This window comes from Eupeodes corollae, chromosome 2 (assembly GCF_945859685.1).
Source record: "Eupeodes corollae chromosome 2, idEupCoro1.1, whole genome shotgun sequence".
NCBI lineage: Eukaryota > Metazoa > Arthropoda > Insecta > Diptera > Syrphidae > Eupeodes > Eupeodes corollae.
The window spans coordinates 89,477,498-89,584,322 of record NC_079148.1 but is presented as its reverse complement, the minus strand read 5'-3'; the positions used below and the strand labels follow the sequence as shown (position 1 = coordinate 89,584,322).

Sequence of the window (106,825 nt, the reverse complement as noted above, 5' to 3'; positions counted from 1 at the left end):
GAATAATACCAGCAGAATTACAAAAAGCTTCTGATATAATTGCACCTATCCTTGAGGCAATTTTTACCAGCTGTCTTTACCTGGTCCATGTTCCCTCGGCATGGAGAGAAGTTAAAGTTGTTTTTATACCTAAAGCAGGTAAATGCTCCCAAGTCAATCCTAAAGATTTACGACCTATAAGTCTATCATCATTCCTTTTTAAGACCCTGGAAAGATTGATTGATATCCATTTAAGGGCACGTATCGAAACAAAACTTCTGTCTAAGTCTCAACATGCCTACTGTAAGGGTAAATCGGTGGAAACAGCGTTACACACTTTAGTACGCACCATCGAATATTCCCTCCATCATAAAGAGTTCACTATGGTTGCTTTCCTTGACACACCTGCAATCACTTCTGCACTGACATCTCTAAATGTAGAGAGTTCCCTTCGGGAGTTAATTCATTTAATGCTTACTAGCAGAATAATTAACTCAAAACTGGGCAACTCTTCTAGCAGGCGATTCGTTAGTAGAGGGACACCGCACAGTGGGGAAAATGCGGACAAAACCTATTTTTCTGAAAGTAGGATTTTTTTTTAAAACTGAAATGTTTCTTATAGATAATTGATTGTAGAATCAGAAAATGAAAACTATTTGTTCAAAAAAAAATTGAAGACCAGTAGATTTTCGCTCAAAGTTCAAATATCGTATTTCTTAAATGATCAGCATATTTTGAAAATTGAAATTTTTAAACAATTTTTTCTGCTAACATGATTGAAATAAATAGAAAAATAATAGCGTATGTTATTCTTTGAAAAAAAAATTGGATAAGGTATTTTTTGACGAAGAAACACTCTATTTCAGTGATTTTTTCGTTCGCATAAGGTTTTAACTACTTCCTCTGTTTTCCTCTGTTTGCAAGCTATATTCAATTGATAGTTTAGGGTCTCATCAACATTTTCCAGTAAAAATCTCATCCGGATACGATGCGGTTTTTAGAGCAATTTTAGGTTGGGATGTCATATAAAAAAAAACAATGAATTAATAATTTAGATTATGGAATTTTATATTTATGCCTTTTAACCAGTTCTGACGGTCTTATATGGTAAAAAGACGCTTATGTAAAAAAAAACCTTAATTAACCCAGCACTGAGTTAACAGAATTATATCAACAAGTTTCGTAGAAAGTACTCTAATTTTCTGAAATTGAAAGGGTCTCGTTATAGGGTTTTTGGTACTAACAATATGATATAGATGGTCGGAATAAGACAATGTGGTAAACAGAGTTTTATATTTATATACATCCCTTTTTATTTAGCTTGCAATTATTTTGCATTTGGTCTCTTTCTCTTTACCTATCCTCAAAGCTATCTATGTATGGACCAGAATACAAACTAATTTTTGGTTCATAAAAAAAGCAATATCGCTTGTTGTTTTTGTTTTGAAATAATAAAACACGGTTAATATGTAGAAACTTTAAAATGTCAAATTCAAACCGTTATTTTTATCATACGCTATTAGCTTTCATCTATTTTGGTTATTTCCAAGAGTTTGCAGTTTCTTTGTAAGACAATGTCAATAAGTATTTTCCAATTTTTCTCTAAACGATTTGGTATATGGGTTTTAGTTTCCTTTTTATTTCGGCTGTTAGTGGGGTATGGTATTGTATGATAAGTTGCATTGCACTGAATTTCAGTTTCTCAAAGATTCAGAATTTCAGCTTCTACACGATCTTTGTTTTTTCTAACTTCTTCCGGAGTTTCTTCCGAAAAGGAAAATTGAAGAGCTGGTGAATGATGGGTTAAGAATGGTCGAATACTTTTCCAAATTCGTTCTTCATTTTCTCGTTGAAAAAGTTTTAATGGTACCAGGAATTTAAGAAATAAATTTCCATCAGAAATACCTTCCATTTAAACTTCATAGATTTGCTCACATCAAATTAAGTTTATTTGAACTAATTTGAATTTAATTTATTTAAGATAAGATGGCTTATTAAGATTTAATGAATTTGTTTTTATTTTATTTACTTGAATCATTTTTTATTTTGTATTTATTATTTAAATTTATTTTATAATTTATAACACTCTTAACGACGACGACGACGACGACGACGACAAGGCTAAGATAAGTAACAATGCAATTAGCTCTACGCGCTATCGCACGAGCTGCATGTTATATTAGCCTTGTCGTCGTCGTTAAGAGTGTTATACATTTTACATGTTCTAATTTCATGTCGCACATATAAAATTTATATTATCTTTATTAGCACATATAAAATTGATATTATTATCTTTATTAATTTTATTATTATGAATAAATTTAAATATATTATTATCTTTATTAATAACCTTTTTAATCAAGATGATTTTTAAGTATAAATAGTGTGCATTTTGTGTGCAATTTTCAAATGTTAAGTCATCGTTTCAATAGACACAATGGTAAATCGGCAACAACTTCAACGGCAGCAGCAGCAGCAGCAGCAGCAGCAGCAGCAGCAGCAGCAGCAGCAGCACAGTCAGGAGCAAGAAGACATTCTTGGTCTGAATTCAGAGGTGAATTCAGAAGTGGAACAGGATCAGGAGTCGGACGACAACGATCACCTTCCATGTGGTCAGAAGATGGAATCACAAGTGGACGAGGTAATGTTTTCACAGGAGGTACCAACAGCAGCAGCAGCAGCAGTAGAAGAAGACAAAGCAGTGACGAAGAAGACTGGTACGACCCGGGTGAAGCGGAAGCGATCCGATTCTTTGACGGCGATGACGACGAAGGCCCATCACTACTCAAAAAAAGGAAAATCATCGTCGGTGACGACGAGTGCGAGTGCGGCGAACAAAAAATTGTTGACACCGAATTCGACGGTGGACGAGATATTGGAGTTTTCGTCGCGGGGACCGAACACGATGACGGGTATGCTTACAGCCCTGAAAATCATATTGATACTATGGAGATGGACGGACGATTTTATGATGACGGCTCCAATGGCATTGAAACAACTGGTAAGCAAGTGTATGAAGGCCAAGAAGTACGATTTGAAGAGGACAGTATATACAATGCAGCAAGCGGTTTCAAATATAGCCGAAGACCTGAAAGCTCAACAAGCAAACTTGCAGCAATTTTCTCAAAGGGTAAGTAATTGTTGTATTAAAATTGTTTAAATATTTAGATTTTTTCAAACTAATACAATTTTTGCTTACAGGATTTCTGCAGAAGCCTCTAAAAAACCGTATATTACACGATGTATAGGGAAGAAGATTTGACAGTGGAACAATGCGACTGGATACTGGCAAACTACGAGCTGCCTTCACAGGAAGCTACCTTGCCGTATGTGAACACGACAACCACTTGCATGTCGTCCATGATTGCTCCTACAGCAACAGCAGCTACCGCTGTGCCTTCAGGAAATACATCGATAAACTTTGAAAACACCAACTATCTATATCATTATAAATGCAATCTGTTATCCTTGGAATTGCAAACAAAATAAACCTACACATTTGTTTTACACAGAACCATTCACTTTCAAGCATATTAAAACTGAATGTTTAGTAATTTACAATGCTTTTAAAATGTTTTTTTCGCTATTTATTATTTTATTCAAAATATACATACGTTAAATATGGTATACAAATCTTTGTTTTCATATATGTTCTCCGAAAAAAGGTATTTTTTCTTTTAGTGGCTGTGGAAATGGGCGGAATTTTTTTTATTCAGATTCGTCTTGCTATTCGCTATCATTGCTGAAAATTTCATCAAAATCGGTTCACAACTTTAGATTTTATAGAGTTTTGTCCGCTCTCCCATACAAGGTGCCCCACTGTGCACCGCAAGGTGGTGTTCTATCCCCTCTCCTCTGGAACCTAGTGGTGAATGAAATCCTAACTAGTCTGGATGCGGAGGGTTTCAGAGTGAAAGCCTATGCGGACGACGTTGCTATAGCAGTTTCAGGAAAGCATCTTAATTTCCTAAAAGAACTCTTACAAAATGCCTTGGACAGTCTAATACTTTGGGCTTATCGGTGTGGACTGGGTGTTAACCCACACAAAACCGATCTGGTTTTATTTTCGAGGAGATACAAAATTCAATTTGTCAACCCTCCTTACATTAAAGGAATCCAATTAAAATTCTCAGACGAGGCCAAATACCTAGGTCTTGTCTTAGACAAAAAACTAAATTGGAAACGCAACGTACAGGAAAGAGTCAAAAAAGCTACTGTAGCTATCTTTTCTTGCAAAAAAGCTATTGGTAATAAATGGGGTTTACAACCCAGAATCACGCATTGGCTATAAACATCGGTAATCAGACCGATTTTAACGTACGGTGTAGCAGTATGGCGGACTGCTTTAGAGAAAGGTATAAACAGGGATAAGTTAAATAAAGTCCAACGTTCAGCCTGCCTATGTATAAGCGGATCGCTTCGCACGACCCCGTCTGCGGCATTGGACACCTTGCTCTACCTTACACCTCTTGACATATTAAGTAAACAAATAGCTGCAAGCTCTGCTATTCGCCTCAATGCTTCGTCGCAGTGGACTAACAACAACATTGGCCACTCCGTAATTCTAAGATACTTAGAATCAATTCCAAAGCACGCAGACTACACCATCCCCCAACTACAATTCGACAGGAATTTCCAGATCTCTATACCTACCAGATCTTTTTGGGAGGATAGGACATTCTTGGAGGATGAGTCAATCCACTTTTACACAGATGGCTCAAAAACCAAAGAAGGGGTTGGTGGTGGTGTGTACTCTGAACGACTGAAATTAAGTCCATCATTCCGCCTTCCCAATCATTGTAGCGTGTTCCAGGCGGAACTTTTGGCGATTAAGGAAGTCTTGTCTTGGCTCAAAGAAAACGTGATATCAACATCGTATTTTCTCCGACAGCCAGGCCGCTATCAACTCTCTGGACTCTGTCTCTACAAATTCTATAACAGTCCATAACTGTCGATCATCTTTAATGGAGATGGCGCAATAGTTTAATATTCACCTTTGCTGGGTGCCGGGCCATAGAGACATTCCAGGTAACTGTAAGGCAGATGAGCTCGCCAGGAACGGTACAGTACAGCCCATCCTACCACGTTTGGCAAGTACTGGCATACCAATCGCTACTTGTAAACTGCTACTAATGCAAGACGCTGTGAGGAGGGCAGGCACCAGGTGGACCAACATCACCACGTGTCAAGCCACAAAAAACATCTGGCCAACACTGGATTTAAAACGTTCAAGGTGCTTGCTCTCTCTAAGCAGATCGCATATAAGCTCGATAATGGGTGTCATAACCGGACACTGTCTAATAGGAAAGCACGCCACGAGACTATGCGTATTCTCAAATGACTTTTGCAGAAGCTGTATGGACGAGGAAGAGGAAGAAACGGTTCTTCATCTTCTCTGCACATGCCCTGCTTTAGCTCGAAAACGCAAGAATTATCTGGGAGAATTCTTCTTTAACGATCTAAACGATCTAAATCATATAGGTATAATCAGCCTCTCACGTTTCGTAAGGGACTCAAACTGGTTCCATTGAGCTTAGGAGGAAGCCTCAAGATTCATGTGGTATCACAATGGGCCATTAAACTGGCCTAAGTGTGTCCGTTTCCATCTTGGACAGCCACTATAACCTAACCTAACCTAACCCTAATCATCTGTAAGTAGACAAAAATTTTGTACCTACTGGAAGTTCTTTTAATTCTTAATAATTCCTTAAGTTTTAGATCATATTTTCGTCTGAATAAGGAAGCGCTTGTATTCGTATAAAACAAGTTGGAAAACCAATTCAAAATGCAAGCACCTCCTTAATCCATGCTATACTAAAATTAGCTTCTGCTCTTAGATTTTTTGCTAGTGGGAGTTGTCAGAGCAGCGTAGGAAAAGATTTTGACTTAGGCCTGTCAGAATTATCGTTTTCCTTAGTATTAATAGAAATTGTGTGTGCAATTGACAAATTATGTCCCACCTGGATCAGTCTCAACATGTCATATGATGAGAAACTAAAGGCACAAAACTATTTTTTTCAACGGCCAGGTTACCAGAGATTGAATGTGTTGACGGAACCCATAGGAATCGTTGCTCCGATTGAGTTGCGTCATCAGTATCTTAGCAGAAAATGATATTACAGTTTAAACGCAATGACATTAAATTTTTTACCCTAGAGTAGCTTTTGGTTTTTAGTTCAAGTTTTTAAGGCGAGTGACCATACCGTAATCTAATTCAGTTCTTGAAACGTGGTAACAAAGAGGAGAACGTTCAATGTTCCTTGATAGTATTTATATTTTTATTTCGTAGTTCAATAATTTATCTTATTCATCACGATTAGGTGGCCCAAGTGAGTTGAGGGTTATAGCAAATTGGTCCCAAAATTTTCTTTTGGTTTTTTGAAGAACCAAACTCTCTACAAACTCTCTCGCTACATTCGCGTTCGATTTCATCAGTTCTACTAACTTTTTGCACTGATTTTTATTAGTTCTCTTGCAGCCGAATAAAATTGCATTGAATTATGTTATTTTATAAAAGAAATTAATATACATATGTATATATAATGTACACATTAACTTACATTGCTTTATTTTACGACATTTCTATTACATAAGCTTCGACCTTTTCTCACACAATATTAACATAACATTCGACAAATAATAACACGAATAACGTTCGAATCAACGAACATTTGATAACGACCATAGAGTGAGATCAATCTTCAAAAAATGTATGACATTTAAGTCGAATCAGCGGTTTTCAATTCGCCAACGGTAATACAAATTTCTCACACTCAGACGTTTATTCATTCGACTCGCCAATAGGGGTATAAATTGACATAGCTGGCAAAGTCGAAAAACAACTATTAATTGTTCACAGAAACTAAACACAAATTTATGTTTCGAGCAATAATTAACCATTCAGGGGGGGGGGGGTTCTTATACAATTATCTTAGAGTTAGATTATAGGTTCAGTTGTAAAAGTAAAGATTTCATCTAAAGATTTGTCAGTAATTTAATTACATATATTCACCAAAAAGTTTGCTGTTAAAAATAACTAAATTTTTTTCTAATTTGGAAAAATTTCAGTAATGTTTTAAATTATTTTCAAATCATCTTTTCTGGGAGAAGAAGCAAATATGTTATTTTAATTTTGTCAGCCTTTATTGGAACAATAAAGAAAATTTGTATGAGGTGCTAAAAAACCCATCTTTATGTTAAGTGTGTGATCCCCACTGATTAAAAGGTTTGGTTCCGCCCTAGTACGCTATCTGTCTGTGATAAAATGCAGCCATTTTGTTCAAGTTTAAATTTTAAAGCTCCTATCACCACCAAAGTAAAGACTAATTCGATTTTTAAAGGGTTTTTCAATCGGGACTGGTAGATTTTGGCGCACGTGGCGGCCATTTTGTTTTGGTGACATCTGTCAAATCCTTTGTTTATTATTCAGTTCTTTATGCTATTATCATGGCAAGTAACACGATTGAACAGCACGTTGAAATGATAAATCTTTATTATCAATATGAGTGTTTGTTAACGCAAACGTTGCGCGCATTGCGTCCATTTTACGGTAGACGTGGTGGCCCTTCACAGTCGATTCTTTAACGTTTGGTGGCCAAATTTGAGACGACAGGTTCAGTAAACAATCAGCCAACACCTGTACGTGAATTGCTGTGTTAGCAAGCAAAATTTCCGTATATGGGACGACACCGACCCACACAAGGTTCACCTCTTTAAAAAGTTATCGTTTGGTGTAGATTTTGTGGAATTGGACCACTCGGGTACGTGCCACCGTAAGTAGCCGAGGCATAGATGCGCCTTTTAAATAAAAAAATAATTTTGTTAATACCTCACACACAGTTTGTTTTATTCCATTTCTACGTCTACCCGCCCTTATTAAAGGCATCTATTTCCTTACATTAAGAACCAAACATGTATCTCTACAATTTTTAAGTTATGTTGATTAAGATCACAATATTTTGAAAAGGTTCACGCAAAACAGTCATTTTTTATAATATTGTGCCTTGAATCATCAGCACCAATCTACGAGTAAGCAGACTAATATCCATAGTAATAATAGACTACCGAAAATTGGGTCCGAAAAAATATCATATATTTTTTTTTTATAATAAGCACACACTCAAGGGGATATTACTACCCTTATTATGCAGGGACGCAGTGTGAGCACTAGGAAGAGGATAAGGGGTTTAAAAGGAGATGTCGGTGCACATTATTTTTGAATTCCTGAATATTGGAATGACTAGAAAAGACAGAGTGTGGTAAGGCATTCCACATTCGCGTGGTACGGCTAAAGAACGAATCTCTGTATTTGACTGTACGGCCGATGTTGGGCTCGAGGGTATACTGATGAGCATTCCTAGAAGCGAAAGTATTACGGTTGAACTGTTTAAGGGGAGGAATGCAGCTGGCTATTTCACTAGAGCATAAACCGTTAAAATAACTGTAAAAAGGGTCAGACAAGAAACCTTACGACAATGTTAAAGCGATGTTAATTAACTTATGATGATATTATCACCTATCAATTTAAATGCTTTACGTTCAATACTATATAAGAGGCTTAAGTAAGTTAAGACCAGCTCAGAGATGGGAGTTATACTCAAGCTTTGGACGTGTATAAGTCTTGTAGATAACAACCATATCAGAAGGTTAGAAACATTTCTTCCATCGCCTACGGAAACCGAAACCCAAATTTTTGGCAATATCGCGTATGTGATCGTTCCACAAGAGGTGGTTGGTGACACACATACTGAGAATATCGATATGTTCAGTCTCATTGATGCAAGTACCATCCATGGATAATGGCAGGGAGGGTATATCTCGCTTTAACGATAACTTGTATCGTCTTGTTGTCTTGCAGCATTGGGTTTTCGAAGCATTAAATTCCACGTGGTTTTTGAATACCTATTGTACAATGCTGTTTAGGTCAGAGTTTAATTAGATTATCTTATTTTGTCGTTGCAGTTCCACATCCGAAGAAGATGGATGTGATTCTGAAAACGAATATGTAAAGCTAAGAGTATTATCGTCAGCGAAACAATGTACTGGATTAGAATTTACAGACAGGAGATCATTAATAACAATGAAAAAGAGTGTTGGAGACAGAACAGAGCCCTGGGGCACACCACCATTTATTTTGTGGTTTTCAGACTTGAATCCATTCTATACAACTTGTATTGAACGATTCGATTCGGTAAAGATTTGCTTCACTGTTCGGTGTGATAAGCCATAAGCCATAAGATCATGGTTGATAATTAATCAGCGTTTCCATTAGATTATTAATTAGAGGGTGAGGAAGATTCACCTTTTTTTTAAAGGGACTGGACAAATGCAGTTTTTTATCCTCTCGGAACGAGACTTGAGGAGTAGGACAGATGAAAAACTTTACTCAGTGGTTTTGCCAGCAAGTAGATTTCTTTCAAACTTCCTCATTTTCTGGGTTTCTGCATCTTTATTAACTTCCCATAGGAAGTTATTGTAATGGGTCCGATTTGTCAAATTGAATATTTTGACATTTCTCGACGTTTCAAGGTCCCTAGAGTCGAAATAAAAGATTTTTAGAAAGATGTCTGTGCGTGCGTGTGTACGTACGTTTGTACGTCCGTATGTCCGTACGTTCGTGACGTTTTTTTCGTCGTCCATAGCTCAAGAACCAGAAGAGATATCGATTTCAAATAAATTTCGTTATACCGATAATAAGGCAGAAAGATGCAGAAAGGGCTCTCAAGAAAATTCCGTGGGTAGTTTTTTTACCATAGCAGTTTGAAAAAAGGTGAAAATTTTGGTTAACCCTAAATATCTTACGAACCAAAAACGCTAGAGACTTGAATTAAATTGTATATAATATATTGTAACGTGATACCAAACAAATATATTTTTTGAAAAAAATCAATATAACGGTTTTTTTTTTAAAATCAATAAAACTGAAAAAAAATTTGTCACCTCCAAAATTTTACGACTGAAATATGATTTCATCTCTAAAACAATTTTGTGCAACGAAGAATAATGTTTTTGACATCTGATAAAATTTTGAGAAAAATCTAAATTACAGTTTTTTTTATAAAAAATAAAAATCTAAAAAAAACATTACTCAAAGTTCGTAAAAATTGAATATCGATTCAAATATCTTTTCAAAAACTTGAAATTTAGGCTTCAAGCTTATTTTATCTTATAAGAAATATTGTTTTCAACATTTTGAAAAATGTTGAGAAAAATCGAATTGACAGTTTTTTTTTACAAAAAATAAAAACCTAAAAAAAAAATTATAAAAGTTGGTAAAAATTGATATTCGACTCAAATATCTTTTCAAAACTTTGAGATATTGGCTTTAATTTACTTTTATCTTTCAAAAAAACTTGTTCTCAACATTCAGTTAAAGTTTGAAAAAAATCGAGTTGACAGTTTTTTACAAAAAATAAAAACCTAAAAAAAAATATATAAAAGTTGGTAAAAATTGATTTTCTACTCAAATATTTCTTTAAAAATTTTAAATATTGGCTTCAAAGTAATTTTATCTCATAAGAAATATTGTTTTTAACATTTGGTAGAATTTTTAAAAAATCGAATAGACAGTTTTCTTTACAAAAAATAAAACTCTAAAAAAAAACAATACTAAAACTTCGTAAAAATTTACTTTCGACTCAAATAGCTTTTCAAAGCTTAAAAATATTGGCTTGAAACTTATTTTATTTCACAGAAAATATTGTTTTCGATATTCAGTAATTTTTATATAAAAATCCAACATTCCGTTTTTTCATAAAAAATAAAATCTACAAAAAATAGTACGCAAATTTGGTAAAAATTGATACGAGTACATATAGACAAACTTTTAAGCAAGACAAATCGACAGACGGGATGGGAAGTTATCAGTGTGCATCCCAGCTTCTTTTTTTGTAGCTTCCGACGCATTTATAAAAATGCCTAGGTACAGGAACAGAATATAAAAAGCTACGTTTTAACACAGTTTCTAAGATTTCTATGTGAAATGCACCAAAAAACCCTCTAAACTATTGTATTTTTGCTCTTAAATATGGAATATTTAGAATTCTGTTGGAATTTAGGAATGCTTTTATATTTGGGAGCCGTCCAAATTAAATAGTTAGATTGTATCTTGTTTTACAACAGTGTTTAAAAATAATCTAAAGTTGTCACTATAGCCCTCGAAATATGTAAATGTAAGGTCAAGCAACACTTTATGCTATTTAAATGTTGTCATCCTCCTTTAGAGAACATTTTAAGGAGGTGTTCAAAGTATTTGACCCCACTGAAGTTTGCTATCTGTCTGTGCTTGAACGCAGCCATCGTGTTCCAGTGTAAAGCTCCTATCATCACCAAACTAATAACTGATTTCGTTTTATAAATGTCTTTTTTAATAAAATTAAATGTTTAAATGACAGCTTACCAAAAATATTAATTTTATCATAATTTTATTTTGTATATGAACTTTTGATTTGTTTAATGTTCATATGTAATATTTGATATTCTACCGTCCCTCCTGGGATAAAAGCCGCACAAACCAAAATTATAAAGCATCAGTGACCTATTTTAAAAATTATAAATGCTTTAATGACAATACCCACAGCATTGAAAAGTAGGTAAATGTTTAATTGGGGACATTAACTTTATACGTTGCAACTTTCACCGATTCCCTAGACACTCCCTTACGAGTTTTTATTTTTAAATTGAAATATGATTCCCTGTTATGAAATTTTATTACATCAGATGAGGCTGCACTGCAATACTCCTTGTAGTTAAATTAAATTTAATTAAAGAATAAGACAGACAATCGTCCACAAATTGCATTGATTTTATTTAACTTATTTTACTCTGATGTGGAAAAAATCAATTTACACTCATGTTTTTATGTTGTTTAACGAAATATATATTTTTATCATTTATTTATTTCACTTTACTATAATTGATTACAAAGATCTTAATATTTAGTTTTCTTGTGCTAGAGGTACAATCAATTTATAAAAATCTAAAAAAAAAATTGTAATATTTTTGTTGGATTCGAAATATTTTTAAGAATCCTATTTTAACTATGGTTTTATTTTTAGTCTATACAAAAATAAATAAATAGTAGATGAGAGGTATATTTATTGCTCGGACAATTCAAATAAAGCTGATTCTGGTGGCACTGCAGTTTCTTGAGGTTCGATTTTCTTGTTTTTTCGACAACACCACGATAGTATCCAGCCTTTTTGATGACGGTGGTTTCGATTCCGAATTTGGACTTGTTGATGAATGATAATGGGTGAGCTATGTGACGAAGAATTGATATGATTGTTTGCGATGTTGTTGTTGCCAGTGGTTTTATTGTCAGTGCTGTGTGGATGTAATGAATTAAATCTGAAAAATAATTTAAAATATCTTTATGACAAAAAGGATACTAACTACCTTGATGATGTGTGAACGTGTCCATCCGAAGCAGGGGTAGTATTGTATCCGGCGGAAAACATTGAAGTACGACGTGGTGCCCAGTCCGGGTGGCCACGGGATGACATATAAACAGTTATGCTTTTAAATAAAGCCGTTCGGACCTTAAATTAACAATTTAAAAAAAATGATTAATATTTTTGCGTGTTAAGTTTTATTTTAGGGACAAAAAATAGCAGAGTCTGTATTAAAGCAATCTATGAATAGGACATCCTTGACAATGAACATTCCTGAAGTGAATATAGGTACACTGAGTTATAAAAAAAGTGACGCAGTTATGTACATTTCTTAAATATATTGTCATTTGGAGAATATAATGCTATACGAATACGATCAAATACAAATTTTATTTTATTCCTTGTGAAGCTGAAGAAAGATCAACTTTTATTTGAACTCAATAAAAAATATCCATCTTAACAATAAGCTTAAGAAATGAGGAACACAAAAAGATTTAAAGAAATATGGAACACAAACTTTTGATTCAAATTTAAGCATACACAAATTAAGGTTCAAAGAAAAATATCGTAAGGAACTCTTTACCTAAACGTGGCAAAAGTAAAACTCTTTACAATTTTATACGTAAAAGTGGTCAACGCATTCATTGATTTTAAAAATAAATTCCTTTTATAAACTTCCCGTAGAAAGTTATTGAAATCGGTCCTATTTGTCGAATTGAATATTTTGACATTTCTCGATGTTTCAAAGTCTCTAGAATTTAAACAAAAGATTTTTGGGATGGGAAGTTATCAGTGTAGGTCACACGCCAGCCTCTTTTATTTGTTGGGTTATGTGCAGCCGCTTCTCTTCGCAGATAAGTAAGAGATGACGGACTATTGAGAACGTACGTTACTACGGCCCTACTGCCCCAATTGCTTCAAAAACTAGTTGAAAATTGAACAATGTATTCGCGGCAGCCGCTACGCACGGCCACTAGCTTGAAATCATTATTAAGACATAATAGCAGAACCGTATCGTTATTTTACTAATAAAGCTTAATTTTTGGTCATTACCATCAGGGATAAGATTTTACTAACTTTGCCTTTTTTTTGGTTAACCGGAAGATGAAGTCGACTTTCGACAAATATGTTTCAAGCCCTGGTGATTGCAAATATACATGTGTATTTTATTTTACCTTTTTTGCCTTTTTATATCATAATCACTTTTTTTGCCTTTCTTTGCCATTGTTACCATTTTCTGCCTTTTTTGCTTGTTAAGAAATATCTATATCAAATAATTAAAAGAAATGCGAACATTTTCGCATAAATAAATAAAATAAATTGGGTGGCGCAACAGTCCGTTTGAGAACTAGGGCCTAGTGACTGACAACTCTCAACCATTCCTGTGTGCGAGTACTGTTGTCAGGGATGGAAGGGACCTACAGTTTTAAGCCGAATCCGAACGGCAAATTTGAGAAAGCACTTTTCATGACAAGAATTACTCTTGGAAAATTTGTCAATTCCTCGCAAGAGGCAGTACCCGTGAAAAAAACTTTAGGTGGGATAGGCAGGGATCGAACCCAAGACCTCTCGCATGATAGGAACATTTTCGCATACCGTTCAGAATCTTTAGTTAAAAACCCATGGGCCTAATTTGTTACTCGATTCTACAATGAAATTGCTTGAATTCGAAAGATTGGTACTATGTATCTGTCTTCTTTCGAACCAACGAGTATTGAATAGTTCTAGTAGTGCCAACTATATTCTTATGAACTTTCGAATAAACGAGGAACTAAGCAACTCGAAAGTAGAATTCAAAACCAGCCAAAATCGAAAATAATCACTTACATCAAATGTGTTTGCGAGCGAAGTTTTTTTTGTCAAAGTGTAAGTAAAATGTTATAAATTATTAATATGCAATTTGATTTTGAAAGTTTTTTCCTTTTTTTTAAATGCTATAAAAACATCGAGTGTAGCTTTGGCTGTGTGGCACGTAGGCCCAATTATGCCTCTGGACCAAAATCCGCACCAAACAGTGACTCGTTTTGGGTGTATCGGCTATGCAATGTATGCGTACTGGTTTTCTGGGAACCAAATGCGACAATTTTGCTTGTTTACATACCCGCCAAGATCAAAATGAGCTTCATGTAAAAAGATGATAAACCATATTCGTTCAGCGGAAAGATAAAACTAATTATCTGTGAAATCAGACATAAGCTAAGTGTTACCATTCACGAAATAAGCACTAGTTGAAAAAAACGTTCTCTGGCGCACCTTATTATAATATGTGCAAATCCTTTTCCCACTCAGGTCCATTATTTTGGAATTATCTCTTATTCTTCTGCATTCAATTTGCTCGTGCCGTTCTTAATTTCCTTGCAAATTGAACCAAATTCCAACGGTGTCCGTTTTTGTTATAATTATTTTTGTCAAAAAATTTGATGACGACTCGATACTCGTTCGAAAGTAGAAATTTGTTTGAAAACAATTTGGTATAACCGGCATTCGATTCTACTTTCATACGTAGTACGATTTGAAAGTAGAATCAGAAATGAGTTTCGAATAGAATCAAAAGTAGAATTGAGTTACATAGTAGGGCCCAAGATTTTTGGCGGTACGTTGCTATTGTTGTGGTCCGATGAGCTTAAGAAACATAAGTTTTTGTTGTTCGTAACAGACGCTGCACAGTATATGAAGAGGAGTGGCAAAATTTTGCAAGGGTTATACACGAAAATGGTTCACGTAACTATAACTTGTGTCGCTCACGGTTAAAAAAAATGTGTGAAAGCATACGCAGTCACTACTCAAAAGTTGTAAGTTCGAGTCGAGCTTGGGAAAATTATTTCCATCTCGGATTGCTATTTTTAAGGATATGAAACCTGAATTACCACTGCCACCTCAACCTGTAAGTTTGTTTGAATCTGAATTTTTTTAAATCGAATTTTTAACTTCCCATAGGAAGTTACTATAATGGGTCCGATTTTTCAAATTGAAAATTTTGACATTTCTCGACGTTTCAAGGTCCCTAGTGTCGAAATAAAAGATTTTTAGAAAGATGTCTGTGCGTGCATGTGTACGCACACTCGTAAGTCCGTACGTTCGCGACGTTTTTTAGTCGTCCATAGCTCCAGAACCAGTCGAGATATCGAGTTCAAATAAATTTTGTTGTACAGATAATAATGCAGAAAGATGCAGAAAGGGCTCTCAAGAAAATTGCGTGGGTGGTTTTTTTTACCATAGTAGTTTAAAAAAGGGTGATAATTTTGGTTAAAGCTAAATATACCACGAACCAATAACACTAGAGACTTTATATTTATATTATAACGTGATACCAAACAAGTATATTTAAAGAAAAAACTAACGTTTTTTTAATAAATAAAAAAAAATTAAAAAAATGTGTCACCTCGAAAATTTTACGACTAAAGTATGATTTCATCTCCAAAAAAATTTTGTGCAACGAAGAATGATGTTTTTGTCATCTGATAAAATTTTGAGAAAATCTAATGGACAGTTTTTTTTATAAAAAAATAAAAACCTAAACAAAATTTTACTAAAACTCGTTAAGAATTGAATTTCGACTCAAATATCTTTTCAAAACCTTGAGATATTGGCTTTGACCTACTTTTATCTTTGTAAAAATATTGTTGTCGAATCTTCAGTTTTTTTTTGCAAAAAATAAAAACTTAAAAGAAAATTTAACAAAAGTTGGTAAAAATTGTTTTTCGACTTAAATATCTTTTTAAAAATTTGAGATTATGGCTGGCAACTAATTTTGAAATAATAATAATATTTAAAAAAAATTGAGAAAAATTGAATTGACAGTTTTTTTTACAAAATAAAAACCTACCAAAAAAATTAATAAAAGTTGAGAAAAATTGATTTTCGACTCAAATATCTTTCCAATTTGTAAAAATTCAAGAAATTCTACTAAAATTGGTAAAAAATTGTTTCCACTAAAAATCTATTAAACAAAACTAGATTTTCAAACTAAACTATTTCTTTATATAAAAAATATTGTTGGTAATTTTAAAATTTTTAAGAATAATTCAACTGGCAACTTTTTTTACCCAACACGAAAACCTACAAACTTTTATCAGTGTGGGTCGCATCCCAATCTCAAGTCGCTGGGGTACTTGGTTAGAGGCAGCAGAAGTCAGTGCTCTATAGAAGATGATGCAAGGTGTGTTCCATTAGCAAAAAAATGGATTGAAGATGAAGAACTGCAAGTGCAGCTGGCGTACACTAAAGTCAATTTTTAGTCGATCCGAAAAAACATATTTTCAAAGATCTACAAAAAACAGTTACATTTGAGAGTATGTACCTACATATAATTTAAGCTAATATTATTTCCATCAAGGAATTTCAATTGGCGAAGTGCTGCCAGTTTTGAAAGACATTGAAGAAAATATTAAAAAAGCAAGAGCAGATAAAATCTGTAATAAACAGAGACGGGGATTCGAAATTTCCAGGAAACATTGAAGTGAATAAAGTTGAAAGTTTTAGATGGGCTCCACTCGTTTCAGCTGAAGTTGTGAGATCATTTAGCTCCATCAAAGCCCTTCTAAGGGACAACCGAGGAAGATTGTCACTTTAAAAAACTCTTGATATTCCAAAGCTACTATAAATAAATGTATTTTTGTTTACTTTCCTAGTATTAAAAAAAAATGCCTTTTCTTTGCCTTTTTAAGTGTTTTGTTTTGCCTTTTTTTAATTTTTTAGGTCAACAAAATCATAACCCTGATCATTACATTAAATTATCTACATTTTATTTCTTCTTGAAAACCACCCGTTAAAAAAACTCCTTTTACAATAATGTCAGCAAGAGATTCACAGAGAGACCGACCTTAAAAGACGTACAAACGATTTGAAATGCAATTGACCATAATAGTAAAAGTACAGCAAAGTCGATTGAATTAATTTACAGCACAATAATGTTTTCTATTTGCATAATTAAAGTAGAGCAGGATAATATTTTTTTTTGGACGATAGAATACATATTTTTTCTAAGAAGTGGTGGATTTCTTTAAAAGAATGAATATTCTTTCCATCCTTAACAATAATAGTAAAATTTTATATCGGTTAAAAGTTGGTTTTGTTTCAAACAATAAATAGGTACCTAACCTACATAAGTCCAAAACTCTTTCAACGATGAGCATTTGAGAAATCATATCAAATCGATTTCGTTCGATTACATTTTATTTCTTAAAAATTACCTCTCCATTCAGGAAACAGTAAATTGTTGCAATGAAGAATCCTTGAAATGACGTCAAAAAGTGTGTTACATATGACCATAGAGCAAACTCCCACGCACTTCGGTTTATTGGTGCTTGAATGATGTGAAGTACATTAGTGATTCCCAGCAAAGGCAGCAATACAGCTGCCGCCCGTACTGCTTTCCGAACCTGCTCAATGTCACTCGTATGACTTTGGCGGAGCTTTACGACCAGTACTCTAATTATATTCAGCAAAAAGAAAAAATTGAACTGAAAGACAGAAATATTTTGAATTTTATGAATAATGGCCAATAACTATTTACATTTATTATCATTATAATGTCCTTACCAATATAACTGTTAGTCGAGGACCTTCCAAAATCCAATAGTACGGTGTTAGATTGTAGTTCCACCAACATGGTTCGTTTGATTTGTAGTGAGCCGTGACAACAGCCCACAGAGCTGTCATAACCACTGATGTGCCCCAACCAATTATAGCATAAACGGTCTGAGGGAAACGTCCTTGTAGAACAGTTGCAGTTACAACGTTATGCAAGTATAATCCTTCAATGAACATCCACATAAACATTGCAGTGCGTGCATATTCCAGCAGGACGTAAGATGCCTCGCAGATATATGGCTATAGTAAATATATGCACGATTAAATGTTTATAGGCAAAAGATATATGCATATACATATTGAGGTACAATGATGAATTACATAACAATAAATACAATTGAGTATGGTCGTGTTTTCGAGAGAACGTCCTTCTTCACAAAGTCAATTTATTGTTAATTAAAGTAAATCCACAAGTGCTTTGTAAAGAAGCTATAGGATATTTGTTTGAAGCCTTGTTCTTAGATTGTTCCTTAGATCCTGTTTTATTTTAGGAGTTATTATATGGAAAACCTTAACGACTGTTTAAGAAATTGTTTTAAGTTGAAATGAAAATTGCATAAGCTATGATTTAACTGTCATATAACAAAAATGTTTTTTTTTTTTTCAATACAGACATGCTTTTTAAATACTGCATACATACATTTGTGCTACTCAAAAATGCTTTAGAGAACGAGAACTTTGTTGGTTTAGTAAATTGCAAATTTATTGTGTCAGAGTTAAAAATTGGTGCAGATATGCGAATTATATTCAAACTTTGGACGGATGAAGGCTTTGTAAATTACAGCCAGATCAGAAGGGGTGAAACATTTCTTGCTCGGAGAAATCCTTAGCAATTGGCAACATTTTTGGCAATATCAAATATATGATCATTCCATAAAAGGTGATCTGTAATACACATAGCGAGTACTGACAGTTGATTAGTTTCCAGGATGCAAGTGCCACTCATAGATAGAGCATCGGGGGAGTGTTACGTTTTAATGACAGGAGACAGCATTGAGTTTTCGAAGCAATAAATTCTACACGGTTTCTGACTCCCCATTGGACAATGCTGTCAAGATCAGAATTTAATGAGCTCATCATATGATGCCGTTTTAGTTCCATATCCGAAGGACAAGGATGTGAATCTAGAAACGATTATGAACAGCTGAGGGTACTGTCGTCGGCGAAAAAGTTTAATGGATTAGAAGTGGCAGACATAAGATCATGTATGAATATAAGGAAGATAGTCGGAGACAAAACCGAGCCCTGGGGCACACCAGTATTTATTTTATGAATTTTAGACTTGAAACCATCCAATGTATTGAACTGTTGGAAAGGTAATTTCTAATCCAACGAAGAAGAGATTCATCAATACCAAAACCACGCATTTTCGATAAGAGAGCTTGTGCCAAACTCTATTAAATGCCTTTAAAATATCAAATGCAATAATATTACTTTCTCCAAAACGATGTAAAGATTTATTCCATTGTTCGGTGAAATAAACCATGAGATTACCAGTGGACCTATTGCTACGAAAGCCATACTGTAGGCCATTAAGGAGCTTCCGTTCTTTAAGATATTTCTTGAGTTGATAATTAATCAGCGTTTCCATGACTTTGGAAAGAAGGGACGGTCGTGAGTGCTATAGGACGATAGTTAGAGGGAGAGTATAATTCGACTTTTTTAGGAACAGGCTGGACAAATGCTATTTTCCATTCGCTCGGAAAGAGACCTGTAGAGTAGAAAATATGGAAAAGTTTACGCAGTGGTTTTGCCAGCGATGAAGAACACCTCTTCAGAACAATTGGGGAGATACTATCTGAGCCAGCTGATTTGTGTATATCAAGATCTTTCAGTACTCTTGCAACTGCACGAGTGCGAAAGAAGATTCATCAAATAGAATCATTTACGCTCTCAAGAACAGGAGGACTCTTAACACTATCCGGTAGCGTCGAATTAACAGCAAGCAAATTGGCTTTATCAATCGAGCTTACATAGGCAGTGTCATTGTGAACGAGCGTTAAGGATGACATGGTGTTTCGTTCGTTTTCCACAAATGACCAGACATTTTTACTACCTTTGGGACATTGTAGTATTTTTTGCCTTAATTTCTGATCATGCAAAAATTTTGATCGTCGAATATGACCATTAGAGGTCTTTCTAGCTTGTTTGATCTTATTCCGGTTTTCCTCAGTCGGGTTGGCATTATAACAACGGAAACTTACATCTCTGAACCTAATAACCTCCTTAAAGCTCGAACCAAACCATGACTTCTCTTTGGGTTTGATATATTTCACCCTATTAGGAATAACATTTCTCATTCCATAAAGAATTAAATTTGTAACCATATCTGCGTTAGAATCCACGTCACTATAGAGGAAGCATAGTGACGAGTTAAAGTTCCTAAGTTGTTTCTTGTTTTTCTTTAAATTCCATACACTAAAGTGGATATTATTACCCTTTAAAAATTGAAACATTTAACACAGTGTGAGAGTTAGGAAAATAGGGAAGCATTTTAAAGGAGAGGACAAAAATTGTAAAGCACTTTAAATTATTGATGTGTTGTAAAAATGGTACTTTTTTTCTTGATAACACGGCCGAAATTGAGTACAAGGGTAAACTGATGGTCAACACTCAAAAAAGGTTTTTCTTTTGAACAATCGATCTCTCGTTCGTAAGTTATATCTTCTTGGATTAATTACAGCTAGCAAAGACCTACTCATTAGTGCTTAGGTACACTACTTCTAACTTGAAAAACATGTTTTTATTCAAAGTATTTAATTCTAAGGACTTTCAATCCGTCTTAAAAAGTTTAATTTAATAATAAAAACAAGAAAAATTATTTTTAAAGATCGACGTCCATTGCTAACATTTGTATCGTGTCGTGTGTCTTATATACAGTTATATAAAGCTGTTAGTAAGAAGTTACTTGGTTTTGGTTAATGTCAATATCCATAATTTATAATGAAATAACATTTTCATCTTTCACATGCCGCTGTGTGTGTTTTTTTTAAATTTAATTTCGAAACCATAAAATGAATGACTCTATATGGTCGGCCTTATTTACAAATTATCCAATTGACTATTTCATATAATAATTAAATTGTTATAATATTAATACTTACTGTATTTTCAATTCCATTCAGACTAGAATTACCCTTCAAATTTCGACCGCCTCTTATAATGGCCTGATCCAAATATAATGTCAGTCTTATAATAACTTGTATAACCATTGCCACAAATAAATTTTTGTGGATTTTTGTTCGATTGTTTCGTAAACTACGAAAATTACAAAATATTACTAATGACAGGAGCAGCGCACAAAGCGACAACATAAGGCCAATGATCTCCAACGTTCGCGTTCTTTCAGCTACAACAAATTTGTTCTAAAAACAATATAAGAAATTTATTTAACAAACAAAATTAAATAATGTACATAAATAGAATAAATATTCAAATAGATGTTGCATTGATTTCTTTTTGGAAAAAAACTTCTTTTATTTTTGAACTCCGGCAAACAACTATAAATGTAAGCGATTGTAAGATCTGACAATTTTGTCTTAACTTTCGGTTAAAAAACTGTCTCAAATATCTTACAATCGCGTGAACTTAAAATTTTGTGTGAGAAAATTGCAAGAAACGTCATTTGGAGAATGTTTTTGAAATCTGAATACAGCTGACATTTTTTTTTTCATTTTCAGTTGGACAGAATCTACCAAACCATGTTGTCAGGCAATTTTTCATTTATTTCATATTTCAAAGATCTCAGATTATGTATTTTTAGAAATATGAACAAAATTTCTAATTCCCATAATTTTTTTTACTTTTGCGGCCAGAAATCTGATAATAGAATTTATATGAATAGATTTTTCAGGAATTCTCTATCAAAAAGAAATTCTAAGATGAGAATGAGAATGAACAGTGACTTGTGATTATGTTTCATTATTCTGCTCTGATTTAGAAAATTCTCAGAAATCAAAAAATATAAAAATTGCCCACTTAAAAAGTATTTTGCTAATTTCAGATCACCAACTGATCTGACAATATTGTAAGATATGATAATGGCATGCATTAAGCTTAATTGATGATCTACTAAGTTAGTTACCTGAATTACTTCGGAATTTCCTCCAGAGTAAAGTTGCTGCATCAAATCTATCACATCAGGCTTAAAACAAGGCGTATAGTTTGTCCAACCATGCGGATTGAAAACAGTATCATGTGGCTTATTGGCCCACAATCCATTTTTAAGGCATAACCGCTCTGCAAATTCTAAATGGGAAATAAGAAGAATATTTTAAAAGCGATATGGGTTAAATTCGATGAAAATTAAGAAGGTGTAGGTCCAAATTTTTGAAGCTCATATACATAAATAAAGAAAATATCCATAACTAACCAAGGAACAGCTTTAAAGCCTGTTTTAGCACTTAAAGAGCTTAAAATGGATACATTCATTCTTATTTTTTATATTGAATTGTTTAATGAATTAAAGTCTCTTTCTAATTTTGTTCACGCTAGCTATGTTACTGTAACTGATATGGGCACCTATTTGAAAGTACGATCCTTGATCTTCTATCCATGTTGAATGATGACTGCTCAGCCGGTCTTAATGGTATTCCCCCGATATCATTAAAAAAGGTAGGAATACTTCAATTGAACAGGCTAATTTCACTGCATATGGAAGAAATCATTTCTCAACTTGTTTGTATTCCTCAATTATTTGAAAAACGTCTTTCTGATGGTATATAATTTTTTAGTAAAAATCTCATTTGCGAACAGCAAACTTGTCATATAAAACCATTTATTGCTCAATCTGGCGTTCCTCAGGGAGGAACCTGTCTATTAACTACGTAACTTTATGTCTGCGGTCAAATGAAGTTTCCATTTTTTCTCATGGCATGAAGATTATTAAAATGATAAAGACTATCCATGGTCGTATTCTTTTTTAAGCCAACATTGATAGTTTTACATTTTGGTGTGGGAAAAAAGCTTTGCCTTCAACCCTTTAAAATGCCAGACGATTACTTTTACTTAAACAAAAGCAAATCGGTAGTGTATTTGATTATTTTATTTCGAAGAATTCCTGTTCATTTCTGTATTAACTTCGAATTTACGTATCACTATCATTTAATTGTCAATAAACCAACTTCTATGGTTGGTTTTCTAAATCACTGTGAATAGGAATCCATTGATTTCTATGTTACTCTTTCTTTGCATAGTTGCCATGTTCGTCTTGATCTTGAATATGATTCGCAAGTATGGACTCCCTATTGTGAAATTATTAGAAAACGTATTGAATCAATTCAACATGATTTCATTTGCGCCATATGTATTCAGCTTTTTCAAATGCAATATTTCTATCAAAGGCGTGTTAATAATGACTCAATAAATCTTCATTAACCAATTAAAGGTGAAATGCATGCACCTTATTTACTATCATGTATACATTTAAATTGATGTTCAAATGGTAGACATGTGCATTCAAGAGGACACAAGCGTCCACAGGTTTTTCTTAAAACCAACCTCTGTCTATCAACTCCTACTCTCACCTCCACGTGGTGAACATCGGGTGTCTAGTACCTCAACTGGAGATTGGGTTCCAACCCCAGTGGAAAGTTGTTGGGGGCAGCAAACGAGAGAGGTGGGGAGAGGTGTTTCCACTAAGGCACCTCTACTTATCCAGACGGCAGCGGAGGAATTCCCGAGATGGAATCAACGGTGGCGTCTACAGTTCCAGTAAGGTTGAACTACTTATTGAACACCTTATAGGGCTTCTTCGACTTATTCGGAGCCCAGGCCTGTAAGGAGCGGATTTATCCGGCTCCCCATCCTTGGAGTTATACTTAGGATCTGGCCCTCCAGGTTGGGGGTTGTGCGTCGGGGTGACTTCCTGGCCACGTAAAAACTTTCAAAGTTGCGAAGCACCAACAAGCCTCGGATACGGACGGATTTACTGTTGACAACCAACGCAAACGAATAAAGGACAACGAACTTCGGATATGCACGTGGAATGTTAGGTCCCTTAACAGACCACGTGCGGCCAAAGAATTAGCGGAGGCCCTAGAACGATATAAAGCAGATATCACCGCCGTCCAGGAAATACGATGGGATGGGCCGGGCAAAAAGAGGATGAAAAACTGCGATATTTACTATGGTGACTGCTACCACGAAAACCAACAGCGCTTATTTGGATGCGGATTCGTCATTGGAGCCAGACTTAGGCAAGAAGTCTTGAGCTATAGGTGCATCAATGAGCGCCTCATGACCATACGCATCAAGGCTAAATTCGGCAACAATAGCCTGATATGCGCGCACGCCCCCACAGAAGAGAAAGACGACAACACCAAAGATATGTTCTTCGAGCTCTTAGACAAAACATATGAGCAGTGCCCTAGCTACGATATTAAAATAGTCCTGGGCGATTTTAATGCCAAGCTAGGAAGGGAAGACATCTTTGGTGGAATAATCGGGAAGAACAGCCTGCACGACAACACTTCCGACAATGGATTCAGGCTCATAGATTTTGCTGCGGGGCGAAACGTCATGGTAGCCAGTACGCGTTTTCCACACCTCAACATCCACAAAGGAACTTGGATTTCTCCAGATCAATCTACTGTCAACCAGATTGACCATATTGCGATCGACGCCAGACACGCTTCCAGCATTATGGATGTACGAACTTTCCGACTAGCTAACATCGACTCGGACCACTACCTCGTTGTAGCCAGGGTAGCACTTCGGATTTCCAGACCCAAGGCAAAACAGGGAGGTGCTGGGAGAAGATACAACGTCGAACGGCTACAATCGCCAGAGATCGCCAAATCCTTTTCCGACCGAGTGACAAGTAATCTCTCTCGAAGTTCTCTGCCGCCAACACAATGTATCGAAAACCAGTGGCAACATTGCCAAGATGCAATCAGAGAAGCCGCCTCTGATGTGCTGGGTTTCAAACAGCCACCAACAAGGAACCCCTGGTTTGATGAGGAATGTCGGCAGGCAAATGCAGCCAAACAACAGGCACAGAAATGAGGTTCGAAAGTTTTATGAACAGGTGAAACGAAATTCACAGGTACATAAACCTAGAACCGAAGGCTGCAAAGACGAAAGTGGAAACATCATAGTGGAACCGCAGTCAATGCTGAGGATATAGACGACGAAAGCCAACAATTCCGTTCTCCCGACTTAGACGAAGTAAAGATTGCCATATCTAAGTTGAAGTCTAATAAAGCCGCTGGAGCAGATGGCTTGAATGCCGAGCTCTTTATAGCAGCTGGAGATAAGTTGGTTAGGAGCATGCACCAACTTATCTGTAAGATATGGTCGGAAGAAAACATGCCCGATGAATGGAACCTCAGTGTTGTTTGCCCGATCCTGAAAAAAGGAGACCCTCTAAACTGCACCAACTATTGAGGAATAAGTCTACTTAACATCGCCTATAAAATCTTCTCTGCCATAATATGTGAACGTCTAAAGCCCATCGTCAACAACCTGATAGGTCCTTATCAGTGTGGTTTTAGACCAGGAAAGTCCACAGTTGATCAAATATTCACATTACGGCAGATCTTGGAAAAAACTCAAGAGCACCAAATCGACACCCACCATCTTTTCATCGATTTCAAGGCCGCATATGCCAGCATCTACAGGGACGAGCTGTATAGAGCCATGTCTAGTTTTGGCATCCCTGCCAAACTCGTCCGTTTGTGCAGGATGACCATGGAGAATTCACGCTGCTCCATAAAGGTTGGAAACAACTTAACAGAACCTTTTGATGTCAAAAAAGGTTTTAGACAAGGTGATGCGCTGCGCTGTCATGCGATTTTTTTAACATCGTGCTTGAAAGAATAGTGCAGAGCTCACACGTCAACACTAGAGGCACTATCTTTCAAAAGTCTGTCCAATTACTAGCATATGCTGATGACATTGACATAATCAGAAGAACTCAGCGTGATGTCAATGGGGCTTTTGTGAGTATTGAGGCAGAGGCGGCAAAAATGGGTTTAACGGTTAATGAGGGCAAAACAAAGTACATGCTGTCGTCTAGAAAGGACATACAACACCGACGTTTTGGTCAAAACGTCACAATCGACAGACGTAACTTTGAGGTAGTCAAGGACTTCGTCTACCTAGGCTCCGCTGTAAACGCAGAAAACAACACCAGCGCTGAGATCAAACGCAGAATAAATCTTGCTAACCGCTGTTTCTTTGGACTAAGAAAGCAATTGAGTGGTAATGTCCTCTCTCGAGGGACCAAAGTGTTGCTATATAAGACCCTTATCATCCCCGTCCTGCTATACGGTGCAGAAGCATGGACCATGACAAAAGCGGATGAAAGCACCTTGGGTCGCTTCGAGAGAAAAGTTCTTCGTGTGATCTACGGTCCCGTATGCATCGAAGGGGAGTGGAGGAGAAGATGGAACGACGAACTGTACGGGCTGTACAGCGACGTAGACTTAGCAAGAAGAGTAACAGTCCAACGACTAAGATGGCTGGGTCACGTAGAGCGCATGGAAACCAATGCTCCGGCCCGGAAAGTCTTCGAATCCGCACCCACAGGACAGCGCAGTAGAGGAAGACCGCGGATCAGGTGGCGCGCACAAGTGGAAGGTGACCTCACCCAACTTGGAGCGCGAAACTGGAGACATCTAGCTAGGGACCGAGCTAGATGGAGAAGTTTGTTGGGTGAGGCCCTAGTTCACACAGGACTGTAGCGTAAGTAAGTAAGTAAGTATACATTTAAATTAGGAGCGGGTCGAAATGCTGTGCTTTAAAATACTGTATGGTCAAAATTCTGTATTATACTATACGATACTGTATAATCATAATATTGTATGGTTAATATTCTGTATTTTAAAATATTGTACATTTAAAATACTGTGTCTCAAAATGCTGTGTTGTCAAAATACTGCATCTCATAATATTGTATAATACTGGACGTTTTGACTTCTCACACTTACTAAGGGATGTCTGGTTATGACCCAAATAAAATTTTTCAAGAATCCTACGACGTGTTTCAGTTTTTCACGTTTACCTCTAAAACTTTTGGTCGTATTAAAAAATGTTGTTTCCCGTAATTAAAGCTCATTCAATTTTATAAAAAAAAGCTCCACCCATTTTTTCCGCATCTGTTATAGTTTACAAAATAACTCTAGCGGCAGTGAAGAGAAACATAAGTTTTTTTTCGGTTTTTCGTGTTTATCTGGAAAACTATTTGTCGTATCAAAAAATAATCTTCCACAAAACTAAGGCTCATTAAATTTCCTAAAGAAATATGATATTAATTTGCTTGTACTTGTTGTAGTTTGTAAGGAAAACATGTGATAATTTTTTCAAAAACGTTGATGACGAACCCTAAACACGTTTCTGGAAACTCTTATACTAAAGAAAACGAACATTAAAACAGAGAAAATGGAAGTGCATCGCATTAAAGCGAGGATGTCTCAGCCTTGCCTTATTTATAAACAGAAAACTTGGTTCTAAGAAGTTGGTAAACCTTACATCAAGCTTAGGGTTTTGTTCTTCATACTGTGAAGTTAAGTTGTTGGAGACATCAGCTATTTGCCACATGCGACCAGATTTCAGCGGTTCATTTAACCAATTAGTAAGCAAATCGTTGCCGCAGCTTCATATGAGTCCCGTCTATCAAAATGCGTAGTCAGATTGGGTGGATTTCACCTGTTAATGTCCTATAGTGTTCTAAGGTTTTTTGATGAGTAGAAGTGGCCTGCAAGAGTTAATGAGTTTCTGTTTAATACTAATACATATATCTTTAGCTAATGCAATAATGGAACAAGTCGACATAAGCCAACATAATTTAGAGGAAATCCAAAATCCCATGAAAAATTTTCTTGATGAGTCTCCTTCGTTAAGTGCACTAAAACAACCCTAATTTGATCCAATAGTGAGAAGCTAATGGACTAACAGCAGCCTTATTGATTCAGTTGTTTAATATGATTACATTGCTTAGAGATTTTATTCACGCTTAGTGGTCTGGCGATTGGAATGCCCATATAAACTGCGTGAAGAATATGATTCCATATTTTCATGCCGCCGGACACTTCTCGTACGCCAAATCATGTCACCTGTATTTGCAGGACAAGATAAAACTGCCTTTTGTGATGACCCAAGATAAATTTAAAGATTTAAAAAGGAGGTTACTTTACTATGAGAAGAACTGACCGATTTTGGACAGGGGTATGGTTGGACCAGACGATTGAACAAACTCTAATGCGTGGAACAAGAGTATGGATGGCTTGACAATAGGTCGTGGAATCACTGATAGTGTACTTAGCAAATGGTTTCTAGAGCTGATGGCTACTCATGAAATTTTCTCATCACTCGAAGAATTTACTGGCGTTCTTTTTTCTACCAGTGAGCAACATGAAGATTTTGGGGAGGCACGTACAATTATAGATAATACAGACATTACAAAGCTGTCAAATTGGTTCAAAATTCATCCTTCATTTCTTATTCTCCATGCTTATTCTCTAGACATACAGGCAATGAGTCATATAATGGGCCAACGAGTTTCAGAAGTAAGAAAGGGCATACAAATTGAATACTAAAGTTTTTTTGTGGACAATTACAGAAACGAAAAAATGCAAACCATATTTTTTTTATGAAATTCAAAAATTTTTCTGTTCGTGTAAAAATCGCATATTTTCCTTAAATGCCTATAGAGTTATTTTACAAACTAAAACAAGTACAAACAAATTAATATCATATTTCTTTAGGAAATTTCGTACAAGATTAATTTTTGATACGACAAACAGTTTTCAAGATAAACTCGAAAACCGAAGAAACCTTGTGTTTCTCTTCACTGCCGCTAGAGTTATTTTAGAAACTATAATAGATACGTTTTTATGAAATTTAATGAGCTTCAATTTCGTGGAACATAATTTTTTGATACGAAAACTAATTTTCGTGATAAACTTTAAAAACTGAAACAATCTCCATGTTTCTCTCAACTACCGCTAGAGCTCATGTCGGATTCTTGGGGACTTTTTTTGGGTTATAACCAGACATCCCTTAGTAAGTGTGCCAAGTTTAAAGATGTTGGATTTTTTTTTGAGGTGAAAACCTTTATTAACGAAACTAGATATGTATGTTATTGTTCAAGGAAAGTATATTAGAATACTATGCTTATGAAAAATTATTATGATGTTTTCTTAAAAGTAAAAAAATGAGCACTTTTTCGCATTGCCAAAACCATTTTTATTTTTTAGCCTTATTAACTGCATTTTGAAATACAGAATTTTGATATACAGAATTTTGAAATACAGAATTTTGAGATACAGCATTTTGATCATGCAGTATTTTGTACAGACAGTCTTTTGAAATACAGTATTTTAACAACAGTATTTTGGTCCATACATTATTTTGAAACCAAAACATTTTAATTAACGAGATGGGGCTCACCTGCGAACATTTGATTTTATTCATATTGAATTCCTTAGAACTAACAGAAGAATAAAGCTTTAAGTCGAACGAGCATTTTATATAACTTAAACTGTTCACCGATTGATTTTAATCTAAATGAGTTGGGATTGAAATCATTGTACCACTATCGTACAGATCTTCATTTTGTTTTTTGTTCTCTAATAGTTCAATTTTAAATGTTAATTATGTTAACTATGATTGTATGAGTTTCAACAACTAATACATGCACTTATGAGGAAGAGTTCTGATAGTAGTTTGACGTTTGCTATAAGGTAACTACTTTCTGAAAATTCGGAAGTGTAAACAAATACTACGGTCGTAAACAGACAGCTTAAAAACCTGAAAATTCAATTTAAAATTCATACAATATTAGAATTAAAGTTACAATTCAAATTTTTCTATAAAACTATCCTACGTTCTAAAAGGAACAGTATTTGAATAGAAAACTATTCTATTGAACTTCTCTATCACCGTAAAGTTATGATCGATTAAAATTTCTTAATTTCATCTATACACGGTATGAAAACATGAATAAGCACAGGGTGCTCTGTACAAAAGGCAAGAGCACAAGAACAAGAAAAAACTTAAATACAGAATTTTGATATACAGAATTTTGAAATACAGGGGTGGAATCGGCTAAGGTGATTGTTGATAAATGACAATCAAAATGACCGAATTTGATCTACATAAGGTGATAGTCAAATTGACACCTAAAAAGCTATCACAAAAAAATGTGATAGTCGTTTTCAAACAAATTTGTTTATTCCAAATAGAGCTACCAGACGCTTACACACACGACTGGAAAATTTTCTTAGTTCACTTTGTTTCTTTTAAAAAACACATTCCTGTGACCTACAAAGCTTACGACATTCGAAAAAAAGCAAGAAAAGTAAGAATTTTATTCAAAATCAGCCAATTTGAAACTTTTATTTAGATATTTTATAAGAAGCAATTTAAAATTTCACCAAGGCAACAACGAATTTTGACAATTTGAATCTAAAATTGTTCAATCGAATTGAATTGAGTTGAATCATCTTACACAGACGAAATGAAAATGATAGTCAATTTGACTATCAAAAGATTGATAGTCAACAATCACCTTAGCCGACTCCACCCCAGTATTTTGAGATACAGTATTTTAACAGCAGTATTTGGATTCATACACTATTTTGACACCAACACATTTGAATTAACGAGATGGGGCCACCTGCGAACATTTGATTTTATTCATATTGAATTCCTTAGAATTAACATTGCGAAGAATAAAGCTTAAAATCGAACGAAGTCGAAGTCCTAAAAAGGATATTTTTATCTTGTTTAGTTTTGAAATTTGTTTGGGTTAAACCATTGATAAGACTTTAATCTAGTAAACGAGTCAAAGTATGTGTTTCTAAACTGAAACGTTGGTGCTCAAATGCATTTAAGTATAAACTACCTAGAATAATATTGGAACAGAAAACTAAGATACTTTAAGTAAATTTTAGTTGCCAAATAATAGTTTTTATTTAAAAGATTGACCCCCTACCAAAACGGCTGGAAAATGCACTCCCTTATTTTTGAGAAACTATTTTATTCAAGCTTCAAACTCATCTAGAATATAAGCCCTAGTACACCCTTTGTACCTTTATCTTCTTGCTACAGAGGGAATAAGTAAACATAGCGTAGGTAAGTTATAATGTAAAGCTGACTTGTCTCACTTGTTATATCGATTCCATGTCCAACAGCAGGACATCGCATTCGTGCCAATACACCAGCAGGTGTAGGTGGCCAGCATAAAAATTGATCCCATGTCCAGTTGCAGTAATTTCCTGTCAAATAAAAATTATTATTATTCTTTTATAACTATAACTATATCTTTTGAAATGTACTAGGTACGTAGATATATTTTGCAACAGTAATTGTATTAATAGTTAGTTAAAGAAATACATATTGTTTTTAAATAGGAGTTTTGAGAAATGTAATCCAAGCAAAGAAGAAATTAATTATTATTAAATTCAAAATATCAAAAAAAAAACTGAGTGTGGCTTCGAAAATCTGTATGACCAATATTCAGTTTATACAAAAATGTGACTATGAAGATGAAATAAAATATTTAACGATTAATTTGTCATAAAAGCTACTTAAAGATTTCATTTTATGTACAGGGGTACTTTTGGAGTCGCGCAGTAGGCAGGATAAGTTTCCTTATTGTTGTATTTCTCACAGAGGTGATCAAAATTGGCCACCCATATCCTTTGATATTACATAATTGTAGACTTTTTAACTTCCCATGATAAGTTAATATAATCGGTCCGATTCGGGAAGCTTTCTTCGTCGTCCATATCTCAAGAACCAGTAGATATATCGACTTAAAATAAATGTTGTTATCCATATGATGCCAGATGCGAAAAGAACTCTCTAAACAATTGAGTGGATTTGCTTAACCCAAATTATCTCATGAACCAATAACGCTAGAGACTTAAAATAAATTCTATATTATACATTGTGAGGTCATACCAAAGTGATAAAAGTAGTATTCAAATACTGTTTTTTTTATAAATCAAAAAAACTAAACAAATAAGTGTCAAGTCGAACATTACCCGTGTTTTGCTGGAAACTCTATCAATAATACAGTAGAATTTTACACGAATAACAAAAACGATCTCCGCAGTATGAATACTACCGATAAAAGTTTAAGTAAAATCTTACTACGGATGGGTTTTTGACATTTATACGATTTTGGAATGGATCTTATATGATTTTGTTCTCAAATGTTGGTACGATTGAAATTGCATTTGTATCTCGATGGCTGTGTTCGTTGAGTAATTGTGCATTTGGAATCATGTGCTTTCCATTGGGAATGAAAATCAATCTGTTACTGTTGATATTATTTAGTGTTGTTAGTGAAAATATACTAACTGTGCTTATTTTGCGAGAGAAAACAATAGAAAAGATAATTAAGCTCTGCTATGTTCCACCAAGGATTTATCTCAGTTTAGATTAAATAAATCTTTTATATCAAAAAGATCTAAAAATGATTAAGTTTGACGGCACTTTCTAAAATGCAAATGGTGCTTAGATGTTTCTTATGAAGTGCAAGTGAGATAGTTTGATTCGTGTTGAACAATGAAGAACTGAATAGTTCAGCACCATATAAGAATATGCTACCTACTCCATGTGCAATTTTTGTTGTAGTAGTAAGTAGTAAAAATGTGATTATATTTATCAGATTAATTGTTAATTGTTTTTGTTTTAATTTCACAGTTATAGCATTGGCTTTCGCCGTCAGCCAGAAGAAGGAGTATAATTTAAACAAGTGCAATATAAATAGAATTGTTAATATTTTCAAGTTTTATTAAGTTAATTGACTAAACAAACTTGTATCAAGATTCATAAGGTTCGTTTTGTAGGGTGGATTTCAGGTACGTTCAGAAGTCTTCGTTCAGGATTTGGTATCGGTATTTTACCACTGTTTTGACGTAACTGCTCAACATGTTCCACTCCTGCCCATTAACGATTCCTTTGGCTTCATCTAAAGTTAAGACGCTCTTATCCCAGTGTTCTCTTTTGATTGCAGCAAGAATGGGGCATATTGCTAGGAAGTGCAGTACGTTTTCTCTTACCCTGTGGTTGCATAGGGTACACTCTGTGTTTTAATATGCACAATATGGTCGGTAATTCAGATGTAGTAACTCTCCTCTCGTTTTAAAGATAGTAGAGATTGTCTCCAATGTGTAGCGGTCAATAACAAATTTTTTGCTGGCGTAAAGGTTGTGCTGCAAAACCTTGTACATAGTTCGTGTGTTGCTTCGTTCTTTCATCTCGGTGAACTTACAGACATTGTATTCTTCAGTCCTTGCGAGCAGTGTATCGAAGCTACAGTCAAAGCATCGGCCCACTTTATAGCAATTCAATATTATGTGACTGATCTAGGTGCATCCACTCTTTAAAAAACTGCAATTTTCGGTCGTGCAATGATCCAGGGTAGACGATGATTTGGCAGAGCCATTACTTTAAAATGTAGTTTAAATGCATTTTTAGTGTTAAGATGTACAGCGGAGAAAGTCCAGTCTCCAGATGTAGCATGTAGTTAGGGGTGTTTTCTGGAAGCCAGAATATTTTTTTGATGAAGTATCTCAAAAGCTTTTCTACTTGGTCATATTGAAGAAATCCCCACCCTGAGCTCGGGCTACATATTTCTTTGCTGAGGACTCCCTTGCAATTGCAATTGATAGCTTTCTTCGATTCTGTTAGTTTTGCATTGAGATGTTGGTTGAATGAAAGCTTTGATGTTATAGTAACTCCAAAATACTTATACTCTTTAACCACCTCTAAGTTCACATTTTCTTATTTCCACTTTTCATTTCTTGCAAATCTGCCTGTACCATTTCTAAAGGTCATGATTTTTGATTTATTTTTTATTAATGGTGAAGCAGGCTTAAAAGGCATCCTTGCTTAACCCCCGATGTCGTTTAAGACCACGGCGATCCTTCGTTTCCGTCCCATATTGCAGTGCAGTTTTAGTGTTTTCGTATAGGCATTTTATTATTTTTAACATTTTTGTGGATATTCCCAGCAAACTGAGGTTGTAGAACAATGCATCCCTGTTGATTGAATCGAAAGCTGCTTTGAAATCAATAAAGAAAGCATAAAATTTCGTTGCCTTATCCAGATTTTTGTTGTATTATTTGACTTAAAACAAAACTATATTTTTTGTACACATACATGCAAACAGAACATATTGCATTATCTGTTAAACCAACTCCTCCACACAGGTTTTTCTTCACAAATATTGTCTTGACTTAGATCCCCGACCGGGATCGAGTCGATTCAAGCTCATTTCAATTCGATATATAATGAATTGAGGCGATCTTCAAGCTCGAACACATGTTAATGTAGTAGTCTACGAACAAACTCTCTCCATGAAGCAATTGTTAAATTAACTTTTTTTATAGAATCTCATTTTCCAGAAGTTTCCTTACCATTTCTTTTTGAACATTGTCCATTTTATTAGTATTAGTTTGTTTTTTTTTTTTGCTGAAGTAAATTTTAACTTTTCACTTTCACAAAAATGTCTTCTATTTGCGTTTTTTATTATTATTACCTGTCAGAAGTCTACTTTCAGTTGCATCAATTTTTAAATACAAAAATATGGCTTCTGCCGATGGTTTTTTTTGGGAATTTTCTACTATACTATTTATTGAATGCCAAAATAAAAACAAGTATATTTTATGAGCAAAAAATGATTTTATTTCCATAATAATTGTATGCAACAGAAATTACGTTTTTGACATCTGGTAAAATCTTGATATAAATCCAACTGACAGTTTTCTTATACAAAATAAAAACCGTAACATCATTACTAAAACTTAGTAAAAATTGAATTTCGGCTCTAATATCCTTTTAATAATCAAAAATATTGGCTCTTAACCAATTTCATCTATTTCATCAAAATTAAAATCTACAATTACGCACAATTGGTAAAAATTGATATTCGATTTTTGATATCTCGTGATTAAGTAAATGTATGTACCTCACAATGATTCCATTCCGTGCTTAATTTTTTAAGAAAAATCCACTCTGGATTCGTTTATAAATATCAAAAGAAAATTTTTAAGAAATGCTACTAAAATTGGTAAAAATAAGTATTCGACAAAAAATCTTGTAACAAAATATATTATATTTTAAAAATAAACTATTTCATCAGATGCAAAATTGTATTGTTAATTTAATTTAATGTTAAAATTAAATAATTTTTTAGAAAAATTAAAAAATAAACACAAACAATCTTTTATAAAATGGTTTCGACTCAAGAATAAAAGGTCAAAGAAAAATATTGTAATCAAATTATTTATCTCAGAAGAAATATTGTTATGAACATTTTGTTAAAGTTTTAAGAAAAACAAATCGACAGGCGGGATAAGAAGTTCTCAGTGTTCTTGTCGCATCCCGGCCTCTTATTTGCTCTTAGTACGGAAGCCGCTAATTTAAGAAATTTTTTGTATGATTCCTGCGATTTTCTTTTTTTCAAAGAAATGGGTCAAAGAATTTGTAGATTTTGAACATTGAGCATTGAGCTTCAACTTCATATCCTTAAACTCATGTTTCGTTCAAAAGCTTATGGTACTTTTGACACCATTTCACAATCTTTGCTCCTTCCATTCTTTTAACAAACTAAAATAGCTGGGCTCATAAGAATCTTTGGCGCAACAGTTCGTTGTGAACCAGGGCCTAGTGACTTACAACTCTCAACCATTCCTGTGTGCGAGTACTGTTGTCAGGAATGGAAGGGATCTACAATTTTAGGCCGAATCCGAACGGCTAATTTGAGAAAGCACTTTTTCATGACAAGATTTACTCTTGAAGGATTTGTCAATTCTCGCAGTACCCGCGTAAATTAATTTTTTTTTTAACTAAGGTGGCACAGGCAGGGATCGAACCCAAGACCCCTTGCATGACAGTCTAACGCACTAACCATCATGCCACGGGTACTTATCATACAAATCGTTTGAGCTTTAAAATATGTTGAAAATATATTGTTCTTCAAGGACATAATACAAATTCTGACAATCGGACTCCAATGTATTAGACACATAACGCGTAAAATTAAAGGACGTTTGAGATTAGTTTGACACCAGCATTCCGGTTATGCTTTTAAATTATAATTAAGTATGTCTAAGTCCAATTGACTACATCAGAATAATTTTAACAGCCTTATACTCATAGCATAGTCTAAATTATTTCGGAAAAAGAGCATGAAAAAGTACTCAATGTGAATGTTATGAATTGGGATAATTAAGAAAATTAGAGCCTCTTTTGTGTGAAGAGTTCCTGTTCTTGTAATGTATGTGAAAACCATTATGATTGCTGGTTTTGGTCAAAGTGGGCATCTTCACTTTCTATATTGATAGGATTTTTTTTTTGGAAATGTGTTAACAGCGATAGGAATTGTGAGTCTGGCGGTGGATATCCCATCATCCACTATTCGATGTACTTGGACAACAAAAAAGCAACAAATCCTCTTTTCATTTTCAATTCGCTTTTCATTCTTTATAAGATTTTCGTTTTGTGATGATAATTTTGTGTATAATCATAGCAAGGTACGTTTTGAAAGCAATTTAGCAATTTTACTTACTTGAATAGCTTTTCTCAAGGACGAGCTTAAGAGAATATCTTAAAGGATAAGATAACGACACTTCCACGAGACTTGGAGGACTTGCTTTTTTGTGTTAAGAATGTCTAGCAGCATTGCTTTGTTGAGATATTATCAAAGTTTTCTTTTAAAGAAATCTTTTTTTAATCCTGTATTCTTATTCTCAAAAAGTGCATTACGAATCGCTCAGACTTACAGTTTGGCAATAATTAGTATTCGTTTTTTTTTGTACCTTAATAAGGAATAAGAATATGCACATTATGTCCTCGAAAGACATTCTACTAAGAAAATAATAAATAAATATGCGGAATAGCTAATTGAACAAACTCACAAAAAAAAATATTTATAGTCAAACAAATTTATATAATTTTTAATTTATCTAGAGGGTGCTTTAATTGTTTATGGAAACAAAAACCGAGAACACATTAAACGGGAAAACCAAAGACTAACATATGATGTAAACGTACATCGTCCCCCGCAATTATGTGGTTTTTCAATAAGAGATTTTATGATTTTTTGTAAAAGAAATGAATTTTGTAAAGGAATCTTAATGAGATTTTTAGTCGAAAACCAATTTCATTACCATTTCTTGAAATTTTTATAAACATTTTACTGAATGTCGAAAACAATATTTTTTATAAGTTAAATTTAGTTTGAAGCCAACACCATACATTTTTGTTACTCTGAGAATTGTATTGTCCTATTGAAAACCACACGTCTAAAAAAACACCCGGTATTGGAGTTAAAGTTGATGGGATTTGTTCGCAGAATTTAGTTATCAATATTTATTTTATTAAGTTTCCTTTCTATGCTGTGTATTGAGATTTCATTAGCCCCTTTGTCGAGTTAAAAAATATATGCACGTATTTTTGAAATATGTGTTTATATATTTCTTTTTTTTTGGCTGAATTATTACTTTCTTGCTTATTTATATTTAGTTTGCAGATGATTGCAAAGATTCCTGATTATGTTGCGTTGACGAAATCCTGTTTTAAGGTTTTTCTAAAAATATATTTTACCCCTTTTCATTAAAAAGGCGATGCTTACTCCAGCATTTATAAAGTTATGGAAGTGAGAGTGCTTGTAATCGGAATTATACTCACATAAGAATCATAATTTCGACCCTAAGTTCAAAGTTCTGAATAGAGTTACATACATATATAGAGAACTGGATTATAAATCCTTAAATATCACAAAACTTAAAACAGCTTGGTATAAAGTTATTGGCAGCATACTGATTGTGCCAATAATTCAGGTCAAACCATTTAAGATGAAGAGAAAAATGTTTCAAATCTATTTATCAAAAAATATACACTCGACTTCCTCTAACTCGAACTTTCACGGTATGTCATAAGAGTTTCAAGTTTGAATACTTAAGTTTTATAAACTTTAATTTAACGTTGACTTGTTTTTATCGTTGAAGAATACCGTGTCTTTGGTCGTTCAAAAAGCCAACTGATAAAAATATCTGCTATCATCCGAGAACACTGGTAGGCTACATAATTAACTGGCAAGGATTTCTGCTCTACCCGATGAATAAGAGCTTAAGCTTTTCTCAGCTTGTCATGTTGGCATTGACATGGCTCTATACAGCTCGTCCCTGTAGGTGCTGTCATATGCGGCCTTGAAATCGATGAAAATATGGTGGGTGTCGAGTTGGTGTTCTTGGTTTTTTTCCAGGATCTGCCGTAATGTGAATATTTGGTCGACTGTGGACTTTCCTGGTCTGAAAGCACACTGATGAGGACCTATGAGGTTGTTGACGATGGGCTTTAGATGTTCACACATTACGGCAGAGAAGATTTTATAGGCGATGTTGAGTAGACTGATTCCTCTATAGTTGGTGCAGTTTAGAGGGTCTCCTTTTTTCAGGATCGGGCAAACAATACTGAGGTTCCATTCATCGGGCATGTTTTCTTCCAACCATATCTTACAGATAAGTTGGTGTATGCTCCTAACCAACTTATCTCCAGCTGATTTAAAGAGCTCGGCATTCAAGCCATCCGCTCCAGCGGCTTTATTAGACTTCAGCCAGATCCTAAGTATAACTCCAAGGATGGGGAGCTGGATAAGACCGCTCCTTATAGGCCTGGGCTCAGAGTAAGTCGTAGAAGCCCTATAAGGGTGTTCACTAACTAGTTCAACCTTACTGGAACTGTAGACGCCACCGTTGATTCCATCTCGGGAATTCCTCCGCTGCCGTCTGGATAAGGAGAGGTGCCTTAGTGGAAACACCTCTCCCCCCTCTATCGTTTGCTGCCCCCAACAACTTTCCACTGGGGTTGGAACCCAATCTCCAGTTGAGTTACTAGGCACCCGATGTTCACCACGGCGGAGGTGAGAGTAGGAGTTGATAGACATAGGTGGGTTTTGAGAAAAACCTATGGACGCTTGTGTCCTCTTGAATGCACATCTCTACCATTTGAACATCTAGCCAACCATTACTTGCCTTAAAATGAGAAAATCCTAACCTTACAGTTAAACTATTGCCAGGCATATTTCCGAACCATTCAAAACAGCTTTGTCAACACTTTCATACTCACAAAGAATGCACTTAAGAATACAACTAGTATTAACACAATCTTGCCGAGTTCTTAGTTTTTCTCCTTCAACTCATATCGGAGAAAGAGTACTTTGCCAACGCCAAAACCTTCAGTTATTTACTGTGTCTTTCCAACCCTCTTCAAAATTTCTTCAACTAAACGAATCTTTGTGGTAAGATAATTTATCTGAAAGCTAGTATTGAATTGTAAAAAAAAAGAATTTCCCTCCCATTCATATCCTACCACACGAAAAATGAAGTTCTTTTAAAGTTAACTTTTGTTAATTTTATTTTTAATTTAATGTAAGCGGGGTAGAAAACAGTCCAAGAATGTGTTGAAGTTAAAGGAAATTTCGACTTAGATGGAGTTCAACTTAGAGGATGGTTTTTGTATGGAAAATTGACGGAAATGCAAAAATATGACGAAAAAGTTCGAGTTAGAGAGAAACTGGACTTAGAAGGTGTTCGACGGAGTCGCCTATGCAACATCCATCGAAATTGCTCATGCAGATAAAAAACCCCAGTGCTTTACTTAAAATAAAGTATCCATTTGCCATAATTTGACAAATTTCACAACATGAACCGCCGCGCCATGGCGAATCTATTCATGGGTTGAACTTTGGGAAATGCAAGTTTTTACGACTTTTCCATATTTAATTGGAAGATCTTTTTCTGTGCGCATTTTTCAACGGAGCTGGGAAATGCTAATTGAAATGAAACTGTCACTAGAACTTGAAGTACTAATGCCTTTTCTAAGATTTAAAACAGCGCAAGACATGAGAACTATTATTGTAACTTTTCTGCGTCTACTTTTGTCAAGATTTCATTTTAGTTACATAATGCAATCAAATTCACTATCCATTTCTTTAATGCGCCATTTATTTCTAGTACGAATGATTGTTAAAAAGTTCTCAAGTCATCTTCGTCTTTTAGAGGTGCTTAAAATACTAATGTTTTGCATGTTTAAATATACTATGAATGAATTTAGTTTTGTATACTCAAATTAAAACAAAACATACAAATGTGCACGTAACTTGAGATAAAATACAATTTCTTCGCTCAAATATATGCAGGCTATAATATGCAAATAAATTAAATATTAACAACATGGAATATACTCGTAGATATTACAAAGAAGAGGTTGAGATGTTATTTTTCGTTTAACTATTCTTTGCTAAGCTGGCTAACGAAGTACTTAAGATGACCATACTGTTTCATTTCCGTTGAAGGATGTTGATTGTTGATTAATGTAATTTGATTAGTGTTACATCACGCCAATTGATTAAACTAAAAAAATAACACTTAAATATAAAAATATAAACATTTTTACTATGACCATCTTGATATATTGATAGCCAAAAACCAAATACTTATTGTGTCTCTTGGGAATTATTATTGTAGTATCCTATACCTATGTGTATCTAGGTACCTAGTTCAAATTTCAAATAGGTATGTTTTAATTAACTTTTAGTTAAGCAATTATTTTTGATGATTATTGGATTACGAACGCCTTAGGATAGCTATGCCAACGCTATCAGAATTGGAACGGTCTGCTATGTATTGGAATTATGTGTATTCTACGAATTATACAAGGCAGGCAAAAATACCTGTGGGCTGATTTGATTAAGTATAGGAAGTTTAATGCGGTAGGACTATCACTTAATTTTATATTTAGTCGTATTCTTGCAGCCTTGAAAGTAAGTAATATTAGAAACACAAGTAAGCTATGACCTTGTTCACCACAAGAATTAATAGAAAATTGAATAATAACGGCACATGAATATGGTCATCCACATATAATAGTTAATTTTATTGTGAAATTTTGTTGAAAGTAAAAAATTGTAGCAGTTAATTTTTTGAATGTCCTTTTACAATGAAATCATCATTGTGGCAATTTTGTACATAATTCTTCTTGGATTTGCTTTCCTGGCCAAACAAACCCCAAGGAAGGCATGTTGATGTCTTAAATGAGTTAAATCAATTAAATTAATTCCACCAACACGCTAGACTTGTTTCTTTCACTGACCCTAATAATTACGGAATCAGTATTTTAACGCCTCTAGGCTTATCAGGCCAATTGTATCATATCTGCAAAATTTGCATGCAAAAAAAAAACCAAGCAACCCAGTTAAAGAAAAAACTCTTACGAGATCCGTTTGGCAATATGAAAAAGCCAACTAGAACGGTCTTGATGACTTTCTCAGGAAACTTAACTAGTAACTATGCATCCTCGATAGTGACGGGAGCTCTAGCGCAGATATTACCAAACTTAATTCTTTGGGGAATGAGAAAGTTTCTATTCCGAACAGAGAACAATCAATCAAACCTGGTAAAAATTATGGTTTGATTCGATCGAAGCTGTAAAAAGGGTGTAAGGTCTAAGTTTTCATTGCTATAAGGCCATTAGTACTGAGAAAAAAAGTATATATGGTCATGCTCATCAGACTATGTTCTTTCATGACCAGAAATTACCTCAAAAAATACTACAACGTCCAACGTACCTAACACAAGGTCATCCATGATATCAACGCTCGTTCACTATGACACTCTCTTTACCTAAGCTCGATTGAGAAAGCCAATTTGTTTGTAGCTCAGTACAGGGAATTATTAATCTTGTAGATTTTATTACTTCAAAAACTAAATGCTGTGTTTTGACGTTAAAGCGTAACCCACGAATCTTTGGGAACTTTTTGGGAAAGTTCATATTTTATAGGTTAAATTTACCAATGGTGGATCCGGACTTTTAATCAGGGGGTCACAAACTTAGATAAGTTTTTACTCACCGTTTAAAAATGTTCTTTAATGCTTTGTTAAGGAAGATAACAAATAACAAACAACACAATGTGTATTATTAACTTTACATTTACACATTTCAATTGCTGAAGTGACAGCTTTAGTAATCAAATTTAGAACACTGTTGTCCATCAAGGTATGGTCTAACTTTTTGATTTAGATGACTCCCTCCCTACATATGTAAGCATTCCAAGATTCCAACAGTTTTCTAAATATGCCATATATAAGATCTATAACACAATATTTTAGGGGGTTTTTGGTGCATTTCTTTTAAATAAAATATACTTTTCTTGTTTAAATTTCTATAAATGCGAAGAATGCTCAAAAATTAAAGGAGTCAACAAAACTTAAAAATTGTTGAGAGAAAACGAAAAGTGTCACTTTTGCTGTTTTTAGGACATTTATATGTTTTATATGGAACAAAAAATCAATTTTGAAAGAAATAAAATGCACGACTGGATCGCTAGAACTTGCGAACTGCTGATAAATATATATTTAACATTTCAATTTTGTTAAAAAATATTGACCCCTTTCTAAGATATTGAGTTTTTTAAACAAAATTAAATTTTTTTTTTTAAATACAGAAAAAGACATTTTTGTTCATCAAAAATCATCATCAATTTGATAATTTGATCATCGACAAGGGCTTGTACAGAAAAAGAAGATTATTGAAATCGGTCCATTATTTCTTGAGAAAACTTAAAATAAAGGTTTTATGAGGCGTACCCTTCTGGAGTAATACCAAAATATGTTTTTCTTATAGAAACAAGCCAACATATTTTAAAATTGGCGATCTCTTATTCAAGGTTTCTTCTTAAGAACCAATTCGGTCTTTTACTTTGAAACAAATTGTATGAAAATAATTTAAAGCATGACTAGAGTTTTCTCAAATTCTAAATTGAGTGAAAACAAAAATTTTAGTTGTTTTTGACAGCAAACAACTTTTTGGTGAATTTCATAGAATTACTAACAAATCCTTAGGTGAAATCTTAACTAATACAACTTGGCTTCATAAGCTTTATGGCTCATATGACTGATCCCCCTCGATCGTCCATTTTTCAAAAGTTGTTGAATTTGTGTTGTGTTTTTGGAATAGGGCTGAATATCCGATTCAAATTATGTTCTTGGTCCAGTCTTCAGTTAGTTTAAGGAAGTAAAATACAAATTTTGTTTTTACATACAAAAAATAAATAATTTAAAATATAATTGGGGTCATATCCAATAACGCAATATGATTAGTTTTGAATGGAAGGAAATTCCTATGAAAAAACAACTTGCAACATAGAGGAACTATATGGTATTGCATTCGTAAAATATTTCCAACTCGAAATTTTAATCAAACATGCATTACGATGCTACTATTCCGTACGTCTGTCCGTCTGTCCACGCCCCTACAACCTAAATCATTGAGTGGGTTAAGTTCAAACTTGGAAATTAAGGTTTTAAGCCTCGCATTTTTTAAAACTAAATCAACGATTAGTTGTAGAAATTTTTTCTTGAAAAATCTGAAATTCGAATTTTCTTAAAAAAGAACCAATGGATTTTTAATAAAGTTTCTCTAACTAAGTTTCTTTTTAACTTTGCTTCTTTCAATAAAAAAAATAGTTTTGCAAATGAGTCAACAAAACTTAAAAATTGAAACGAAAAATGTTTGTTTCTTGAATTTAAAGAAATAGGTGTATTGAGGTACATAATTACTATATAAAATTTATAAACAAACAAACTAATAGGCCCCATACACTACACTTGCCTGCATGCGCAAGCACAAAAATGCGCAAACACTCTTTCCCCATACACTACGCATGCAAACTGTACAAAATTCGGTTTTGTGTTCACCGCTGAACAGAAAACTTAAAAAAATGTCAAGCTCTGACTCCGCTGCTGCGGCTTTAGCCCTTGACTGAGCAAATGTAGCACACACACCACTCATGCTTGCATGCACAAGCAAGAAAATATCAAAATTTTTTGATATTGCTCATGCCGCTTGCACAAACACACAGTTCACACCATACACTGGCAGTTTGCATGCGCAAGCACTGTATGCGCTTGCAGGCATGTGTAGTGTATGGGCCCTATAAGTTGAAAAATAGGTTGGGAAGAAAATATATTGGACAGAATATATGCTCACTGTTAATTAAACACAGATTCAAAGCTTTTATATTAAATTAATGGATATGAAACGTTCATTATGTTTTCCAATTAACCATTTGTTTAACTAAAGTGCCACTTTTGCTGTTCTTGGGACATTTTTAACATCCATGTGAAATCCTCAGATCTTGAGAATTCAAAGCTTATTAACATCAAAAAACAGATTTTTTCAGTTATTAAGATCATATAAGTATTTATTTTGTATTTAAAAGAAGATTTTATAGAGAAAAACAGTTTAGAAAAGCCTTACACCCTTTAAGTGCGTCAAAAAAGTAAGATAAAATTCATCACGAGTTTTGAGAATTTAATGGCAAAAAAACTGTTTTCTCAGAATGTATCAAATTAAAGGATTTTTTACTTAAAAATCTGAATATGAAATTTTTATAATTTAAAGCCTTATTCAAATTTTTTCCAAACTTTAAATTTTGAGAACACCTTTGAGATTATTACAGAGATTATTACAGAGATTTTTGTTGTGTATGACAGAAAACCCGCTTTTTTGTTGAATCTCGTCAAATTACTAACAAATCCGCAGTTGAATTCTTTGCTTATACGAACACGAAATGAAACCACAAGTCGTGCATCAAGCTCTTGCATTTTGGGCAAAATAGTTACGTTACGATTCGCATTATCTTTGAAGAAGTACGGTCCAATGATGATACCAACCCATAAACCGCACCAAACTGTGACTTTTTCTGGATGCATTGGTAGGTCTTGCAATGCTTCTGGCTGATATTTACTCAAAAATCGGCAGTTCTGTTTATTTACATACCCATTAAAACAAAAATGAGATTTGTCGCTGAATACAATTTTTCGTTAAAAAGTGGATCTTCGGCCAACTTTCCAAGAGCCTAAAACTTTTATGATGCAGTAAGTTGTTCGGCTTCAATTCTTAAACCAGCTGTATTTTGAAACGCATCGCACCTAAATCCTTCCGCAAAATGTTCCACATTGTTGAGTAAGAGAGGACCAATTGCTGCGAACCGCGACGAGTCGGTACTTGATGATCATTATTAACACTGGCCGATACAGCTGCGATATTTTCTTCAGTTCACACTCTACGTGAGCGTGTTGTTTAACGTGAGTGTGTGGTTTAATGTCCAACAATGTAAATTTGGTGTGAAATTTAGTTACAATAGCCCGAATAGCCGCTTCAGTGGGTCGATTAAACTGACTTTAAAATGGAAAAAGCGGGCGATGATCTTTCGTATCAGAGCACGAATTTTGACAATAAAATTCAATAATTTGCAAGCGTTGTTCGTTTGTAAGACGATTCATGGTTAAATTATAGACCAAACTAAAGATGGTTGACAGTGAAACAAAACACGAAACGTGCGTCATCTGTTTAAACCAGTGTTGCCAAAAAGATAATAGCTACGAAATCACCCTTTATAATTGAAACATTAACATCGCTTCAATAACTGAATAGTTTACCCAACTTTGTCTTTTTTTCCAATTTTGTATTTTTTTTTTCATTGTGCTTTGAGTTCAAAAAGTGGAATTATTATGTATGCATTAAACGGATTAACAAAACAAAATCAATTATGTAAGTATAAGTTATAAAAAAAAGAAAGTAATATATGTATTTACATTCGAAATTATCTAAAAATTTAAATTAACAATTCATCATCACAACGATCACCATCATCATCAACATCATCAAATAAGCACAAAGCTAGGAGAAGAATTCTTAAAGCAAGTTTCCAAAAATGGTCGGGCTGCTTTTAATTTTAACAGAGCGAGGGAGGGAGTTCCACAAACGAATAGAATGCACATAAAACTGGCGCTCAGATACAAGGAATGAGTAACGTACTGGGATAAGGTCGCACGATCTTACAGAACGCGTAAAGTGCATTTTATTATATAAATATTCTGCTTGATGTGATTTTATGATATTGTGAAGAGATTATCGAGTGAAATGCCAAAGATTGACTTAGAAAAACTTAAGATGTGGTCATATCCCCTAAGGGCCCAAAATAGAGCCCTGAGGGACACCGCTCTGCATAGGAAGGAAAGTAGACACAACATTGTTAGCAAAAACTGCTTAAGCTTAACAGATGCAAAAGAGAAATGAAATTGACCTTTAAGTTTTTCACAAAACCAAAAATGGTTGACGGTATCAAATACCTTTGAAAAGTCAAGAAGCGTTAATATAGTCACTTTATCATTATCTACTTCATTTCTGATATTTTCAACGACCGACGTCTATTAAAGCTGTAGTACAGTTGTGCTTAAGGCGAAAGCCTGATTGATTGATAAACATCAATTTATTACTTGTGAGAAAAATTCTTATTTGGTTATTTATCAGTTTCTCCAATACCTTCGAAAGAAAAGGTAATATAGCTTAAGGTCGATAATCATCTCCATCACGATTTTTGGGAATTGGTATTATCTTCGCGTGCTTCAAAATTGAAGGGAAAGTAATAGTCATAAATATATTATTAAAAATGTAGGTTATGTATTTCACTGTATACGGAAGAATGGCTTTTAGAACACTATACAAAACATCGTAGTCACTAACAGGCAAGAAGCAAAAACTAGTCAAAGATGAACCATCATTTATCATATCTGACAAATCATAGGTTCGGGTTTCAACACTTGACGAGTTCAAGGTAACAAATTTATTATTAAGCTCGTTACAATCGATAGAAATATTCTTGTTGCTTATTTGTTTGCCTACACCTATTTTCTTCAAATTCTTGCACAGTTTGTCTTTTGCTAAGGAAGGATTAAGTTTTGGAGCATAAAACTGTTGCTTTGCTTCCCGAATAAGACATATTACTCTATTTCTTAAAATTTTGTATTCATTATGCAATGCTTCAAGCCTAAAGATTTTCCATCGCTTATGAGCAAAATTTCGTTCCCTTATTGATCCTTAATATAGTTGTTAAACCACGGCTGCTCTTTCTTACTAGCTTGCTTAGTAACAAGTGGAATATGTAGGATGAAGAGATAGTCAATATTATTTTGCAGAAATATCACTTGGTCATCAACAGAAGCCATACTATTTATTTGGTACCACTCAATATGATTCAAATCAGTCTCTAGTTGCCGCTTGTTAACATTTTTAAAATCTCTATAGCAGTTGTTGAAGTTGAAGAAGGAACCAATGGTGAACATTCAAATGTAAGGTAAATTAAATCATGGTTAGAGAAGCATGATGCAGACAGTTGGTCGTAAAGAAGAACCTTCTCAGTGTGGCTTACAAAAAACATATCAAGTAAAGTATACTACCGTGTCTGGTGAAATGTGTCGAAGTAGCCAAATTTACAGGAAATAAATTCAATGAGACCATTTTATCCACAAGTTTCGAGCTCCTAAGCACATCATGGTTGAAATCTCCCGCAACAATTATGAAGGGAGACACAAAGGTTAACTCGTCTAATATTGAAAACAAGGGTGTTAGTTCAATTTTTCTATTGGACGATATACCGACCCCAGCAATACTTTATTGTTATTACACTTATGTGAAAATTGCAACACCCCCGACTCGACCACTTCTATCACAGCGAAACACATTAAAGCCATTCATGTTACAAAAACTATCATGAGAGAACCACGTTTCACAAATACATACAATATCAATATTTGAATTCTCAAACAAATAACGAAACTTAGGCAACTTACGGTCTTTGCGTAGCCTCATAGAAAACTTATATATGTAACTGTGCCGAATGATCTTGATGGCAAAAACTTAAATTACGCGATTAGGAAATTTTTCCCGCAATAAAGCCACAATTAGTTGTTATCTGATCGTGTTGAAACAAAATTTCTTCCAAGTCACAGTCTTTTATCCCATGCCAAAAAATTCAGTTATCATTCTACAATATCGCTCAGAATACGGTATACGGAGCAATGTCAGGGTGTCTTTAGGATCGGGGTGTTTTTGTTGCTGCAAATGCAGAAATTTTGTTCGCTTGTCTTACTACCTAGTCCCTGAGATGACTCACACAAATGAATGTTTGAGAGTTGTAAGATTGTTGCGGAACCTAATTTAATTATGTCTGTTGTTTCAACTTCTGATAAGCGTCTCCTTTGAAAATGACAATTAATTAATTTTGATTATAAGAACTGATCTTAACTGCATATTAGATTTTTCAAATTTTGCAGTGCTCTTGCTCAAGATTAAAGGCGTGTTTCTGTAAGGATTTAATAATAAATAAATAATTTAATAAAACAGTTAATATTTTTTAATTTTAAGTGAAAACCTAAGCAAATACGAACTCATACTCACCATTTTTCCATTGATGATTCTCACTAAATTTCCAATCACTAAATGTATGCAAACAGCTACTTTCATTTGATATAGTTGGTGAGGTACTAGAGTATGTAATACTTGAGTAGTTGGATTCGTTTACCATTAAAGCCCATCCAGTTTCATGATGTTGTGATGCAGTAGTTTTAGGTATCTTTGTATTTGTATTGTCAGCCGTTTCAAAAGCTATCAGCTCTTCCATAATAACGGCTCGAATAGATTTTATAACTGCCGATAAAGGTGGTTCCGATAAAGTTTCCATCGCATTAGAAACTTCTGTTTTTTTTAGTTTTAGTGAAGCTGTTGTATTTGTATCCATGCTGTATAAAATTTTGTAAAGAAAATGTGTCAGGAATGCGATACGATATGTTTTTAGTTGCGTCAAATTGTTGCAAGCAATGCTATTTTTGAAATTGAGTGTAAAATCCTGAGCCGATGCATGTTAACTACATATATATAAACATAAAGATGGGTTTTTAGAAACTACGTAGAATCCAGTTCGTTGGTAATTAAGACCTGTAAGTAAAATATATAAGATCAATTAATATACATATGAAATTCTTTTAGAACAAGTAAAGATATTAATATATTGTTTATCAATCACTAAAGAAAATACGTTGTGGTAATGCAATCTATTTTGTCAATAAAGAATTAATAATCAGAATATGTTTTACAATTTTAATTTTATTTGCGAGGATGTGAAATTCCCTCTGATATAATTTCATAACTAAAAACTTACCTATAAACTTTTATAAGGTTTTTGATAAGCTCTAGTGTCAGTCAATGGACATATTGTTATGACAAATCTACTAACATTTGTTTGGCTATAGAATTCAGTAAGTTGTTTGTTTATGTTTTTATTTAACTTTTATTTTATTCAAGATAGACTTTTGGCATTCACCCAACCAGAAATTGTCAAGCAGTTCTGATCAATCATTGGTTTTCGATTTGAAGCATTTATTTATATTTTTGATTTTTACGGTGATCTTTGATTTTAATAGAAACAAAAATTATTACGACATATCATTCACAATGGAGCTAAGAATATAAATTAGGAATCTAGAATTTTTGTATCCAATAACATTTAGAATTGTTGTAATAAATAAAAACAGAAAAAGGTTATAATCTGTATATTCTACATATCTACAAATATGCGAACATTTTTTTTTTTTTTACACTTCAGAATTTCAGAAAGTAGTAAGCTTATAGCAAGCGTCAAACTACGATCAGAGGCTCATCATAAATACATGTGTTAGTGTTTAGTAAAAAATAATACAATTATAGCCTAACACATGCACAAAATACAAAACAAAATTAGCATTTTACTATTACAGAACAAAAAATAAAATGAGAACGATTACGATAGTGGAGTACTGGTTCTAAACAATGATTTTAATCCCACCTTATTTAAATTTAAATCTATCGATGAACAGTTTAAGTTATATAAAATGCTCATTCTTCCCATAGTTAGTTCTATGGAAGTCAATATGTATGAAATCAAATGTACGCAGGTGATGAGTTTCGCCTCGGTAATTCAAATGTACACAAGAAAGCAAATATGGTGCATTAATTTAATTTCACCATTGTAATGAGTTGATGATAAAATACTAAGTCATTATTAACACGCCTTTGATGGAGAGATTGCATTTGAAGAAGAAGAATACGATGTTCATAGGGAGGCAGATCACAGGGATCTTCCCAAGGAAGACCTTTTAGGGAAAAGCGAATGAAATTATGTTGAATTGATTCAATCCGTTTTCTATGAGTTTCGTTATAGGGAGTCCATACCTGCGAAGTATATTCAAGATGAGGACGAACATGGCAATTATACAAAGAAAGAGTAACATAGGGATCATTGAACTCCCTTGCCCAGCGTTTTATAAAACCAAGCATAGAACTTGCCTTATTAACAATACACCTTAATCTTGAAATGTGGAGACCCGACAGAGTTTTTGCTGTGATATACGGTACTGATTAGTTTTTTAGTAAAAGTTATCCTCTCGCATTTGAAAGGGTTGAGTGAAAGGGTATTTTTCCCACACAAAATGTTAAACTATCAATGTCGGCTTGAAAGAAAATACGATCATTGGTGGACTTTATTATTTTGAAAATCTTCATATCGTCAGCAAAAATGAGAAGTTCACTTGAGCGTAGACATGACGATACATCGTTAATAGACAGGATGAACAGAAAAGGACCAAGATGGCTTTCCTGGGGAACACCAGATTGAGCTACAAAAGGTTCAGAATGACAATTTCTAAACTTTACCTCGTAGGATCTTTTTTCAAGGTATGACTTAATCCAAGCTAAGAAAAATGGTAGAAAACCAAGAGCCTTAAGTTTAAATAAAATAATTCCGTGGCTAAGTTGGTCGAAAGCTTTAGAAAAGTCAGTGTATACACAGTCAACTTCATAACCTTGTTCTAAAGCGTTTGAACATATGTTTGAGAATGTGAGGAGATTAGTAACGGTTGATCTTTTTTTTCACAAAACCATGTTGCTGTTCGCAAATAATATTTTTACTAAAAAATGCTACACTTTCACAAACTACAAACATTGCAAAGCAAGAAAGCTTTGCAATGTGCCTGTAGTTGCTTATATCCGCCCTATTACCTTTCTTGAAAATTGATGTTAGAAATTACTTCTTCCATATACTGGGAAATTTGCCTGTTTTTAGAGAAAGTTTGAATAAGAACGTACGTGGTTCAACTAAAGCATTCCTACGCCTTTTAAGTATTATCGAGGGAATACCATCGGGACCGGCTGAGCAGTCATCATTTAACGCAGATAAAAGATCAAGGACCGTACTCTGTAGCACAAGGATGTGACTACAGCTAGTTTGCAAAAAAGGAGTGAAGATTATGAAAATGTACTTCATCAACTTTTTCAGGGCTATTAACAAAGGACTCACGGAAATTTGTTGCGAAAGCGTTACAGATATCAACAGTTTTATCTAACGAAAGGTTCTTGTAAGTGGAGTTAACTGGAAAGCCATCTGATTTTTTCTTTGAGTTTGCAAAATTCCAAAATTTTTTAGGATTCTCTTTCAAAAAGGTGCCCATATCAGTAACATAACAAGCACACAAAAAATAAGAAAGAGATTAAAATTGGTTAAAGAGTTCAACATAAAAAGAGAAGTTGATTGGAGACCGAGCTTTGAGATACGTTTTCCATGCGTTATTTCTTTTGTTACGCAGTAAACGCAATTCTTTCTTTGTACCAAGGATGGCTTATGTTTCTATTTCTTGATTTCTTTATGTGTAAGTTTTTTTCAAAACAAAAATTAAGGATCTTATAAAAAGTTAAAACTGCTTCGTCAATGTTAGAAAATGGACGACGAAAAAAACGTCGTAAATGTACCGATATACGGACGTACGAACGTACGTACACAGGCACGCACAGACATTTTTCTAATAATCTTTTATTTCGATTCTAGGGACCTTGAAACGTCGAGAAATGTCAAAATTTTCAATTTGACAAATTGGACCTATTACAATAACTTCCTATGGGAAGTTAAAAAGATAACTAAAAGTGAGTAGTTGTGAATAAATGAATTTATCAACTTCTAAATAATTTCATACTGTAATAAAGTTTCTTAGAAAAACAAAGGTTTTAAAAGAGTTGTCTGTGTATGTGTACGCACGTTCGGAATATCTTTTTTCGTCGGCCCTATCTCAAGAACCGGAAGAGATATCGATTTTAAATAAATTACATTTTACAAGAAATAAAAACGAAAGATACAAAAAGGACTTTCAAACAAATTTTATTTTGCGTTTTTTTACTATAGCAATTTATAAAAATTTGGTTAACCACAATATCATCCCTCGAACTACTAGCGCTAGATTCAAAAAAGGTTTAAAAATTTGTTTTAAATATTTAACAGCTCGAATATTTTGCGAAAAAAAGATTAGTAGACAGATCGATTGATACTTTATTTTTCATAGATAGAGGTTTCACAAGACAAAACTACACAGCTTGATCAAATATTTGAAATTAAGATTATATGTAGTTTACAACTTAAAAACTTTATTATATAGAATTAATTTTAAAGTGAAAATTACATTCCAAAGAAAACTATGTTAAAAAAGAAAAGATTGTTACCTCCATAATCTCTTATGTATCGAGGAATAATGTTTTTGAAATGTGGTACAAAAGTTAGAAAAATCAGTTTTTTTCTAAAAACTGCTAAAACTTGTTTTCACTTACCACTAAAATTAAAGATAATTAGCTTCAAAATTAAAAAAAAAACCAATTGCCATTTTTTTTAAAGGTATGGGAAAAATTGGAAAAAATTGCTTACGACTTAAATAAAAAAATCGGAAATAGAAATCAAACGATTTCAATCATATGCAAAATATTATTTGTGAATGTTATGTTAATATTAAAAAAATACCACCGGCAACTTTTTTTTACAAAGAACGAAATCTGATTTCGATCGATTTCTAGAACCTTGTTGTGTATAATGTTTTTATTGGCATTTCGGTTGTCTGCTTCACTTCGTATAACGAGCATAATATTAGTTTTAACACTAGTTTACCCTATGCACAGGAGCTGTTATTCATTTAAGGCATATGATTTGAAATTTCAATTATTAATTCTCACAGATTGTTCAATATTTAATGATTTGTATAGGGACACTTTTTTTCCATTTTAAAAACAAAAATTAGAACCCAGAATCAAAACTTTTTTCAAACCTTCAACAAATATTATTGAACGCTCTAAAACACTGTAAAAGAAAAAGTTAAAAAATCCAACAGTTAGAAAATTTTTCACAAAATTATTATTTTTTCAATAACGAGTTCAAAAAGTTCCTTGAAAATTATGATCATAATTGCCAGTTTTTTGTTTGTCAGATTAGTTAGATTAGAAATCTTATTTTCGTTCTTATGAAACGATTTTCAGAAATTGCTTAAACTTATTACTAAGTCAAATGCTTTACGCATAATTTTATCCACATTATGTTATAAAAATAACGTAAGTGTAAGCTTATTTACAACATATTATAAATTAACATAAATCTTACATCTAAGCTAAACTTGGTTGTTTCATATCTGTGTATATGATGTCTTTGTTTGATTCACCTTTGTTTTAAAAAAGCTACGATGAACTTAGCAAAAGATTTACAATTTCAACGAAAAGATATGAAGAATAATGTTATTTATATTTTTCTTATTTGTTTTTGCTATTTAAGTAACATTTGAATTTTTTTTACTTCAAATGATATTATTTGACTGAAGATAAGAAAAATATACATGTTTTAAATAATAATTTTATTTTTGTAAGTAATGTACATTTTATGTCTTATAAACGGAATAAATTGTTTCACAAATGTTTCATATATGAGTAAGTTTATTTAAATCAGTACAATTCAATCTGCTTACGCAAAGTTATGGCCTTTTTTAACAATATTTACTGAAGCGTTTATTTCACAAGTATAACATTTTTCTTTAAAGTTATGAAAACTATACATTTAGTTGACTTAGAAAAAATTTCTTTGATATTTTGTGTAAGCTTCAAGATTAATTATCTCAAAATCCCCCCACACCATTTTCCTAGAACTTCATATTATTTTTGGGTTAGACTATTGGTCATGAACGCCATGAGTCCCATATAATTTTTCCACATCTCTTTTATTCTTATATCGAAAACGTGTAATTAAAATTCACCAAACCAAGATAGGTTTATGGATTTTTAAGTAAAAAACAACCTCATAGGAAAATCGGTTGGCAGAATATAAAAATAAAACTCTGTTAAGAAAAAAACAGTTAACATTTTGTGGAGATACTGAAAACATTTTACTGGTATTCTATATAGTTTTTAAGTGATGCTGAATTATAGGCGATTGGAGATATCTTTATTAACAAGTGCCTAAAATCGCCTAAAATTAAAAAAAAAAACATACAGAGATATTGAGTTTTTTTTGTCAAAAATGTATGTTTTAAGACTGCAACTTTGAACGTGAGTTTTGAAGGAGGTTTTATCCTAATTTTTGAGATGAGATCTACTAAAAAAAAACACAAGTTTTTTCTATTAACAGGCATTTGGGAGTTACAGAATGGTTTAAAAAAACAGCCAACTTTAAAAAATTTAAATTATTTCATCTTAACTGTCAAATAGCAATACTGTTAAAAAAGATATAGCTTGTTTGTTAAGTATACAATTGTCTACAAATCAGGGTTCGACCTTTTTCCAAACAAGCAACAAATAGCAATATAACTTCTTAATTATTAACTTCATAGAAGTTGTATCTTTCTTTTGCTTTAGACCATATTTATTTCTACGTCCTTTGTTTCTATTTAGTTGTTCTAATTCGAAAAATGTTTATTTGTAATATTATTTGGTTAAAACCAAAACAAAAGGCTTTTTCTTATTTTTAAATGTCGAAATTTTGAAAGAAAATTCAAACAATTTTCTTTTAGAAACAAACAATTTCTATTTTATTGCATCAACATACCAAAAAAGGCATCACTCCAAAAATCTATATTGACCTTCAAACGTCAAGAAATACCAAAATTTGTAATTCTCAAATCGGACTGATAATAATAACTTCCTATAAGAAGTTTAAAAAAATTTAGTATATATTTAATTGACCGTGACAACTATTAAAAGTTGAAGCAGATCCTTAAAAAAAAGTAAATATTTCGACATTCGACATTTTTTATAACTTCAAAATGGTTGCTCGTAGAGAAAAAAGTAAACAGAGTTATTTTGTAATTCATCTTATGGCCTACATAGTCTAGCTGAAAAACCTTTCTGTAAACAAAAAAAATGGATTTTTGGCGATCGTTTGTAAATTGCTAATAACAGCGTCCTCACATTCGAATTATTCCCAGGTTTGATGAATTTTATGTATATTTCGACTGAAATATTACAAGAAGAGATTGCTGGAGCATTCAAAGTTTTCATATTTAAATATAGTGATTAGCTTACAAATTTGTATCAATTAAAATATTTATGCGTTAAATAAAAACTTCAACTTCATTCCTGACATGACTCGCGCACCCAAATGGCTATTTAATTAAAATTTAATTTGTCTCTCGACAAATCCAACCATGCTTAGTTGTCTTAAAATATCGGATGGAGCATGGAATAACTCTTGCGAAGAAACGCTAAACCTGCTACTAAACACTCACTTCCCAGAGAGCTCCAAATCAGTTAATACAACAAACAGTCCTGGGTAGGGTATTAACTTAACTTTTCCTCAAGGTCTTGTTACAAAAGAAAAAATCGTACCAGCTAAGCAACAACTTACTATTGACATAATTTTGCCCATCATTAAGATGATATTTTAAAGTTGTCTAGATCTGGTCTTTATACCTCAGCGATGGAGAGAAGTAAAGGTGGTTTTTATTCCCAAAGCGGGCAAATGAATATAGATCTTGGACCTATTAGACTGTCATCATTCAATCTCAAAACTCTGGAACGATTGATTGATATCCATGTACGTAATAGCATTGATAAAAGTCTATCGATGTCTCAGCATGCTTACTGCAAAGAGAAATCTCTAAAAACTGTCTTACACACTCTTGTAAGAACTATCCAATACTCCCTTGAGCAAAAGGAATATACTCGTACTATGGTAGCCTTCCTGGATATTGAGGGCGCTTTCAACAACGTTGACTCATCCGCGATCACTTCTGCTATGACGACCCTAAGCGTCGAATACTCACTCTGTAAATTCATTAATCTAATGCTAAAAATCGGGATCATCAACTCTAAGATGGGGGATTTTTGTACGAAAAGGTCTTTAGGTAGAGGCACTCCACAAGGTGGTGTTCTGTCCCCTCTCCTGTGGAACATAGTAGTAAACGAACTACTAATATAACTTGAGAGGGAAGGCTACAGAGTGGTTGCGTATGCCAATGATGTTGCTATCGCCGTCACAGGAGAACATCCTAATACACTGAGAGACCTCCTTCAAAACGCAATCAATATGCTCACTAGATGGGCTGATCACTGCGGAAATACAAGACCATACTAATTGTACCTCCTTCAATAAAATGTGTAGCACTAATGTTTACTAATGAAGCCAATTATCTTGGACAAAAAATTAAGTTCGAAATGTAATATTCAGGAAAGAGTTAAAAAAGCTGCAGCAGCTCTTTTCCTTTGCAAGAAAGCCATAGGAAGCAAATGGGGTTTTTAACCTCGCATTACCTACTGGCTATACACAAAAAGCGTCATCCGACCAATACTTATTTACAGGGTTGCAGTATGGTGGACTGCACTGGAGAAAGTCACATACTACGACAAAATCAGCAGAGTCCAACGCACTGCATGTCTCTTCATAAGCGGGGCATTGAGAACCACACCCTCAGCAGCGTTAGACACTCTCCTCCATCTGACACCCCTCGACATCTTCAGCAAACAAGTGGCAGCGAGTACAGCTATAAGACTCAACGCCTCATCTCAATAGACCAACAAAAATGTGGGGTACTCATAGTACATAGACTAAACTATTCTCTCCTGGCTATGAGAAAACGTGATATCAACTTCTGATATACGCATCTTCTCTGACAGTCAGGCTGCTCTTGGCGGTGTCTCAACCAAATCTCAAACGGCCCTCGATTGTCGATCATCTCTTATCTAGATGGCGCAGCAATTTAACATTCACCTGTTAGGTGCCGGGTCACAGAAACATCACAGGAAATTTTAGAGCCGATGAACTCGCTAAAAATGGAACGGTCATACCTATTTCACCTTATAGGGAGAAGAGAGGTATACCGATACTTCTCCTAAAAGAAACAGATTTTGCAATGCAAACTCTAGGTGGCAGAATTTACCAACATGCACAGCCACAAAACTCATATGGCCTCTAAAGACTAAAGCGCTCTAAAGACTTGTTATCTCAAAGCAGACTTCATATTAGTTCCCTAATAGGTGTCCTTACGGGGCACTGTCTTATAGGCAGACACGCAATACGACTTGGTGTAGCCTCAAATAACTTCTGCAGGAGCTGTATGGACGAGGAAGAAGAGGAAACAATCTCTCACCTTCTCTGCACTTGCCCTGCTCTTTTACTAAGACGCAAACTTCATCTGAGAGACTACTCTTTTGATAATCCCAGTGAACTAGCTAAAAAGGATTTCATATATCTTCTTCGCTTTTTAAAAAGTTCAAAATGGTTCGACTAGTAAGAAGTAATTCTCTAGATTCATGTGGTATCACAATGGGACTTTTCTTTTGGCCTAAGTGTGTGGATTCTGAATCCGCAGCCACTTTAACCTAAGCAAACCTAACCTTGTTTTGTATAACCAATTTTTTTATTTTTAAAATAAATTTAAACATGTTTCCGCTTGGGCACAGTATGCTAGGTTATTATTAACACAAGCTATTTCAATCAAACTTTTTAACATTTATAAAAATCATTCAATAATGGTAAGAAAATATAATATCAACGTTAATTTGTCAATCATGTTAATGGACCATTAGATGAAAGCAGAAAAAAAACATTCACATTCAGCTGCCCGAAAATTAAAACGAAATGCTTTGTGTTGCAGCTTTTATAACATAATTAATACATATAACTTCATGTTATAAGCTTATAGATACCTATTATTATAAGCTCTACAGTTGACTAACGAGTCGAATGTTTGAGAAGTTACTAATGCCGGATTATGACAAGAATATCAAACAACTAAGTTTGGTAAGAATGTTTAGTTACATTTGAGCCTAATGCATTTAATTAGGCGAGTAGAAAATATGATGTGAGTAGTAATGTGGAAAATCGAATTTGGAAGTTTTAATAGGTATAAAGTGCCTTGAACTCAGTCAAGATTTGTGTGTCTAAGCAGAAGCAAACACATTGACAGCATGCGAAACATTTAATTTTCCTTGGAATGAGAAAAGGGCCATGAGATTATTTGGGTTTTTGACTTTTGAATTCTTACTATTTTATTTGATACAGGTACAAAAAATCGTCCATTACCTGCCCAAGTCCATACTGATAACTTCACGTTCGTGTCATTCTTTCGATACTACTTAAAGCTTGAAAAAATATTTGTAAGATGAAAATTGTATCAATTTTCTATTTTATTTTTTCTTTACACTTCCAAATTTTCAGAAAGTATTTAACTTATAGCAAATATCAAACTACGATCAGAGGCTTAGTTCTATGGAAGTCAATATATATAAAATCAAATGCATGCAGGTGATGAGCTTCGCCTCTGTAATTCAAACGTATATAAGAAAGTAAAGAAAGTGCATCAATTTTTCATAAGTCATTATTAACACGCCTTTGATTGATTGCATTTGAAGAAGCTTAATACGATGTTAATATACGGAGGCATATCAAAAGGATCGTCCCAAGAAATTAATTTAATAAGTGTTCTATCATTTTCGTAATAGTTAGTCCATACTTTCAAAGCACTGTCGGCTTGTTAAAGAATACGATTATGGGTGGAATTTATTATTAACTTCCCATAGGAAGTTATTGTAATGGGTCCAATTTGTCAAATTGAAAATTTTGACATTTCTCGACGTTTCAAGGTCCCTAGAGTCGAAATAAGAGATTTTTAGAAAGATGTCTGTGCGTGCGTGTGTACGTACGTTTGTACGTCCGTACGTCCGTACGTTCGCGACGTTTTTTTCGTCGTCCATAGCTCAAGAACCAGAAGAGATATCGACTTCAAATAAATTTTGTTATACAGATAATAAGGCAGAAAGATGCAGAAAGGGCTCTCAAGAAAATTGGTGGTATTTTTACCATAGCAGTTTTAAAAATTTTGGTTAACCCTAAATATCTTACGAACCAAAAACGCTAGAGACTTGAATTAAATTTTATATAATATATTGTAACGAATTACCAAACAGGTATATTTTTTGAAAAAAAATCAATATAACAGTTTTTTTTTAAATCAATAAAACTGAAAAAAAAAATTTGTCACCTCCAAAATTTTACGACTGAAATATGATTTCATCTCTCAAACAATTTTGTGCAACGAACAATTATGTTTTTGACACCTGATAAAATTTTGAAAAAAATCTAATTGACAGTTTTTTATATAAAAAATAAAAATCTAAAAAAAAACATTACTCAAAGTTCGTAAAAATTGAATATCGATTCAAATATCTTTTCAAAAACTTGAAATTTAGGCTTCAAGCTTATTTTATCTTATAAGAAATATTGTTTTCAACATTTTGAAAAATGTTGAGAAACATCGAATTGACAGTTTTTTTACAAAAAATAAAAACCTAAAAAAAAATGTATAAAAGTTGGTAAAAATTGATTTTCGACTCGAATATCTTTTTAAAAACTTGAGATATTGGCTTTAATTTACTTTTATCTTTCAAAAAATCTTGTTGTCAACATTCAGTTAAAGTTTGAAAAAAATCGAATTAACAGTTTTTTTACAAAAAAATAAAAACCTAAAAAAAAATTTATAAAAGTTGGTAAAAATTGATTTTCGACTCAAATATCTTTTCAAAACATTGAGATATTGGCTTTAATTTACTTTTATCTTTCAAAAAATTTTGTTGTCAACATTCAGTTAAAGTTTGAAAAAAATCGAATTGACAGTTTTTTTTACAAAAAATAAAAACCTAAAAAAAATGTATAAAGTTGGTAAAAATTGATTTTCGACTGAAATATCTCTTGAAAAATTTTAAATATTGGCTTCAAAGTAATTTTATCTCATAAAAAATATTGTTTTCAACATTTGGTAAAATTTTTAAAAAATCGAATTGACAGTTTTTTTTACAAAAAATAAAACTCTAAAAAAAAACAATACTAAAACTTCGTAAAAATTTACTTTCTACTCAAATAGCTTTTCAAAACTTAAAAATATTGGCTTAAAACTTATTTTATTTCACAGAAAATATTGTTTTCGATATTCAGTAATTTTTATATAAAAATCCAACAGTCCGTTTTTTCATAAAAAATAAAATCTACAAAAAATAGTACGCAAATTTGGTAAAAATTGATACGAGTACATATAAACAAACTTTTAAGCAAGACAAATCGACAGACGGGATGGGAAGTTATCAGTGTGGGTAGCATCCCAGCCTCTTTTTTTAAAAATATTCATGTCATCAGGAGAAATATGAACTTCACTTGATTGCAGACATGACGTTACGTCGTTAATAGGCAGAATGAACAAAAAAAAGCCAAGATTGTTTTTCCTGGGGGAACACCACATTGAGCAATTAAAGCTTCTGAATTTCTAAACTATTCCCCATAGGATCTGTTTTCAAGGTATGATTCAATCCAAGCTAACAAAAATGTTGAACAACCAACAAGAGTTTTTGGTTTAAATAAAATTACTCTAAGGCTAAGTTGGTCAAAAGCTTTAGAAAAGCCAGTTTGTACAAAGTAAACTTCATATCATTGCTCTAAAACCTTTGAACATACGTTGGTTTGAGAATGTGAGGACATTTTTTAACGGTTAATCTTTTTTTAACAAAAAGTTGCTGTTCTGAAATGAGATTTTTACTTTAAAAAATTTTATACCTACTATCAGAAAGAACTTTTTCAAACAATTTACGAATGCAAAAAAGCTTTGCAATGGGCCTGTAGTTTATTATACCGGCCTTGCTAACTTTCTTGAAAATTGGTGTTAGAAATGACTTCTTCCATGTACTGGAAAATTTTCATGCTTTTAGAGAAAGTTTGAATATGAATGTAAGGAGTTAAACTGAAGTATTTCTACATGCTTTAGTTGACCAGGGTATCAGCTGAGCAGTCATCATTCAACACGGATAAAATACCAAGGACCGTGCTCTATATAATACAGAGATATGACTACAGTTAATTTGCGAAAAAAAGAAGATTATGACAATATTCTTCATCAACTATTTCAGGGCTATTAACAAATAACTCACGAAGATTGGTGCGAATGTGTTGCAGACATCAACAGTTTTACCCAATGATAGGTTCTTGTAAGTGAAGCTAACTGGAAAGCCTTCTGATTTCTTTTTTAGTTGACAAGTCTGCAAAATTTGTTTGGTTTTTCTTTTAAAGAATGGCCTATTTCAGTAACATAACTAGACAATACACGATTTAGAAAGAGAATTAAATACATTAAAGAGTTCAGCATAAAAAGAAAAGTTGGTTCGAGACAGAGCTTTCAGGTAAGTTTTCCATGCCTATTTTCTTGTGTTTTGCAGTGAATGCAGTTCTTTCGTGTACTAAAGTTTGTATTTCTTGATTTATTTAATGGTGGATTTTTTACCAAACAATGGTTAAGGATTTACAAACAAATTTACAACCGTTTCTTCAGTACTAAAAAATGCTAATGTATCAGCAATTCCAGAAATGGTTAAATCTTCGGGCAACAACTGGAAATTAGCGCTTCTAAAATCAAAACTATATAAGCACAACCAAGGGAATCAATAAGACGATTACCTAAGTCAAGAAAAAAGTCCAAAGGGTGGCGATATTTATCAGTATGAGTGATTTCTACATCAAGATTCTAGTACAATAGTACTTAGAGCTTCAGAAGAAAATACTAAATCGAAAATTGGATTTTTGAGTTATTAATACAGCTTGTTGCTTGAAGTACTCGTGGCATGATGGTTAGTGCGTTTGACTGTCATGCCAGAAGTCTTGGGTTCAATCACTGCCTGTGCTATCTGAAGTTTCTTTAACGGGTACTGCCTCTTGCGGGGAATCGACAAATTTTCCAAGAGTAATTCTTCTCATGAAAAGTGCTTTCTCAAATTACCCGTTCGTATTCGGCTTTAGGTCCCCTTCATCCCTGACAATAGTACTCGCAAACAGGAATGGTTGAGAGTTGTAAGCCACAAGGCCCCAGTTCTCAACGGACTTTTGATTATCTTTACACTGACCAGTTCTTTACACTGACCAGTTCAATTGATAGTTGAAATGAAAAAGATACAAACTAAGAGAAGTATATATTTTTACCACTATAAGTGCACCTGCAACTAAATCATTTGCAACATTACGATCATTTCTGTAACTTCGAACGCTTTACTGAAAATTTCTGTGTCAAAATATTTTACAAAATTTTAAAAACAATGCTTTATTATAAGATAGAATTAGCTTGGAGGCAATATTTTGTCCAGATAGCAAAAACTTCTATTCTTCGGTGTATAGAATTAGGTTAAATATTATTTTTAAATTTAATTATTTTTAAAATCTTTTTAAACACCTGCCAAGTTTTCTTCACTTCACAATGTATATATGCTAAATTTTCTTAGAAAAATTCAATCTGTATTTGTTTAAATTAGAAAAAAAAACTTTCAAAAAATGCTACTAAAATTGGTAAAAATGATTTTCGACTAAGAATCTCGTTAACAAAAATAGATTTTGAAAACAAACTATTTCATCATATAAAAATCATTTTTGGAATTTTTTTTTATTAATTTCTTAGGAAAATTCAACTGACGAAAATTAAATTCAAGTTTAAGGACAAAAAAGAAAGACATTGACTTCAAATTATTTATCTCGCACAAAACATTGTTGTGAACATTTTGTACAGTTTTTTTTGTTGGTTTAGTAAAAAAAAACATTCACTCAAATTTCTGCATCCTTGATGTTAATATCTGTAAAAAAAAAAGAGGCTGGGATGCGACCCACAGATAACTTCCCATCCCGTCTGTCTATTTATCTTGCTTAAAAGTTTGTAGGTTTTCGTGTTGGGTTAAAAAAGTTGCCAGTTGAATTATTCTTAAGAAAATTAAAATTACCAACAATATTTTTCATATCAAGAAATAGTTTAGTTTGAAAATTTAGTTTTGTTACATAGTTTTTTAGTCGAAAATAATTTTTTACGAATTTTAGTAGCATTTCTCAAATATTTACAAATTGGATGAATAAAATTAATTTGAGAGATATCAAGAACCGGACATCAATTTTTACCAAATTTTGCGTACTATTTTTTGTAGATTTTAATTTTTTAATGAAAAAATCCAACTGTCCGGCTTTTTATAAAAACTTCTGAATATGGAAAACAATTTTTTCTGTGAAAAAAAAAATTTGAAGTCAATATTTTTTATTTTTGAAAAGCTATTTGAGTCGAAAGTACATTTTTACCAAGTTTTGGTTTTATATGTTGTAAAAAATCTGTTAATTAGATTTTTCTCGAAATTTTATTGAATGTTGACAACAATGTTTCTTAAAAGTTAAAAGTAGTTTAAAGCCAATATCTCTAAGTTTTGAAAAGGTATTTGAGTCGAAAATCAATTTTTCTCACATTTTATTAATTTTTTGTCTAGGTTTTTATTTTTTGTAAAAAAACTGTCTATTCGATTTTTCTCAAAGTTCTTCCGAAAGTTGAAAGCAATATTTCTTATAAGTAAAAAATAGTTGGAAGCCTTAATTTCAAATTTTTAAAAAAGATATTTGTGTCAAAAATTAATTTTTACCAACTTTTGTTAAATTTTCCTTTAAATTTTCAATTTTTTGTAAGAAAAACTGTTAATTCAATTTTTCTCATTTCATTTTTTATTCGTAAAATTTTCGATGATGAAAAATTTTTTTCAGTTTTTCTGATTTATAAAAAAAGTCAATTGAATTTGTTTTAAAAATTTACTCGTTTGGTATTATGTTACAATATATACCATTAAATTTAAATCAAGTCTTTAGCCTGCTATGGTAAAAAAAAACACCCACGCAATTTTCTTGAGAGCCTTTTCTGCATCTTTCTGCACTATTATCTGTATAACAAAATTTAATTGAAGTCGATACCTCTTCTGGTTCTTGAGCTGACATTTTTCTAAAAATCTTTTATTTCGACGACTCTAGGGACCTTGAAACGTCAAGTAATGTCAAAATTTTCAATTCGTCAAATCGGACTTTTTACAATAACTTCCTATGGGAATTCAAAAATATTTTAAGTTGATATATATATATTTGTTCATCAAATATGGCGGTATCCTGAAAGTACACACGCACACACAGGCATCTCTCAAATATCTTTTGACTATATTCCAGAAACATCGACATTTTTGATTCGACAAAGCAAAGTTAAAAACATTTAACAACAATCCTGAAAAACTAACTATTTTTGCGGTTTCGTCGGTATTTTGATATCGATCCTACTCGTACCATTCCAAATTAAAGTTTATTTATTTGCTAAAAATCGTAGAATGTAATTGCATTCAAACAAAATTTCATTCAGAGTAAAAAAAAAACAAGAATATGTGATTTTTTTCTGATTTTAGGTCATGTTCCGTTTACCACTCGAGGTCAGAAACTTAACCTTTTGATTAGGCCAACATCATAATCAACTCAACAAAAAAAAACATAACGCCTTGATTTGTTTTAATTTGCATAAAGTTCTATATATGACAACCCATAACTTATACCAGTCTTGTAATCATAACTTTATTTACGAGTATGAACCCAATCTTTTATCTATTGCTCTAAAAATTCAAGGAACAAAACTTGCTGGGAATATATTAATAAATAAGCATTAAAACCCCAACGCTAAACGGAGCCCTTGGTACAGAGAAGTTTGAAAATTCAAACTTCCTTGGCTTATAATAACCTCAAATATAATAAAAGAAAAAAGGAGAAAAACTCAACGTGGGGATACATCAATCAATAATAAAACATGTACCAAAATACTCATATAGTGTATGAATAACCTTCACAAAGAATCTTCAACAGTTTTCAGTCTATTTTGTAACTTAACTACACGAAGAAAGGGATTCCTTCGAAATGATAAAATAGAGCAATTGTTGCAATTTTGCCCCTGGCGAAAAAGGTATCTAACCTATACTACATATCTCTTCCTGAGACTAGGACTTTAGTTATAAAAGTTCAACTTTATTTTGATTATGTCCTTACCATATAGCGAAAGAGTACATGAATGTTAAATGTCTCTATACATAAGTTTATAACGGTGTTTGATGTTGATTTTAGAAATGAAAGAGGTCTGTTAGCAGAAGCACCAAAATATACTTATCCACGCTCTACGCTGAATCAGCGAAATAATAAGTTCCAAGCGATAAACCTAAAATCATAAAAGTTCATACGCGAAAAGTACCATAAATCATGTTTAGTACAGGGTGATTCTAATTGAAGTGATACTGTGGGAAATAAATCTTGGACTTACTAAAAATAAAACACATGTGTCTTAGACAGTTACTGTAGGCATATAAGCCATCAGAAATCCATGGCACTTAAAATAGATTGCTCAAGGCCATACATGTCTATTTAGCTTCGAAGTTTGAACATTAAAACAAATAGGTAAAACGGTAATGGGGTCATATTAAACAGTATTTTGTATATAAATACATATCTGCCTCAGGAAATTGACCATTTTAGGAAATCATAAGAAGATTATTTTAGATTTAATCATAAGGTTACATAGGACACTTTATCTCTAACTTTCAAACTTAATGTAAGTCAAACAAAATTTTAAATGCTCTAAGGCAATTTTTCTAGTTGTAGTTTTTTGGCTTTAGTTGTCAAATACAGAGTAGAAGTATTTACGCAATTAACACAGTGGTCGATTCGAAAAAAAAATATAAAAATATTAGCAATTTTATATTCGATCCAAAATCAGAGGCAAGTAATCTGATCTAAGCTTATTATAGGCTAACTCGCAACTGAGTTCGTGTATTTTCAGGGTATTATCCGCCAAATAACCCACGTAAAGTGCAATACAAAATATTCTCACCCTACGCAGAATTTATTTTAGATAAGCATGTTCTAGGAGATGAATATTTTTATGAATGTATCTTTGAGAATAAATTAGCTTGAAGTAACAAATAGAAGTACTTTGCATTAAAAGATGGCAGAAGAAATGTTTATCTTACAACCGGACCAGTCGTCGATATTATAAGAAATTGATCGATCAAATTTATGGCTGAACTCAAGTCACAATAAATTATTGCATAAAAATACTTTGTAACATTAAATACCCTCATATAGAGCTGCATTTAAAAAATAAAAAACAAATTCCTAACGTGGTCGTGCAAATCGATGTAATTGTTTCATTAACCTGACAAATATCTTGGTCAGGGCGTTTTTTTAAGGGTGATAAAGTAGCAATACAAAAGGTTGGGATGCAACCTACACTAATAACGCAATAAGCGAAAAATGAATTTATTTTTTCTACGATTAAATGAGTGTGAATTAAATATTTGTTTTAGTTCTCAAGTTATTTGAATCAAAAATCAAAATGTATCAATTGCTTTTCTTAGGTTTTTATTGCTTGTTAATGTGATTAATGTGATGTGATATTCCTCTTTCTATCACTAGAAATAAAAACAATATCTGGCAGATGGCTACGGTTGCAGTACCTAATGGTTAGATTAGGTTCAAATGGCTGTCCGTGACCCATTGTGAAACTACATGAGTCTTGAGGCTTTCGTCTAAAATCAATGAAACCCTTACAAAACGTGAGATCGTTTAGATGTTATAGAAGCATTCTCCTAGGTATTTTTTGCTTTTCGATGTTGAGCATTAAATGTACAAAGGAGGTGAAGAATTGTTTCCTCTTCTTCTTCATCCATACAGGTTGTGCAAAAGTCATTTAAGAATACGCGTAGTCGCATAGCGTGCTTACATAGTAGACAGTGCCCAGTTATGGCACCGATTATCGAACTTATATAATATGCGATCTGATTAGAGATAGCAAGCACCTTGAATAAGCTACAATATTGACTGACTGAAAAACGTTTATACTTTGCTTAGACCGAATACCTTTCGAGTTTTATAAACACGCAACCCTTAGTTTTATTAATGAGATTTTGCTATTTTTTAAAAATATTTTTAAAACGGAACAGATTCCAACTTCGTTTCGTCAGACGGTTATTGTACCTATTTTTAAAAAAGGTGACCTAAATTAAGTTGTTAATTATCGTGGTTTATCTCTGTCGGATACTCTTTATAAGTTGTTTACTAGCTTTCTTCTAAATCGCATCAATGAATGGCTTGAAAAAAATCACATGTGTTAAAAGAGTATCAAGCCGGTTTTTGTAAAGGTTATACTCGAACGTTGACAATGTTTTCAACCTAAATAGCATTGTTCACTTAAAATTTAAACAAAACAAGAAGGTTGTCACTTTTTTTGTTGATTTCAAATCGGCCTATGACACGATTCCAAGAAATGCTCTTTTGTTTAAACAGAGATCCATTGGTATGTCAAACAAAATTGTAAGGCTTTTGAAAATTCTTTATTGTGATACTGAGTCAGCAGTATGGGATTGCACCTCATGTTCTAACTTTTTTAATGTCCGCCAAGGTGTAAAGCACGGCTGTAAGCTAAGCCCAACTTTGTTTGCAATATATTTAAATTACTTAAGTAGCGAATTGCCTGGGGGTTGCAATATTTGGTATTAGAATTAAGGTGTTACTTTACGCCGATGATTTGGTTCTATAGGCAGAATTCCCTCAAGAACTTCAAAGCATGATTAATAAACTTGCAGAGTACTGCGAACGTTGGAAGTTAATTATTAAATTGTCAAAATCAAAATGTTTGGTTTTCCGAAAAGGTGCAAGACGTCTGCTTGAACAAGAATTGTTCCTTAATGGTTCCGAAATTGATGAAGTGAATGAATACCAATACCTCGGGGTACTATTAACTTACAATCTTAAATACAAGAAACTTTTGGCAAACAAATTAACAAGCTTAAAAAATGCAATCAATTTCTCGTGGTCTTCTTTAATAAGTAATCAGAATATTCCCAAAGCAATAAGTTGAAATTTTTTGAGGCATCTTCGAGATCTATCATCAGTGTGAACATGAAGAAGTTGAAAAACTTTTACGTTTTTTCCTGAAAAAATGCAATTTCTTCCAAAAAACACTACCAACTATATGTTGCACCTCGAAACTGGTATCCACAAAATGTTTATATTCACTCTGAACTTACATACGGAAAGTTTTTAGTTATCAAAGAAACCGACTCCCACAAATATTAGCAGAGGAAACAATTCAAAAGTCAACATTCTGGGTTAATGATTGGGTTAAAGTTTTTGGTGATGCTGGAATAGAATTGATTGGAGTTTGAAACATAAAAACGTTATTGAAAATTTAATAAGAAAAGCTTGGGAAAAAAATGTAGAAATGGCACGAATGTCACAGTTCCATGATGAATATACAAAAAACGAGATTAAGATAACACAAATGAAATATGCTCAATTTGTAAGTTGGATCTAGCTGAAAATACTTTCCACCTTCTGGCAATTTGTCCAATTTATAAAAGAATTAGATTTTTCTACTTCGGGAAAGAAAGTTTAAGGAAATATGAATTCTACATAAAAATGAATGGCCAAAACTACACAACTCTTTATTTATATCTTTTAGAGATTAATGAGAATTTCTAATAAACAAAACAATTTGAAATATATGTAAATGAAATATAATGTGAAATATAAATATCAACATAAACAAAACAAAATAAAAAAGAAATGAACATTGTATTGTAATTAACTAAAAAATCAAAAATTAAATCGCATTTGTCAATCTAATAGACAACAATATTGTTAATGTCATATTATTTTGCTTATTATATATCGTATTACTTTTATTTTATAAAATCAATATCAACTTTTAAAAATTTTGAGATTTATTGTATCATTAAGATTATTATATTGTTTTTATATCTATTTTTTGAAAAATAAAATACATTATTATTATATTATTATTATTTTGTTCTCACTACTTAAGAATTCGAAGTGGCCAATTGTGTTGTTAACACAGTGTGATGAAGCTTTGAGAGAAATACCAGAGCTTGGATTTATTTGTTAGAGCAGAGTAGGGTGTCCAGATCCGCAGTTGGGGTATTTCATCGAAAAGTGGACTAATTCAGTTTAGTGTGGGTTAACAACCAGTTCACATCGATCAGCATAAAATGTAAGTTTACTTAAGTTAGTTAGTTCTTGTATGCTATAGCATCGTCATTCGCATTGGCAATCACTCTGAAACCCTCAGTAGCTTATGGTTTTCATGATTTTGATTGATAATTGTCTAATATCACTCTTTAAATACAAATACAGATCTTTTAAATGATTTTCAAAAGGATAAAATCTTGTTAATAGACAAATATGGTTTTGAGTTATTCTATTAACTTAATTTAAAATACCTTAAGACCTAATCTGTATGTAAAATAGTTTCCCAAAATTTCACGAAGATTGAAAATACTCGTAGTACATATATTTTAATATTAAAAAATTTACTTGCAAAATAAATTTGTCTTCAAAATTTTAAATGCCATTAAAATAGTAAAAGGAACCTTGATTTAAACTTCCCATAGGGAGTTATTGTAATGGGTCCGATTTGTCAAATTGAAATTTTTGACATTTCTCGACGTTTCAAGGTCCCAAGAGACGTACGTCCGTACGTTTGCTATAGCTCAAGAACCAGAAGAGATATCGCCTTCAAATAAATTTTGTTATGCAGATAAAAAGGCAGAAAGATGCTCTCAAGAAAATTGGGTGAGCGGTTTTGTTACCATAGCAGTTTAAAAAAATGTGAAAAAAATATGTAGTAAAAAAAACTAGAGACTTGAATTAAATTGTATATAATATTTTATAACGTGATAGCAAACAAGTTTTTTCATATATCAAAAAAATGAAAAAAAAATTGTCACCTCGAACATTTTACGAATACAATGATTTTATCTCCAAAACAATTTTGTGCAACGAAAATTAAAGCTTTTAACATCTGGTAAAATTTTAAGAAAAATCGAATTGACAGTTTTCTTTATAAAAAGTAAAAACGTGAAAAAACATTACTCAACGTTGATAAAAAGTGAATTTCGACTCAAATATCTTTTCAAAAATTTGAGTTTGTGGCTTCCAACAAATTTTAACTTTTAAAAAATATTGTTTTCAACATTCGGACAAAATTTTGAGAAAAATCTAATTGATTGGTTGTATATTAATAAGCTCTAGAAAACTGCATACCAAAAATATTTTTAAACCAACATTGAAAACTAATTTGTTATATTTATAAAAATAACACCGCTCTAACGAATTTCAAATAAAAATTTTAAAATTATTTTTTTTCTGAAAAAAAAAAAACAAATGGCGTTTATATTTTTGAAAACACACTTTTTTGTAGCGACATTCTTAAATCTTAAAATACAGGACATATTTTTAAACAGTCCAGTCGTTTTATTTATAATGAAAGAAACCAAGTTGAAAAAATAAAATTTTAGGACAAATTTCATAAAAGTCTTTGCATCGATTATCTGTGTAACAAATATATTTTGTTAAACAAATAATGATGCAGAAAGGACGCTCAAACAAATTGAGTGGGTAGTTTTTTTTTACCATAGCAAATTTAAAAAAGTGAACAATTTAGTTAACCCAAAATATCTCACTAAAAATCAATTTACGGTTTTTGCTTATATCAAAAAACTGAAAAAGAAAATAATTTTCACCTCGAATATTTTATGAACAAATAATCCGACATCTGGTAAAATTTTGAGAAAAATTGAATTGCCAGTTTTTCTTACAATCAATAAAAACCTAGAACATTATTAAGAGTTGGTAAAAAATTATTTCGACTCAAATATCTTTTCAAAAATTTAAAATATTGGCTTCAAAATAATGACATCTTGTAAAAAATATTGTCTTTGACATTCAATAAATTTCAGTTTTTCATGAAAAGTAGTAAGGGAGAGTGGGGCAGTTTAGGACAACTTCAAAAAAAAGTACTTCAACAAACCTTTTTATTATCCAAAAAATTATATTAAAGTGGGAGCACCATTACAAACAACCATCTGCTTAATATTGTAACGGTACCAGCTCACAAAAAATTTCACAGCATAAGTGTGTTTCTGGAAGGCAGTTGTATTTTTGTTTGCTCCACGATGTAAATATTTAATTCATAAATTTCTTTCAAGTTTCAAGTGAAAAGTGCTTTCAAGTTATGTTTATTTATTTTGTGATGTGATTCGATAAAGAAAATTAACAATCTATAATGTCTCTATAAAATTTCAAGTTTTTTAGTTTTTTCTCTCTCTCGGGGCACTTTTGAACATTGCACGAGGGGCAGTTTTAGAAGTGTCCTAATCTGCCCCTTAATTATTTTTATAAATAATATTATACATTAATTTGTTCAAATTACTCTTTTTTGTTTTATATTATTATATATATCTCTGAAAAATGATCAGAAATTTTCAGAAAAAAAGGAATCTGCTCCAAATGCGTCTGTAAGGCCATGGAATTTATGTTAGAAAAACAATCTCACTGAGGAAAGCTCCAAAAGTTTTTGGGATATCAAAAATCACTTTGGGGTATAGACTAAGTTTGGAAAAAACGGAATCAGGCTCTAAAAAGTGAAGAGTACCTATGCAAGATTGGTAAAAGTTGAAGGCCAAATCAAATTTAGACATCTCATGAATAAATAGAGGCATTGACTTAAAAATGTTTTCACTCTTTGATAACGTACGATATTGTTCTTAAAAAAATCAAATCTGTATTTGTTTATATAAAAACAACTAAATTCTACAAAAATTGGTAAAAATTGGTTTTCGACTAAAGATCTCGTTAAAAAATATATTTTTTTAAATCAGACTATTTCATTATATGCAAAATACTGCTGTTATTTTTAGTAATTGTTTGAAAAACTCAACAACTATAAAAACAAGAAAACAGTGATAAGAAACGGTCTTTATAAGAACAAAGAAAGATATTGACTACAAATGAATTATCTCACACAAAAAATTGTTATAAACTTTTTGTTAAAGTTTAAAGAAGACAAATCAAATGACGGGATGTTAAGTTATAAGTGTGGGCCGCATCCCTGCGTCTTTTATGTATATTATAATTTGGCCCTCTGCTAAAAATCCCTTTGTATTTTTAAAAGATACTTTTTGCGGAAAAAATTAAAAATCCTTTGTGGACTTGATTCGGTTTAACTTTATTTTGTATTTGCATACAACTTTAAAAATGTTATTTTCCTTGTATAAATATTTAAACAATTGATGATGAGTTCAATGCTCATATCCATTTGTATAGATTATATATTTAATGAACTTTTAAATGGAATTCGAATTTAAATTTAATTTTTTAAAACACAAAAAAGGAAAATCAAACAAAGAAAATTGTTCAATAATGCAAAGAACAAAATATATGTACAGAAGGAACTAGATATGTGCAGTGGAAGTAAACATAAACAATTTCCTTTTAAAATAACAATTATTTACAAAGGTTGGTATCTACATTCTGCACATATAGCTATTTCTATCGTTTTAACACATGAACCAAGAATAGAGAAATCAAAAAGCTTACAAAGTTTGTTTGATTTTATTAAACAAAAAAAAACATACAATCAAGTTTTATGATCATGTAGAAATTTTTCCCATAAAAATGAAAAATTAGATGGCGAAAATATTCTCCAATTTGCCTAGAGTACATATCCACTATCCACTACCACAATGCAGTTCTTTCGCTTAGACACAGGGCTTCACATATTTTACTTTGTTTCGCTGTAATATTAAAATATACATTTTTAAAAGAATTAAAAATACTACAACGTCTATCAAATTAATTTTTCATATTCAGGTACAAATATTTAAAGTAGGTAAACAATTATTACAAGAGTAAACACATAAGAGGTAGGTATGTATTGAAGTGAGTATTTTCAATTGTACCATACTGTAAATATGAACCCACATATGGTCTGGTCATCCTTTGAGGAGGAACGTCACAACACAACGAATGTAATGTACCTTCCTACTCTCCACTGAATTCAAATTAATCATTTTATTTATTTTAACTGCTCCTCAAAGCCGTGAAATATTTTTAAATATAGCTAGGTGCTCCTCGTATCTTGACAATGTGCAAGCCTTCGATGTTGAAATTATTATAGAAGTCTAATGTATATAAAGTCTTAAGGCTGAAGAAAACCACAACACACCAGCTTAGTGTAAACAATCATTGTTTTATTTATTTTTGCTTCGTAAACTATCTTCTATCACTATCCGTTGGATGTGCTTAATACACCTTGAGCTAGACGGGATATACGGTGTATCTATTGGATAATATATGTGTCTATTTTATTGAATCGCGTTTATTTTTTATTACTACCTTGCCTGACTATATATTATAACTATGTACATGAGTACTCTTAAAGGTTTATGCATATAGATACGTAGTAATGTTGTGTGTAGTTGTTTACTGGATATCTATTATTTAATTGAGTCTTTGACATTTGCTTGTTCCTAGAAGGACAACGTAGAGCATTTCAGTTGAGAAAAAAAAACAAAAAATGTTGTTCCATTGATATCGCAACAGGGTGAAGGTTATGCATAGATTTTTATATAAAATCAATTTTTATCGTATAGCTATGAGTTTTTGGAGATGACAATTTGTATAATAACTCGGCCTCGGTATTTTTTCCCTGTGAGTATATCATAACAAAAAGATGATTACAGATAAAAGATGGTAAATTGGGCCGAGATTGTCGAAATGATTGTTTATATTATATTATAAGTTTTCGAATGAATTCAATTAATTGATAAGAGGCTTGGCTACGACCCACACTGATTAATTCCCATCCCGTCTGTCAAATTGTCTTGCTTAAAACTTTAACAAGACATTCATAACAATATTTTGTGTGAGATAAATAATGCTTAAGTTGAAAAAAAAATCTTATCAATTTTTGTTGTTTTGTTAAAAAAGTTGTCAGTCGATTTTTTTTTAAATGGCTTAAAATTTACAACAATATTTTGCATATGATGGAATCTTTGATATTCGAATCAATTTTTGTTAGCGTGATTTTTAGTCGAAAACCAATTTTTATTAATTTTAGTGGCATTTTTTTACAATTTGTATTTGTTACATAAACAAATATAGGCTGGATTTTTGGAAGAAATTAAGCACAGAATAAAATCATTTTGATGCCAATAACATCAATTTCAGTTTCAGTTCAGTTTCGTTTTAGTTGTAGCATAATTTGTATGTTATTTTAAAATTGAAAAACAATTTAAGAGATTTGGAAATTACGAAATTTCTTTACAACTCTAACATAATTAACAAATTTACAACGAGATTTGAGGAAAAGAAAAAATGATAAATAAATGTATCTAAGGGAAAACAGTACAAGAAAACAACCCTTACATTAAACTTAAAAACTATAGTATTGCACATAAACCCAAAATTATTATTATATTACTTTTTATTGTAAGTTTTAAATGAGATAATTATCTGAAAAGAACATCTCTCGAAAAAGTTGTCTTGTAATTTCTAAAGAATATATTTAATAAGGTTGACTTTAGCTTTTTTGTGGAGTCTTATAGTAGAATAGCAACGAGACAAATTAAGTATAAGTTTAAGGACTTTATTTTGAGTTGTGGTCCCAGCACAATTGAACCACATTGGTGCTCCAAAAGTGAGGACTGGCTGAAAAAGCAAACAAAACTTGATGCAAAAAGGGCATTGTCGTCCGCGAAGAAGGCAATTTCAGTATTTTCAAGACTAGGAAGATCTGATAAGAAAACGTTAAACAAATGGGACCAAAAACAGATCCTTGAGGAACGCCAAATGAAATATCAAATAGACAAGATTTCGCAAGTCCAGTACTAAAAAAAACTTTCGGTTTTTCAAAAAATTCCTAATTATTTTTATAAGATATCGTGGAAAATTCAACAAAATTAGTTTAAAGATGAGTCCATCGTGCCCAACAGTGTCAAAGGCTTTGTCTATGTCTACCAAAACTAGACCCGTCGAAATTTTTAGTACAAGATTGTTTTTGACATGTTTCTAATTCTGAGGACATGGTGGGAGGTGGAGTGATCTGATCTAAATCCGAATTATTCAATTTGATATATGCTTCTTATATCAATATGTTGCGGGAGTCGGTCGTTTAACACCTTTTCAAAAAGTTTACTAATATTGCTTAGAAGACTTATAGGTCTATGACTTGATGAGCTATCTTTAGAATTTTCACCCTTGGCAATAGGGATAACCCTTGCTACTTTCCATTATTAAGGAAAATAAAAGTGTTTGATACAAACATTGAAGATAAAAGTTAAAAAAGTAATACCTTTTTTAGGCGGTGCTTTTAATAAATTATTTGCTTATTCCATCATCTTCAGGAGATTCCTTTATTTTCAGGTCTTTAAGCAAGCTTTTTACTAAACTGTTGTTATTAATAAGTGTACTGGGTTGAAAAATTATAGAATCTTCAAAATCTAAGAGTTTTTGTATGATTGCGGTTTGAGCGAAGATACTTGCTTTTCTTCCAGCGTAATATAAACATTATTGTGTTCCCTAAGAGGAGGAATAGCTGAACTTTTCTCCATAGATATTTTTGTTGCATTCCAAAATGGTTTTAAACCCTTATCAAAACTCGATAGTAAGTATTCCGCTTTTGATTACGAAACACTAAAATTTCATTTTGAATTTTAAGATTTAGGATGTTAACATTAGTTTTAAAAGAGCCTAATTAGTAACGAATCCATTTTCTCCTTTCAGTGTTTTGTAGACGGATCAAAGATAGAAGAATAGAACAAATGTTTACTAATTTTTCGTACAATTTTTGTAGATCATAACTTCTATGAAAAAAACCGATTGTTGGATTTTTATAAACATTTTACTGAATTTTAAAAACAATATTTTCTAACAATATTTTGGGTTAACCAACCACCCACCCAACTTTTTTGAGAATCATTTCTGCATTTTTTTGCATTATTATCTGCATACAAAAATTTATTTGAAGTTTTAGTTAAGTGTGGACTACGAAAAAAGCTTCCAGAACATACGGTCATACGAACGTACGGACAAAGGCACGCACAGACATCTCTCTAAAAATCTTATATGTAAATTCTATACACCTCGAAACGTCGAGAAATGTCAAAATTTTCAATTCGACAAATCGGAACGATCACAATAACTTCCTTTAAGAAGTTAATAATGACAATGTACATATATACGAGTAGTATGCTATAGTTAGACTATGATACATTATTACAAAACCACAAAAATTAAGCCACGACCATAGTTCCAAAATAAGGAGTGCGGGAAGGTTAGCCAGTCTCTCGAATAAATCCGGACAATTCTTACAAGTGCCTCCGGAATCATAGGGGCATCCTTCCTAACATAGGGTCACGATAATTATCATGAAGGAAAAATACGCCCTCCACGTTGGGTGATGCCGTCGTCCTGACCTCGTCAAAATCTTCTTGTTGCGAAGAACCATCAAGCCTCGGATATGGACGGATTTACTATTGACAACTTCAGACAGACGACGCACGTGCAGACGAAGAATTAGCGGAGGTACTAGACTGCTATAAAGCAGACATCACCGTCATTCAGGAAATGCGATGGGATAGGCCGGGCAAAAAGAGAATGAAAAACTGCGGTATTTACTATGGTGGCTACTACCACGAAAACCAACATCGCTTATTTGGATGCGGCTTTGTCATTGGAGCCAGACTTAGGCAACAAGTCTTGAGCTGTAGGTGCATCAACGAGCGCCACATCACCATCCGCATCAAGGCTAAATTCGGTAACAATAGACGATATGAGCGCCCGCCCCCACAGAAAAGAAGGATGGCAACACCAAAGATATGTTCTTCGAGCCTCGGCAAAACATATGAGCAGTGCCCTAGCTACGATATTAAAATTTACTTGCGCGAACTTGGAGTTCTCCAGATCAATTTACCGTCAACCAGATTGACCATATTGGCATCGACGCTAGACACGCTTCCAGCATCATGGATGTCCAAACTTTTCGAGGAGCTAACATCGACTCGGAATACTACCTCGTTGTAGCCTAGGAAGCACTTCGGGTTTCCAGACCCAAGGCAAAACAGGGAGATGCTGGGAAGAGGTACAACGTCGAACGACTACAATCGGAAGAGATCGCCAAATTCTTCTCCGACCGAGTTACAAGTAACCGCTCTCGAAGTTCTGTGCCGCCAACACAATGTTTCGAAAATCAGTGGCAACATTGCAAAGATGCAATGAGAGAAGCCGCCTCTGACGTGCTGGGTTTCAAGCAACCACCAACAAGGAGCACCTGGTTTGATGAGAAATCTCGACAGGCAAATGCAGCCAAAAAACAGGTACACATCGGATTAAAGAATTGTATGCAGTTTATTCAGTTCTCCCAATGATGTCGATGTCGTCTGCGGGAGCGCAAGTGTGCGGCTGGACCTCTTGACGATTATTACTTCTGCAATACTAGGTTGGAGAAGATGCAGGCCAAACCACCCCCTTGTCAGAGTCCATACCGGAAGAAAAATTATATTCTGTATATGGCACTGTCTGGTGCCAAATTGTCATTTAGAAAACTTTCTGTTGAAATATTCGAGACGACAAACTAATTCTGACTAGGTACTATATTTTTAGTAGAATTTTATTTTTTGAATAAAAACTTTTTAATTTAATTTTTCAAAACAATAATTTTAAAGTCAACTTTTTGTTCAAGATATTCGAATCGAAAATCAATATTTAACCAATTTCTAGCGATATTTTTCGGTGTGTATGAATTTTTCTTTTTTGTTTGAAAATTTGTATCAGCCAAGAACTCAATTTTTTTGTAATATTTTTGTATAATTATTTTTTAGCTGAGAAAGATATTTGTTTATAAAAAAAATGTTAGTTGAATTTAACAAAATTCTTACCAATCATTTATGAATTTAAAATGTTTGGACAGACATTAAACAAAAGTCAATGGCATTATTTGTTCACAGAAAAAAAAGTTGTCATATTAACAATCGTCGATAGTCAACTTGAAATTTGGAGAAATTGTCACATTGACTTCCAAAATTGACTATCAAGGATTGTCAAATAAGATTTGGATTTTCAACAAAAATTGTCATATTAACTACCGCAGTTGTCATATTGAATACCAAATTTTAAAAAAATTTGAGGTCAAAATAATTACCACATGAATTATACATACAAAAATCAGAAAAAATTTCTCAATTAAAAAAAGTGTTTCAAAGACGTTTTACTTTCAGCGCTCTGCTTGCCAGAGCCAGAGGCATTTTAATAATTTTCCAAATACATTTTTCAACTTAAACCAAAAGAATGATACATCAAAAATCTCCTGATAACAAAAATGTGTGTCCAAGAGGTTTTTGTCTTCAAGATCTTAACAGTGGACAAATTACAAATTTTTCTGAGAACTTGAAGAAATTGACCACGGAAATAGAAAATATCAGTAATCAAACTTTGAAAATGTTGGGAGAAAAAAACTCTACATATTTGTAAAATGAGTGCAAAGTCGGTCCTAAGAAATTTGAATTGTCAAGGAATTTGATAGGAAGAATACTTTTATAGCCTCACAGAAGTTCATCAAAAATTGATATGGAAGAAATTTTTAAATATCCATTAACTCATCAACATCAACATTCCTAAAATGGTTTAACGGGACTGCGGCCTCAGAAATTATTGAACATTTCTGTGTAAATGAAAATGGAATTGAAGACACTAGAAATGTAGGCGGTGATAGTGAAAATATGACGTTGAATTTTCATCCGATGATTTTGTATTTATTTGTTTCATTAACGTTGAAGATTCCTTAAGATCGTCTAGATACACATTCTAATTAGGAGAAATATTCTGATATTTTTGTAATCAGGGGAAGTTTTGGTGTATAGTTGTTTTGGTTATACCTTTTAGGAAAAAAGAAGTTTTAAATTGAAAAATGCATTTGAAAAATGATTAAAATTCTTGAAAGCCGAGGGCTGAAGGCTGAAGGCAAAACGTCGTGGACAATTTTTTTTCCGATTTTTTGATGTACCATTTTCAAACATTCACCCCCGACCACGACTGACAAAAGAAACCTGCCAGACGGTTGAATTTAATGTAATCGTTCGTATATATACACATTCACGTCAAGGAATTGTGGTTATAACTCCACTTCTAAAATTTGTTACCGGTTTTAGTTCTAGTAGTTTTCTTCTAAAAGAAAACTAATTTTTAATGACTAAGGAACTCATTCAAAGTAAAAAGTCTTTAATGACGATATAATTTTAGTTATGGCAAGAAAAAATCATTAAGTACTAATCATAAATTATTTTACAAATATTGTGGGGACTAGCACATATTACACAACTATCAAAGTAAAAAATCTCACAACTTTCCAAATCAGTCACTTCACTCTTAGATTTGTACATATTTGCAGCGCGGTAATTCTTCTTAAGATCCAAATTTGAGATTTCGGTACACCGATTTGTTATTGTGCTTTTTCGTTGCAACTGCTAACAACAATAAATTAGAATTACGACAGTTTCCAAATATTGGTGGAAATTTGTTGCAATTTTAAGCAACCACATTATGTAAAAGTAAAATGAAAAGTGATACATAACAAACTTACTCAAGTAAATTGAAACGAACGTAGGTTTTCCATGCCTTTGGAGACAAAAATGATTACCCAACTGAAATACAATATTACTAAAACCCATGACGTATAAACATTGACCATTGTGGGCCCGCCGATCACTGATTTTTGTTTTGTTTGATTTTGAATTTATCTTTGATATAAGTTTATCCGGGGTTTCTTTGTATACATAAATAAAACTCATCTATTCCGCACGAGTGAGGTGCAAACATTTCGTCATTTATATACATCTCACCGCAGATAATATTGACGCATTATTGAAAAAAAGTAAACACGCAAAACTATTAAAATTTACCATCCCCTGTTATTCGAAGAAATACAGGGTGACCACACAGAAATGTGTTTCAGGTGACATTAGAGACTTGAATGTATGAAAAGCTTCTACTCATAAATCATAAAGATTAGCTACCTCAATTTTCAGAATTCCTCAGAAAACTATCTACAATAAAGTAAAATATTTTAGATCTGAAAAATAAATCTTCAATATAAAACATTTAAAAGAGGAATGGAGATAATATTATTACCAATTCGAGACTTATGTCCATGAAAATAAAATTTGCATTTACCAAAAATTTTAAAATGGCAAAAAACCTTAAAGGAAACAGTCTTTTCTAATTTTGTAAGACAGTTTTAAGAAAAATTTACTAGTTTAAAATTATGTTTTGGAATTAACACTCAGGGATTTTTCAAACTTGACGGCTATTTTTGTGAAACCCTCTACTATCAGCTGACCCATTTATATATTTTTGTCTAAAAGGCTTATTGATGTTTTAGTATACAAATTTAAATATGGAAAAAAAACAAATTTCGGTATGATAGCGAGACTTTTCTCATCCGTTGCACCCTTTACATTTAAATTTATTTCTTTTATTTACAAATAAATTACCTGCCTTTTAAATTTATTAACACAACAATAAACAAAATTAAAACTTTCAGTATGTTGATCTTTTATTTGAAAACCTTAAGGTAATGCAGGTTGTCAATTGACTAAGGGGCTCAAAACTTCAACATTCACGTATTTATATTTCTCACAATTTTTTGGGAGACCTAGCTTAGGTTTTCACCATTAATCAACAAAGATTAAGAGTCGATTAAATTGTGTTTTTTTTTTCTTGAATAGTGCAAAATAAAATTGCAAAATTATTTCAAACAGCAGCCGCCCACTCTTGACCTTGATAAATAGAAATAGCATGTGTGTGTCCATGTTTTTAGTACCTGTTGGGTCTCATTCGCTAACACCTTTTGAAATTCAAATACTGCTCAATTTTTATGTTATTTATGATTCAATATCTTAAGAACAAATACTATTTGTTTAAAATTATAAATATGTATAGGTATACCTAGAGGTACCTAATAATTAATTCATGTTATTTACCTTAAGAATATACCCAACGTGATGGGTACTTAACTCAAATTTCCGCATTGCAACTAACAAAGTATACATTTTGTAATTTATTTAAGACTTTTATTAATTTTGTTGAATATATTCATATAAACAATATTTTTCCTATTTTTATTCGGAAAACTCGAACTGTTTAACGCGTGCAGTGGAGAGGAAGACGTTATTTAAGACATTATTATCAATGCAATAAGATTTAAGTGAATAGAAAACTCATTCATTATTTAAAATTATTACTAAGAGTTGTATTCAATAATGTGTCTTTAGTGATATTAATAACTTAAACGATCACACTTCCGAATATTTTTGGCGATCAATCAAATTCTGCAGACAATTTTGATTCTCAAACTCCTGTTTTAGTAACAGATTTTTCCTCTCATTCTCCGTAGCTAAACAAGTAAGATTTTTGATAATTCTCAAGCTTTTCCATACGATCTGTTCGGTTTCACTGAAACCTGAAATTGAACGCTATTATTTTAGATATGGAACTTTTTGAACAGGAGTTCTTAGTTTTCAGGAGGGGTCGTCATGTGCATAAATAAAATTCAGTAAGTGGTGGAGTCCTCATAGCTATTAGAAATAATTTTTGTAATACTTCCTGACAATTAAATTGCTGGTTAGGATTGCAATATTCTACTTTTAGGTGATTTTGACCACCCATGTAGTAACTGGGAGAAAATGAGTCTTATTTTAAAGTATCATTGTGTTCGTCTCAAAAGACGTTTTTATTATTACACAATATTTTCTCCACGGGTCTACAGTAACTTAGCTGTATTAACATTTCTTAAAATCGAAAACTCGATTAAGTTTATCATCTGACGCTATAATTACGGCAGTAGTTAAATCACACTCTGCTTTATCGTTATCGAATATAGATAAATACCATCTCCACTTGACTTGGACGGTCTTTTACTCAAAAATAGTAAGTCACATATCTGTTCATATCTTATTGGCTTTCAGAAAACTAATTTTTAGGTAATTTCTGATCGTGTATCTTCTTGTGGTATTGAGAATATAATTAAATAAATAAATTGGGTGGCACAACAATCCGTTGAGAACTAGGGCCTAGTGACTTAAAGGCTTAACCATTCCTGTTCCGAACGGCTAATTTGAGAAAGCACTTTTTCATGACAAGATTTATGTTGGAGAATTTGTCAACTCCTCGCAAGAGGTAGTACCCGTAAAAAGACTAGATGGCATAGGCACAGATCGAATCCAAGACCTATGGCATGACAGTCCAACGCACTAACCATCATGCCACGGGTACTACGGTATTTAGAATATACAAATTTTAAATGAAGTTGAAGTTGCAGTCAATGCATTAAAATTGTGCATTTAAGATATCGTTCCGCCTAAAATATCCAAATATTTCAGTTTTTGTAATCCATGATGGTACTGTGGGGGGGGGGGCACTCCTTAGTTTATCACATAGATTTTATCTTATCTTCCTCCTCCTTAGTTCATCACATGGCTTTCATCTTATCTTCAAAAAGGTCTTATCAAGTTAAATTGAAAGATTCTATCTTTAACCCTTTCATTTCCAAATCCGGAGTTCCCCAGACTAGTCATTTAGGACCTCTACTTTATCTTAGCTATCAATAATTTACCCCTTTGTGTACGATACAGTAACATTTAATTCTATGCGGATGGAATGAAAATCTTCAAGAGCATAAAATCTATAAACGATCGGTTATAACTCCAAGAGAATATTAAAATGTTTGTTATTTGGTTAAAACTTTCTCAAAAAGTTCTTCTAGTTTGTTTGATTATAAAATATAACAGCACTATAAACATCGCGTTCATAGTTTTAAAGGTTTCTGAGTTCTTTTTAGTTCTAATCTCGATTTTACGGAGCTTATAAATATGACTATGTTAGGATTTGTTGATCTAAAGAATTTCAGTATCCCTATGTTAATCTCGCTCTATGTAACATTTTGGTCCATCCCCATCTTGAGTACGCATCCCAGGTATGGACTCCTTTTTATAAGAGCCATAAGAGTTGGATAGATAGATTAGGAGATTTTAACACAGACATTCTTGTAAATAATACAGATTCGGAGAATTGCTTAATGATTTTGTCTTCTTATGGGTTAAAGTCAATTATAATTGAACCTACGTGAATCACAAATATGTCCCAAACTTGTATCTATCACTTATTTTTAAGATTGAAACCTATTTTTTTTGATGGGTTGTTGGGTCAAGCAATCGATATCAAGATCACAGACCATTGTATGATATTCTTAAAATTAAAACGATTAACTCAGAATAACATTAAAAAAAATATTCCATTCCAATAAAAACAAGCTATCAATTTTCCAACTCTTTTAGAGGCATTAAAGTTCGAATTTTGGGATCAGTTTTACAATGAAACTAATCCTTCGCATGTGTATGACTTATCTATAAGTACTAATCTATACAATGCTTGGAATCGTAAGCGTTTTAGGCCATGGATTAGCAAGAACTAAGTTACTTGAATTAAAAAGAAAAATTCGGTGCGAAAAAAATGTAAACGGCATCCACAAAATCAGAATCTAAAAAAATACTACTCTAAACTTAGTGAAAATGTAAAAAAAACACACATAATTAGTGGTGATAATTTATACTCTAGTAAGCTTCATTCCTGTAAAGGAACTATACTAAGTAAGAATGGAAAGTATTTCATTCTATCTTAAACAAACAAAAAAAAAAAACAGCTCCAATCTTGGACTGTACCTAATGAAATGTTCCATTCAGGAACATGTAAGAAATTTAGCTTAGCTACACATTCTTGTGGAAAATCCAGCTTTGAACATACGACACCTTGTTCCAATGATTGTTTTGAAATTGAATTCGTTAACAGTTTTAAATATTAAGGAGATACAATTGACAAAAATTTAAATTGGAAACAACATACTGGAGAGTTAAAAAAATACTTAATGCCCGTAACACGTAAAAAATTTCTTTTTAAAACGAACTTGTACAACAAATCTATTAACAACAATATACTTTGGACTCGTTCATTCTTAGCTACAGTATGGAATAACTAGTTGGGGAGGTGCTTTTCCGAATACGTTTAATAATAATTACATCACAGAAACATATTGTCCGAATCATTTGTAAGAAATCAAGGTTAACAAATAGTTGGCCTTTATTTCAAGATCGTCGTATCTTGCCGTTGAAACACTTTTATAAGAAAGTTCTTACAGTTTATTCCATGAGAAGTGGATACAGTCAGGTACTCAGAAACCCAAATACTCATAGCTTAAGAATTAATACTTTTTAATCAATTGTCTTTTGAAACTAAAAAACTTCAATATCCTAATTTATTTTTGAAATTAACAGTTCGATGGTCAAAAATCTATTTTTAAGTATAGCATAACTTTTTAGCTTTGTATTTACTTTTCTTTTCAATTTTTGTTTTACTTTGTTTAATAGTTAATATTTTTTTGTTTCAACTTTTTGCTATTTGCAAAACCCCAAATATTCATTTGTTTTATACATATGCTTTACATTACCTGATATTGTTCATTTGCCTCTAGTTTTCAAATATGTATGTAAATATGTATGTTAACATTATTAAAACTGTAGAGAATGGAATGAAAATAAATAATTAATAAAAAAAAAATATTATGTTAAACGCATCTCATACCTTAAACCCTTAGAGGGCTACCATGGTCTGACTCTTACAACCTCCCTCCTTATGAACATCGGATAAAGATTCTTCAAATGCAGCCTGTATAGCAAAGGGGGTGATGTAATTAATAAACCTGATTTATTAAACTACCATGGAGGTAACCAAATACCCGTTCCAATTCCAAACACAAGAGCCAATATCTTGCATATCTTAATTTTTAAATATGAACTCAAACCTATTTGATTTCCGCATGAATAAGAATATTCTTACAAATATACTAAAGACCAGTGTATCATGCATTTAAATGTTCTATCACTAAGTGCATTAAATTTGTCAACAAAATGATTTTATTCGAACCATGAAACCATGAAGTTTAACAACAAATCCGTAGACAGAATTGTAAAACTAACTTTTTCTTCATTCTTCCTTCCTCATTATGTCAAGTTTGATGTAAATTTGTGACGAATGCACAACTTTCCATGAATGATGTGACATCAAGTTATGTTTGCAAAACAGCACTGATGTGACATATTGAACTAAATGTGATAGTAGCGGTGTGTCGCTGTATAGCTCAGATAACAAACCATATAGCTTATTTTAATTCAATCTTTGTCAGTCAACTTTATTTCTGAAAACGATAACCCACCCGGAATATAGAAATTGTGTTCTGGTGATATAAAAAATGTAATACATTTTTTTAAAGGCCACAAATTTCCATAAAGAACTCATGGAACGACGCGATGTGAGAGCATAAAGTAAACAATGAAAGAAGTGTAAGTTCGTCCCTTGGAGTTATATAATGCTTCATACCTACCTAACAAATTAAAAGTCATGATCTATTTAAACAAACTTTCTTATCGCTCTGAAAAATAACAATGCTGTGATAATTGATACATTTTAATTTTTAATGTAAAATATAAAAACTATGTATATATATAGTGACATTTATATTTAAAGGCTCTTAAATTTAGTCATAGAGGCAATTTTGCAATTTGTCTTAGAATTTCCCGCTGTTTGTCTAATCAAATAAAGGACTATACATCAAATTTAAATATAATAACATATTAACAAAGAAGAAACAGACCTTATTACATGAATTTAATTAATCAAAAACAAATGTACATTGAGTGGAAAAGCTATCTTATCCTATTAATAGGTCCAGACTAGGAACTTGCTAACAACACAAAAGTCAAAGGTAATTGAGGTAGATGTGTATATGAGATAGTATCTTAAGCCGATGTCCTTTAAAGACGTGACATGATAATAAAGCTAAACAATATATCTACACATAATTCCTCGGCCTACATAGTAGGGTGATTGCAAAATAAAAAGTTTAGCCGTAACAAATGGAAAAGTTTGCAGATGTTTGACATAATTAAAAATACGCAAACACATCTATACAGCATAAATAAATGTGATACTGGGTGTGTTTGATGATATAGACCGATTTTACTTTAAGTTGAAGGTCTTATGGAAACTAATTGACAGCAATTTACTATACGCCGCACAGTGGCCCGTTTATGCAAAATTGCTTGCTTTTTAGTTAACTGGATTCACAAATACTTGGAGCTCGAGTAATCGAAAAAATTATTTAACTTGGGTAATTGGTGTGCATAATACATTTTTTTTAAATTTTTTTTCTTAACTTTGAATGTAAGAACTAGAAAAGGGTCTTCGAAACGCTTTTCGTTGTTGTTTTCATAATATGCTGTGCCATTATTTTAATCGATAATTAAAAAAAAAATGTTAATTGTTTAATTTAATGTTTTTTTTTAAACACTTCTTTTTGAACACTTTTTCGACTTCAAATTGTATAGAAAAAAAAAAGGTAAAACGAGTGGTGCTCTCAACTGATTCAGAATCCTTATATATTTGTTAACATAAATCCAAAAGATCAACCGCGTCATCTTGCATCGAACTGAGCTAGAGAAACTTAAATTGATAAAGTCAGTCATTTTTTCCCCTATTTTTCATGGAAAATTCTTTGGAAGAACGGTTTCTCTGTTTTTTTATGTGGTGGATTTAAAAAAGATGATTTTATTTAAAAAATGGTTAATCATTTTTATTTTATGTTTATTACCTAAGATTTTCAAGAGTTCTAGAGCTAATTTTTTTAATCCTGTAATATGACATATGCTAGATATGTAGAAACAAACCTCATATGGAGAAGAAACAACTATAACTGTGAATCACGAGTTCTTTTTAACTAGGATAGACGGAAAAGTATTAAACGAATTAACGGAAACAAATTCTACGCGGCCATGTCCGATATGCAAAAGGACACAAAAGAACTTCAATTAAGATGAATCAATTGAGGACGAACATAATTACGAATATTTAATCTCTTCACTGCACTCTAGAATCAGATGCATGGAATTTATTTTGAAGCTTGTGTATACTCTTCGACAAGAAGGAGATAGTACTGATGAACCGATCGGGACCAAGGAGGCGGAAAAAAGAAGAAAACAAGGCGTTTTCGCGATGAGCTTGGCCTTTATGTGGATAAACTAAAACATGGGTTTGGAAACACTTGTGACGGAAACACTGCAAGAAGATTTTTTGAACAGTCAGATGCAACCGTTCGAATAACTGGAGTCAATGGAGAAGTTATAATGAGGCTCAAAGTAATATTGAACGGTTTGAATTGCACAGAAGTAGTGAATGCAGTTGAATTTGGGGGGTATAAAAGTATCCTGAAAAAATACTCACACCTACTCTACACAAATTATTGGTTCATAGTAATACGTGTTAAGTTTCAAGGATTCAGCAGAATGAGGACCTCTCCGGGTCTACTTATTTCTTCCTTAAGGCATGTGAGAAGCCAAAAAGATTTGAAAGAACGATACTCTCCCGAAATGATGAGTTTATTACACATTTCCCCGGACGTAGATGATAGTTTTTAAGAAATTTAGTTTTCTTAAATTTCGTTTAAGAGATATGATTTTTGCAACCAAAAAGTCAAACCGGGCCACTGTGCGCCGCCGGTTCAACAAAAATGTATTGTTAACAATTTTAGGTAATGAAAAATTTATAAATACGATTTCAGAAATAAATTCAGAAGTTTCAAAAACTTGCTTTTCGACAAAGTTTTCTTACTGGCGTTAAAATGCCAGTTTTCTAATGGGTTTTGGATGGCCTTTATTCAAATCCGACTTCAATTAATGTATCACGGCAGGTTTTAGGTACCACTTTTTGAAGTTCGAAAAAAACACGTACAGAAGGCTTTTTGAGGCTATCTAAATTTGTGAAGTAGCATTCTTTGTCATTAAAATCCGTGATGCTTTTCCAAATCAATAATCTTTTTCTTTAATATTCAATTAAAATATTTACAATATTTAATATGGAAAGTTGTTGGATTTAACTTTTCTTACAAAAATCGACAAGAAACCCTAAACTATTTATGCTAAAATGGTTTTCAACAGAAAAAGGCAAAACGGTTTCACAGTAAGGTTGGTTCTTGTAACGAATCTTTTGTCTAAACAATGCATCTAAAAATGAAAGACTTGCACTTTTCAAAATCATCATACAATTTATTTGTAGAAGATATTTTGATTTTTAATTTTTAAAACCATCGTTTTTGGTACTTTTTTGCAGGCCAAAAAACTGATGTGATATAAAAATTCAAAGGCTCCAGTCGAATTTTTGGGACATCTTAATCCTTTAAAAAAATATTCTTTTGTCTGTGCAATAGAAAAAAACGCGTAATTTGACGACCAGTATTTTTTTTTGTAGATCTTTTATTTTTAAAGTTGTAAACCACTAGGCCCTTGTTCTCAATGAACTGTTGTGCCATTTAATTTATTTATATCATAACGATAAAAGTAAAATATTCAACATAGCTGATATTCATATTCACTTTCTTTATTAAATATTATTAAACACTTTTCTCAACAAGAGCGAATTTTAAACCTGGAAGTAAGTTTGAGTAACCTTATAATCCGAAAAGACTTAATTTCGTGTCAATTAGTAAAATATCAATATGAATCAAAACAATAGATCAACAGTTTACTTTTATAAAATCATAGCGGTGTGCCCGGGCATGGGCACGTCGTCGGTCGGTGTCAGTGAGGATCTCTTGATATTAATTTAGAAGGTCGACATAAATTTCATAATATTGAATTTCTACCAAAGGCCCAACACGATAAATCAATAGGATAATGCATCAATCCATACAGCAGCGTAAGTAAGTTGTTTGTTTCAAGAAAAAATCTGTAGAAAATAGAACTAAAATTATTTAACAAACATTTTAATACTTTTTTAAAAAATGCCAGCAATAACACATATAACATATATCATGAACAATATTCATCATAGGCAATTAAGATGTTGTGTTGAGTTCATAAGCCAGTGACATCCTTAAAAATTTTAGTAATAATTAAAACACCAGTGAAATTTCTATTTTTTTGTACGACTTTTTGCCATTATATTTCTACATACTTATATCCTATTCTTTAAAATTTCTTAATTGTCTCTTATCACCAAACTTCCCTAACTCAAAAAATCTGTAAAAATATCCACCAAACTCCAGTTCAAAACCATTTACAAAAATGTACTTAAATCAAGTGACACGGAGTGTGAGGAAGACAGCATTTTTGTGAAGTACCTAAAATTCCAGAACAGCAAAATCTATTGATACTAATACTCCTAAGTCTTTGGCAAATTCCTTTAAAAAGAATACGTCCCAGCACTTTGCAGGATTCAATTGATCGCCGCCGCCGCTGCCAAAAAATTACCTTTAATAAATACAAGTATCTCCTGCCACAGGACCTGTACTCGTATCTATAAGTTTTCTTCTCCTTCGATTTTTTCGTTTTTTTGTTGCGAGTAGTACAAAACAAAACCACTACCTTCATAATAATTGAAATCTCCCACTCATATGATGAGGTGTTGGTATCAGGCAAAAGCAATATAAAAAAAAACGCAGACGCAGACGCGTGATTTTGGCAACATGACTACAGGAAAGCCACGTGACTTTTAAAGCTGTAAGGATATTGACCAGTGTTTGCTATTCAATGTATGGAAAAATGCATGCATACTAAGGATATGCTTTTCATTCACATGTATTGGATTTATATGTTTTTCTATGGAGCTTTGGTCTCGTTTATTAAAAAAGAAGGAAGGAAGTTAGTGAAATTGATAAAATTTTGAATACATTTTTCGGTAAAACAAAATAAATTTAAGTAAGTAAAGAAAAATTACTTAAAATATAGCAAACTAGAAAAAAGTATTATACAATAGACAAAAATAAAATAACGTAAGACTCGTATAATATATGTATGTAAACAATATCTAACAAAATAGAACTAATTTAAGAAATAAACTTAAATAAAATAAAATAAATTTAATAAATATGCATAATAAATTAAAATGAATTCTTAATTCAAATGCTTTAAAAAAAAATTAAATATAGTAATACAATTGAACTCAGTAAATATAATGCATTAAAAATATAAATATAAATAAAATGAACACAAAAATAAAAACATAATAAATAAATTCTCACAATATACATAAGGACACAATCAAATAAAAATAAACAAAAATCGAACAAAGCAAATTATAATTAAATTAAAAAATATAATTAAAAGAATAAGAAAATTTAATCAAAGACTATGGAATAAAATAAATTAAAACAAAACAATTAAATAAAAAATATAACAAACCAATATATAATAAAATAATTCTTAGTTACATAAATTAAAATAAAGAACAATAAACTTGAACAAAACATGATTAACAAAATATAATACAACAAAATTGAATATAATAAAGAAAAAAATAAATACAATATAATACTAAATATATATTAAGTGAAAAAAATAAATAAGGCGACGCAACAGTCCGTTGAGAACTAAAGCCTAGTGACTCACAACTCTCAACCAATTATGTGGGCCCGTTCTGTTGTCAGTAATAGGAGGGATCTACGGTTTTACGCCAAATCTGAACGGTTAATTTGAAATCTAGTCGCTAGGGTTTTTTTAGTGAGACATTTTGGGTAAACCTTGTTTTTTAATTCCTATGGTAAATAAACCACTCACTGAATTCTCTTGGGAGTCTTTCTGCATCTTTCTGCATTAAATTTATTTTAAAGCGATATCTCTACTGCTCCATAAGATATGGAAAGAATCTTTCCGAGATATTTCAAAATTTTCAAATCGACAAATCGGATCGATTACAATAACTAAAAAAGAAGCCGGGATGCGACACTAATAACATCCCATCCCGTCTGTCGATTTGTCTTGTTTAAAAGTTTGTAGGTTTTCGTGTTGGGTTAAAAACGTTGTTAGTTGAAATATTCTTCAAAATTTTAAAATTACCAACAACATTTATCATACAAAGGAATACTTTAGTTTGAAAATCTAGTTTTGTTAAAAAGACTTTTAGACGATAACAAATTTGTACCAATTTAAGTAGCATTTTCTAAATTTTTACAAATTGGATGAATGAAATTAGTTTGAGGATATCAAGAACAAAATTTGCGTACTATTTCTTGTAGATTTTATTTTTTAATGAAAAAACGGACTGTGGATTTACAAAAAACTACTGAATATTGAAAACAATATTTTCTGTGAAATAAAAATAAGTTTGAAGATAATGTTTTTAATTTTTGAAAAGATATTTGAGTCGAAAGTAAATTTGTATCATGTTTTAGTATTAGGTTTTTATTTCTTGTAAAAAATACTGTCAATTCGATTTTTCTCAAAATTTTACCAGATGTTAAAAATTTTATTTTTCGCTGCACACAATTGTTTTGGAGATAAAGTAAATTTGTATTCGTTAAATTTTCTAAGTGACACATTTTTGTTTAGTTTTTTTGATTTATAAAAACAACCGTTAATTGATTTTTTTTTCAAAAAGTATACTCATTTGGTATCACATTACAATATATTATGTAAAATTTAATACAAGTCTCTAGCGTTTTGGTTGGTAAGATATTAAAGGTTAACCAAAATAGTAAAAAAACGCCCACTCAATTTTTTTGAGAGCCTTTATGCATCTTTCTGCCTTATTTTCTGTATAACAAAATTTATTTGAAGTCGATACCTCTTCTGGTTCGTGAGCTATGGACGACGAAAAAACACCGCGAACATACGGACGCACGCACAAACATCTTTCTATAAATCTTTTTTTTTCGTCTTTTAAATTTAACAAATTGCACCCATTACAATATGGGAAGTTAAGAATAAATAATTCAAAATAAAATATTATGAAATTAATTGAAATATATTAAAACACTATTAATAATATAAAATTAATAAATTAAAATAAAATAAAACCAAACAAAATACTTTATAACATGAAATATTAATCAAAATATTAATCAAAAGAAGACACTTTAAAAAAACAGTAAATTTTTGAATAAAAAGAGTTATGTTAATTAAATTTAAAATATGATAAAAGAAAATCAAATCAGCATATATTTAAAATAAATCAAAAATCATTTTGTTTAAAACATGATAAACATACCTTGAATTAAATAGAAAATTTAAGAAACTTAACAAAATAATCAATAATAACAGTTTAAAATTAAAATTTAATGCAAAAAAAAAATAATATATGGAACACGAATTAACAGAATAAAATAAAATTGAAAATATTGGAAGTTCTTAAATGAACTAAAAAAAACAGATTACAAAATTATAAGAAAATGTTTTTTCTTCGAATCAATTTGTGTTTAATAAAAAAATGTATGTATTCCAGTAATTTCATAAAATAATTTAAATTGTATAATCACTTTTAATTTAATTTTTGTTTGTTTTATAATTAACAGTCATTTTTTTTTATATAAACAACCTTTACATGTTTAAACATTAAATACAGAGCGAGCTTTGGGAAAATACAGAAGGATTGAAGAGGAGATAGCAGTGCACATTGGCCCTAAAGGTTTATATCAAAATGAGAACAATATCTATATTTGATAGTACTAAGCTCCTAGAAGTGTGAATTTTAGGGCTGAATTGTTTGTGAGGGAGGGGAGGGGGGGTGTATTGGAACTGCTGGATAATTTGACAGAATATTATTTTTGAAATATCGATACGTATACCTTACCCCTAAGAGGCACCAAAATGTTGTTCTTAAGTTTTGAAAATTAAATAATCAAACGACAAATGTTTTTAAGTTCAAAAATTTATAAAATAACAATGACAGCTAAGTCATTATTTGTTTAAAGTATAATAAAACGGATTCAATGATTATTTTTATTTAAATTACTAAACAAAAAATTAAATCCTGATTATTATTTATTTGGTACATTTATTTGCTCTCACCTTTTTATGGAGTAAGTCCATTCAAGGAAACCACTTTGTTGCTTTCCGCATCTAATTTTTCGGGAAACACAGTTTGATTTCAAAATAGAGGAAATTTAAAATTTAAAAAATGGCAAAATTTTAACTATGTATAGATTTTTACCTACTAAAGTAAAATCAAATTATATTTTTTTGGCTTAATTTAGAAATATAGCAATTTTTTGTGTAGGATTCAAATGTGCGATTAAAGCGAAACTCAGACAAACGGCAACACTGGCAAGGACACACTAGTTATTTATGTAAACAATGCACTGTCCAACACATTTACAGATCCGTATCATCAAGTAAAGGATTCTTGGACTTTATGCAAGTGTTTTCATTTAATTTTTAAAATTTATTTTCACCTCAACCGATTCGAACTTTTATTCTTAAAGTCAATTTGCATTTCAACAATTTGTATGATATTTTTAAAAAAGAAATGCAAAATAATAAACAAATAATAAACACAGTTCAATTGAATTGACCCGGGCCCATTAGCGCGTAGTGCGATGCTTATAAGATGCTGGTCGAATCTAAACTAATATCGGATTCAGATGGATAAACACAGAGTTCCTGCCTCCAACATGCTACTATGTTCAAAATCAGATTAATTTGCCAGTTAAGCTTTTTTAGTGGGTGGTAGATACAGTTGGGCCACGGTGTTGGCTGGAGTGAGGCAAAGCATGCAGGGAAGATCTATACGGACTGAAGAAGAAGTGTATCTATGAAAAAGCTTTCAGAATGTATATTTTTTAATTGAGAACTGCAGGTGTAAATTATGTGGATTATATCCGTTGTTGCCAACGTTCTTGTTGTTCTTTTCAATTGAACAGAAAATATTTAGATAGGTACCGGATGAATTTCAAAATACACATAAATAACAATTTATTGTATAGTATCCTTTCTGAAGAGCACTTTTAATTCCAAATATACTGCGGTTTCTTGAAAAACACATATCCTCCAAATACACACCTACTCGCAGTCCGACAGAAATGTTCTTTGTTTAAAAAAACTGCGTTTTCATCATAATCTTCCTGCGATTTAATGGTTTTTTAATTATTCTCAGAATAAACAAAAGTTTAAAAACATTTTAAATTGTGCTATTTTTACTTCTTTTTTGCATACATTTTTGGTTTTGGTTTATCTAAATTGATTTCAAAAACTGCAAGTGAAAAATTAGTATATAGGTTGATATACAAAAAACCAATGAAAGTATTTTTATTTTTATCTTAATTCCTATGGGAATATTCATCTTGTGTTATACATCAAACATCAGAAGCGTTGAAAATATTTTTAAATTCACAGTTCAGAGGAAATGATGATCATTCAATTTGAATGATTGAAATATTTTTGAAAATTTTGTCATTTCCACAACATAAAAATTCGAAAATAAACATCTCTTCAAGGACGATAATTCATTACCCCGTTATAAAAATCATGTTTTGAATAAAGTGTCTTTTTGTTTTTCAATTTTGTATTTTCCGAAATTGGCATAGAAAAATAAGAAAAAATTATCATAACTTTGGTTTCAAGATTCCAAGAGGATGTTTCAATTTTAAAGACTACGCATAAAAATTCGAAAATTACTAATACACTTTTTCAAATTTAATAACTAAGTATACAATAAATTGATGCATTTTTACTGTAAATTGTTTGTGGAAAAGTAGTAAAATAAGAGGAGTAAGAAATGATAGGTTTAAATTAGATTTGGCATAAAGAACTAAATAATAAACAAAAGATTTGATAGATGTCAATAGAACAACACGACACGGGTCGCCAAACTCTACCAGCGCAAATTTTAAAAACCCTATAGTTTTTTTTAGAAAAGTTTGATATGAAGCAAATTTATCAGATTTCATTTGAAATAAACTTTGTTTTGAGTCAGTAACTTTATTTATTCACGAGATATAGAGAATCGACCATCAATTTTTACCAAGTCTTAGTAATATTTTCATTTCTTGTAAAAAAAACGTTACTAGGTTATTTTTCAAAAAAATTCAAGTGGCTGCCATTATTGGTTCGTAAGATATTTTGGGTTAACTGAAATGTTCACTTTTTTTAAATTGTCATAGTAAAAAAAACAACCTATCAGTTTTTGGAACGTCCTTTCTGCATCTTTCTGTAGAACAACATTTATTAGAAGTCGACATTGGTTCTTACGATATAGACGACGTAAAAAAGCTTTCCGAAAGTGCGTGCGTACGAACGTCGAAACTCGGTAGCATAATTGTGCGGGGTTGCTTTCCTTGGTCTGGTATTAGACGAACTTATAAATTCACGATGTCTTGACAAAGGATTACAAAAAATAAATCGGGTGGCGCAACAGTCCGTTGAGAACTAGGGCCAAGTGACTGAAAACTCTCAACCATTCCTGTGTGCGAGTACTGTTGTCAGGAATGGAGGGGACCTACATTTTCAAGTCGATTCTGAACGATAATTTGAGAAAGCACTTTTCATGATAAAAATTTGTCGATTTCTTCAAGTACCCGTGAAAAAACTTTAGATGACATAGGCAGGGATCGAACCCAATACCTCTGGCCTGACTGACAACGCACTTGTAACCGAATGGGCTGTGTTTAGACAGTTAAAAATTATTAAATGCAAATAAAAGAAATTCAAAATAAAAGTAAACAAAACAAACAAAAAAAAAAACCACCAACTAGGACAAGACCGACGACGACGACTCAACTGCTACTGCAGTTGTTTATATTACGAAAAAGTACAGCAATGCCACCTCGCTCACCCTCTACAGGGGTAAGCTGAGTGACTAACGATTCTCCTTCTGGGCAGAAAAAGTTATGGCTGACATACGAATCTCAAATTGAGTGATTGTCAGCAAGTTACCATAATGTGAGAATGTTTAGAGGGAATGTTGCGAAGGTGGAGAAACTCACCTCTGTTGCGTGACACAATTAGGATGCGATCGGTGTCATGACATATATGAATCCGACTCGCACCCAAAAGACGTTTGCAACAAGTGCGTAAATCACACCCACCAATGTTCACACCCACATAAAAAGATTAATAATTGCGTTATAACATTAATGTAATAATGCGTAATCTAGTGGGTGTGAAACGAAACAAAGGCTGGAAAATCCTGGTTAGGTTGTGTTAGTGAGATAGGTAGAGCTAGGGTTCTTGAGTAAATGCCGTCGGCAAGTACCTTCTTTTCAAAATTATCTACCCTTGAATAAGGAAGCTTAGAAGAATTTGAAGAAGGTACCGCCAACCGACCGCTCAAGGAACCTAGTTCGAGCATTATCTCAATTCGTAAGTAGGTTTTCAATAAGGCAAATATGTTATAAATCAGTTTTTTTTTATAGTTTTTTTTTTGTTAAGATATAACCGCCAGCGCTGATTTTGGTCACATCGAGATAGGATGTACCTTCTTATAATATAAAACTTTAAAGAAAGATATATTTTTATATGTATATACATATATATATATATACGTCTACAAATTGGTTACTGAGGTAAGCTTCAATTAAATAAATTTCAAGTGAAAATAGACAATTAAAAAGCATTTTGTTTGTGCATTTAGGCCGTAAAAAAATTCTCTTTTCACGGCCTCAAATCTGTGTTTTTAAAGGAAACAGAAACAGGAAATTAATGTGCGGGAAATCCCAGAAAAAAACCTTAATCGTCTCGCCAATCAACCAAAAAACAAAGGAAAACCGTACCGTCATAATACATATATGCAATTATAAAAGTGCCTTTTTTTTACTCTTTTAAATTCAAAAATTTAAACAACTTTAATCTTTTTATCGTTCAATTTAAATTTTTTTGTACAGTGATAATTTAACAATTTTTTTTGTTTAACATTCAAATTGAAAAAGTAATTTTGATAAAGTAAGAAAGTGGTGTATATACATACCTACCTTATACGTATATATATATATTCATATACATATATATATATATAAGTGTAGATCATAGTGCAAATTATATTTCTTTTGGGTGAAATGGTAATATTTATATATTTTTTCAAATAAAAATTCAAAAAACAAGGCGTACTAAAGATCGCCACATCGAACCACGATTCATCGAGGGAGTGGCCACTACATCGATATTTTGGGGTGAGTGATAATTTGTTTAACTAGTCGTATTGAGACAATTTTAAATATAAATATTGCCCATTACTTCCGTAAAATATAATAGTGCTGGTCTATAAATAAATATACCCTACATTTTTTTTTACCTAAGCTTTCAAATTTTACTTAAATATTTTTACTTTCAAATTTTAATTATTTTAAAAAAGTTAAGTTAAATGTGAGATATTTTTTTTTTAAAATGAAATTGGTAATAAAATTTGTCATACGTTAGATACGAAAATATGAATCTCTAGATTTTTCATTAGAAAGGGGAAGATGAGGCGATGAGGAAATCGAGGTAGAAGGGCGGATGAAGAGGAACGTTGTTTTTTAAAGGGGTTGTTTAGCGAGGAAACAACCAGGTAGGGTGGGTAAAGTTTTATCTCGCGCATCATTGACAGCTAGATGCAAAGCCTGGCATATTTTTTTTGATAACGAGGAGGTCAAAGGATCCACTCCTGAGCTAGCGAGGGATATTTTGTGTGCCAGCAATGACCTCAACAGAGAATAAACTCGTTACAAAAATGGCGCCCAACGTGTCGGTTTCACTATCGGAAGATGGTGAGACTAACAATGTTTCGTTTTGATTTATGAGTCGAAAATTAATTTTTTTTGTCAAAACATTTAAAATTTTTTTATTTTTTTATATATTTTTTACTAAACAAAATTTGATTTCAACATCTTTGTGAGTCCCGGTTACTAAGGTCAGTTACCCGGTACCGTGTTGCAACAAAGAGGTTGAAATTGATATAAAAGTATTTATTTGTACAAAGGAATCATAAAAGCCTAGTCTTTGGGCGTCTGAAGAAAAGATACCCAAATTGCAGGTGGTTATGATATACCCTTTTCTATACAACCAGAAATTAAGGAGACCCCTTGATGCTAGCGGTGTCTTGGATGGTCCTTTAAACATTTCAAATTTTCAATTTTTAGTTTTCTGAGAATCTCCAGAGTCCTCATCGATGATGCTCGTCATGTAGTGTCCTGGAAACTTAGAAGACGATATATTAATCTTCATACATAAAAAAAAAAAAAAAAAAAAAAAAAAAAAACAATAGCAAACACTAGTTTATTTTATTTTATTGATATACATACATACACATATTTTTGTCGACTCAAATAACGTCCCTTTTAATCCTCGGTAATTGTATCTCGTTTCCGGATTCATACCTTGTCTTCCCTTTTTGACTTTTATGAAAATTTACAATCCAAACTAATTTTTCTTTGAGATACTAAGGATTTGAATACTCCGATTATTTTTTTTAAAAAAAACATTATTTTATAAAATAAAGTTTCAATTAGATATATATACGCTTTTATTTTCTTTATAATTTTTTTATTGAATTATATTTTATTTAACAGTTTGTTTTACAAACATTTTCTTTTATTTTATTAAAACGTTTTTTTTTTATTACATTTTTTTTTAACCTAATTTTGAATTGCAGCTTTAAATTTGTATATATTATTTGATTTGGTTTTTTTTTGGTTTTGTTCTTCAAGCTTTGGTTTTTCAAGTTGGCAAATCCCAACGTTTTTTTTTTGGTGGTGCAGAAAATAATTTGCAAGTTGCAAAAGTAAATTTCAAAAACAATAGTTTCCTGACGAATAATTTGTTGTTTTCCTATCGAAATTTTTCTTTTGAAGCTTACCGATAGGTGATAGAAAATAGTAGGTTGGTTCACTGACTCGAACCAAGTATGAGCAGGAGTCGCCGAGTTTCTATTTACGACGACATAGAAATTATAAACGCTCACAACGAAGCAACATTTGAAGAATTTTTCCAAAGGTTTCGTAACACGGTAGATAGGTTTAACTTGAACCATTCTTTTAGCTTTTCAGAAGAATTAGAATCAGTTATTTCCAATTCAACATCCAACATGGCGGATCAAGAAGATCCCCAAGGTGTGGAAAATGACCCAAGCTATATAGTTGAGGGCGGTGATAGAGAGCCAGCAGATCGCGCTGAAAATGATGTTGGTCGAAAAGAAGAATTACTTACTAGAATAGAGAGAAGCATGGTTCAGAACCAAGTTAGGATTTTCCAGCAAATGGACATTTTTATGGGAAATGTGCTGCAAAAATTGGAAGATTTGCGTTTGCCTTCGCAACAAACAATCAACCCTCCTCAAGTCGAAAGACATAGCTCTTCCATGACCCAAGCTGTTCCACCAAGAAGCTCAAGCGCTTCCACTACGTTCAGTGCTTCAGGTCCATGTAGATTGGATCGTTGGAACATCAAATATGATGGTTCCGAAAATGTATCTGACTTTCTTTTGAAGATAGGAAGAATGCAGTCATGTTCACCTTATAGCGAAGAACAAATCGCAGCAAACTTCCATATTTTGCTTGACGGTAGGGCAAATAAGTGGTTTTGGCGTTTTGTGAAGAAAAATCCGAACGCGGACTTATCTTTAATAAAGGAAGCAATGAAAAAGGAATTCGGCAAATTGGAGTCAGAAATTGATATTTATATGAGACTCATGTGTCGAAAGCAGGGACCGAAAGAATCTTTTGATGATTTTTATGTTTCGGTTTCAAGCTTAAACGATCGTCTTAAAGAACCATTTAGCGATAAAAAGTTGATTGAAATCATTAGGGGCAATACTAAGGAGAAGCTAGGAGAGATTTTGTTGTCGGCTGAGGCGAAGAACTTAGAGCAGCTTCGACAAAAAGCTCGCGAGGCTGAACGATTTTTGAATAAAAGAGCCGTCGGTCATCGAACCGTTAGTGAGATCGCGGTCGAAAACGATACTTCCGATACAGAATTGGAAAAACATGAAGTCGCAGCCATGTATTCTGCCAGAAAGCCAGTTTCAACCGCAAATTATATATGTTGGAATTGTGATCAGAAAGGACATGCCTATCACTTTTGCCCATCGGCAATCAGAAATTTATTTTGTTTCCTTTGTGGTGCTAAGGGTGTCACCACGGTGCAATGTGGTAAACATCAAGCGGGAAACTTCCCGAGGGACGAAACGAGGAGTGGGGAGGTTCGTTCCTCAAGGAATCTGACGAACCACTCTCAAAACTAAAAACTAAAAACCTAACGTATTCCTCCGATGAAGCTGATAACAGTTCAATCCCAAAACGAATTTTAAAAAGGGAAAAGTCCAACGTTGATGTTGATCAGTTTCATCCGATAGAATCACACAATCTTAAGTCTCTTCACGAGCGAAAACTTAATTACGAAAAAGTTCGATCTCGAATTTTCGGCAATAACAATAGAACAACCAGTTTAAAAATTCAAAAAGCTCGTTGCCGTTTTCGAAATCGAAAAAAGTTTCGAAAACAAATAATCGAAACGATAATATCTTCGGATACGGATGGTCGTATGTATGCCAATATTTTTTTGAATAATGAGTCAGTGTTTGGACTGCTTGATAGTGGAGCATCTATTTCAGTCTTAGGTGATGGGTGTTGGGAGTTAGTCCGAAAGCTAGGGGTTGAAATACTACCCTACAAAAATATAGTACGTACGGCTGATGGTAAATCTCATGATATAGTTGGATATTGCGAGATAGACACAAAATATAATGGCATTTCGAAAAAAATTACATTTTATATCATACCAAACTTGACACAAAAAGTATATCTTGGCATGAATTTTTGGCGTAGCTTCCAATTGTTACCTCAAATAAGTGAGTTAAAAATAGATTTTGATAAAGAAGAAGATTTTAAAGATGACACTGAATTATTGAAACTTTCATCTGAAGAGTCTTTTCAATTAGAAAGTGTTAAAAGACAGTTTCCAAATTTTGTTGTCCTTGGACTAGGAAAAACGGACCTCGGTTGTCACATCGTCGATACAGGGAACGCCGCTCCGATAAAATCTAGGCATTACCCGTTATCTCCGGTTCGGCAAGGCGAGGTCTATAAAGAGTTAGATCGCATGTTGGAGCTAGGAGTTATAGAAGTCAGTAATTCTCCATGGAGTTGTCCCGTTGTGCTGGTGAGAAAACCAGGTAAAGTCCGTCTTTGTTTAGACTTCCGAAAAGTCAACTCGGTCACGGTTAAAGATGCGTATCCGTTGCCTCATGTTGAAGGTCTGTTAAGTCGGATAAAGGACACTCACTTTATCTCGGGGATAGACTTAAAGGACGCGTATTGGCAAATTCCTTTGCACGAAAAATCGCGAGAGAAAACAGCCTTCACTATACCTGGTAGACCACTCTATCAGTTTAAGGTAATGCCATTCGGTTTGAGTAATGCTGGACAAACGCTGTGTAGAGTAATGGATCAAGTTATTCCTAGTCATCTTCGAGATAACGTGTTTGTCTATTTAGATGACTTACTGATTTGCACTTCGGATTTCGAGTCACATTTACGAATCCTTAAAGAAGTGGCAGCCTGCCTTCGTCGAGCAAATTTAACAATTAATCTCGAGAAAAGCAAATTCTGCATGAAGGAAATAAAATTCCTAGGTTTTATTGTAGGCCAGGGAAACCTGAAAACCAATCCGGATAAAATAGAGGCTATGGTTGATTTTCCGATTCCAACCACCGTTAGGCAAGTAAGAAGGTTTCTAGGCATGACAGGTTGGTACAGGAGATTTATTCGTAACTATGCCGACGTAGCTGCTCCTTTAACCAACTGCCTTCAAAAGAAGGCTAAATTCGAATTCACCCCCGAAGCACTCGAAGCTTTTGAGAGACTTAAATCAGCCCTTTCTTCAGCTCCAGTATTAGCTGAACCTAACTTTTCAAAACCTTTTATCATTCAATGCGATGCTTCGTCTGAAGGAGTAGGCGGTGTTCTCTTTCAAGTGGATGAGAACGGTAATGAGAAGCCTATTGCATTTATGTCGAAGAAACTCAACAAATCGCAGAAAAATTATACGGTCACGGAACAAGAATGCCTCGCAGCCGTACTAAGCGTGCGAAAATTTCGGCCTTATGTCGACGGATTGCCCTTTACAATCATTACAGACCATTCGAGCCTTAAATGGCTCATGTCAATGAAGGAGTTGGCTGGGAGACTAGCCAGATGGAGCCTAGAACTCCAAGGGTACGACTTCTCGATTGAACATCGAAAAGGATCCTTGAACGTAGTACCAGATTGTCTGTCGAGGATGAACATGGAGGAAATCGCGACAGGGGATATTGATGTAGATAATGCGATTTGTGGAGGTTCTTCGATAACGATATGCGATGATATCGATTTAAATTCGACTGAGTTTGATTCGGAACAATATACTCGCTTGAGAGAGAACATTGTCCAAAACCAAGCAAATCTCCCAGACCTTGTCGTTTCCGAAAAATATATTTACCGAAGAGTTAGATTCAGAACCGGAAGCGTAGACGAAGAAGATTCCCTTTGGCGCTTATGGCTTCCCGATAGTCTAACACAAAAGTGTATCGAAATGTGTCACAATACCAAACTAAGTTGCCATAGTGGCTTTGACAAGACGTATGTCCGCGTACTATCCAGATATTACTGGCCAAAAATGATTAACGACATTAAGACTTACGTGAAAAACTGTGAAATTTGTAAAATGGTTAAAGCGCCAAACAAAATTCTTCGCCCACCGATAGTCAACCAAACAAAAACAGAAAGGCCCATGCAACGACTCTACGTTGATTTCCTTGGCCCGTATCCGCGTACAAAGCGAGGAAACATTTACGTTTTCATTGTGGTTGACCATTTTACAAAGTTCATGTTTTTCAAAGCCTTACCAAAAGCTACGTCAAACCGTGTGATTCAATATCTTGAATCAGAGATTTTCCATACTTTCGGGACCCCTGAACAAATCCACTCCGACAACGGTCGTCAATTTGTGTCCAAAGATTTCAAAATCTTTTTGGATAACTACGGCGTTAAGCATGTGCGAACGGCAGTATATTCGCCTCAAGCCAACATTTCGGAGCGGGTCAATCGCAGTTTTCTTAGCAAGTTGAGAATTTTAATTTCAAAGCAGCAAAATGACTGGGACCTTCATTTGTCCAGTATAGCATGTGCGTTGCGATCCGACATGCACGACTCGCTAAATTGTCAACCATATTTCGCCATGTTTGGACAAAACATGATAAACCACGGTTCAACTTATGCTTTACTTAGAAAACTAAACGCATTGCACGATCCCGAAATGTTGGTCAAACCGCGCACACTTAATTTGACACTCGCAAGACAGACGTTGTCGGAGAATTTGGACAGGGCATACGTTAAGTCGAGAAACACTTATAATAAAAGATCTAAAAATGTCACTTACCGTGAAGGTCAAGAGGTATTCCATAGGAACTTCGCCCAGAGTAATTTTGCTCAAGGAATCAATGCCAAATTGCTTCCAAAATTTTTAAAATCCCGTGTAAAAAAGGTGGTGGGCAACTGCATGTATGAGCTAGAATCCCGATCTGGTAAAACTCTAGGCATTTTCCATGCCAAAGACATTCGTCAATAACCGGACAACTGAAGCAAAAAGAAAAAAAAAAGAACACAAAGTATCGTTTCAACAAAATAAATACATTTTTTTTAACTTATCTGACGACATCCTATTGTTTTGATAAGTGGGTTCGCGCCCCACGTTTAACACAGCAGCTGACACACAAAAAAGCTCGAACATTTTGAAAAATTAATCCAAATTAATTTGTAAAATTAATTAACCTTGACACGATTTTTTTTTATTAAGAAACTCCGAAGAAAATTTTCAATTTTAAAACCCCGTCGGCAAAACAACACGCATCGCGATTAACAACAAGAATATTTTTTTTGCCACAAATAGCAACAGATGTTTGAGGTGAACGACCTCTGTTTTTCTTGGATTTTAGCAACATGTTTACGTTTACCTAATGTAGCGGATGTTTTTTTTTGGCATCTCACTCGCGGCTAGTATGGTTGTCTTCGTCGCACAATATTAAAAACAACCGACAAGCAAATTGCGAATTCCTGTTTTTTTTACCGTTAACACTTTTTTTATTTTGTTCACACTATTTATTTATTTTGGATTTTTTTCCTTGACAAAGGCTTTTTATCACAAAAAAACACTTAGATAAAAAAATCTTCGCCTAAGCCGAACCTATTCCGGCAATTTTGAATTTCACTTCAATCACTTATCACAATGCACTACCCGGCCGCGCGAAAAAGAATGGTGGGTTCAGTTCGCATATTCCATATAAGTTTTATATGGAAAATGCGAAGCCCTGTAACCGAATGGGCTGTGTTTAGACAGTTAAAAATTATTAAATGCAAATAAAAGAAATTCAAAATAAAAGTAAACAAAACAAACAAAAAAAAAAACCACCAACTAGGACAAGACCGACGACGACGACTCAACTGCTACTGCAGTTGTTTATATTACGAAAAAGTACAGCAATGCCACCTCGCTCACCCTCTACAGGGGTAAGCTGAGTGACTAACGATTCTCCTTCTGGGCAGAAAAAGTTATGGCTGACATACGAATCTCAAATTGAGTGATTGTCAGCAAGTTACCATAATGTGAGAATGTTTAGAGGGAATGTTGCGAAGGTGGAGAAACTCACCTCTGTTGCGTGACACAATTAGGATGCGATCGGTGTCATGACATATATGAATCCGACTCGCACCCAAAAGACGTTTGCAACAAGTGCGTAAATCACACCCACCAATGTTCACACCCACATAAAAAGATTAATAATTGCGTTATAACATTAATGTAATAATGCGTAATCTAGTGGGTGTGAAACGAAACAAAGGCTGGAAAATCCTGGTTAGGTTGTGTTAGTGAGATAGGTAGAGCTAGGGTTCTTGAGTAAATGCCGTCGGCAAGTACCTTCTTTTCAAAATTATCTACCCTTGAATAAGGAAGCTTAGAAGAATTTGAAGAAGGTACCGCCAACCGACCGCTCAAGGAACCTAGTTCGAGCATTATCTCAATTCGTAAGTAGGTTTTCAATAAGGCAAATATGTTATAAATCAGTTTTTTTTTATAGTTTTTTTTTTGTTAAGATATAACCGCCAGCGCTGATTTTGGTCACATCGAGATAGGATGTACCTTCTTATAATATAAAACTTTAAAGAAAGATATATTTTTATATGTATATACATATATATATATATACGTCTACAAATTGGTTACTGAGGTAAGCTTCAATTAAATAAATTTCAAGTGAAAATAGACAATTAAAAAGCATTTTGTTTGTGCATTTAGGCCGTAAAAAAATTCTCTTTTCACGGCCTCAAATCTGTGTTTTTAAAGGAAACAGAAACAGGAAATTAATGTGCGGGAAATCCCAGAAAAAAACCTTAATCGTCTCGCCAATCAACCAAAAAACAAAGGAAAACCGTACCGTCATAATACATATATGCAATTATAAAAGTGCCTTTTTTTTACTCTTTTAAATTCAAAAATTTAAACAACTTTAATCTTTTTATCGTTCAATTTAAATTTTTTTGTACAGTGATAATTTAACAATTTTTTTTGTTTAACATTCAAATTGAAAAAGTAATTTTGATAAAGTAAGAAAGTGGTGTATATACATACCTACCTTATACGTATATATATATATTCATATACATATATATATATATAAGTGTAGATCATAGTGCAAATTATATTTCTTTTGGGTGAAATGGTAATATTTATATATTTTTTCAAATAAAAATTCAAAAAACAAGGCGTACTAAAGATCGCCACATCGAACCACGATTCATCGAGGGAGTGGCCACTACATCGATATTTTGGGGTGAGTGATAATTTGTTTAACTAGTCGTATTGAGACAATTTTAAATATAAATATTGCCCATTACTTCCGTAAAATATAATAGTGCTGGTCTATAAATAAATATACCCTACATTTTTTTTACCTAAGCTTTCAAATTTTACTTAAATATTTTTACTTTCAAATTTTAATTATTTTAAAAAAGTTAAGTTAAATGTGAGATATTTTTTTTTTAAAATGAAATTGGTAATAAAATTTGTCATACGTTAGATACGAAAATATGAATCTCTAGATTTTTCATTAGAAAGGGGAAGATGAGGCGATGAGGAAATCGAGGTAGAAGGGCGGATGAAGAGGAACGTTGTTTTTTAAAGGGGTTGTTTAGCGAGGAAACAACCAGGTAGGGTGGGTAAAGTTTTATCTCGCGCATCATTGACAGCTAGATGCAAAGCCTGGCATATTTTTTTTGATAACGAGGAGGTCAAAGGATCCACTCCTGAGCTAGCGAGGGATATTTTGTGTGCCAGCAATGACCTCAACAGAGAATAAACTCGTTACACACTGCTCATGACATCGTGATATTTTGAAAGAGGCAATTCTTCAGTATGCTTGGGGATAATTTACTCCTAAATGTCATTTCCAGCAAGATAACGATCTCAAGCACTCTTCAAAATTGTCGAGTGCTTGCGTTCCCGATCATCTGTGATGGGGTACTCTGGCCATCTCATTCCTTCGATCTTAACCAAATTGACAATGTGTGGATTCCATGCAACGTATCGTAAAGAGGTGTCAATATTGCAGGTACGTTGTTATATAAATATGGCTTGAAACGAATGTGTTTTCCTTACTCACTCAGACTTTTGTTAATTCACTATATAGTCTTTCCCTATTTTGGTCTATTTCGAATGATCATATTCGTAAGACTCCCGGCTGTAAATGGATTTCTCCATGAATTTCTCTACTAGACGTTCCACAAAAATATCCAGATGCCGCCCTATTTGACTTCCACCATGAGAGTACTATGGTTTTCATATACAAAGGAGGTGGTAAAAAATTAAAAGATTTGACCAATTCAAAACTTAGTTTAGCATTCCCTTTTATTTGGAACAGCTGTATTTTCTTACACCTTTGTATATAAAACCTGCAGTCATTTTTTATTTATTTTCGTTCACCTTGGTCGCAATGAGTTGGAATTAATGTTAAATCTAAACAAAAACCTGGCTTGCTATTGCCGCCATAGCTTTGTATATAAAAACCATAGAACTCTCATCAGCAGAAACTTTTAAGCTGACCACATTCCGCATTATTGGCGTTGGTGTCGCGAAGAAGAGAGATTCACGGGAGCGAG

At 32.7% G+C, this 106,825-nt stretch overlaps 1 protein-coding gene across 5 annotated transcripts; it reads right to left on the bottom strand.

Annotated features, from left to right (window-relative positions):
* Window positions 1–11,846: 11,846 nt before the first annotated feature.
* On the bottom strand, window positions 11,847–93,305 carry LOC129947840 (PDF receptor). 5 transcript variants are annotated; one of them, XM_056058568.1, is made up of 10 exons: window positions 92,881–93,305; window positions 92,739–92,789; window positions 48,225–48,761; window positions 31,073–31,183; window positions 22,048–22,211; window positions 21,068–21,328; window positions 17,913–18,203; window positions 17,564–17,833; window positions 12,376–12,518; window positions 11,847–12,327 (listed from the first exon to the last, which is right to left on the bottom strand). In XM_056058568.1, the coding sequence occupies exons 3-10, from the start codon at window positions 48,562–48,564 to the stop codon at window positions 12,075–12,077; spliced, it is 1,833 nt and encodes a 610-aa protein (XP_055914543.1). In that variant the 5' UTR covers window positions 48,565–48,761; window positions 92,739–92,789; window positions 92,881–93,305; the 3' UTR covers window positions 11,847–12,074. The 5 variants fall into 5 exon arrangements, with proteins under 5 accessions (XP_055914543.1, XP_055914544.1, XP_055914545.1 ...); XM_056058569.1 differs by having other exon boundaries at window positions 92,885–93,305; XM_056058570.1 differs by having other exon boundaries at window positions 11,847–12,303; window positions 12,373–12,518; window positions 92,739–93,305.
* Between the last annotated feature and the right edge of the window lie 13,520 nt (window positions 93,306–106,825).

Coding starts and splice junctions, on each gene's coding strand:
- LOC129947840 (XM_056058568.1), bottom strand. CDS start 48,564: ATGGATACAAATACAACAGCTTCACTAAAACTAAAAAAAACAGAAGTT. Junction 22,212..31,072: donor ACATGGAATCGATATAACAA/GTGAGACAAGTC, acceptor TTTCCCATTTAG/AATTTGCAGAGCGGTTATGC. Junction 12,519..17,563: donor ACTGTTTCCTGAATGGAGAG/GTAATTTTTAAG, acceptor TGTTAATTTAAG/GTCCGAACGGCTTTATTTAA.